Source organism: Microchirus variegatus, assembly GCF_963457635.1.
Source record: "Microchirus variegatus genome assembly, chromosome: 4".
Taxonomy (NCBI): Eukaryota; Metazoa; Chordata; class Actinopteri; order Pleuronectiformes; family Soleidae; genus Microchirus; species Microchirus variegatus.
The window spans coordinates 10543790-10687968 of NC_139805.1; the positions used below are offsets into that span (position 1 = coordinate 10543790).

General features: G+C 40.2%; 9 protein-coding genes across 11 annotated transcripts; 7 read left to right on the forward strand and 2 right to left on the reverse strand.

Annotated features, from left to right (window-relative positions):
- Positions 1–3893: 3893 nt before the first annotated feature.
- klhl26 (kelch-like family member 26) lies at positions 3894–5997 on the forward strand (the record flags this gene model as incomplete). The annotated part of the gene is made up of 2 exons (XM_083887791.1): positions 3894–4042; positions 4407–5997. The coding sequence occupies exon 2, from the start codon at positions 4411–4413 to the stop codon at positions 5995–5997; it is 1587 nt and encodes a 528-aa protein (XP_083743917.1). The 5' UTR covers positions 3894–4042; positions 4407–4410.
- Positions 5998–9173: 3176 nt separating this feature from the next.
- crtc1b (CREB regulated transcription coactivator 1b) lies at positions 9174–26143 on the forward strand. The gene is made up of 14 exons (XM_083887852.1): positions 9174–9319; positions 11833–11949; positions 12403–12528; positions 13814–13875; positions 14106–14200; positions 14727–14812; positions 14897–14940; positions 15078–15301; positions 15690–15841; positions 16373–16618; positions 17683–17769; positions 20421–20507; positions 20595–20769; positions 22103–26143. Exons 1-14 carry the CDS (start codon positions 9194–9196, stop codon positions 22312–22314), a joined length of 1839 nt encoding a protein of 612 aa, XP_083743978.1. The 5' UTR covers positions 9174–9193; the 3' UTR covers positions 22315–26143.
- A 1543-nt stretch (positions 26144–27686) lies between these two features.
- comp (cartilage oligomeric matrix protein) lies at positions 27687–39912 on the reverse strand. Of its 2 annotated transcripts, XM_083887851.1 has the most exons (20): positions 39761–39912; positions 38050–38123; positions 37082–37133; positions 36820–36968; positions 36571–36708; positions 35937–36014; positions 35617–35769; positions 34383–34487; positions 34059–34166; positions 33811–33970; positions 33510–33628; positions 32238–32290; positions 31963–32156; positions 31705–31883; positions 31572–31620; positions 29931–29983; positions 29787–29852; positions 29522–29694; positions 29265–29404; positions 27687–28055 (listed from the first exon to the last, which is right to left on the reverse strand). In XM_083887851.1, exons 1-20 carry the CDS (start codon positions 39867–39869, stop codon positions 27994–27996), a joined length of 2214 nt encoding a protein of 737 aa, XP_083743977.1. In that variant the 5' UTR covers positions 39870–39912; the 3' UTR covers positions 27687–27993. The 2 variants fall into 2 exon arrangements, with proteins under 2 accessions (XP_083743977.1, XP_083743976.1); XM_083887850.1 differs by having other exon boundaries at positions 27691–28055; positions 29787–29983.
- A 1913-nt stretch (positions 39913–41825) lies between these two features.
- tmem38a (transmembrane protein 38A) lies at positions 41826–50596 on the reverse strand. Its single transcript, XM_083887473.1, has 6 exons — positions 50296–50596; positions 46524–46680; positions 44656–44840; positions 44237–44324; positions 43765–43882; positions 41826–42530 (listed from the first exon to the last, which is right to left on the reverse strand). The coding sequence occupies exons 1-6, from the start codon at positions 50417–50419 to the stop codon at positions 42327–42329; spliced, it is 876 nt and encodes a 291-aa protein (XP_083743599.1). The 5' UTR covers positions 50420–50596; the 3' UTR covers positions 41826–42326.
- Positions 50597–51787: 1191 nt separating this feature from the next.
- smim7 (small integral membrane protein 7) lies at positions 51788–54222 on the forward strand (the record flags this gene model as incomplete). Of its 2 annotated transcripts, XM_083888678.1 has the most annotated exons (5): positions 51788–51871; positions 52091–52132; positions 52536–52588; positions 52685–52775; positions 53671–54222. In XM_083888678.1, the coding sequence occupies exons 1-5, from the start codon at positions 51846–51848 to the stop codon at positions 53684–53686; spliced, it is 228 nt and encodes a 75-aa protein (XP_083744804.1). In that variant the 5' UTR covers positions 51788–51845. The 2 variants fall into 2 exon arrangements, with proteins under 2 accessions (XP_083744804.1, XP_083744805.1); XM_083888679.1 differs by lacking the exon at positions 53671–54222 and having other exon boundaries at positions 52685–52779.
- Positions 54223–54802: 580 nt separating this feature from the next.
- ccdc124 (coiled-coil domain containing 124) lies at positions 54803–57698 on the forward strand. Its single transcript, XM_083887912.1, has 5 exons — positions 54803–54874; positions 56089–56266; positions 56669–56855; positions 57007–57112; positions 57247–57698. Exons 2-5 carry the CDS (start codon positions 56108–56110, stop codon positions 57449–57451), a joined length of 657 nt encoding a protein of 218 aa, XP_083744038.1. The 5' UTR covers positions 54803–54874; positions 56089–56107; the 3' UTR covers positions 57452–57698.
- Positions 57699–60894: 3196 nt separating this feature from the next.
- On the forward strand, positions 60895–65363 carry LOC310925775 (small conductance calcium-activated potassium channel protein 3-like; the record flags this gene model as incomplete). The annotated part of the gene is made up of 9 exons (XM_083887792.1): positions 60895–61968; positions 62072–62512; positions 62721–62816; positions 62903–63321; positions 63560–63701; positions 63849–63959; positions 64196–64323; positions 64496–64565; positions 65079–65363. The coding sequence occupies 9 exons, from the start codon at positions 60895–60897 to the stop codon at positions 65361–65363; spliced, it is 2766 nt and encodes a 921-aa protein (XP_083743918.1).
- Positions 65364–69177: 3814 nt separating this feature from the next.
- Positions 69178–77954, forward strand: uhrf1 (ubiquitin-like with PHD and ring finger domains 1; the record flags this gene model as incomplete). Its single annotated transcript, XM_083888710.1, has 16 exons — positions 69178–69330; positions 71292–71558; positions 72006–72160; positions 72656–72871; positions 73736–73851; positions 74018–74204; positions 74746–74869; positions 75017–75124; positions 75308–75412; positions 75569–75675; positions 75776–75938; positions 76023–76160; positions 76351–76450; positions 76594–76742; positions 77514–77612; positions 77808–77954. 16 exons carry the CDS (start codon positions 69178–69180, stop codon positions 77952–77954), a joined length of 2334 nt encoding a protein of 777 aa, XP_083744836.1.
- Positions 77955–79957: 2003 nt separating this feature from the next.
- Positions 79958–120260, forward strand: kdm4b (lysine (K)-specific demethylase 4B). The gene is made up of 22 exons (XM_083888615.1): positions 79958–80054; positions 81973–82398; positions 83461–83636; positions 85463–85577; positions 85931–86124; positions 93404–93453; positions 97923–98026; positions 100152–100289; positions 106594–106790; positions 107014–107393; positions 107734–107924; positions 108183–108303; positions 109375–109535; positions 109706–109907; positions 111384–111460; positions 111969–112024; positions 112267–112375; positions 114517–114768; positions 115331–115513; positions 116526–116645; positions 117845–117937; positions 119494–120260. Exons 2-22 carry the CDS (start codon positions 82000–82002, stop codon positions 120004–120006), a joined length of 3831 nt encoding a protein of 1276 aa, XP_083744741.1. The 5' UTR covers positions 79958–80054; positions 81973–81999; the 3' UTR covers positions 120007–120260.
- The last annotated feature ends 23919 nt before the right edge of the window (positions 120261–144179 follow it).

The following is a 144179-nucleotide window of genomic DNA, read 5'->3' on the forward strand; positions in this document are numbered from 1 at the left end:
TAGAATTACATGAATGTGAATGGTTGTTTGGCTTTATATGTTGGCTCTGTGATGGACTGGTGACTTGGTTAGATTAAGTAGACAACGGAAACATTATGGTGATAAAGCGAGACGTCTGCAAACAGGTTAAAGTAGGCCTGAGGAGGACACAGCATATCCCACATCCCTCATATTGAGACAATGTCCCACATTTTATTCGACTATACTGATGTTTTTGTGAAAGTATTCATCTGATCCAATGACTGTGTAAAAAAGGAGGCGGGCCATTGCCACAGAGCTGCTTGTCTGATGTCAATCAAGATGCCAAGAAGATAGAGCTACAACCAGGACCGGCCCAAGGCATAAGCAAACTAAGCCATTGCTTAGGGCCCCGTGACCACTAGAGGGCCCCCAAGAGTAATTAACAAAAAAAAATTAAAAAAGTTTGGATTGCTGTAATTTATTTCGAATTTTTATCCCCATTTTTAACAAGGCTTTTTCACAGTTTTTACATAGTTGTCAGATGTGATTATTTAACTTTACATTTTATTTATAAACCATTTTTATAACCTTGTTCCGGGTGCCTGTTGATTTACATTATTATTGAAGTATTTGTTTGATATTTATTTGTTTATTTTATTTAATGCTGTGGTTTTTTTTACATATAAAAGTCAAATCTTTGTATTACAGGAGTGTATGTTGATTCCCCCCCCAAAGATTGTGCGCATTTTTTGATTTTCAGATCGTAATATCTTAATATTTTATTTACAAACCGTTTGGTTTTATGTATTGATTCTCTGTGTCGCCAGTAGGGGGAGTTGCTGATTTAGCCAAATATTAATTGAAAGATTTTTCTGTAAGTTTGCAAACCTGGTGTCTGCGTCCATGCAACAAAAAGTTCTCACATTTAGTTTTACAAGTGTATTCTTATTCGTGACTGAGTAGAATATGTAGAATATCTTTTGTATAGTAGGTGTGTGTTAATGATCAATAATCATTATTATTGGCAGTAACAGAGGGCCCCAAAATCAAATTTTGCTTAGGGCCCCATGGAGGCTTGGGCCGGCCCTGGCTACAACAAAAAAATGGATAAACATAACTGGGTCAAGCTGAAGGAGTTTCTCCTTGAGTCATGTGGTCATACAAGAGCTGCAGTCATAATTATAAGTAGATATGTATTTCTTATATGTTGTTATACATGTAAATTATGTATATTTTAAAATCGATAGCTTTTATAAAGGATGAGTCGCAAATTTGTTACATACAGTCAATCATTTACTGTGTTGGGATCAGGACACCCTGGACTTATGGCCCCCACTGCCAATTAATACCAAGTTGATGATTTATTTATGTGGGTGTGTGTGTGTGTGGGGGGGGGGGGGTGTTTATATGTGTAATATATTGATTTTGTATCAAAAAAACTTTATATTGTAAACTATTTATACGTCCATATCAAGAGAGATTTTTTTTTTTTTTTTTTTTTGAAATAAATACACTAGAAACTCATTCATTGGCCCCCAGCCGGATGGTTTATGTCACAGTAGCGCCTCTCAGTGGTCAGACACTGTCAGTGCAGGGGGAGTACAGGTAAACAGCCGGTAGGTATGGAGAGGTCATCACTGTCTGGAGCACAGACACACGGCTGCTCTCTGTCTGTGCTTCAACACCAGGCGGTGTCCACACTCACCACAACAATGGACGGGTCAGTGGTGCCGTTGACCTTGTCCCAACACAACCAGTCCTGAAAATGCCCGATGCGAGCGGCTCTGTGCTCGAACATGGCGGAGTCGGACGGCGGGGATTTCGCCTTGAAACCGTCGCAGAGCAGGTGAGTGAAGCGGAGAGAGGATGTGCTTGTGCCCGCGCTGCTGAACAGCTCTGTCGGTGTTCACTGTGGATGTAACGGCTCCGGGGCTGCAGCCCTACTCTGAACCCGCTGGACTGTCCCGGCGCCGCGGCGTCACACCAGGAATCACCGAGGCTCTGACCAGGCCCCCGACATCGGACGGATGTAAATATTGGCCATTCAGAGCAGTTAACCAACACGAACACGTTCATGTTTACCTCCATGGCTAAAACAATACGGTACTTTGTTCGTAAAGGCGATGCAACCGAGCTTAAAGTTGATCTTCCTGCAGTAATAAACCACCAGACTGCACAGTGCAGTTGTTTATTATTGACCAATTCATCCACAAAAAATGTCACAAAAGAGTTGTGGGAGAAAGTTAGTTTTTTATTTTTTAATGTCATTCATTGCAAAATGTGGTATTTTAATAGAACGTATGTTAATTTTCATTATACTTTAATTATTAATTTTTTTAAATAGCTTATTTTTGCTAACTCTGAGAAATTGAGTCAATGTGACTAAGAGCAGCTGCAGTTTGAGGTTATTAAAACCTCAAGGCTTTTAATCTTTGTCTGAAAGAAGCTCCTTATCTCAGTTTGTTTTCTTGGCTAAATTAAGGTAAAATTTATAGTTGCCAATTGCTATTTCTGTCAACTAATCCTCTCATTTAAAGCTTCTTGTGTTATTCTATTCTGTGCTATGTGGAGTTACACATGGCAAATAGGAGGACTCCATAACTGCTGACTTGATCTAATCTAAAGTAGATCGAAATTTCAATAAAATCACAATGTTGCTGACTGCAATGTTCCAATCGCAAGAGACGCAATATTTATTAGAGCTAAAATGCACATCGAAATACAATTTTTAGATGACATATTGTTCTAACCTCCTTATCATATTCTACAGAAATTTTTTTTGCATTTTAAATGTGTTTTTCAATTTTTGAGAACAATTATGTAAAAAATACCATTCCCTCTAATATCGTGTACAAATCATATCGCAATTTCAGTCAAAATAATTGCATTTAGATATTTATTCAAAGTTGTTCAGCCCTAAATCTGAAGCAACACACTGGTGTCAGTCCTGATTAGAGTCTGACCATTACTGGATATATGAGACCGAGTATACTGATATTGTTTATTGAGAGTCCAATAGTCTCCCACTAATAAACACAAGGTCTCACGATTGTATATTTTTTAAAACCTACTTGCAGAACTTTCTATCTTCCATGGGACATGTGTCACATTAAAAGCACAGGTGTAATAATAATAAAAAAAATAATGTTAAGTAATAATAATAAGTAAATTCCATTTAGTTCCAGGGTCCTGGTGCTGTTTCTGCAGCCACACTGGAACATTGGACTATAACAGAGCTGCTGTTATCAGTAAATGGCACCTGGGGTTCTCCCACAAAGTAAAAATGTCTGTTGTGGATACTGTGACCAAGATCGAAAAACAAACTTGTGTTTGTCAGCATGTTTTAAATAATTATCTTTTCCAATGAGTGCGGATTACTTAGACCTGGTTGATTTATTATCTGGGCATTGGATGCATGTATGCACATTTACATTCTGTCCATAATTCAGCTTCTTGGATATTTCTCCTTCTTTAAATGTGAGTTTTTATTATTGTTAGTTGTTTTGCAGCAGGAGGATGGAAAAGCACGGAGACACAAAAAGGAAATATGTGGAGGTATAAGAGCACTGTTGTATCTGAAATGATTGTTCACTTGAACAGTGTTTTTGGATCTGTATGTATTATACAGGCAGATGCTTCAGTGGATTTTCATTCAGTTTTTACTGAGGTCACTTAAAGTTGTAGTGCATACGGTGGCCCTCAAGTGCAAATCAATACCTCAAATAGGAAAACATGACTTTGATGACGATGTGATTTGGAATAACAGACACTGACCTGTGAAAATTACATATTTTCACATTTGATCAACATGTAACACCGTGTAGAAGCATGTGCTTTTTTGAAGATTGTAAATCTTTGATCCACTGATGTGACAAAGCCTTTTTTTTGTCTTTTTCAGTATGGTTAACAAGAATAGCATCCTGCGCTGTACTTTCTCAGCTCAGAGCCACAGTGCCATCCTCCTTCAGGGCTTGTCCGTCTTGCGAGCGCAGGGACAACTACTTGACGTTGTGCTGGCCATCAATGAGGAGCGCTTCCAGGTCCACAGAGCTGTGCTGGCTGCTTGTAGTGATTACTTCAGGTTAGTGAAATCATAGGGCTTTCCAATGTCCATTTACATTTTAAATTAGAAGCACTTAGTGAGACATCCTTATCCAGAGATATTTATGCAGAGTGCATTGTTAGCGCAAGCTGCAATTCATAGATCAGCTCCACTCAAAGCTCAGCTTTAGTTGGGAGTAGTGGGAGGAATATGAGAATCTTACAAAATAAGTAAACAAAATACAAAACTCAAGATATTTAATGCAGAAATTCTACCTAAAAGAAAACAAAATCTCCTATGTTGTACACCAGTCCTTAAACAAAATATACAGTGAAAACAAATGCTTTTAACTTGCAATTACTGTAAAACACTCATGTATCCTCCGGCCTTTTTTGTGCTTCAGGGCAATGTTTACTGGAGGAATGCGGGAGTCAAAGCAAGACACCATCGAACTGAGGGGTTTGTCAGCGCGTGGGCTAAAACATATAATCGACTTTGCCTACAGTGCCGAAGTCACATTAGACCTGGACTGTATTCAGGATGTCCTCGGAGCAGCTGTGTTTCTTCAGATGGTCCCTGTCATTGAGCTCTGCGAGGAGTTCCTTAAGTCTGCGATGAGTGTGGAGACTTGCTTGCATATCGGCCAGATGGCCACCACCTTCAGTCTGTCTTCCCTAAAGGAGTCTGTGGATGCCTTCACCTTTCGTCACTTCCTCCAGATTGCTGAGGAGGAGGATTTCCTGCACATTCCCATGGAGCGCCTCATCTTCTTCCTGCAGAGCAACAAAGTGAGGAGCTGCAGTGAGATCGATCTCTTCCACGCCGCCATCAGGTGGCTCCAGTACGACAAGGCTCGCCGGGCTCAAGCCAGCAATGTCCTCTGCCATGTCCGCTTCCCACTAATGCGCTCATCGGAGCTGGTGGACAGCGTTCAGACAGTGGATATAATGGTGGAGGATGTGCTGTGCCGCCAGTATCTCCTTGAGGCCTTCAATTACCAGATCCTTCCCTTCCGACAGCATGAGATGCAGTCCTTACGGACACTCGTTCGTTCTGATGTCATATCACTCATCACCTTTGGTGGCACGCCGTATACAGATAACGACCGCACAGTGAGCACCAAGATGTATTATCTCCCCGACATCACTTCCCGCCAGTTCAAAGAGCTGACAGAGATGGACACAGCATGTAGCCACGCTTGTGTGGCCATTCTTGACAACTTTGTGTACATTGTTGGTGGACAACACTTTCAGTACCGCAGCGGTGAGGGAGCAGTGGACAGCTGTTTCCGCTATGACCCACACATGAGCCAGTGGCTACGCATCCAGTCCATGCAGGAGGCCCGTATTCAGTTTCAGCTCAACGTGTTGCATGGCCAGCTATATGCCACTGGTGGGCGCAATGGATCCGGCAGTTTGTCATCTGTGGAATGTTACTGTCCGAAGAAGAATGAGTGGATTTACGTGGAGCCATTAAAACGCAGGATTTGGGGTCACGCAGGAACTCCCTGCCGAGAAAAACTGTATATTTCCGGGGGTTACGGCGTCTCACTGGATGACAAGAAAACTCTTCACTATTATGATCCACTGTCAGATCAGTGGGAATTTAGAGCTCCCATGAATGAACCGAGAGTGTTGCATACAATGATCAGCACTAGGGATCGGGTGTATGCTCTGGGTGGTCGCATGGACCATGTGGACCACGAGGACCGCTGTTTTGATGTCCTGGCTGTCGAGTATTACATTCCAGAGTATGACCAGTGGACCACTGTCAGCCCCATGAGAGTCGGGCAGTCTGAGGCAGGCTGCTGCCTACTGGACAGAAAGATCTTCGTCGTTGGAGGATACAACTGGCACCTGGACAACGTCACAAGCATCGTGCAGGTGTACAACACTGAGACAGATGAGTGGGAGCGGGATCTGCACTTCCCGGAGTCTTTAGCTGGCATTGCTTGTTCAACAGTCATACTTCCACAAAATGCCACACAATGCTAACTGTGAAGGTTTCTATTACATGTGCTCTGTCTGCCAACCTTTGGGTCATCACAAGTTGTGAACATAATGTATGTGCATGTGTATGGGTGTGCATTTAAGAAACTGGAAGACTACTTTGCAGCAGTTGCATATTATTTTCTTCTCTTGTTTTATATTAATCAATAGGCAGACCTTATTAAAAAAGGAAAACTTTTTATGTTGGACAATTTTATGATACAGAAATAAGCTATTGAATCAAGACTTTAAATTCATTGAGTGTAATGATTTTTAGTTAAATGATGTAAATATAATTATTTTTTTACACTCTCCTTTCAGGAAAATAGAAAAATACTCTCTGCCTTCCAGAAAAAGCACCAGTGACATTTTGAACACAAAACATTTCATGACACAACTATTACTAAACTAATTTATAACCAATGTTAAAAGTGTTACAGCACGGCTCGTGCTGCTTCCTCACAACAAGAAGGGCACTAGTTCAAATCTGGCTTTGACCGAGGGCCTTTCTGTGTGTAGTTTGGGTGGTGTCTTTGTGTGTGTGTGTGTGTGTGTGTGTGGACTTTCTCTGGGTGCTACAGTTTCCTCCCACAGTCCAAAAACAAGTGGAATTACATGAACGCGAGAGTGAATGGTTGTTTGTAGATGGACTGGCGACCTGTCCAGGCTGCACCCCGCCTTTTGCCCCATGTCAGCTGAGATAGGCACAGCACCCGCCGCGACCGTCTAGGTGGAGGATAAATCGGTAGATAATGGATGGATTTGCTGTGCAAAGACTCAAACATAATGTTTCTGTGTTATTAGTGCAGGGCTGTAACTAAAGATTATTTTCGTAATCGATTAACCTGTCAATAATTTTCTCGATTAATCGAGTACTTGTTTCGGCCGTAAAATGAAAAATGTTGATCCTTTTTTTACAAAGTTATGTTCTCTAATGTCTTTTGTTTTTGTTTATTTGGATTTCTTTGTTATGTGAAGCAAAGAAACCAGATCATATTCACATTTAAGAAGCTGAAAAATCAGAAAACACTCAAACTGATTAGTGTGTTATCAAAATAGTTGACAATGAATGTACCTTCTTTGATTAATAATCCATTCATTGAATAATTGTTGCAGCCCTACGTTAGTGTGATTTATTTTTCATTTTGTTGTCAAGATGACAAACAATCTTATCTTATTATATTTTCATTAGAGCTGCAACTAGCGATTATTTTTGTAATCGATTAATCTGTCGATTATTTTCTTGATTAATCGATGAATTGTTTGGTCCATAAAATGTCTGAAAATGTTAAAAAAACGTTGATCAGTGTTTGTCAAAGCTGGAAATTATGATGTTCTCGAATGTCTTATTTTGTTCACAAACCAAAATGATTCAGTTTTAATGAAATGTTCACATTTAAGAAGCTAAAAATGAAAAAAGCTTCAAACCGATTATCAAAATAGTTGGCGATTAATTTAGTAATCGATTAATAATCGATTCTTCGATTAATCGTTTCAGCTCTAATTTGCATATCTCGTTCAAGGCGATAATCGCCAAAGCACATATCAATGCACAATTTTTGTTACCATATCTCAACTAAATTTATCACATTTTTAATGTTTTTGTTTGTTTGACTTTAATTGCTACTGCCCTCGTTTTTTTTCCTGAGCTGACAACCTCCACCTCAACACCACAAGCTACTGTAGGCAGCTACATAAATGTTTCATGTGACTCCACTCTAATGTCTGTGTGTGTTGCTGTTGTGAGTCACGTTGTATTCCATTCTGAACATGCTGTTGTCCATGTAACCTAACATTTAAAACTGATGCTAGTGTTGTCGTCTTTTGGGGGGAACTAGACAAGACGCATCCAGGACACATTTGTCTCAGCTGATACTAGCTTGTGTTGTCATTTGACTCAATTTTTGCACTTTTTCCACAGCATAGAATTTATAAGACATCTGGTTTTGCTGCGGAAGTTGTTAATGTACTTAATGTGTAAATAAGGAAGACGCAAGCTGAACGTTCTTGTTATTTCCTTGTTAAGTGTTCTACTGTCACCTGTTTGCCTTTGTGTGTCTTTGTCCTGCTCTACCTGTGAAAGTGTGTATTGTTGAAGTGCAATATAAAGGAAATGACTTGCAGTCAAAGGGGAATGTAAACATTTGTGTAGCTTTATCTGCATCCTTTATTAAAGCTATATCATATTTTTAAAATTATCCCTCTGGCACTTTTGTTTTTCCTATTTTGACTATGTATTTGCACATCAAGACATTGCCTTGCAATACAAAATTATATAAGAAAGAAAGAGCTTGATAAGTATGTATTTAGAGAAAAGAATATACTTACTTCTATTGAGACTGTAACTATCATGTTAATCTGCAGATCATTTCCTTCATTAAAAATGGTGGCCCAGTATACAAAAATAACGATAATAATACATCTCAAATACTTGAAATTTACTTTTATAAGTCTGACCTACTTGAAAAATAATGTATATTACAATTATATAAAACAGAGAGAACTGATACTCTGATTTCACAGTGCACACTTGCCTAAACTCCGCCAAAGGCCATTGATCATTAGGTTGCATGGATCTATCTATCTATCTATCTATCTATCTATCTATCTATCTATCTATCTATCTATCTATCTATCTATCTATCTATCTAATGAGGTTATTATTATTATTATCATTATTATTATTATTTTGCATCACAATTTTATTGGGAAGCCTGTGGCCAACTGGGTTGCCAGTTCAAATCCTGGGATAGGCCAATGGCTGAGGTGCCACTGAGCAAGGCTTGTGTGAGTGTCAAATTCACCATTACTAATTGAGTGTGTGCAAAAATTACTAGTTCAATATAATATTTCAAAAACATAAAAAAAAACATAAAAACTGCTTCTACAAGTTTAAGTGTCAAGTATTTAGTGACATACACATGAACAACAACTTAATCCTAATTAATGATGCTGATTAAAAAAAAAAAAAAAAAAATGACATGTTTGTCCTGCCATGAGCAATAATTGCTGTGAAAAAGGTTTGTTCAGCGCATGCTCGAGCATTACACATGCTGTATGAGTTAAAAGCTAATGTATATATATATTATCATTTGTAGTTCTTTATTTATTTTATTTATTTTAAACAGACCGTGCGTGATGACGAGCGAGGTCCCGGCGTAGTGCGTAGCGTAACATTCCATTGAGAAGAAGAGGGGGAAAAATGGCGTCCTCTAACAATCCTCGCAAATTTAGCGAAAAAATCGCTTTGCATAATCAGAAGCAGGCGGAGGAGACAGCCGCGTTCGAAGAAGTCATGAAGGACCTAAACATCACCAGAGCTGCCCGGGTAAGACCACCACACCTCGGCTGTGTCCATTCTGTTGCAGCGCTGTTTTTTTGTTTTTTTTTAACCCCCCCTTCCCCACCTCCCCTTCTAACCAACGCTGCGGAGATAAATATTAACACTGGGATGCTGGAATAGCTAAAGTAAATATTAAACGCCCGCATCATTAGCATCATTAGCAGCAGCGTCGGTGCAAACTGTGCTTTCTAACAACACCCTGGCCTTGTTCACAATGCTAAAACAATAATAACGTCTGTGGCTTAGCTAGTCTGAGTGATGTACACCTGTGCTAGATGACATTTCATCCGCAAACAGTCGACTGACGTGTAAACGTTTCTTCACGACAAGCGACTTACAACCGTTAGCTCAGAGTTTAGCCTGTACATTGTAGACTGCCAGTTAATGCTCTCACGTTCCTTCTTTATTAGCACTATAACAGTTATGTTGGTGGTGAATGAATGAATGAATGAATTAATGTTTAGTCAAGCTAACTTTGACAACATCCCCTCAACTGTCAAAGAGCTGTTTATCACAAGGGCTGCAGCAGATGATTGATTTTATATGTGTATATATGTATTAGGGCTGTAACTAACGATTCATTTCATAATCAATTAATCTGTCGATTATTTTCTCGAGTAATTGTTTGGTCCATAAAATCAGTGTTTCTCAAACCTGGAAAAGATGCTGTTCTCAAATGTCTTGTTGTCCTGCCCAAAAATTATTCAGTTTGAATGATTTCTTTGTATAGAGCAAAGAAACCAGAAAATATTCACATTTAAGAAGCTGGAAAATCAAAAACTTGCTTTAATTCCTTAAAAACACTCGGACCAATTAATCAATTATCAAAATAGTTGACGATTCATTTAGTAATCAATGAATAATCGATTAATCGAGTAATTGTTTCAGACCTAATATGTACATAAAGATATACATATTATGTGTGTGGTACAATTTTGTTCAGTGTAGCAGAACATCAACTAGGGCTATTAATCAACTACCAATTACATTGCACACACACACTTGCTGATACACATTGAATGTACCCTAGATGTGTGAAATATGTGTTTAACAGATGTTTTTGTCCAATCTAGTGTGAAAAACCACTCTTTGCAGGTTGCCTTAATCTTCCCTCAAGTGCAAAAATCTCTCTATTCAATGTGACATTTGTCACGAGATTTATCAATGTTGACTGATGTAAAAATGCATATTCTATTATCCAAATTATTATCATTATTATTATTATTATTATTATATGTACATTACTATTATTAGTTATAATTCAAAATGTATACAATGTCACACTATTACACACTGTAACAGCCCAGCAAGTTGTACTATCTTGCTTTGTCCTTCAACAGTCCCCGACCAAATATATAAGGTTTATAGTTATGTGTGACTGCATAAATAGTCATCTTTGATGACGTTTTAGCAACTACATTTTCCCTCTATACTCTTTGGAAAATGACACTAATTTGGTTGTAATCAAAATAGCTAATGACTCCACCAATTTAAGTTACTGCTCCACCTCATTGAGAACATGAAATGTAATTATTATCCTAAACAACTTACAGCTGAAATGATTGGTTATTCAGATAATTATTCTACTGAGTCCTGTGTGTTGTAGTGTTCTGTTTTGGGCAATTGTAAAAACGAGCTGCTTTAATTTTAAAATACATTATAATCCTTATTTAAATGAATCAGTAGATATTTCCAGCAGCCCTCTGTCATAACAACAAATGCCTGTTATAATTTAAATCTGATTATAGATAATGTACGTTCACACAATTTAATTTTGTTTAAGCTTAAACAAGACTTAATAGCTGAAACAATGATCTGTTATAAACATTTTTGTCAGATCTTCTATTTAATCAAGGAATTGTTTCAGCTTATTTTACCAAAGAAGGAATGTCTTGGTACCAGGAAACGTTTGGGCCACTTGTCGGCCCTGTTGCTGGAAATGATGCCCACTAACTAGTCACCAAATACTGCATCAGTGACCTGAGCTGTTCTGTCATTTAATGCATGGAGAATAAATTAGCTTCTCTGATTTGTGGTCTCTGCCAGATTTGTATTTGTTGCCATCCAAACATCAACCCATTGCATTTGGTCAGACCAACCTCGCCACATTTCATTATTGTTGAAGGAGGCCTTCCATCATAGTGTTTTTGTAATAACATACATGACTTCTGTGAGTGACGTTTGTACGCCGATGTGTGGCTGATGTAATAGCCAGATGTGTTACATGGAGAGTCTGTTTGTAATAACACCAGCTGTCAGTCAGGTGTCATTCACATCAGATGATGTGACTTTTTAAAGATGTTGTCTGCCTCTTGGTTGATCATGAAATGGCCACATCTGCCTGTCTCATTGTGTTCTCGTCCGTCATTTAATGGATTTCAGTGACTGTTCATTTCACCACTGTGGACTTAAGGGCTTTTTTTTCATTTTAGCATCACTTTTGTTGTGAATCAGAACGATCATTCACTCATGCTTTCATGCAATTTTACTTTGCACAGCTGCAGTTACAGAAGACCCAGTATTTGCAACTAGGGCAGAATCGTGGACAGTACTATGGAGGCTCACTGCCCAATGTCAATCAGATTGGAAATGGCAACATTGACCTGCCTTTTCAGGTGAGCCCTTAGCCTCTCGGCTGGTAAATCAAAGGTTTGTTCTTGACCAGTGTACCTTTCTTAGCTGTTGGACATGCAAAGGATGCAGATACCTGTAGTGTTGGTGAAAGATTGGCTCAAAACAATGACTCCTTTTTAAAGAAAGTCTACAGGATCATCTTAACTTATGAGGGCAGTAAAGGTGTGACTAGGTTTTGTTTTGGTACAGGAAGTTGTATAGAAGTTTTACAGGATATGCCATTTTGCCATTTGGTTCCTAAATTTTAAAGTTTACCATTGCTTGTCATGGCTTTCCATCTTTAAATACATTTGCCAACTCAAGCACCAGTATGGGGGCCCATGGCTTGACTCATTCAGAAAAGAACACATTTGCACCATTTATCCTAAGACACATTTTTGTGACGTAGGTTAATTGGTTTTCCTATCCTCATTCACCTCATGTGTTCACTGTAGAACTCGGTGTTGGATACCAGTCGAACAACCAGGCACCACGGGCTGGTGGAGCGTGTTTACCGTGACCGAAACCGCATCACATCTCCTCACCGCCGGCCGCTGTCGGTCGATAAACACGGACGCCAAATATCCTTTGTTTCAAATGGTGTGGTGGTGAAATGTTTTCAATTATCTTGTAAATGCTTTGCCTCCGATTTGCCTTTATCACAGTAAGACTTGCACCTTAATCTGGTTTGACACTTGTGACAATTGTCTGCGAGTTCAATTTTAACATTTAGGCATCTGAGATGATTTCAGTTAGCTTTACTCCATCCTCCATGTGCAGTGTTGCTATTATTAATGCTCACAGACACAAACACAGTGGACAGTGATTGACAGATATACTTGACAATACACCAGAACTTTGGACAAAATGTTTCTATGTGGGAGCATCTTCAAGCAATAACAGTTTATTTATGGCAGCCAGGTGGATGAAACGTGATTAACATAGCTGATAGAAGTAAGGAAAGTAACCAACTTAGTTTGGAGTGAGGCTAGTGATTTATCTGTATTAAACATGACAAAACATTAGATGTGGGTGATGATCGTTTATCATCTTAGTGAGGTGAATTTGAGAGCTTGTTAGTGAATGTTGTGATATGAGACGGTGATTATTCCCAGAAATCTGCTCCACTATTAGATAAAAGACACCGACTCAAGTAGAGCTGGGTTCAGAAAATTGATTTCCTGATTCATCTCTGTCTTCATTTGAAAGATCTGACATTTTTTTATAAAGTCCTTTTGATTTTAATACATTTCCTCTCTATCCTCTGCATACATCTCTCACATGGCTACAACATCTCTGATGTAGAGCCAAAGATCCGTCCACACACCACTTATCACATGCTTTGGTGTGGTTGTCCGCTCAGGAGGACAGTTTAATATTTTATGTCCTCCATTGTCAAGGGATAGCAACATATCGTCACTGTTGTCTTCTATTGATGAGCAAAGAGTGCATAGATACAGGTTAAGCTGCACTTGCTGTACCCTGTGCTGGACAAAATGGTAATTATGTCAAACTATGTGAGCTTTTAGGCTGGATATTATGAATTTGATCAACTTTTGAAGTTTTGAAGTTGAATAAACACTTATAACTGTACTGTGGTGGAGTTGCACTATGTGGTCATATGTAAACATTAATATATTAATGATACACAAGATTAGAGAGATGGTACAGTTTGTAGCCTTAGTTCTGGACCTTGGGAATTGGAATCATCAATACCCATAGCCATTTTCAGAGTAATTAAATTGCAGGATTACTTGTGTGTATGTATCAGCTCTATCAGGTGAATCAGCCATAAAGCGCAAAAGAATGGATTAGCCCAGATCCATTTTACATCTCGTCTGTATCATTTGCCTTAACTAAATTCACATTGACAGCTGTCCTTACAGCTCAGTTTACCTCTCCCCACCACCAGACACTAGCTGGCGAAGGTAGGTAACTTCCCCTAGTCTTTTCGTACAAAGCAATGGCTACTTCACTAAAACAAACACAGCTCGACAACAAATTCCAAGTCTTTGTCCAAACAAAACTTTAAAACTCGATTAATAAAAATGCAGAATACTGGTAATGATGGTGTTTCCAAGAGTTGCTGTAGTTTCTGGTTATGCATATGATGCCGTAAATTGACACACATTTTTTGCTCTAACCTCTGATCACGCAGGACAAACTCAGACTCTGCCTTACATCAGAGCACTATGAATCCGAAGCCCCAGGACGTGTTCGCAGGGGGTTCACAGGAGCTGCAGCCGAAACGAGGTAACACAAGATCCTGTTACAAGGACGCGAAGCTGCTTGCTTTTATTTATTAATGTGTACTCGTGCAGGCAGCAAAGCAACCAAAGGGGTTGTTGACAAAAATGGATCTGAAGACTTAGTATTAAATATTTATGGAGTAAACCAACACTGATCTACCACAAAGCCCTGCCCCAGCATTTAGTGCAGCATAGAAAACACAGCTGTAATGTGTGACTGTAGAATAAAGTCACATCTCTGAATGAAAGCTGACTCATGACAATCTAGGTAGGAGGATCAATAATTCACTGATTATCTATGGATTATGTCTTTTTTGTGTGTGATGCTCTGCCACAATGAAGCCAAGATTACCTGGCATCCACTCATACTATCTGGTCACCTTGCTATTTTTAGAGATGCGGGGATCTAGTGCACAACACCCTACTCTGCATGACTGGGTGGGATATCGATGACTCACTTCTTGCACTGATTTGAATTGTTATGTGTTTTGTCTCAGCAAGCAATTGTGTCTTGCTGTTTTACTAATTAGTACTGCTGCTAACAGTGCCTGGGATGGAGAATTCCGACGCTAATGCTGACGAGGATGTACAGGAACAGTTGTGGAATGATGAGAAGGTACTGATGGGTAAGGGAGGGGCTACAAAGTGGACAGTTGTTATGATTTACGATACACAGCTCATATCTACATTTTGTTCTTAGGATGATGCATCAAAGCCCAATGCATGTGATGTCCCTGGAATCAAGTAGGTGGCATTAGATATTTCACAAATGGCCACATTTAAAGACATGAAATAGGTGTCTCACGTCAGTAAGTCTATGTATTTTTTTCTGTCATAGAAAAAGTACTAAACATTTCTCCTGACTGATTTTTTTTTTTTAGTATATTCCCATCACCAGACCAGGAGTTGAACCCCTCCGTGCTCCCAGGTGCACACAACACTGGTGGTTCATTGCCAGATCTGACCAACATTCAGTTCCCGCCTCCACTGTCCACACCACTGGACCCTGAAGACACCGTGGCCTTTCCCTCGCTCAGCTCATCCAACAGCACAGGCAGCCTGACCACCAACCTAACCCACCTGGGCATCAGCGCAGCCAGCCACGGTAACAAATTTTATCTTATTTATTATTAGGTGGTGAGGTTGGGGCTTGAGAACCTTTGATCCTGGCAAGCTGTGGAATGACTGGGTTTTTTGAGCAGTACAGTTTACTCCTGAAATTTCTACAACATGTTTGCAACCATCTCACTTTACTAGTGCAATGTTGCTGTTGCTTCCACATGTGCTGAATTAGTGCAGACAAGTGTTAACATAGACAACACTCCTTTGCAGATGTACGGAATAACAATAGTTTGTCACACCAGTGTGACCTAAGAAAAACCTAAAAACTAACTTTGTTTTTAAGTGTCTCTTCAGAAACATGACGCGAGTTGACTGATACACATTCCACGCATTTCAGTACATTTCAGCCTTAGTTTGTTTTTACTTCTCAGGGATTCCCACCTCATCCCAACCTACCATGACTGCGATAGGACAGCGCCGGCAACCTCCTGTGGTGCCCCTCACCCTCTCATCTGACCTCCACCTCCAACAGTCAACGCAGCAGTTCTCACCCACCCTGTCCTCGCCTGTTAACATCACACAGGTAAGCATCTGCTGAGCTCACTTTTAAGTTTTGGTCTGGGTGGTGTTGTTACAAGAGTAGAAGGCTCAAACTCAGCACTTTGACTCAGAAAGGACAATTGCTTAAGTTGCACACAAGGACAATGAAGATGAATGAATGTGTGTGATGGCCATCCCTACAATACTTGTTTGAGCCAGAGTGAACCGATGAAAAAACTCCTAATCACAGAGCAAATGAGACAGAGAGGGACGGGGCAACAGACAGACAAGGATGAAAGAGCTGCTGCGACATAATGCTGTGACTCTATTCCCACAGTGGGAGAAGGCTTATGTAGTCAAGAGTGGGAACTGTTGATGTCCAAAAATTGATGCTCTATGAATAATCACACAACGCAATATCACCACATCTGGGGACCACCACTCAAGTTGACAACTTGATCCTTGGTTCCAGAAACATCCACTTTTAGTGGGTGTCAATCCCAGCTGAACTAATTCTGAAAATTTTGTAAGCACTTTTGTAACTCACTTACCCACTCACATGTGTTTTCTTCAGGCCATACCAACAGAGTTGATGACCTTGGAGCAGCAACTTTCCCAATATCCACTGTTCAGTCAGTTGACGGCTCAGGCTCAGGCTCAGCTGCTCAGCGACCTGCAGAAGCAGCAGCAGGCCTTGTCACAGGGCATCCAGCTCATCACTTTCACACCTCCAGCCTCCACTGGTACATCCACCGCCACTGCCAGCAGCTCCTCCCCAGACAGCCAGAGTCAGACAACCACCAGCATCGGTGTGAGTTCGGTAAGAAGCCATGTTTAATGTTAACCTTGTGAAATGACTGCAACCATATTTTGCTAAATCTGAAGCTTCTATTCATTGTCTTACTTTATTCCTCTTTCCAGAAAACATCTTAGTAATTATCCCTGCATATGTTACAGGACTTGGGCATTATTATCATCTTTTGAATAACTCCCCTTAAAAGAAACACTTCTTTACCCTCAAGATAATTGTATTAGTTGTCCTTAAAATTATTGCGTCCACATTTTGCAATTTTCTCAGCCTTTAGGTTAAAGCGATAGTTCAGGGTTTTTTTTAAGTGTGGTTGTATGATGTATTGAGAAAATAATCAACACTGACTTCCCCCAGCTCGGCCTAGGACCCAGACAGTCACTCTCATCGCACCAAACTCTTAGAGAAAATCCACACATTTTACATCATGAAACACAGGGGTTGTTGATACTCCTGTCTCCATCGATTTAAATGTGATACTTAAATGTGGTGTTTGAAATCCTTTATTCAGATTTAAGTGGCACAACCATTAAGGCAGCAGCTCCTGTGTCCCTTTTGAGCTTTACAAACCAGTTTCCAGACAGAAATGGATGTTTAATGGCGAGATAAAGCAGATAACATAATCTTGATATCATAGACCTTTCTTTCCCTGATGGCAGCCATGTTATTAGTTTGAGCAGGTCAGTGTTAATGCTATGTCAATAACTCATGCAACCATAATTAAAAAAAAAAAAAAAAAAACTGAACTATCTACCAAATTATTTTGGGTGAATATGATGAATATGATTTAATGTGTGCATTCTTTAAAAGCGTATTGGCTGATTTAAGCTCATGAGAAACAAATACACACATTTAACTAACATAGAAGCAACAGGTGTTTCTATCCTGCAGTCATTTCCTTATTTTCTGGCCAGCCTCGGAAGTTTTCCCAATGTTTATAGTGATTGGTTTTATTTCTCACCTTCCTTTAATACACATTACACATGCTGAGCAGCTTCTTCGCTCATGCACACATTGAGATTTGTGTGTGACAGGCACTGATGCTTAGTTCTAGCTAATCCTCTTCCCTCCAACAGTACCGCAATCAGACTGGCTCACCAGCCACTCAGTCTCCAACCTCCCCAGTCTCCAATCAAGGCTTCTCCCCTGGCGGCTCGCCTCAAGTAAGGGCCCACCCACCGAGCTAGCTGCTGTTTGGGGAAGGGCTTTGCACCGGGGGCGGCGGGGGGGCTAATTGTCAATGAGTCGGGCTGCTTTTCGTTTTCTCTGTATCAGCAGTTAAACACTCATGGTTTCAGCAGCTGCATAACTCATTTTTTTCATCACCACTGTCACCATTTACTGTGTGCATGACAACTTTTGCCATAATATATTTGTTGATGGAGGCCCTGACCATTTTTACTGTGAAAATGTTCATGCAACGAAGGCTTGAAGTTTGAGCAGCACAGAGAGTTGACTGAATCTCTCTTCTTTTCTGGTGAGGTGTAGTAATATGCCAAGAGGTGTGAGGTTACATCCCTACTACATATTTTTTAGTGCTGGGCACTAGGTTAACGCATGACATGTTTCCATGACGACTGACCGGAAAAAGACGCGAAACCGGAGTCCAGGCACCGTTTACCAGTTCGCTCCGTTAGCTGCATTAGCTCGTTAAGCGGCATTAACGCACCTACAGTCGAACTGGAGCGGTCTGTTTATTAAACGAGAAGAGCAGCACTACAAATAACCATTGTACCTGTGTAGGTACACTAGGGGCCACAGTGGATGATCCACAATTTTGATTTGCAGATCAAATATTTTTTTATGCCGGATGCTTCCTCACGCCAGCCTCCCTTTTTTCCGGGCTTTGGACTGGCATAAGGAGTACACTAGATGTAGCTCCCTCTGTGGGTCAATTTAATTTAGAGTGTCATATTAACAGTGAGCAATGGGGATTGATTGCTTTGCTCAGGGGTACCCCAGCCCTTGACCTGGCAGGGGCTTGAACCGGCAACCCAAGCCAAATTTGTATTGTGGATGCTGTGGATGTGCAGTACAGCGGCTTGTGAGGAATGTTCATTCACTAAAAAGTAAAAATAGTGACTGGGTAAATCTTCAACATTTTGACTTTTTTTTTTTCACCACCGTGTCTGAATTCACTGCACTGCTGATCTGCTGCTTCTTTCTCAGCTCTATTGTTCACACAAGGACTTGTTTCTGCCACACCTGTGCATAAACAGCTCTGTTTTTAGTTAGAAACATGTACAGAGTGTTGTTTTCTCTCTCAAATTTGATCTAAACATTAAAACTGTGGTCAAAGGTCATTTTACATGGTCTGTTTCCTGACACATGAGCTGTAGAGTTATAGGGAAATTCAATACTGTGTGTTTGCACACTTGCAATTTTATTGTGTGTGTATATGCACTTTGGTTGTAGGTTTACTTTCAGTATTATTTGTACTGACTGCCATATTTCTGCTATTGTGACTTCCCCTCGATCCTGTTTATTCTTCCTCTTTGTGAGCAAAACACATAACATGAGCTTTCACTAAGTCCTGCAGGTAAACTTACATGAATTGAAACACGTTTGATCTTGTCAAAAACCTTCATTATAATGCAGAGAAACATTGAATGTAAACATGTTCTCCCACTTTTTCAAACTAAATCAATAGATATTTTCAGGTTAAGCTGCTATTTTTGTTTAAATGTAATTTCCGTAAACTCCCACTCATTATTAATTAGAGTTATGTTTGCCCCCTAGTGGCTAGTCAATATATTCTCATATCCTGGTTTCATTCAGCACTCACACAGAAGACAGAAAACATACATTTTTCATGTGATTGTGTTATTCTTCCTCACATCTCACAGTCATTCTTTTTTATTCTTTCACTGTCACTAGAGGACCACTCTTTGAGTCACTTGTATTTACACAAATACAAATTGCTGTTGCTGCCTCCTTTTAGGGAGGATTAATATCAAGCTTTATTTCATCATCAAATAACAAAAAAATGTCAGGAATGAGGGGAAAAACAGTATCATGTGTTTAAAAATACACTTTCTTTTGTTATTCAAGGTGCAACGCCATCATCAAATCAATGACTCTATGAAATCACCTCCAGTCACTTGGTGTTGATTCTGAGTGCCACTTTTTCATTGCAAGAGTATTTTAAAGGGAGAAATCTGTAATTTTTTCTTCCTTTCATTGTAGAGATATGGGATGCAGGTTTTGAAAAGACTGACTGCATTAAGGGGGAAATAAAAGACCCTTCCAAATAATCTCAAACGCTTGTCTATTGATACAAAAATAGAAAAACACAAACTCAATACCTGGATGTATTGCTGAACATGGTGAAACCACAAGTCATGAAGCAGATGCAAGTGTTTGAGATGATAACATAGATTAATTGTGCTCTGATCAGTTTCGATCTTATTGTCGGTAAAGCAAACACATAATAATATTATAATTATTATTACTTCCCAAACCTGTACAGCAGAAGATTTGTGTTGGTGTCTTCATGAATAGGGCTGTCGTGGTCAGAACATCCCTGCACTGTTGTCTCCTCATCGCAAATGAAAATAACAAACAACCATGTCATGTTCATACTTAAGTTCTGTATCTGAGTTGTTTTTTTTGTCTCTTGACCACAACAGCTCTGATCACAAAACCATTTGCTTTGGTCACTGCTCAGTCTGACACTTTTGTTTGCTTGTGTTTTCTGTTCTTCCATGCTTGCGGGGCCCGGACAATTTGCCTTGTGGCTAATTTTTGTGTGCGTTTGTCATGCAGCTGCTTCGTTTCCAGTTGTTCTGAAATGTGCTTGACCTCTCTCCTCCAGCACATCCCCGTGGTGGGCAGTATATTTGGCGACTCCTTCTATGATCAGCAGTTGTCATCGAGGCAGACCAATGCACTTTCTCACCAGGTGACACAGAACGCAGCAACAGTAAAGAGCAGTGACACATGTTTTCTTTACCTTTTTTACGCAACGTTGTTTCTCTCTGGTTTCCAGCTGGAGCAGTTCAACATGATCGAGACCCCCATCAGCTCCACCGGCCTTTATAACCAGTGCTCCACCCTCAACTATACACAGGCGGCCATGATGGGTCTCACTGGGAGCAGCTTACAGGACTCTCAGCAGCTCGGCTACAGTAGCCACGGCAACATCCCCAACATCATCCTAACAGGTAGCCACAGCAGTTAGCCCATCAGATACACTTTTACCTTGTTCCACTCAGAAGGAATTTTGCGCTGCTTTTCCTTTAAATCATTTTCAGCTATTTGGTCATAGAAGGTGGAAAAAACTGCAGCTGCTTTTCAATTTACTGGGTTGTAAACGCATCACATACCTTCACCTTAGCTGCACGACACATTGTTGTAAGTTTGGCTTGTTACCCATCATGGAATTAGCCCCTTCATATAATAATTTGTGATAATCTATTTAGTTTATAGTTTACTGTTGGCTAGACCTGCAACTAACGATTATTTTCATAATCAATTTATCTGTCGATTAATCGTTTAGTTCATAAAATGTTAAAAGTTGATCAGTGTTTTTCAAACCTGGAAATGACGATGGAAAGTCTTGTTTTGTCCACAAACCAAAAGGATTCAGTTTGAATTGATCATTTCTTTGATATATGGAGCAAAGAAACAAAGAAAAATATTCACATTTAAGAAGCTAAAACAATCAGCAATCTTCTCTTAATGATGAACAAAGCTTCAAACCGATTTATCAAAATAGTTGACGATTAATTTAGTAATCGATTAATTGTTTCAGCTCTACTGTTGGCTTTAGACATAATGCAGTGACGCTGCATACAATTATACAGGTTAATCAGGTTTATATAAAAGTAAATGCAATATTTTTAGAGTTCATAATCCTAATGCGTCATTTTCAATCCATTCTTACTTGTTGCTCCATTGGACCCACTGACCATTGGACAGTTTTATCAGTGTTACAAGGAACAAAACCTGGTAACGTTCAATAACTCGCAGTTATTTAAATATAAACTGTGGTGATTGATAGAAACGTCAGTGCTTTATGCTAGGAAAACGCTTCTGCAACACTGATCGAGTTGATAAGCTCCACATGACTCCTTCTGTGTTTCTCAGTATAGCAGTGTTTAGATTTCGTGTCTTCCAGTGATATTCCAGCACTGCACACAGGAAGGGATTTATGTCGGTACACATGGAGGCAACAGCAGCATTGTGCTAGTGAAGTGTGACAACTGCAAACAGGTCAGTGTGTGACAAAAACACAAAGAAGCACCCAGGAAAGATTCAAAGGTAAATTCTACTGCTTAAAATAACTAATTTCCCCTGCTACTGCACTGTACACTTGCTTCCTCGGACAGGTCTGATAGTACTGTTGGACAGAGCCTGATTAAGACCTCACAAACGCAGAATAACAACGTCAACAGAATGTACACACTGCAGCTGGAGTATAGTTTGAACGTATATGAAATGTGAAACCTGCCTGATCTTTCCTGGATGTCGTGTCTTTTATGTTGCATCACTCAGTCACAGGTGAGTCTCCTCCGAGCCTCTCCAAAGAGCTAACCAACTCTCTGGCCGGTGTCGGAGACGTCAGCTTCGACGCAGACTCTCAGTTTCCTCTGGACGAGCTGAAGATTGACCCGCTCACCCTCGACGGACTGCACATGCTCAATGACCCCGATATGGTGCTCGCCGACTCCGCCACCGAGGACACGTTCAGAATGGACAGGCTGTAACATATGAGGCTGAATGTGGCCAAGAAGAAGGAGAAGAAGAAGAAGAAAGAAACCCACACACTAACTTGTGAACAGAGAGAAGCAAAGGGCGGGAAGAACCCTCTCCTTGTTGCATGGCTGTCCAGCTGTCTGACCTCGCCCTCGTCTCCGTGAAGCTCTCTGAAATGACGCACCACCAACAGACAGCAGGGAATAAGACGTCCAGTGGCTTGCTGGGGAATGGCCTCGCTGTCAATTTGTATGAGATTGGTCGCTCAGCGCTTTCGCTAGCCTGCTGTGTTTACAGTGTACCATTACATGCCACATATATTCCAAAAAAAAAGAAAAGAAAATGCACATTTGACAATGTTTTTTTTTTCCTTTTCATATCCACGTTTGTTTTTTGGTTTTATATTTGCTAGTAGCAGGAAGCTGCTAGGACATTGGGCTAAACCTTTTGGCTGATCTGATGAATTGGTTTTTCCCTTTATGCTGTAACAGCTTCTATTTCACACTCAAAGCTTTATTTTTGACAACCAAAAGTTATTTTCATCATGTACTGTATATTTTGATGCTTTATGTGTGTACATGTTCTAATTTATTTATTTATTTATTTATTTATTTTGGTTCAAGATTTTATATTCTATTTAATAATTTCAATTTGATGCCAAAATGCTCTCTGTAAGCATAGTGTAAATTTGCACTCATGTGGTTTGTGTCTATTTATTAAGTACCAACATATTTATAAATGTCTTTGTTAAACTACTTGGTTAATGAAGGAGTGCAAAATCTCCCCATAGTTGCTCTTTGGTGTTCGATGTGCCATTCTCTGATGTAGGGACGCGCAGTCGACGTTGTCATGCTGTAGCCCGGCGGTCAAATCCAAGCGTTGTAGTTTCCAGTGATGATGGGGTCTGTTTTAATTACCTTAAATTAACGTTTTTCTCAGAAAATAATCAGGTATTTCTATTGAACTGGAAAGCAGGAGAAACGCATTAAAAAAAATAATAAAAAAAGGAATTGATTTATTGCCAGTGAAGAGCCAATACACATTCAGACTGAAGTGGTCTGTTTTTAAATCTCCAAAAGTCGTCACTGTGAAATCACCTGATTTTGCCTTACATGAGTGTTCCTGCTGTTCCACTTAAGTGTCTGACGTGACAACGTATTTTCGTACCTTATTGTAAAATTTTTCTTGTATTTGAAAAGGAACGTCACTTTTGATCAGTGATATTTGTGATTATGTTGTGTAAGGTTTGACAAATCCATGTACTGTATTTTGTAGCGGTACAATTTATACCCAAATTGTTGATGTTTTTTAAAGTGGGGCAAAAAACAAAATAGAAAAAGCAAACAAAAAATATATATATCAAAGGATGGTTTTTGCGTGATTGAAAGGTAGTGCAATTATGGGGAGGCTTTTTGCTCCTTGACAGGGAAGCTCTTACAAAAACGCTTAGTGACCTTTGCCACAGTCGTCATGGAGAACAACCGTAGGAAACAGTGTGAACGCGTCACAGCCTTTAAATGGTATTCATGCAATTCATTCTTCAGAGTTTATGATTATAGGCATATTTTTATCAGAGCTAAAAAAATAAAATAAAACATTTACGTTGTACTAAAAGGCCAAAAAAGATAAGTGTATTTATATATTTTAAAGTATTTTATGCAATTTTATTTCTATTCAGTGTTACTGATGACAAACGGAGAGCACGGCTGCTTTGTGTGGATTACTCCCGAGATGATTTACAGTATTTCACCGAGAGCAGCTTTAAGTGAATAATGTTCACTCACATCGCACTGGAACTTATGTATATACTCTTAATTATCTCTCTCTCTGTGTGTGTGTGTGTGTGTGTGTAGAGAAACAAACCATGTGAGATTTTAATCCGTCTCAGCCTTTTGTCAAGAGTTTCCCTGAGAGTCGTGTGCAGGTCTGTGGGATCATGTTTGGTATGTTGTAATGTTTGTGTACAGATGTGCTTAACCATTTACTCACGTAACCCCCCCCCCCCCCCCCCGAAAAGGAATCATGTTTGGGTCGCTCTGCACCTCCACGGTTGTACATTAGGTTTAAGTTGACATGTTTGCTGTTTGCTGTACTCTCTCTCTCTTTCTCTTTCTTTCCATCCATGGTTGTGATTCCTATGCAAATGAGACAAAAACATTTACCCTTCAAGGTAAAAATCCAGCTCCTGACATTTTTTATTTTCATTTTCTTTTCATTTAGTGTATTTTTTTCTTTGTGCATAACATTCCAGGAGTTAAGCTGGATTTATATTTCAGAAACGGTGTAGTCATGGAAACAAAGGTGCAGATGGAGGTTTGAAATTACTGTGGATGGGAGGCTAATTAATATATAAAGACGCCGTGTCCAGTGCAAACTCACTGTCGTTATTATTCTTTTTATTATGATGTCCAAACAACGGTGCAGCGTTCTGTGATAGCTTTCTGGTGTCATCTAAAATATTGTGTGCCGGCATGATGCTGCTGATGCTGATGATGATGATGAAGAGAGAAGGATTTCAAGGGCTCTGTAGACTTTCACATAACAATCGCACAGCTCGGTTTTCTCTCTCAGCTCTTGGACAAATTAGTATTCAGAGATTAAGATGCATCTGTGCTGTAGATTTTAGCGAACTGATGCCAGAGAAGACGAGATTACGAGTGTATGACGAGTTTTGCAGTGGTGCTATGACAATCAAGTAAATTCATATTCATTCTACACCTGAAAAGCATAAATCCAGCTTTCTTTTGAAATGAGGTGTTTTTGTTTCTTTTCTTTTATGTTTCCACACTGTTTTCTCTGTAAGTCACACACTCTGCTTTTTCTTTTCTTTAAGTCACTGAATGCATCTCTGCCTCTGAAGCAGTGGATTCTTTCCTTGTGAAGTTGCTGCACAAGAAACAAATTCTTTGCCTCTATTCTTAAAGGACCTGATCCCAAACTTGTTTAAGACTGATAGAACGCTCAGAAATTGGCTTTAAACAAAACAAAGAGGCCCAGAGATGTAGGCACTTTACAGAGAGACAAGTGCATCGATGTTTCCAGAGGCTTTTTATCCCTTATTAAAAGTATTGTGTGTCGGCCAATTGTTAGCGTTGCTTTGCCATCAATGCCAGTGGGTTGAGCCTTTCCGTCATCCTGACCTTGTACATAATAATGCTATACCTGAAACAAAATGCATGACTTTACTGACGGTCAAAACCTCTCTCAATGAAGGTCTACTATTGCTCTGCAGGTTTGATTTGTGTAAGACGCAGCTTAAGTTCAAAGGGGGGGGATGCATGTATGGGTTTGTTTTGTGCGACGCTGAATTCCTGACTCCTGTTACCTCCGTCTCTGTATTACGGTAACTTCACAAATGATAAAAGAATGTATTTTCTTTGGCAGTGTCTTGCCTGTTGCCAAATGACCCTGAGCTTTTTGGTTTCCAGGCTTCTCTCTCTCTCTCACTCTCTGCACCTCAGCTGAGTCTTTCTCACTGTTGCTCGTTCTTGACTCTTTCTCTTCCTGTACCAGAGCATCTCACAGGGTGCTTCTCGCCTCTGCACCGCCTGGTTTGCTTTGGTTCGAAAATGGAAGCAGGTTATGTCTTGCGTTGATTGCAGATTAGCACGGGCACTGGTTGTTTGCATTATGTGGACTTTAAATGATCCGTCGACCGCATGACATGATAGACACATCACATGAAGCAGATCCTTATCCCATGCTCTGTACAGGACTTTGGTGCAGCTTTGCTGAAGTGACGTGTGTGTTCTCAGACATCAGATTTGGTCGTTTTATGTCGTTTGCCTATCATGTCAGGTTCAGTGTATTCCTGTTGTTTTTTTTTTCTGTCTGTTTTTGCGCAATGGTTTGTCCACTCGTTGCTTGGCACTTTATTTGTGGCTTCCTGGCTTATGAGCAGGGACTGTTCTGCCCGATGTGAATGCTGACTCTTTCATTACAGATGTATAGACCGGATATATTTTAATGTCAATGAAAAGATGAATTCTCTATTTTCCTTTGTAAACTCTATTTTGGCTTGTCTGTTTTTGTTGGTTTTTGATCTGTTAACGTTTTTAGGAGATGCAACTCTAGAAAGGGCTTACTCCAGTGCAGCTTGCGCTCTCATGTTGGGAAGGAACGGCGCTCCGAATGTATTCTCCGTTAGGTCATATCCCCCCTTCCCCAGCCCCAAACACACACGTGAGCGAGTCACAGTTTAAACACAGACATAAGATTGACCTTACAGTTGTAGAGTTAGCCACAACGCAGCAGCGACTGTGACACCTTTAGAACCTGAACTTTAACCTACTGCTGCCTCTGAAGTCAAGGATGAAAAACAGGAAATTCAGATACAGTCGAAGTTTTGACTTTGACCAAACAGTGCTGCAAAGGAGTTCAACTCGAAAAATGCAGGTTCAGGTTTAGTTCTGGTTGGTGAGCTATTAGACGTGTAAAAGTCTCAACGTTACTGTAAAATGTATATTTTCACTTTTCACACAAAGTGAGGAAAGCTAAATGTGTATTAATAAAAGTAATTAAAGATGATTATACAACTTTAGTCAAAATTAGGAAACTCAAGAGGCAGCAAATAGGAAAAAAGGGTTGTTCATCAGGGCTGATGCTAAATGTCTATATGAGCATGAATTTAAGACTTCATTGATTCCAATACCTTTAAATCGAAAACAAACTTTTCAGACTGAAGGGGGAAAAAAACTGGAGGTCTCATTTTCATGTCCCTTTAATAAGCTTTTCTTAATTACTACAGTTCACGGCTCTGGAAAAACTTATAGTGAGAATAGCATTATATCACTGTCGTCCTGTAAGTTGTGGTAAAGATCTGTAGTTCTTTATTTGTTGCCATGTGATTCTCCATATGTGACCATTCTGTTGATGAGACGAAAGAAAACTTGTCAATTAAATTGAATGTGGAAAACAGATTTTTCTCTGCACATAGTCTTGATTTGCAGAATAACGCTGATCTAAAAGGAAAAAAAAAAAAAGAACAACTGTCCAGTGTCATTTTACAACATCGCAGCGTGTTGCTGTGTACATGCATGACGTTCCGGTTCTGTTGTATATTGTCTTTGCTATTGTTTCTATTTTGTAAACTGTATTTCCAAATGCAAACTTTAAAAGATTATTTTGGATATGTGCATGCTTGTGAGATGTTCAGAATGTTGATTTCCACTAAAAGCTGTTGAGTTTGAAAGACGTCGCGTCTGTTACTGAAAGTCAAATGTGTTAACCCGTGTTTCATTTATGTTCATTTACATGTTAAATCTGCATTTAGAGTTTAAAGAGTGTCAAAGATACATTAGAGAATATTAAAATCATTAGATTTTTGTATACTCTGCTCATATCACAACTAAAATTAATTAATATGCTGCACATCATTTAGTAATATCCACTTTTATTCATTTGTGATATGTTAATCTTTGCAATAGCTTCTCTTCCAGAAAGTATACATTGAAAGTTCTAAAATATAGTTGATATTTAGTTGCAACATTTATTCAGACAGATTTCTTGTGTTGCTAGTTCTTTCTGAAGAGTTTTTTTTACAGCTGCAAAGGTTCCTCTTAGTGCCCAGTTTGGAGCACAGTCAAACTGACGTCATCTCACTTCAGAGATGTTTCTTTTCTTTGTCACGAGTCGTCGTGCGCTGGAAAGCTTCCCTGAACTCCCTGCAGACGTGTCAGTTGTCCCACGCTTCATCTGGCCACCAACCGGACCTGCTGGGCTCTGTAGGTGTCAAAGTCCTCAGGAAGAGTATCTGAAACCAGACAAAACATGATGCTTCATCTCCTCTACATCCACATCTGTCTTTTGTATTAACACCGGCAAACACGCTCACGCACGTAAATGTGTCGGAACACACTTTTTCAGGATCTTTTTAAGGTCTGTGGAACGAAATGAAAACGTTCTCTTCTGACACTTTAGTGGGGACCAAAGTTCTTCTGACACTTTAGTGCTCAAATCACATCTTTAACATGTAGAGAAGCGACATTTTCACCATTTTGGTCGGAGTTTAACGACATATCGCGCACAATTTCATCTTCTTCAGGAATTTTGAATAAAATGACTTTTAAATCATTCAATTTTGGTACAGGGACATCTCAGCCAAAGTGTAAGAGCAGGTGCTTACTCTAGGGAACTAATGACAGAGGGAGACTTTCGTACTTTGCGTCATTGTGTTCCCAGCAGGGGAGAAATGGCGCAATACCACCGGAAATCATGGGGGCAGTATAGAGTCAATCGTCCAATCAGTCGGGAATGTGATGACAACTCTAAAACATGCTGCCAGAGATCGCAGAAGAGTGAGTCGAGTGTTTGGCTTCACTGATTAGTGCACTGTGGTTTTATTTCTTGTCTAAGTTTTCAAAAGTCTCGGCAGACATACAGAAATATTAAGAAATGCGTCTCATCTTCGATCTCTCATCGGCAACACCAACGAGTAACATTCACCATAAATCGGATGACTTGCATCCAGTGGTCGCGCATCCCACTGCCACAAAATCAGCTTGCATTTCAGTCTATTTCAGATCAAGCGCAATAAAAATAACCCCTTTGTAATGGTCACCATGTTTGTTGATGCCTACAATTTGGTCACTCGCCACTGCCCTCTAGAGGAAGTATTGTGTACACATCCATACCAACGCAAAAGACACAAAGGTTTTTAGGGTAGTACTTGCTGCTGGTAATGTGTGCTTTTTAAAGTTTTTTTTATATATTCTTACAGTGTTTGAGGAGGAGTGTTATTGTGCCTCTTCAATGCTTCTACTGAACTTGTTTGAGTATTTGCAACTATATTGTTTTGTGCTGACAGGGGTTCACCTGAATGCTGACAAATACATAAATGCCCTTGTTGAAATCTGCCATAATGACAACAACATAAATGTTAATTAAAACAGATTGACTCTTTAAAGAAGACCCCCCCCCCCCCCCCCCAAAAAAAGCCACATTTGTTCATCTTGTGTCTGACCGTTGCAGCGGTAGCGCAGGTTGGCCCAGATGATGTTCTCCTGAGAGAAGCAGAAGACTCCGAGTCGGCCTCCTCTCATGGTGCCGTCTATGACGACGCCGGTGTCTGCCACCATCTGAGGACCCTCGTAGAAACGAACTCTGCACGACAAACAAAGAGCAAGTAACAACATCTCACATTAAAGTCTGTAGATTTTCACAAACATTTTAATTTTTATTCTTTCTGTTTGTATCTCTGTTGTGGCAACAAAGTCGTACCGGATGTAACCGTCAGCGGGCCGGTGCTGAAGGAACCATCGATACGACGTCTTGTCCTTCCAGCCGACATTGCGAGCATCTTTCCACAGGAGTTTCACTTGGTCACTGGTGTCACCGGTGTGCCACAGGGCGTTCCTCAGATTCTCGCCAGGACCTGTGTTTGACTTTACAGCCTTTTCAAAAGTGTAAGTGGCACAGTCTAAGTCTCTGGATTAAATGAAACATAAATTGTGCAACAAAAAAAAAATGGAGCAGAGAGAGTTACCTTCAGTTGGATGCCAGGTTCTGCCACAGCTCTGAACGGGTTTGCCTGCCAGTAGATCTGCTCCACCTGCTTCCACATCACCACATAGAAACTGGAGCTGTCCTGGTAGCCAAAGATAAATCCTGCGTAGTCGTCATCTGTTACCGTATTCACATGAAATGTCCCTTCAAAATCCACGCCACTGAAAGCTGTGTAACCTGTAAGGAAACAAATAGGCACACAATTAACCCATTTGCTGATTAATGATGCTGTGTATTGGTCACACATTATGAATGAACTGAAAACTAATGCTAAATATAGAGCAGGGTCATGTGATCGACAGCATTAGAAACACAGGTGCCTCAGTCAAATAACCACTTGCTATCGTAGCATCGATTGCTTTAAATGCCAACACTTACATGCAACATGTTAAATATTAAAGTGACAGTATGCGGCCTGGCCTATTATACTTAATAACTTCACAACAGCTTCAAAATTGTGTTTTTGTGACTCTCTCTGTGCACTTAACACCTGTTCTTGCACTGACTTTGATTAAAGGACTCAATCTCCTGTAAGAAATTAGTTTTACTCAATGATCGTCAGTGGCTTAAACTAGTGGAATCAGACCTAGCAAATTTTAAAATAAAAATGTGGACCATTAAAAATCAAGGACACTTTTGACATTCATTCATTTTTATCCACTTTATCCACTGAGAATCACAGAGTCAGACCCAGTCCCAGCTGACATGGGGCAAATGGCAGGATACACTCTAGACAGGTTGCCAGTCCATCACAGGGCAAACATGCACTGTCACATTCACTCCTATGGTCAGATTAGAGAGTAAAATTATCCTTAACCTCAATATTCATGTCTTTTGACTGTAGGAGGAAGCTGGAGTACCTGGAGAGAACCTACGCACACACACAAACATGCATACCTACAGGCACAGGTGATGAGGTGTAGATGTTAACTTAAATAACTTTCTAGTGGCTGCATCTACTGTATATAAGCACAGACGCAACAGGTTCTCTAATCCCATATGAGTGACGGGGAGATTCCAGGCTTTTCACCGCTGCAAAATGCATGTTGACTTTCAAATATTTGCTTTGCAAATTCATTCAGTTTGTAAGACAAAGGATCAACAAACAAGAATCTGAACCAGAGATTGATGAGGCGTCCAGATATGCATTTATTGACTCGTGTTAAAACAGGTCTTCCCCTGCACCCAGCTGAGCGGCTAAAAACAGATTAGTCACTTACAACTTTAATACGAGCTAAACTTCAACTTGTTTTAAAATCCAGTGTGTAACATCTGGGAGATCATTTGGTTTCTGTGAACTTAGAATAGGCCTTTCACATAGTGCAGAACAATTACTCGAAATTTTATCGAAATCGCAATATTTGTAGAAGCCAAAATATGTGTCAAAATGTCATTTTAGATTAATTATTGTTTTTATCTATACACTTTACAGTCTACAGACTGAAGAGAACAGCTTTGTTTCTCACAGAAAACGAGAATAATGATGTGAAAATTACAGTTCCTTCTGATATCGTGAATTCCTGCCAAAACAAATGGATATTTATTCAAAATCGTTCAGCCATACTTTCACATGTTCTTTAGCCTTTACAGAGGCCAGCATCTTATGCCACCAAATGGACAAACTAGTCATAGCACGCATTTTGCATTGAAGAAAAACAACCTCCGTTCTGGTATGCGAAGGCCACCATAGTTCTCTGAGGTGCTTAGATCAGTAATTCTTACGTACTGCTCCTTTACATTCATACAACAGTTATATCTCACTTACCAACAGCCAACCCAGGATCGCTGTTCATTGTCTGGACTATCTCTCTTCCCTGCACAAAGAAAAACATTTTATTTATTTTTTCAATAACAGACAATTAATCCGATTAAGAGTTGGGGGGGGAGGGACCCGTCACCTGATTCAACACCACCCAGTTGGGGTCGATCTGTGCATCTCCTTCTGGATCTAAAACGACAGTCTGGTACTCCCTGAAGTCAGTGAGAGTTACTTCAGCATTTTCTGGACAGACGTCGATGTGGTCGATAATGGTGTCATTATCGAAATCCTTTTCACATATATCACCGATACCATTACCTGTCAAGATTTAATAAAAAAAAAACACAGTTGTAAATCTGAAAAATGGACTTTAATCAGTCATGTGTTTTTTACCCACCATCCAAGTCTTCCTGCAGAGGGTTGGGGATGAGACGGCAGTTATCGGGACCAGGTGGCAGCAGGTCGGGGATCCCGTCGTTGTCGTCGTCGTCGTCACACTCGTCTCCTTTACCGTCTTTGTCCGTGTCGAGCTGAGAGCTGTTGATGACGGCTGGACAGTTGTCCCGAGAGTCCTGGTGACCATCACCGTCACTGGGCAGAGGGACGTTTGATTTTTACCGGCGTGTGCTGATGAGACATTTGTGGAATGTGACTGGTAAGGTGACACGTTACCTGTCCTTGTTGGTGTCGCAGGGGTCTCCGATCAAGTCGTTATCCGCATCCATCTGAGAAAGATAACATGAGATGTTTTACATTTTACAAAAGTTAGCAGGAAGCAGCTTTTTTAAAGAATGATAAAAAGAAAATCTGCTGACAGCTTTAAACATATAATAATTATGGCACATTTCCTCTATACAGTTCTAGCACGACTTGGCAAAGTTCTAGTTGGTTTGTTCTGCTTTTCCATTAGCGATAGGTACCTTTTAGTACCTGCTCTTGCGAGGTTCCAAGCGAGCTGAGCCAATACTAAAATGTGTTGTCGACATTTGTAGTGGGTGTCGTCACTGAAAGAGTCATAAGGACGTCGTCTGACACAAAAATCAAACTGAACAATGTCTAACTGTTGATCAGTTGAAAAGAAAACAAGCGTTAATCTCCAACATTTAGCAAGGACATTTCTGAAATGTCAATATTCAAGGTCTTCTCATACCAGAAAGGAGAAAGTATGTTGTTCTTTGTTTGTGTAATAAGCTTCCACTTTAAAACATGAATTGCATGCTTTGGGCTTTTTTGTCCTTTCAAACCATTGTAGAAACATGGCAGCACAAAATGGTGGCCTACAGAAAGCAAAGCCCCAGCTTGCCCAAAGTACATTTAAAAAGCTTACTCTGAGGCTGGGAAAATCTAATGGTTGTCAATTTGTAGTTACTACACACACTTATGCAAACTGTTTTCGATCATTTCTGCCAGTAAACCCTCCTGAATGTAGACATTTAGGCTACTGCTAACAGCCTGTTAGCTTAGCATAGCATAGCAACTAGGAAACAGCTGGCAAACATGCTAATAGGTGCATTATGTAATAAATCTAAAGCAACTGGTCATAAAATCCTCCTAATATGTCACAGAGACTCATTAATAATGTTCATATAACAAACTGAACTCACCAACAACAAAGGTACAGCCAAAATATTTGCATTTAAAAAAATCTTTTGCAGACTGCAAATCATGTTTATGTTTTGAAATCATGTTTTGGCATGTGGCGCCACCTACCGCCGCCTACCAATCATTGCAGTCGGTCGAGTCTCAGCTGCCGAGCAACTACGGATTGCCAGTTATGTCAGAAAACGAAACCTAAAAGACCTTGGTATTTTGAATTTGAATGTAGTAACCGTTTTTGGCCACATTCTTACATATGGCACCTTTAAACAATGGTAAGACTCAGTCAGGCTGAGCTCAGAATCAACTGTCATAGTATGAACCCAAGAGACGCTGAAGACATCTGACCTGGTCGGGGTTGGGGACATAAGGACAACTGTCACAGGCGTCTCCCACTTTGTCTCCATCTCGATCTTTCTGGTCGACGTTAGGAACCCTTTTACAGTTATCCAGGTGATTGAGGATCCCTAAAATAGAAGTTGGTGAATTGATTTTGTTACACTATATTGTTGTATAACAGATTATATTCATCAATTATACAATTATATCTCAAACCATCGGCCCCCTTTTTGTCCTGTAGTATTTATGTGTAGAATCATACTAAGTCTAATGACTAACTAGCCTTCTGAACTATAGAGCTCATACTAACCATCTCCATCGATGTCTTCATCACACTCGTCACCAAATTTGTCCACATCTGTGTCTTTCTGGTCGTTGTTTTTCACCGCGCGGCAATTATCGCAGGCATCACCAAAGTCGTCCTCGTCGATGTTCCTCTGATCCACATTAGGCACCAGCACACAGTTGTCCTGTGAACAAGCTGTTTTAGATTCTCAAAACAACAACACAGCATACATATAAAGGCTATTCTTTAACCTGTATCTATCTCTTTCAAACCTGCATGTTGGGGATCCCGTCTCCATCTGCGTCCTCATCACAGGCATCTCCAATTCCATCTCCGTCTGCATCTTCTTGACCAGAGTTGGGGACAGTGAGACAGTTGTCCTGTAGAGAAATGTGCACAGTGTTATTTAAGACATATTTATTGCACCAAAATAGTAAAACCAGGACCATTCCTCAGTTTAGATGCTTAAAAACGTAAATGTTAAGTGTCTCATGATGGTTTGCTTGTTATTTTAGATACAGTGTTCATGTTGCATTTGCATAAGACCCATGCACATGTTATTTTGTGCAGATGACATAAACAGAAAGGAACCTTACCTTGTTACAGTTCTTCTCAGGACAGTTCAGTCTCTCATCTGGGATCCCATCGATGTCAATATCAGGACCACAGAGGTAGCCGTTACCTGCCCATCCAACTCCACACTGTGAGGATGGAAAATGTTTTATTAACTATACAGACTGTTTTCACTGGCTCCTTTGTGCACTATATACAACATGACGTGAGCTTAAGTTCTTTAACAGGCCTGGGATTTCACAACATCTGGCACAGGTACCGAAAGGCTCTATGTTTCAAAGAGTTGGCTCAGAAATGTTTCATGATATTTAAGTTTGGAGCTTTGTGTGACCTCAGATAGCACGATTGTTTGTTCAAAGCTGCAGTGAGTAACTTTCTGTAAAACATGCAAGCTAAATGAGTTAACGCAACGCTGGTAAAGCCTTTCAGCTCCACATCAGAGGCGATTGCTCTATGACAGCAAGGGGCGCTCTGCGTCCTTTAAAAATAAATGGTCAAATATGTACTGTTGTGTTTACATTTCATTACTAAAGGTGTGCTCAAACTCGATCAACTATATAACTCATTTCGTTTACAATCGGCTGTTGATCACAGATCGTTTGACACGTTTTTCTTCTCATATATTACCGCAGCAGCATCTCTATGAGAGAGTACAGAATAGCTTTTTTTTACTCAGGCAAGGAGGGGAATACATTATTCAAAAGGTTCCTCAATCGTAGCGAGTCTAGCGGACTATTAGGTGTGATGTCAGTCTCAGTCCCAATGCGGAGTTTGGGAGTGAAGTCGAGAAACAAATAACACACAATAGTTGTGTTATTTGCCCCGGCGCTATATCCCATTTCTGATTTACTTTTTTCATTATAATATTTCTTCGTTTCAGTTGTTAGTTCGTAAAATTTTTTATCAACGTTGGTTCAGTCTTAGGCAGCCCAGACATGATGAATCAGATAACTGAGCCTGTAATAAGCTTCCCTGTTTCAAAGACTATCAGCTGCCACAGCTTTCTCAGTATAGCGGTATATCTAGATCTTCTGTCCCTTTTTACAGGATGAACTCTTATTGCAACTGGGCTGGGTAGCAGTGATGCTGATGGTGGTATAAGATTACCTGGGCATACGTCACGTAGAAGAAGCAGCAGCAGGGAGGGTGACAGGAAGTGAAAAGAAATCACCAAACATGGGGCACTCACTGCAGAGTTAAAGGTCACCCTTTACAACCAAGCTGTTCATTCACAGTGTAAATATTCCATTTGTTCACCTGACACTCAATTCCACCCTCTCGATGAACGATGCACTCTGCGCTGGCGTGACAGGGGTTGGGCTGTCCGTTCCCACAGGCTCTCTCAGGTCTGCAGCCTTGACGCTGATCACCGATGTAGCCGGTCTTACAGGGACCACACCTGTACGAACCCTGTATGTATCCAGTCATACATTTTAAGGGTGTTGCCATAAAATGTTGTTGCTGTGGACTTTTACAACAACTCTGTCCAATCTGGTTAAGGCTTAAATGTAACATGAATGTAAATGTTAAGAAATGTAATGCATGGTTTATTGAAAATCCCCCTCGTTCATACTCACAGGTGTGTTCATGCAGACTGAGTTTGCCACACAGCCACCATTGTTGGGGCCCTCACATTCATTGATGTCCTTGCAAACCTTGGACGGACAAAAAAAAAAAAGACAGAACATACAGTAACTTCAGCATGCTTCAACCTCAGGAGTGAAATCTGAGGCGAAATTGTGGAAGGTGGTGCTGAAATAACCCAGTAGGTTCTTGTCAACATACTGTATGAGCACACAAGTAAGGAGGTGTCGCTGATAGATGAAGAGAGCAGCTGGAGTCAGGGACCAGATACATGTGTTTAGGGGAAAATGACTTATGCACTGTATGTTTTTATTCAGATAGAGCCAGAGCTTTGTTTTCCTCTGGATGTTGATGTTTTTAATTGTATGAATTAGTTTAGTTGCAGAATATGTGAATATTAAGTACAGTCTTATTCTTTCAGTGTACTCAAATTCATATTCATCGACTGTACTACACCTAATAATTAAGTGTGTGTGTTCCAGGTATTCCTTATGGCGTGTGAAATCTGTTTTCTCAATCACAGGGTTAAGAAAGTTAAGGTTAGGGGAATGCATGATGTCTATGAGTTTCCTCAGTAAGAATGCTGCGCGAGAATGTGTGTGTGTGTGTGTGTTCAATGCTGCGGACCTGTTTGTTAGCCATGGCGTAGGCGAGGCCAGTGCCCTGCACCTGTGGGCCTGTGTATCCAGCAGGACAGGAACCACAGCGGAAACCTGGGGACGTGTTGATGCAGCGCACGCCCATGTGACACGGCATCACCGTACACTGCCATAAACACAAAACACAGAAACAGATACACTCCCACACATCAGGATTATGCCCAGAATGATAAACGCTCACGATGCTGTATTGTGCTGTCTACGTGTGTGTGTGCACCTCGTCCACGTCAGTGCAGTCGGTACCGTTACCCTCCATACCATCAGGACAGGGTCCACACTCTGTACCCTGAGGGGTCTCCCTGCACCTCACCCCTGGGTGGCAGGGGTTTGGCACACATGAGGGACGGGGCTGTAATCCTCCCATACCTGAGAGAGAGAGAGAGAAAAGCAATCATGTCTTTAAACACAAAAATGTATCTCTGTCACAGTTTTCTGTCCTCATCATATTCTTGTATTTTCTGTTTGGCACGTCAACTCACCACAGGCTTCACATTCCATCACTGTGTTCTTCAGGAATACTATCTCTTTAATCTGAACAACACAGTGGATCATTGGATTAATGTATGCACACACTCACTTTTCCAACTGATTATCTGTTGACATGATACTGAATAGTCAACAAAGGATTATCAAAATAAAGTGTTATCAATGTTTTGAAATGCATTCCCAAGATGTTTTAATTATTTCTTGATCAAGTACGGTATCAAATCTAATCTGAGCCTATTAAAGTAGACATATACCCTATTTCTCCAAGTTAACCTAGTTCCCCTGGTGTCCTAATGAACATGTCTGTGACATGCTTTGGTCAAAATACCATAAGGATGAAGCACCACAGCAGTTCAATCACCCTGTTAAAACAGCCCTGTTCAGAACGCTCTGTTTTGAGTGTCTGTCTCTTTAAATGCAAATGAGACACAGGTAACTACATCAGCACCACAGAGGCTACTGGGAGCTAACAGCAGTTAGCATTTGGAAAAGTGATCATTTGCTGACTCTAGGCGGCACATTGCCGTCATATATTACATGTATCCTCTGGACAGATAAATACTCTGAGGTTGGAAGATTGTGGAGAACTCTGTGCTGCACTGTGGAGCCAGGAATAGAACTTTTCGTTTTTTAGGGACAAAGCAGAGCTCCACGAGACAACAATTCCAGGAATGTCTTATAGTGAAGTAGCAATGAGTGTGGACCACAAAAACACGACATGAGTGGGTCATTTTTTTCACACTTTGCCAACTGATAGGACCCCCAGAGTCCCAAATATAAGGATTTAAATGCTTAAAAAGTTGATTTTGCATAATATGTCCCCTTTAAGCAAAATAAGACAGATTGGTTGTCTCCTCTTCCACACATAAAGACCACTCATGTGTCCAAGAACCTTGTGGTGAACTTGAGCTGGAGTAAAAGCAGACGTATAAATGTTCTGTGTAGTTGAAGGTGATTTTACCTGCTGCTTCAGAAGCTCTTTGATCTCAGCCAGTGCCATGTTTGTCATTTTAATCTGACTGATAATTTCTCCATCTGGGTTAGAAAAAAAACAAAGAAAAAGATTAATACAGATTACAGATACAGATTAAATAATCTGTAAAATAAAATAATGGAAAGAAGAAAGTGTGGGGAAAAACTACCGCTCCAATTATGTCCAATGGGAAAAACCTAAGCCATAATTGTATCATTTAGCAGGAGAAAGACGCTTTTCAAGAAGAAGGGTGACGTCCACTGCCTGGGAGTACAGCATCTGTCCTCCTCAACAAGATGATTCATGACATATCTAATACCAATTCCTGACATTCCTCTGTCACTATTTGTATCCACACAGCCCACATTCACATTTGATCAGATGTGAAATCTCTTTCCCAGATATGTGACAGTAACTTTTTCTGGAAGAAGCTGAGAGTTCATAGGAAAAATGTAACAGTGTGAGTCTAAATAGGATTTGTTTTATTTTCCTTGCGGATGATCAAACTTCAACCATGTGTCAAACTTCCTACAGTAACCATCCCTGAACCCAGGGACTGCTGTAAAGACAGGGGCGCTGCTAGAAATGTTGGGGCCTTATTGAATACTCTGCCCCCATCCCCCCAATTAAACTGACATGACAAGTCTGTGTGCCAGTCGTGCAACTGTTAAACTGTGTTTAAAAATCTCATAGAAGAAATTAATTCATCAAATTGAAACTCAAGAGAAATTTGGAATATTTGTTGGCGTTAATGAATTCTAAATGTGAAGTTTATTTTGCAATTGATAAAATACAATGAATAAGTTGTTGTGTATTATGTTCACACAGTTTATTGGCCTGAAATCGAGTGAGAAAAGAGTCAAAGCTAAATGTGTTATATCTCATTATTTAGTAGTAGTAGTCATAGCAGTTATTGTAGTAGTAGTATTTGGCCACTTCATGGCAACAAATAAACAATTTTTGAGTCATCGTATGTTAAAAAGTTTTCATGGTGACCACATTAACAGATCCAGAGCAACATTATTTATCTGTAGTTTCCGTTTTCTTCTCCAACTGGCAGATTTAAATCAACATTCACTCTGTTTCGTGTCATGACCTCTTCAGATGTGACTCTTTTTTATATTGATTATACCCACTTTTTAAAATTCCAGGAAACTAAAAATTAGATCGGTGATCAGTATTCTGTAGATCCTCATAGGACTCATAAATCTCTGAGGTGGGAAACTGTGTTCAATAGTCGCACAGGGGACTTTAATACCTGTATATTCTAAGTGACCCAAAGACCCATCATCCCTCCTTCAATCACATCAGACAGAGCCCTCGTCTCCCAGAGGAGCCGTATGAGAGCAGAACTCTCCTGAGCATGAAGCAAATGTGTTCTTCTCATCAGGAGCAACTCTGTTTACAGAATGACTTCCACAGCAGAGCGAGGAGATACTGGAAATAAATCAAATGCTATAAAAGAAAGGTTGTTTGCTGATTTTTCTCACAGTGTTTTTCTTTTTCTTTGTCAGTGAAAATGATTTACGCCAACACTCTAAAATCCCATGCAAGTAAATTATTCTTTTCAGAAGACAGTTTTCGGAGTTTTCACTGCATATTCCAGGAAAAAGCTTGCACAATCGGTTGTTTTTGGTGGCACGCTGCGCAAAACAAATGAAGTCAATTAAGTTTAAAATGCAAACTGTTTGTGTCTCACCTCTCTGTCCCTCTGTGACATGTCCTCCCATGGAGAGGACACAGTTCAGGACCACGAACCACAGCATGCTCTCATGTCTTCTTATCTTCATGTTCAGCAGCAGCTTCATGTCTTCTCTCTCTCTCTCTCTCTCTCTCTCTCTCTCTCTCTCTCTCTCTCTCTCTCTCTCTCACTTAACTCGAGCTTGGTGACAGTGTTCCTCATGCATAGGAGTCTGAGTCTTTCCACTGCTGCTTTGGTTTTATACCAGATGACCCCCCTCCCCACCACACACACACACACACACACACACACACGCGCACACACACACACACACACACACACACACACACACACACACACACACACACACACACACACACACTCTCTCTCTTTCTCTTTAGCTTTTGCAACTCCTGGTGAAAAAGTGCAGGTAACAAGAATTAGAGTTACAATTGCACAACAGGCTAAACCTTGTTTTATGTTCATGTGAAGCTCTAATGGTCTCACTCAAACGGCTCTGCATGATAAAAGCTGGGCTCTGACTTTTTTTGACAGTGTGAGTTCAGGTGAATTCAAAACGTCCATCAGAAAGATGAAGGTTTTCAAAACAAAGAGTTAAGTTTTCTCTGAGACAATTACTCAGTGTGTCGAGGGAGCGCTGCGAGGTTCTGAGAATGTGGCTTCAGTATTTATGAGATTTATCATCGAAAGTAAAAATCCAGAGACATTAAAGCTGACGAGAGAGAGAGACTGAAAGTGGACAGGTCAACACTGATCAGAGATGTTCTTACCGGACAGATATGTCTTCTACAAATGTAGAGTCGTTTTGTCCTTATATAAGGAAAGGAGATCTTAAATAAATGAAAATGTCCACACTTGGTTGCCATTTTTCAGCGGTCCACTGTGGGTAAAGAAAAAATGCACTCTGTGTGTGTGTTTGTGTTTTTCAGTAATGGCATCAGCAGATGTTGGTTACATTCCTCTCGGCAAAAGGTTTCGGGGTTTTGTCCATATTACTTTGACGAGCTCTCGCCACCTCTGCACTCTCAGTGCTCGCCTCCTTGCTGCCTTGCCCAAAGGAGCGGGGGAATTATCGTGAATTAGCATGCTGCTACTGCAGAACTGCACATGTTGCCTAGTCATAGATGTTTGTGAGATCTTGTTCCTTGTCTTTAAACCATCATCAGTGAATTGATATTTTCTGACTTTCTTTATGTATTGTCTTTTTGCCCTAATTGTCCACTTGTACATTAGTTTTCTCATGTATTCTTATGTACTACTGTATGTTGTGGTCTTGCTGTGTCCTAATTGTTGTTTGTTCGCTTATAAATTAGCTATTAACTAACTCTTCAACAATTGTTAAACATGTTCGTTGTCCCTAAATAAACAATAAACCTTTATGTAACAAATAAAGGAACAAAGAAAAGACTTCTGTAGGGTTCCACAATTAGCAGCTTAAGAGGTGACAAGTAAGAATAGGAATATTATGGGATATCTGTCATCATTTGAGTTCTAATTTTTGTAGTTAATAAAATGTATAGTATAAATAAAAATGAATGGTCATTACTTTATTTAGTGTTCTGTACCTGAAGTAACTGCTCCATGGGTGCTACAAATGTGACCTGAAAATGCAGTGAACAGATCTTTTATCTCTGTGCTGCTGTGAGGAATGTGGAGGTGAAAGGTCGAGTGTAACGACCTCCTGCAAAGTTCATCAGTGATGCTTTATTGTCTGTGCTACGAGGGCTTGACAACACAACGGGGGACTTTCCGAGTTTCTCAGGACGTGACCTCAGGCTGACCTCAGACCTTTACCATCACCTTTCTCCAGCCTCACAGTTATGTAACACAGAGATTATGAAGAGGTCTGCCATCGGCCTCCTGGAGCCAGGCTCAGCAAAATGTTTGGGGAAAGTTCTCAATGTGGGACGTTCGTCTAAAACTCTTTCTACAGTGTAATGCACTGTGTTGTGTCTATCACATATTATTAAAATCTTAAACTAACCCACTAGAAACATTAACTAATGAATGAAGACCAAAAACATACATTAATGATATGATATGAAGGAAATGAATACTCACAAATGTTTCTCTTGATTTTATTTAAAGACATGAATTTGTCTTTGTCGCAGTGTAAAAAGCAGCAATGTTCTTTTGCACAATGCTTCATTCACATTTGAATTTCTGATTGACAGTCAGATTCTGTTTCTTCACTAAAGTGTGGTGTGGTGGACTATAATGAACCACTGATGCCTGGTAACACAACAGCTGGTGCGGCACGTCTTAAAATGAATCCCGCAGCTCCTACAAAAATGGGTCACCACACAGTGTTGGGAACAGATGTTCACAAACATAAATAAATACGTTTTAGAAATGTCCAGATTGGGTGTGAAGTGTGGAACATTTGCCCGTGGTATTTAGTCCTCAAGCCATGTAAAATGCAGAAAGCACCATTGACTCTAACAGAAAGGGTCTCATTTGGTAAAACATCAAACTGCCCCCTTTCCCTAGGAAGGAATGGGAAGTCCCATCATGTGGAGGCCATGAGGGCGAGTTAGATGCAGTTTCATCACAGTGCGACTTCTTACTCGGCTTTCTTGGCCTTCCTCTTACGAGCGCCCTCGCTCAGCTCCTCCTTGGTTTTGAGGGGTGAAGACGCAGCAGCGGCGGGAGGATGATGGTGGTCCTCCTCGGAGCCTCCCAGAGGAGAGCCGAACAGCAGGTGGCAAACCCAGGACTCAATGAGGGCAAAGGGGGAGCCATGAGAGTGTCGGGCAGTCATCGCCACCTGGTGGAAGATTGTGACAGTTGGGGAAAAGACGAGAGTGAGACAAGGGTAACAGAGCTATAATCTTCTATCGCTTTATCCTCCACATGAGGGTTGTGGGGGGTAAAATGATATTTCTGACTGAAGTGTCATGCCCTGCCTTGTCTCCTCCTTTCTCTCCTGCTTCTACCTCCAGTATGCAATCAGCTCACCTGCAGCGGGAGCTCACCTTGCTCCCAATTCCCTCATCAGCTCAGCCTTTATATCTCCCGGTCCTGCAGCCACTCGTTGCCAGATTGTAAAAGACAACTCAGTGGTAACGGAGCGGCTCTCCTGAAAACCTGGTTAACTCCTGTGTGCATGCCGTCATAGACGCTTATCCTGACTACTGTTTGGGAACTGGTGGTCGCTTCCTCCACCTCCCTCGCTATCGTAACAGTCTTTTGACACTTGACCGCATTCAGGTCGGCCAGAACGCTGCTGTAAGGCTTTTAAATGGAACTCACAGAAGGACTCATATCGTGACTGTTTTAGTTACAGCTTCACACCCTGACCCCCAGTCTGAGGTCAGTAGGTCTGATGTTACTTGTGGTCCCAAAGACCCATTTTAAGACTCCTTTTGAAGCAGGAGCACCCAGACTGTGAAACGCTCTCCTTTCTCCCCTTTCCCCTAGACACTGTTGTCGCTTTTAAAAAGCACTTTTTCTTTCTAATCAGGCTTTTAGTTAGACTAGCGTTCTTATTGATGTATTCTTTTTACTGTGTGTTTTGTTTAAAACTATCAGTATTTTATGTATTTTACTTGTATCGCCCTATGAAGCACTGTGATTCCAAATCTGTGAAAGGTGCTATATAAATTAAATTACCTTCTGTTCGTTTACTCTTTTGAGTAAATGATTAAAAGCTTCCACGTCTCCTCGTCTGCCTGCGCTTGGGTCCTAAACTACCCTAGTTGTGAGGCTGCAGGTAGAAACCAGCGCTGTTTATGAACAACATGCCAATAAACTGCAACCAAAATGGTGAAAATCTAACTTCTCTACATGTTTGAACCACCGCATTTGTGTATATTTTGTACAACCACTGACAAGTGTGCTTGTAAACTTGGGTTACAGCAGCGTTCACCTGCTTTACTGGCCTCCATAAAGCAAGGCACTAAAGTATAAAGTATTTCATAAAAGTCTTACTCTTAAGCTCATGCAGTGCGATATCAGATGTAAAATAAGAAGTAAAACCAGATCTGACGACAACACTTAACCTTGCTTGTGGCCATGAAGAGGGTGAAGATGAGGATGAGTGTGCTCTTGGACACCGGCAGCCAGTGAGCCTCCTGCATGGTGAAGAGGATTGCTCCATACAGACTGGCTTTGGTCGGGCTGCAGTGGCAGAAGACAAACGGTCACTAAAACATCTGTTCATCATATTTAGCACTGGGCTGAAATCACAGATGATGCAGGACATAAATAAGTCATTTTATTTATGTGATGTTTTCACACGTTTTCTCGACCAACACACAGCAAAGCTTTATGACACAGTGTGAAATGTTTATTTTGCATTTTCATTTTAACTGAGACGTCAGATGTTTTTATTGAGGCTGAGGATTGAAGGAATCATCCTTGGCTTATTCAAAGTCCTTTTTGTGACACGCCTCTGTGCCGGATGAGGTGTGTAGTGATGAGTGCACGATGTGAGTGAATCAGAGAGGCCATAGCAGGAAAACTCAGACGTACAATGACATGTTGAGGATCTCGTTGGTCTCAGGCCTCCACACGCCGCGCACCAGCTGCTCAAAGTTGGATATGAGAGCCACTCCAGACCCTGAGAAGATAAAAACAAACCCTGAGAAATAAAATGAGGGCAAACACGTCTGTGTCTCATGCCGCTGCTCTTATTTAGCTTCAGCTTTTCTCCACTGAAGAGGAAGAAGAAGAGGAGATTGTTTTTATAGGCAACGTGTATGACTTGATTATAGGACAGGGCAGTATTTCTTGATTTTGAAATATTTTTTTAGGTAAAAGCAGCTTTTGGGAGCTTGTTATTCAGCGTCATCTATTGTCATGCCTCGTTCATTTCAGCACACGATAGATAGGCCGTCTCTTTCCGACTCTGCGTGACTGCATGTTGCCGTGAAGTCAGAAGACGCGCTGACCTTTGACGTATCCGACGATGACCATGATGAAGTAGCCGTGGTGGTATGCGTGGTGGGCGTGGTGAACGCCGGCGGCGATCTTACGCGCCCGGACGACCTCCTTCAAAGCAACCAGCACGAGCTTGACCGGCAGGAAAGCCACGCACTTGTAGAATAGGTTCAGTGGGCAGTAAAAGAGCAGGTACCTGGGTTTGTTTCCAACATGGAGAGAGAAAGGAACATCAGAATTAGGAAGTGCAGCTTAAAACTGGATCTTTTCAAGCAGTAGTATATGTATTAGTAGCAGTAGATAACCCTGGCTTATTTCAAGCTGAGATTTCTATATATCAGAAGCCATGTGTATTATTGGGTTGAAGTAGATTGCAACAAGAACGGGTCCAGCACTCAGCCTTGGGTTACCCCAGTAGAAAGAGGAACACATTTTGTCCATGCCATGGTACAGACAGGATTCAGATAAGTACTTTGTCTGAAGGACTACTGGGACTTCCATTACAGTGCATTCAGAGTTGAATGAATGTGAATCAATGAATAATTTCAGTCTGTTTAATGTGGTAGAAAATGTTCATGAAGCCAGAGACGCTTAAATGACTGAGCAATTGCTGCAGTCAGTGAGGAATATTGATCGGTCATTCTCAGTGAGAAAGGTGAACAAGGGAAGTAAAGTCCCATTGACCTCCAGGATAATAAGTACTCTTTTTCTTTCAAGGGCAGTAGAGCAGAGCAGGACTATTGTGTGTTTGGTTTTTCTGAGTGCTGTCCTTAGTCAGAGAGCTGATGATGGAGGTAATAATGTGCTCATAATTGAGAGGTTCAGAGAATTGGCTGCTAATGGCTGCCTGCACTTCAGGTCATGTTTTGAAGGTGGAAAATCACTTGCAGAGGTGGAAAGTAAAGAAATACATTTACTCAAGTTACTGTATTGAATAATTTTTTTGTGTATTTTGTATTTTTTAAGTACAATTTAAAATCAAGATTTTGTATTGTACTTGAGTACGTATTGACGCAAGTATGGTACTTAGTTACTTTATAAATCCTATCCGTTACTGAGTAAAAATAAAAATTCAGCAAAATGAAGACCTACAGGGGGAAAATATACAGCAGAACCAGACGTGATGTAATATCCTGTGTCGCGCCTGGCGCATGAGCTCCAAAATAGTTTTGGATTTCTGAGCCCTTGTCATATTTCTACTACCCTCACACCCCACGGAAAGTAACTAAGTAACTTTTACTTAAAGTACATTTCAAATGAACTACTTTTTACTTCTACTTGAGTACATTTTCAGATGACTACTTTTACTTCTACTTGAGTAATATTTCATCAAAATATTGGTACTTTTACTTGAGTACAATATTTTAGTACTTTTTCCACCTCTGATCATTTGTGGCCATCTTTCATATTTATATTCTCATTGTAAAAACTAGTTTTGGCAGCACCGATACTGGATTGTAAGTTACTGATAATCCTCACATTTAGCGAAGGTCACTGGTTTAATTGTTATTTTGTCTCCCTGTCTCTGAAATCATATTCTCAGAGGTCACACAGGCGAGCTTAAAGTAAAGTCAATGTAGGGCAGGTGGACTTTGAGGCAACAGTGACATCTAGTGGGGAAACTGTGCCATGTAGAAAGAGCAGAGACTTTGCCAGTTAAGCAGCAGTCATATGCTTTAAATATTTATCTTATTTAGCTTGAAAGTAATATAATTCAAATGCGTTTGCTCTAAAAATATTAAAAACTTTGAAGAGCACTTTCCCAAAATTATGAAACTTGAATTTGTTGATGTCCTGACCTTGCCAAACTGGTTGGTGGGGGACAAACATGGACTTCAAAGAAAGCTGAAAGGTGAAGTTGCTTTGAGGATTTGCTCACCAGACAGCTGAGGCCAGCAGGATGTGAGTGTTGTATTGGAAATAGTCGATGGGGCTGCCGCCGAGCATCACGTCTGCCATGATGTAACTGCCAAAGCAGTAGAGCATGGCGCACAGCCAGGAGGCCACGGGACTCCTGCGAGAAACCTCAACCGAGCCTGAAACAGAAGAGGAGATGATGTACAAAGTTAGTTTAAGTACATTTGAACCTATTATCCTGCTCATATCTATTAATGTGTGGACTACAATGTTTTTGGCTCAAATGTAATGTGTTTTTTCTGTCTTTATATAAATTCCAATTCATGTAGTTACATACACTACAATGTTGACTTTTTCCCATTTCAATATTGTTTTGTGTATGATTTTAAATAATTGACTACTATATAAATACAAGAATGCAAACAATCCTTAATTTGAATGAGAAAGATCATTTTTTAAAATACTGTTAATATACTGTTATTCATATTGTTACATCTTTTTATAGGCATGGTATACTAATACTACTTATTATATTATAACTGGACTATACTTTTCATTAGGACTGGAATAAGTAATGAAAGATTTTTAATTAATTACTAAATTGAACATTGATTATTTTAATAATCGATAATCAAATTTCTCAGATTTCTCTGGTTTCAGCTTCTTAAATGTCAATATTTTCAGTTACATCATCATTTTAAGGCTTGGCAAACATTGATTAACACTTTCTGAAGCGAAGAACTAATCAATTAAATGAGGAAAATAATCGGCAGGATTATGAAAATAGTTTGCAGCCCTATTTTTCATACAATGTGTGCCAACTATATATGTTATTATGCCTCGTATATTTCAAATGTTCTGTACATGTCCCCATGAGGCTCATTAAAGGATCTTTATTTATAATGATTACAGCCTCCAAACTTTGAGTGAATCCTATTTTATTTTGCTTTTCCTCAGCAGTAATCGTCTGCTCAATCAGGGCTGTGGATAACAAAAACATTTCTTTCTTTGCAGTGAACTGTTAGATGAAGACTTTATGGTTAGATAAACTGTTATATTAAGACTTTATGGTTAGATAAACTGTTAGATGAAGACTTTATCGGTGGATCCCTCGCGTGTCTGTGTGCTGCATCTTTGTCCACACCCTGTGTACCCTGTGCATGCCCTGATAATAATAATTCTAAAGCCATCTCATATTGACTCACAACATATGCCGTCATTTACAGATCACAATGTCAACACTTTCATCTGCCTTTAAGTGTTGAGTACACACTAAACAGACAGCTGGTTATCTTTTGTTTACTTATATAATATAAGGAAAAATTCCTCAGAAAACTTGATGACCAACCTATCGAGTGTGACGTGTGGATACTGGCACTTTGAGGTTCAGTAGAGTCTCCATTCATACATCTTTAAATCACCATATCATTCTTAAAATCGTCGTTGTAACAACTTTAATTTTATTTTACATTTTGTAAATATAAAGTTAGTTTATTATCAGACACCATTATTGACTCTAGATTTGACTATTAGTCTTATTTGGTCTAATATAACCAGTACAAATTATTAGTTAAATTTTCATTGACCCAATGTTACATAGTCTCATAAAGGTGCATTATGTAATAAATATAAAGCAACTGGCCATAAAATCCTCCTAATATGTGACAGAGACTCAGGAATAATGTTCATATAACAAACTGAACTCACCAACAACAACAGTACAGACAAAATATTTGCATTCAAATCCTTTGCAGACTGCAAATCATGTTTATGTTTTGACATCATGTTTTGGCATGTGGCGCCACCTACCGCCGTCTACCAATCATTGCAGTCAGTAGAGTCTCAGCTGCCGAGCAACCACGGGTTGCCAGTTATGTCAGAAAACCTAAAAGACCTTGTTATTTTGAATTTGAATGTAGTAACCGTTTTTGGCCACATTCTTACATATGGCATCTTTAAAGTAGTCATTTTTTTTGCAATATATTCCTTAAACTGCACACATTATAAAGTCTGAAATCTATTAACCAAATGAAGCCGAGCAAAAGGTAAATGCACATAGTACGTGTGTGAAATATAAGCAACCCTTTAGTACTGTTCTCAATTTAAAGTACTGAGCTTCTTTCCAACACACGAAACTTAACTCTAAGCCAAGATCACGTTATAAAAATGTACAGTAATGTATGTTTACGGGTGTCAGATGAGCTGCAGATGACAATGTTACAGACATACAGTAAATGGAGATGTGAGCACCAATCTCCAACAACAGGTGGGTGAGGGTGTCGTGGTGCGAATGTCGGCAACACGAGACGGAGAAATGTCGCCCTATAAATATATTCTGCTTGAGCGCTTCTGCTGCCTTGCAGCTCCTGGGCCTGTCTTAACCTCTGACCCTCACACAGACCCATTCATGTGTTGCCCCTTCAAACATGTGGTGTGTGAACTGAGAGTCTCTGCTCAGTGGATATAGGGCGATATCAGATGTCAGCGGCCCAAGTCATTTGACTGTTAAATATTCTGTACAATGCAACGAGATGCAGCTCTGAGACGCACGTTGCAGCCCGGTGACCGATTTAACTTTTAAAACGCATTCATGCTTTGAACGCTTTGGGGTTTTTATTAAGCTGTAATATAACACAAAATAAACGAACCGAAGAAGAGTGAAGTTATTGCTCTAATTAAATTACTACAGTAAGTATTTGCACAAGATGGAATATGCAGTTTTTTTTAACTACACCAAGACACACATTTAAAGTGTCTGTAGAGTTTCACTCCTTTCTGACTCAACACCAACAACTCACATGTTCCAACCCAAGGTGACACCATGCCACTTTCTGAGTCACATACTACAACTTTTCTCATGAACAAAGTACTACTCTACTCTGTGAGAAGTGTGAACACACTCTCAAGAGTAAATATGTACCTTAAAGCCCTGTAACAAAAGAGCTTTCATTTCATCTGAAGTACGGAGCATGTGTTGTAAGAGTCGTAAACTTCTGCCAAGAAAAGGGAGCATGCTCAAAGGCTGCACGCTCCTCCAGAAGACAATCAGGTCACGGTGGACTCAAAATCTATGTTTCACGTTAAACACAAAGTGCAAATAATGCACATGTCCGAAATGCAGCTCACAAGTGTGCAGCAGAGGAGCCTTGGAGGCCCACTGACACTGTCTATTTCAGGATTTCTATTTATTGCCCAAGTCACTGGTATGCACAAAGGCTCTCTCTCGGGTTTCATCCTCCTCATGAAGCTCAGTGACTCAAAAGAGTTAATTATTGGGGGAGAAAACATTATCAGACCTGAACTCAAAGCTGGGTGGTTTAATCCCCTTCAGTGATTCCCTGCAGTGCAAATAAGGTCAAACAAGACATTCCCTCACATAAACTAAGTGCTGCTCCTCCTGCTACAGTTTATATAACAGGTCATTCTTTATAAGGGCATGGTACTATAGAGATAACAGAGACAGAAAGTCCATTTTGGGATAATGGAGTGAGGAGAAGTTGGAGCACAGAAAAGTACAGTACTTATTCAAGTTCTCATGCATTCATTAGAGTTCCAAAGTTCACTCTCTGCTTGTACATTTTAAATGTTTACATTGATAATAACATGTATGTTGAACATGTGTAGTGATATATAGATGCTGCTGTAAATGAATGCGTATTTACGCACAGGTCTATCACGCGCACCTGCCAAACAGCATGGTGTTCCTCTCTCAGTTGAAGCACGAACCGTCATCACAAAGACAAACACTTCGCCTTGAGCAAACACAACAAGTGTGAGGAGGAACACTTACTTACCTGGCTCATATTTGAGGTAGAGGATGGACACGATGTAATAGGCGAGGTCAAACACGGGGAACATCCCCATTTTGGAGAACGCTTGAGCATAATCGTTCAAATTTAGGGCTGCCAACACCTCCATGATGAGTGGCTGTCTGTCAACAATCGCTGTGTTTAGAGTTTCTGTTTGTTTGTTTTTGTTTTCTTCGTCTTTTTTTATGTTCTTAATTCCAAGTGCGCAGTCTGGATCGGAAGCCCCCCCAACCCGGTCCACCAACTCTCCACCAAACCCCCCGATGTCGACAGAGAAAGCCTGTGACACTCAAGCCCTCCTATTAATACAGCCTCGACATCATCATCATCCTCCTCCTCCTCCTCCTCTGCGCTCCACAGCAGCAGCTGCTGCTGCGCGACGACGACTCAGATGCTTGAAGTCAAACAAAAGGCTCGTCCTCTTTTCTTCATCCTCGACATGATCGTCGCTTTTAGCCGAGACTGACGAAATAAACGACGCAGCGAAGCCTCTGGACCAACAAATATCCAAGCAAAGGTTGTTCCAGCTGTTCTTAAAAACCGTCCTCAGATCCGCATCAGATCCTGCATCGAGGCTGCACCACCAGAGACACTGATCCCGCACACACACAGGCGACCTTCGCTTGTTTACAGTTTTTACACGTGATGTACAAATGTCCTGAATAGAGATAAACTGTGGCTCTAACTACATAAATAATAGCCACCTTTATTATACATCCCCATATACATTTTATTTTTAAATACATTTATTTTCAGTTTTTAGATTATTGTTGTTGTGTTTACGTGTGTTTTTTTTTTTATCACATTAACATTCATCACTGCAACGCCCTCTTTCACCACCAGGAGGCAACAAACTACCTCTAACACACACTGCCACAGTTTTTATGAGATGATTCAAGACGTAGGATTGATTGTCTGTTTAAATGTTAAATCCCCTCCTTGACCCTAAAAAAGCACATATTATATATATAATATTGATTAAGAAAATAATAATGTTAATAATAAAAACGCGACTGAACTCGTGTATGTTGTTCCGTTTTATCTAATTATTTCTTAATTGTGTGACCTGTTTTGTTCATTTATTTACAATGACAAAATTTATTTTTATAACTAACTACCACTTTTTGGCGGTATAGTCTTAAGGTTAAGGTTAGAGCTGGGCATTAACTAGTTGGTTAAGAGGAAGGGATAATGTTTTTGTTTTGTTTTTATAAAGTCCATAAAAATATGAAGTGTTTATTATCAGAGATCCATTCTCCCATCCGAAATTATGTCTGATCGTGTTTTTACAGTTTGGCAAAGATGTTCAGTAGCATAAATGTGCAGAAGTTGGACTTTTAATTTGATTTCCTAGTGGTTTGTATTTACACAGAAATGACGTTTTATTTTGAAAACCGGATAGTGATAAGCACTCATCTCGCGTCACGTCTCGGCTCGTCGGGACTCGGGACATTGAAACCTCATTGGTCACATTCCTGAATGACGTAGTTAGCTGAACGCGGAAGTGCAGTGTTTGTGATGTGTACGAGAGCAAAATGATCGCCGATCTGTTGATATTTGGGTAAGTTATTCAACGTCTGTCACGTAGTTTCACAAATACGTCTCTGTGATTTCACAAAGTGTTCTGCGCGCGTGTTGTTGTACACGGCGGTGTCAGTCCAACGGCGTTTTAGCAAGCTAATAACTGGCTCCATGCTAATGCCAGCTCAGCAGCTAACGTTAGCCCTGCAGGTAAATCGTACACGTAAACAAACACCGTGTCTCTTTCTCCTCTCAACAGGACCTTACTGGTGAACGCAGGGGCTGTGCTGAATTTCAAACTGTAAGTGTTTTTCGTTTCACCTTTTATTTAAAAGTATGACAGCTACAGTTAAAAGACTTGGCATTCATTTTGTCTGTACACAAATAATGAAGCTGCCTGTGAACCACATTATAAGAGACACAAAGACATAGGCCTACTGTACATGTAAAAGGCATAGCCTATTTAGCCCTTTGTTGTTGTCATTAGTCATATTGGTGTTAGTGTTTGCCAATATCCAATAATACATTTTAAAGCCAATATCTATAATAAATGCAATGACAAGAATGAATCAATGAGACGAACTAAACCAAGCACTCAGACTCCTAAACCTCTGCAAAGGCAGCTCAGTGTCCATGCGCTCCCCGATCTAGTAACGTTAATGGTGCATTTATGACACACTATGCTGACTGTGGATGTTTTACAGAAAAAGGAAGGAGTCCCAGGGATTTGGAGATGAGTCCAGAGTGCAAACAACAGGTGTGTATGATTGTTCAAGTGAGATGGATAAATGGTAATCTATGTATGTGTTGCATATTATGTGAAAGCATGGCCACAAAATGATGTGTCTTTCAGGTGACAACATCAGAGAGTTCCTACTCAGTCTGCGATACTTTCGGATCTTCATCGCTCTGTGGAACATCTTCATCATGTTCTGCATGATTGTGTGAGTAAAACACTCGTAGTCGCATTCATAGGTGGATAACGTTTATCTCAAATTATGTGACTTTTAGCACTAAGACTGGCAATATTCCAAGTTTTTGGTATCAGCAAATCCAATGAAAAGACCTAAACCAAAAATAGCCATGTAATTGATGACATTGAAGTACTATCTTATTACTGTGTGCCATAGAGCATGGCCTTTGTTCAAAAGCACACATCACTGGAACACGATCCTCTATTGAATGAACACCAAACACAACATCCTGGTGTAATTTGCACAGAGAGTCATGTCTACGGTGTTGCAGTTTTCGCAAATACTTTTCGCAGTAGGTTTGAAGAGGAGTCCCACTGCTGTTCTTAACATTTCTGATGGCACAGTTTCATCAGAAATAAAATACTATACATTGCCTTTGAATCAGTATAGTGCGACAGGGTCAAAGTCATAATTGAAATGTAAACTATAAGGTGATAACCCTTCAGTCACCAATTGATATATTGTTTTCTAAGGCTGTTTAAATGGCTTCGTCATTAAATTCACCTCATGTTTGTGGCACAGGGATAAAACAGGACTATAACTATCATTTTAGAAATATACATTTTATTTTATTGACTGTTCTCAGTCATCACATTCATATTTACCTTCAGGAGTTGGCCAGATGTAACCAGACTTGCTTGAGATCATCAGATTTGCTGTACTCGAGCAGTCTGAATGTGAATTCTTGTCAGTGTCTGATATAATTTGTTTCACAAATGTTCTTTTCATCATTTATCCTGTCTCCACACTGCTTCATTTAGCGATTTTCTGAAGTAAAAAATGTTTTACCACAAATGTCTTGATGTTGCCATGTGCCATGAACTTGTTTGTTATCTAACTGCATAAATATCTTCAATCCTCACAGCTTATTTGGATCATGATCAACGTCTGCAGAGACCAGAATCTCACCTTTTCAAGATGGGACGGTCTAAACTTCTCCTTGATGGATCTTTTCTGTTGCTTTTGGTCATTTTAAACTCTAACTGTACTCCATTTTATTTACCAGTTTAAAGTTCTAATTTCTTCTTCTGGCTGCACATGAATGAATGAGTCTCTGTAAATACTGTATTTTTGTCTCACAGAACGTGACACATTTTAACCTTTTCTGTTAAGGCTGGAATAATATAACAAACCTGCCCTCTACTGGTCATGTGTGGTCATTTGCCCTTGTGCTTGTTCAGTAGAATGAGGCGTTTTCTTCATCAACACCAGGGTTTAACTTGATAAAGTTTACACTTTAGAACATGTTTTTCTGTGGCTTATTTGGTGTATATCATCATTTAAAGGTCCTGCTCTCTCTTAAAACCTCACATAAATACCATAGAGCTCCTGGTTAGCCATTGGTTATGTGCAGCCTCTGATGATAAATGGTATTTTCTTTGTTCTGGGGCACCCTTGCTGTAAGTAAATATACATATGCACTATAATATAAATGTGTTCTTATTCTTAACAATAAATATGGATTTTTCTTATCCCAGTGTCTGTTAATTGACTAGGATTGCGATGACTTTCAATACTCAATGACATGGCAACATCCATTCTACATGCAAATCATATAAGTATTCTATAAGTATTTATACATTTGCTCAGTTCAGTATAGATTTGCTTACCAAGAGTGCAGAATCAATTTCAATTCAATCAGTTTAATTGTGTAAACGTTAGAAGACTGAATTGCTATAATTGGGCATTTTTACTCCCTCTAACGATATGAGTTGCCAGGTTTGTACGATTTCTGCAAAAGGGTATATGGATACTTGACTATGGTCTGACAACCTGCATCTTCAAACTCCTTTTAAGCAAACAGCCCAATAAAATGTTGATGTGGGATTAGAAACAATGATGTCGTGAAACAATGGTCTAATTTGAAGTGCATATGAAAACGTCAACTACAAACTGGTACACATTTTCCAAATCAAATTTAAAAAAAAAAATCCAAAATGACGCATTATGGCGGCGACGTTGACGTACGTGCATTGCGTAGCGTCGTCAACGTCTACGTTTACGTCAATGGCAGATGCCTCCTGGTAACAACAGTCGTCCAGCCACGAACTGTTTTTCCTCACCTACTGGTATGAATACATGATTTAATTTCAACATTTGTCTTGTGGACTCGTTAACATCCTAGCTACAATTCGGCGTTGGTAAACTGCGGATATCCGGTTCTTTGACGAGCAAACCAGCATTGTTTATCAGGCAATCACCAAGCGGCTATAGCTAACTAGCGAGGAGCAACGGTGCAGTTGTGTTGAAGTTAGGGTTGTCTAAATGGAGCTCTACTGGGTCTGTTTACTGATCCAGTTATAGTTAGTTATATACATAAATGAATTATGACTTCCTTCATTGTTCACTTGTCATAAAAATGTCATAAAGGTTGTTCTCTAGCTACATCTGCGGTCGGTGCATAGTCATCCATGTTCAACCTCACAGTTTTCATTGTTTTATTTTAACGGTGACTCCAACAGACTATTTATCAGTTTTAGCGACGAACTAGTTTACATCTGTGGTCCTCGAGGACGTAGACTAACAATACAACACAAAGAATACACATGAAAACACACACTAGATTGTCAAATCAATTCTTGAGGGAAAATAAGCAAATATGTTCAATTGTCAGATTATCTTTTTAATGATTGATGGTAAAGTATATGAAACTTCACTGAATCTAAGGGTATAGCCAATAGATTCCCTTATCTCGCAAAGACAACTTTTATGTAAATCCTGAATTAGGGTCACCTCCAAAATCTAATATTTTATTTCCCCAGAAATCTGACCCTACAAAACTGTCCTTTCCTTCATAAGTTAAACTGATCCTTCTTTGAGGTTATCGATATCTTTGCCGATATTATACCAAACAACTATCATGTAGTATCCATCCATTATCTACCACTTTATCCTCCACCAGAGGGTCGCGGGGGGTGCTGTGCCTATCTAAGCTGACATTGTGCGATTGGCGGGGTACACCCTGGACAGTTCGCATAATATTTTGTTATGCGAATATATTGTTAATTTTTGAAATATAAGTATTTCATCTTAAATTGTATGATGATATTGAAAACAGGCTATATCGCTATAGGGCTGCAACTAACGATTCTTTGCATAATCTAATAATCTGTTGATAATTTTCACAATTAACCGAGTACTTGTTTGGTCTGTTAAATGTCAGAAAATGTTGAAAAATGTTGATTGGTGTTTACCAAACCTGGATGTACATTTATTAATTAGTTATTGATTACACTATATATTGCCTTTGAGCATCTTCTCACATTTGCCTTGTCTCCTGCAGCTGAAGAGCAGCTGTTGGGATGCCAAAGAAGTTCCAGGGTGAGAACTCAAAGGCGGCCACAGCCAAAGCCCGTAAGGCTGAGGCCAAGGCGGTGGCAGACGCCCGCAAAAAGAAAGAAGAGGAGGATGCTCTGTGGGAGGAAACGGACAAACATGCACTGAAAAAGGGGCAAAGAAAGGTGAGCTCTCTCTGGATAGTGTATGTGCTGACAAAAGTCTCTCTCACACACGTTCAGACCAACAGTCTAGACAGGGTTAAGTCAGTCTGGCACACTGCACTGCCTCAAAAATCGGCCGATGGCAAAGAATGAAGCCTGACTGCTTAGGATTGTGTAGAAATTTTGCACTTGCACACACCGTATCTACAACCTAACTAACTACAGCCTCAGAGCAACTCCTTATTTGTCACAGCATTCACATAAAGACGGGAAATGGGAAGAAAACTGCAGCAATATATATGATTTTTATATGATTATTGCCGTCATTTGCTTGCCTCATAATTGTATCCGCTCTCTTATTTATGATAAATGAATATCGGTTTATTTTTGTCAGCCTGATGACACATCTTTATGTATTTGCAGGATGATAAGGAGAAAAAAAGGCTGGATCTCCTGGAGAGGAAAAAGGAAAACCAACGACTTCTGGATGAGGAGGCTGCCACACTAAAAGGCAGATCTCAAAAGGAGGCTGCAGCTGGAGGAAAGGTGACTCGTGCCGAGATTGAGAACATGCTTCAGGATGAGCAGCAGGAGGAGCTCAACCAACAAGGTAAAGTCGGGGTGTTGTTAAATGTGTGATGGACAGAAAAACTACAAATGGATTATGTCATTGTCTGTTGCTGGGTCAAACCCAGAAATATGCATGTTGTTTGACGTTGACACCACATCTATAATGTTTCAAATTGATTTCCTCTCCACAGAAAAGAGCCATTTGGAGACTCCACTGGAGGAGAATGTGAACAGAATTATCCCTGATGAAGGATCAGTGGAAGCTAGAACAATAGAAGATGCCATTGCTGTGCTGAGGTACATTTGCTGTTTGCACTGTGTGTGGCATCCTGCTGTACTGATTTGAATTTAAATGTGTAAAGCCACCTTACAGCTTTAGTTGTGAATATTAACTATTCATCTTTATTTAACCCTTTCCTTTTGTCTCCCAGCACGGGGCCTGATGACCTGGACCGCCACCCAGAGCGGAGGATGAAAGCAGCATTTATTGCGTATGAAGAGGCCAACATGCCTCGTCTAAAAAACGAAAACCCCAACATGAGACTGTCGCAGCTGAAGCAACAGTTGAAGAAGGAGTGGATGAAATCACCGGAGAACCCCCTGAACCAGCGCTTTGCCACATACAACTCAAAGTGAAGGCACTCTTTGCATAGTAACACCGTTAGAAATTAATAATGCTATCTAAAAGTGAGTGTTGCTGAAGGGAACTTTGACAGTACCTGTTCACCAACAATATATCCAGTACCAGAAGACGGATGTGTCATTCACTTTCAAGAAAAGCCCCCCACAATTGATCTGTGCTCATTGCTACTAATAAGGAATCTTATCATCTAACAAATGAAATTCCATGTCTTTTTTTGTACTTCTGGAAAGGTAGGGAATCTGATGTTTTTGAGAGTAACTTATTAAAGTTACTTATTAAAGCATCAACAATCTCTTTGTTGCTTTGGCTTGTTTCTCAAATCTGACCAACACTTTACCTGGCTCACATACTGCCTGAATGAAGCTGGCCACTGCATCACCACATCAGCCACATGTCAGCGATTGTGCCACATCTTTGCCAAAGACATGGCTGAAGATACGTAGGTCACATTTATTATTTGCAAAAAAAACACATTTATTTAAACCGCAAGATATTGGGGTCACATTTTATATTTCACCCGTGGGCCACTTGAGGCTCGCTTCCATTTTGTTCGGGCCAGATTAAAGCTTGTAGTGTCGCATCACTACCAGAAGTAGCCCACATCCGGAGGCTGTCTCAGAAGCTTACTCCTGCTAATTTGGACATTATCCAAAGTTTAGAATCGGGAGCTGACAAGAGAATCTCCTGATGATGAAGGTGACACTTTTGTTCTGCACTGGACATTCTCCAGAGTTCAGTTCAGTTAATCATTCCTCCTGACCGTTAAAAAGAACAATACTTGGTCAAGTGGGTATGGAGATTAACTGATATTTTGTGCAGGCTTCCTCCTCACATCAATCTCTCTCTGTTGCCATGTCAAAAAGAACCCACATAGTTCTGGAAAAGCTTTTGTTAAATGCGGCAAAATTTAAAACAGTCTGTGCTGATGACCGTGTTTCCTTACATCCTTATGTTTGCCTGCTGTTGCTTCCCTTCCAGTTTAGGGAGAAATATGAGGAAGAAATTGGTGTCACTTTATATTATTTTATAAAAGCAAAAGCTGTCAAATAATTGTTTTATAACCCATCTGTACTTACTAGAGAAATATCTGCATGATGACTCTAAAATGTTTTTATGAGTCCAGTTAAACAATGTGACAAAGTGACTGAAGTCTTTACAAATTATTGCCAAAATGTTTACCTTTTAAAGTCTGGACTTCCTTATCTACACCACCAGACTCTTTGGCCTTTAGCCAGCTACTGTATGTATCCCAATTCATTTATGTGTAGAAAAAAAAGGTGAGCTAGTGAAATTAAAGTGGGTCGTGACTCATGAAAAGTGTTATGATTATAGTCATAGTCAGACCTGTGCTGTTGCTGTTTTTAAAAAAGCTCATGTAAAGTTCAGATCTGATTTATGCATTTAACACAGCTCCAGTTAATTGTAACTACAATAAATACTTGTAATTCCGTTTTAAATGGTGACCATTGCCACTGTGAGTCACAAAGCTTTTCTCCAGCACAGCAACATTCACGTGCTGAGCTGCTGAGGCAGCAGCTGCCGGCTTTGCACGTTTGTCTGATGCCAGCTGCAGAGAGAGCAGAGCAGAAGCTGCCTAAATATAAATAGGTTAACATATATGTCAAACAGTGTGTCTTAACTAAATTAAGTTGTTTTGGGGTTTTTTATCTGCAGTTATGCTTGGGAAATGGGGCCAAACACGAACAAGGAAAATATGCAGCGTAAATGAAGTGGAAATACTACTATTTTATGTGTTTAAATGTTGTGTTCCGACAGTATTTCAATGTCATATTTGTAAAAACCAATAGAAACCTAATAAGTAATTTGCTGGGAAATACACACCCCACATGCTATAATGACTGAATCTAGATATGACCATTAAAATAAGTGTTTTGTTTGTACATTATATTCGATTCAAAACTGCTCCTGTAGTTGCATGTGTTGGATCTTCTAGGACACGTGTATGGAGCCCTCACTCACTGCCTTGATTAATTTGAGGCAGATTTAAAAATGGACACTTTTGTCCAGCCAGGCTTTGTGGCGGATGAGATAAGAGACCCTGTGAAGACCTTTGAAATACAGAGCTTTAACGACAAGTTCAACTGGCCCTTTCTTTCTACGTTTTGCATTGAAAGCAACCCATTCCCTTTCTTTTCCCCTCGCAACCAATCAACCCACTCCTGATTTATAGGGATTTCTTTGAGCTTGTATGTGTGTGATGTTCCGCCTGAACACTGGTCTGATGTTACATTTTTTTTTGTTTTTCTGCATCCTGACCTGTTGCTCCACCCTCTCACTCTCCCATTCATTTGCATGTCAACCCTTTACCAGCTGCTGCTGCCCCTTTCTTCATGGTGAATTCTAATCATTACTTTCAAAGGAAAGCATCTCCAAAGCTCCTTTATCAATGGCTCTGACTGGGAGGAGGCAAGCCGCTGTCCGTCACCCACTCATGCTCTTCTGACCACTTGTGTTCTGCACCTGAGAGCACGTCCAATTTGGGACCTGCTTCTTTAAGTTTGGAGAATAAGAAATATGGAAGAACAAGGTAAGGATCAACATTGATTTATCCATTCATCCTTATTTCATTTTAATTAGAAATGAATACAAGTCAAAGTGATGAGGTCTAGAATCTGATTTAATTTAACATTTGGATGGGTTTACTCTCTCAGAAATGTATCAAATGTGTATAGATAAAACATTTCAGTGGTTAAAGTGTTGTATATATTGACTGACGGTTTTCCTGAAGATTTTTTTATGTGGATTGTGTCGAAACACAAATTTACACACAATACACACCTTGCAATGACACACGGCTCTGACTGAGCTGTACGTCGTGTAGTCAAACTGCACATCACATTAACATCACATCCTTATATCCTTTATGTGTGTGTGTGTGTGCAAAATGGGTCTAATCTTTGACTAAGAAAACAGGACTATATCTAAAAGAGAGAGATAAATTAATGTCTCTATGTAGTTTGTTTGTTTGTTTGTTTCTTTAATTACTTTCCAATAAAATGTGTGCATTTCCTCAGTCTTTCTGATTTCCATGCATAGTAGACAAACAGAGGTTGAGGGATCACATCTGCTTTTGACAGAGTGTTTCTTATTCATAACCAGCTGTGCACACAAATTGAGACAGTGATGATTTTTGAATGAATACTCTGTGGAAACACTAGTTGGATAACCTTTTCTTTTGCTTTACATTTCACACTGAGCAAATAACATAGAGCCTAAGGACAGACAAAAAATCATGTGAAATTAAAAATGCAAATACTTGTTCAAAGTTAACATTTAATACAAAAATTGTGAAATTGTCATTGTTGCCCACATGTATTTAAGAATATTGGCTCCATGTCATTCTCCACACTTTCTTTTCAATAGGGACACCAAAAATAACCTGCGGTCTGTTTCATTTCACCTCTGCAGTGATGTCATGAGGCTGATTCTGGTTAAACCCACCAATGCAACGAGACGTCTTGATTCAACAGGTGAAGTCTTCCAAGACAGGGAACATGGCCACTGCACTTCAGGAGGTCCGCCTGAGGGCAAGTGTGATCCGAACTTTGGCCCCTCAGTTGGAGCATCTTCATCACCACAGAATACAAGCCTGTGTGGTGGTTCGTCTTCACTCGTACATGGAAGGTCGAATGGAATCAATCCTCCGAGAGTTTCAGCCCAGATGTCGCCGCAGAAAGCCCAAAACTTAACCCTATCCCAGCTGAGTGATGAGGACTGGCTACTGTTTTGTGGCCAGGTTAGCAGAAGAGGAGACGCTTCACCCTCAGCAGAAAAGGCAGGGAGCAGCGAGGGACATCCAAACCACAGCAACAGATGTGGTTGTTCTTGTCCTGACGCACATCAGCGTTCAGAAGCTTTTCAACCACGATCAAAACACAGCACTGTCCAAGACTGCCTCGCCAGAGTTTCAAATAAGAGGAGCCTTTCGTCTTCACTGCATACCCAGTCTCAGTGTTCAGCCTCATGCCAGGCTTTATCACAGCAAATGAACCACAGAGATATTTTGAAACCTGCAGCAAACCATAACTTCATGCCTCAGTGCAGTGATGGAGAAAGTCCAAAGGACCTTTTGCAGCATCACTCTCTTAATCATGTTAAACTGACAGATGTCAGCCAAGCCACCTGCTCAGATTTGTTTAACATCCCGCTAAACTCTGCTGGATTTGCTGAAACAAATCAGAAACTCTATGAATGGCCTCAGTCAGCTGTCAGTGCTGACTTGAGCTGGCAAGAGCTTTATGGGAAAGAACCGCTGTTAGTTCGGCAACGGCAAGATTCTCTAATGAGTGGTGATCAAACCTGCAAGTCACCTGGAGATCCTTCACTGTGCCGACATCTCCCTTTCAATTTACTGACCACTGCTTCTCAGGGGAACAGGTCCACAACGCCAGCAAGTGATAAAAGTGTCCAATCCTTCGCCATCAGCCAGTATATGTCACTTGAAAACCAGAATTTAGTTGAGGAGCGGGTGAAACACAGACAAAATCAGGTAAAGGGTTTCTCTGTTTTTCTCAGTCCATTTTCCTTTTCATTTAGTGATTTTAGTTTCTGATATGATAAATGATAAATTCCCTGTGCTGACTTTGTTACAGACAACCACACAACACCTCAGTGGATCAAAGCTCTCCATCCCGAAATATACTCCCCCACCAGTGGACAACTCAGAAACGAGTGGCTCAGTTAACGGGGATGCCGTGCGACCTTTGAGCAGTCATGGCACTTTAAGGTCCAGTCTTGCAGATCTTCACTCCGGCCACCAGCCTCTTCAGCTACTTCACAGCGCCATCCTGGAGGATGCCTTTGCTAAAGTCATGAGCCAAGACTCCAGCAAGGCAAACAGTGACAACCTGACCAGAGAGGAAGGCAGTGCACCACCACAGAGGAAGACTAAGGACATCAGCTACCGGCTGGGTCAAAGAAGAGCTCTCTTTGGGAAGCGGAAGCAATTGAGCGACTACGCCTTGGTCTGTGGGATGTTTGGCATCATTGTCATGGTTATAGAAACAGAGCTTTCAAGGGGATTTTACAGCAAGGTAGTCCTGTTAATATGAATGTATCTGCACTGTTACATTATATTACAACAGGTGTAAAAGGCTCATAGCATCACAGAAACAACAACTTTGAGCAGTGCATCAAAAGAAAAGAGAATGCTCACTGTAGATACTGGCAGACTGACCAGCTGTACCATTAGAAAATGGGTTTTAATGTTCATGTTCAAGTTTTTATTTCCATTTTTCACAGGATTCTGTGTATTCGTATGTACTGAAAGGCTTAATCAGCCTCTCTACTGCTGTTCTTCTTGGATTCATTATGATGTACCATGCAAGGGAGATCCAGGTATGTGCCCCTGAGAAATTAAGGAAGTTTTTATTCTCTGTCCTTTGCACATGTTCCAGTTATCACCTTGTTCTCTTCTTCTACAGCTCTTCATGGTGGATAACGGCGTAGATGACTGGAGGATAGCTATGACAGTTCAGCGGATTCTCTTTGTCCTGTTGGAGCTCCTGGTCTGTGCCATCCATCCAATCCCTGGCCAGTATGTGTTCACCTGGAGAGCTCGACTGGCCTTCAGTTACACGCCGTCAGTGGCAGATGCTGATGTTGACATCATCCTCTCTGTGCCGATGTTCCTGCGCCTCTACCTGATTGGCCGGGTCATGCTGCTTCATAGCAAACTGTTCACAGATGCTTCATCCCGCAGCATTGGGGCACTCAACAAGATCAACTTTGATACTCGCTTTGTGATGAAGACTCTGATGACCATTTGCCCCGGCACCGTCCTGCTGGTGTTCAGTGTGTCCTGTTGGATCATTGCAGCGTGGACAGTGCGTTTGTGTGAGAGGTATATTTTTTTTTCCACTATTTTTCTTTTAGTAACCAGCTCAAAAATGTTTGATATCAAAGGTTCAGTGTGTAAAATTTAGTGACATCTAATGGTGAGACTCCTCTGCTCACTCCTCCCCTTCCTAAGGGCTTTGCATATCAGACAGGATGTTGCTCTTTTTGTTTTGCATATAAGCTTCTGCTTCAAAATCTGAACAAGGCCTGTGTCTAGAGTACAGTATGTGATGTCTTAACAGGTATCATGATACACAGGAGGTAACTAGTACCTTCCTTGGAGCAATGTGGCTGATCTCCATCACCTTCCTGTCAATCGGTTATGGAGACATGGTCCCTCACACCTACTGTGGAAAAGGTGTTTGCCTATTAACTGGAATTATGGTAAGAATCATTTGGATTTAGTACAATGAGACTTGTAGATAAATTCACTACAACAACAGCACTCCGCAATTTAGAATATTTTGTATAATAATAATAAATATCATGTGCATGAGGAATCTAATTACTCACCCCTGCTCTTCTTCTTAGGGTGCGGGCTGCACTGCGTTAGTCGTCGCTGTTGTTGCAAGGAAGTCAGAACTCACCAGAGCTGAAAAACACGTCCATAACTTCATGATGGATACTCAACTCTACAAAAAGGTTACTTTAAAATTAGAGATGCACATTTATTGTACATATTTTATTCATAATGTTATTAAATGTGTGTTTGTCCAGTTTCAGTTTTGTCTCAATAAGCAGCCAGTCAGCACAAATATGCAGTGTAGCAGCAGGATAGGATAGTATATGCCGGGATTGCTGTGAAGGCTGTGATACCACCGTACAGTACAAATGCTATTCCAATTCTCCCTTTCATCTGTATGATATTCCTCCTCCAGATAAAAAACACAGCCGCTAATGTTTTGAGGGAGACATGGCTCATCTACAAAAACACTAAGCTGGTCAAGAAAATCGATCAGGCTAGAGTTCGCCACCATCAGCGGAAATTCCTTCAAGCCATCCACCAGTAGGAATCAACTGCATCAACCACCGCAATTTGAATAACATGACGTTATCATAGGAAATACATTGCACCGCACTCTTGTTAAATGTTAAATGCTTACATTTGTGTAGGTGGTCAAACTGTACTTTACATTTATTTGCCACAAAAGTCACTGTGTCTCTCTTTTCAAACACAGACTGCGGAGAGTCAAAATGGCGCAAAGGAAATTAAATGACCAGGCCAATACAGTTGCTGATCTTGCCAAGGTCTGTATATATAGTGTCTTGGTCCAAAGACACATTTTGAGTTTGATTTCTGCTTCTTTTACAATTTTCCATAATCATCTGTGAGAATTAAACCACATAATAAGTTCATAGAATAGAATAACTGCAAAATCCCATTTCTTTCTTTTGCTTTTGTCACACTTCCTTTTTGACTTTTTGATGGCAGCTGTTTCATAGTATGGAAAATAATTGAGCAGGTAACACCATGAAAAGCGGTTTTAGTTACTCCAGTTTTAGAATCATAATAGTTTTCATGCCCGCTTGCTATCACACATTGTCATGTTTACTGTGACTTTTTAACTGAACAGAGCAAAACATTTACGTTATCACTATTGTTGTCATGATTTTATACCAGACCGAAAAGAAATGCAGCTTCAATTTGATTTTATATCTCTTTCTAAAAATAAATTGAGTTCCTCAGTGTGACCTGTCTTCAAAGTTACTTGAGTATGCTGTGAAGTGAGGTGTGTAAAGTGTCCTCCCTGCTGCTTTCAGACTCAGAACATGATGTATGATCTGGTGTCGGAGCTCCAGCATCGAAGCGCGGAGATGGACAAGAGGATTGTAGCTCTGGAGGAGAAACTGAACTCCATCCTTCTCAGCGTGCAGTCGCTGCCAGCTGTACTTTCTCAAGCAATAACAAAGCTACAAAAGGATTTCTTGGATGACTTGGCTTTCCGTGTCCACTTTCTGTCATCCTCCCTGAGCTCTGAGTGCTGCCCAGTCCCTGCCCGGCAGCTCTGTCCCGGCTCCACCACACCACAGACATCTTTGAGCTAATAGGGCTCACTTCAGACTTTTGCAACCTGATGTGGGAAATAATTTTCCATTATTTTAGTAACTCTCATGTAAAATAAATAATTTTGTTGGTTTTTGATCACCACATTTTTTCCTCTGTGCAAATTATGATAGTTTTAAGGGAAAGGATTGTCATAAATACATGAATTGTAAATGTTCTAAATAAATGTGCTTCATAAATACATATTTATTACATATACTATATGTAATAATTTAGGAAATCCATGTATAGATCTACAACCTTACTTTATTGTGGTCTCAGTCTACACATTATTATTGTTTTGGGTCTATGATGTGACAAGTGACTGTTAGAGCAACTATAGAGTGTGTTTTTTTCTTCTTTAATTAGAACATTTAGTATAGTCCATGTATCAAATATCCTGTGTACAATACACTCCATTTTGACTTGTGTGATTGGGCCTAATAGTCTGTGAATATATAATAATCCACAAAAAAAGGTTTGTATTTTTTTAATTAATATTTCTTGAAGTTGACAGGATTCAGAGACATTGGGACCAGTTCAAAAATAGTAATAATACAAACTGGAACAGGTACAGATGAAAGGTATTGCTCACTCCCTCAGATGATCTTATTTTATCTTGCAATTCAGAAGTAGGCAATACATAGTAGACATATACAAAGTAAACAAATGGGCCACACATGTTCAATCTCCAACAGGCCTTTAAAATTCTAATTTATCCATATGCAACACGCTCATATTTTTTATTTTACTAGAATGAAATGTGACTTGTAAACAATAGAAAAATGTCAATAAACAGCTGACTGTAGTAGACAATTCAGTTCAAAGTGCGAGCTTTTATTGATTTGTTTGTCATTTTGTTTTCCTTCAATGATGTCGGGTCGGATGAAGCTGGTCTGCAGGCGGAATGTTGCTCTTGTATTGTGTGTGTGTGCTCCGTCCAGTATCAGCTGGCCTCGTTCACTCTCAGCTCCCGCCAAACTCAGTATCTAATCAGTTAATGTAATATGTACATTAAAGCTGGGCTACTCATCAAAGTTTAACAAATGTAGACGAGAATTTAAAGAAGGAATGACGACTGCTTTATAAACTAGGCAAGTCGTAGTGGAGTAGTTTCTCTCGGGCTTGACACAAGCATAAATACGGATATAGATCTGTTAGAGGTTTACATGGCGCTACGTAGTCTCGCGAGACATGTGCCGGAGGCAACTGTGCCCACGAGAATGTCATTTCGCGCGCTGAGGCTAAGCTCCAGTCACATTTTAGACGGACAGCTCGATCGACCAATCAGCGCGTTTCTCTTAGAAAGAACTAGCCAATGGCGACGCAATGTTTTTTTTACAACAGGCGGGGTATCAAAGTCTTGAAGAATAACTCATTGATCGATCTCTAGCAGGACGTACAGTTGGTTGTGCTTACCGTTTCCAAGAAGTTATCTTGGGGAAAACCTGCGCGTTATTCCTTAAACGCCAATTTCTTTTTTTCACTTGGACGAACAAACAGGTAATGAGTTTTTCCTCTTGTTGGTACAACTTTTAGTGCAGCTGCTGTTGGATTATTTACCTAGTAGCTAGCTTACTAAGGTTAGCTAACTTGACAAAGTCCTGCCTTACTTGTCTTTGGTTTACGACACCGAGTTCCTACATTTAAAATACAGAGCGGCTGTAATAAAGTCCGCGGCGCGGTTTCCATGCGGATGGACGTACTTGTTTATCCCATTTCAAATCTGTGTAACAACAACAATAATGATGTAACGTGATTTTGTTGTAAGCATTGTCGGGCTGGGCGATGAACTTGACTACAGCGACGTGTTTGTGCTCTGGTGTTTATCTGCCGTTCATCTTTGCAGCTCATGGCGACATTTGAACTACCGCTGGCACTTCTTTGTTGAATAAGAATTACAAACAAATTCACTAACCTTGAAAAAAATTCAAATTTCCTTGTTTTTCGAGTGTTGTTTGTTAATGAATTGACTTGTGTTTTCGCTCACTCCTTGAAAATGAATTATGTCGCTGGTATAAATCATTTCAGACGAGATTGCCGTTTGTATGTGATGCCTTTACACGTGTTTTATTCGCTGCTCTTGGTTTACTTGGACCGTGCAGAGCGAACAGCACAGATCAGCTGAGAACAAACAGCCGCTCAGCTCCGCCGTTTTATCGCCTAACGGAACCAAATCCTGGTCTGTGTCGTTAAACGACCACCGTCTCCCCATAACGATCGACTCCAAAACACATGAGTTTATATTTCGGTGTGTTTTATTGTAAGGCAGCAAAAGCACATTGTTTGCTAGCGCTCCCTCGCGTCCGGATGCGCCTGCTTTTAAAAGAAGTGGGAGTGGCTTCCAGCTCAGTTTCCCGCACTGTATTTAAATCAGCTCGTTCCCTCCCTTTCTGATTCTCTACTGAAGTGACATGGTATGACAGTCGACCAAGAACGCCATATGAACAGGCAAAAAGAAGAAATGAGTAACACATGAATACACAAGACTATAAGAATAATAATATAGCGGTGTGAACAATCTGACAACTGCACAATAATGCAAAGTAACATAATATAAAATGGTACACATAAGTAACTATGTCTAATATAAACCATAATATATGCATGTTATTATAATACTATTAAAAGAATGAGTGTGAGATTCTGATGGCATTATGATATTACGACGGCAGCTCTGAAATGTTGTCTTTGGCCATCATGTCATCAGCTGACGGACTCCTCCTACCAACCAGTATGGGAGGTGTTATCACTCCATGACACTCGATGTCGGTTGGAATCAGGGAGTTATTTTTTTTGACAAAGCACAAAGTGAAGTCCAAGCAAACACAACTGTGCATATAGAGCGAGGTCAATAATGACGAAATTGATGCTCATCAGCAGTAAGATATGTGTACTGTTGCACTAAAATAATAAGGGCAACTCCTGCTGTAAGCAATGTGTCCTCCTCGGTTCAAAAGCAAAATTTCTGTGTCGCAATAATACAACACTGGATGCACAGACCATGCTTATTAAAAGCATGGTCTGTGCTTATCAAATCTTATTAGACAAAGCCTCAGTAAAAGACATTTAATTAGTTTTAATTCATGCACATGCACAGATGATACTCAGATTATGGTGCTGGTACTAAGCCTTAAAGTACCAGTTAATGCCTGCCCCCATGCAAAGCACGGTGGGGATTTCTTGTATACAAGTTTTTTTTATATTTGATCTAAACAGTTCAGTTAAACACTGCATTAAAATGGGTTTGTTATCGTTGAGGACAGCCAATATATATACATTTTATGATACTGGCTTATTAAGCAGTCTGTATCAGCATATATGTTTGATAGGGATGTGAATCTTTGGGTGGCTCACGATTCGATTCCGATTCTTAGGGTCATGATTCAATTCAATATCGATTATAGATTCAACCTATTCGATTCAAACGATTCTCGATTCCAAAATTGATACAATGCATACTAGTGTGTTAAGGCTAATAAAAAATAACTTGCATAAATAAAAGCTTAGACTAGCTGCCCCTTTCTCCCAGAAGTTACAAAGATAAACTGTACACAAGTAACACAAACTGGTGTTTGATACCCTTTGCAGATCATTCAGAAAATTCCTAGTGGTAAGTCTAAAAAATTGTTATTGCCTAGGTTGCCCAGCAGGGTGTGCCCTCTCACCGTTGTTTACCTTTATAAACCACTGTCTGTGATACATGAAGCAGAGTCTTTGATGGATGGCATTCCTGAAAAGTTGTTCAACAGTGACGTTATCAACTATTTTCATTGTAATGGGTCATGTTTTGGCTGTGAACACAGGGCAGCTGCAATGTGGATTCAAGTGCGCACAATGGATGGGAAGGAGACCCACCGGATAGATTCCCTGTCCAAACTCACCAAGGTGGATGAGCTGCGTGTCAAAATCATGGAGCTCTTCAAGGTGGAACCAGAAAGACAGCGACTATTCTACCGTGGCAAGCAGGTGAGACGAGAGAGTTATAATCTTGTTCAGAGGTGCATTTTTGATGCTGTATATCCTAACATAAGAGCATTGAAGAATCAAACGCATTCACCCAGTAAGGCCTGAAACCTGAAAAAAAGGCCTCCAAAACCTTAGGTTCAATGCCTACTAAATGACTGATTTCTCAGCCTCTGTAGCAGATGGCAGCACAATTTAAAAAAAAAAGAAAGAAAAGATTTTCAATAAAAAAAACGCAAGAAAATATCAGTCATGTCAGTGCCTTGATTTAGTTCTGATAGCGTGTGAAGAACAAGAACAGCATGTAATGACTGTAACAGTCTGCTTCACATGTGACGGTGATATTTGCTTACCGCGCTGTGGCATCTGCAGGTAAATCCACTTTCACCCCTGGTGTGCGGTTGAAAACACTCCGTAGAATAGGGTGGTAATTGTCTGCCTCCCATCACTTTCAAAACCTTCAAACTCATCGTTGTCATCGCCAATCTCAAACATAATTATGTTGTAACCATAAATCCCGGTCGATTGGTTCAGCGCGTTCAAAGTTATCAGCAATGATGTCATTGAAGCAGAGAAACTCCTCAAAATCACTGCCTTCAGAAATCTTTCTGCTGTCAAAGTCCTCCATGTTTGCTTGAATAAATTTCTAAAAGGTGCCGCGAGGAATCCATATACTCCCGAAAATTAACGTATCCACTTTACCGGTGTCTATGGTAGCATAAACGTAGCCGCGCTCCCGGCTCTAATGGTAGAAACGTGGCAATGCTTTCCCGGGTTGGAAATGGGTAAAACATGGTTAATGCTTTTTTTCTTTTAATATTTCATTTGTCTCTGCAAACATTTTTAGCACTTTTGATAGATTGAGCCCGATTGTTGTTCTCAGTGGGAAATAAGTGCTTTGAGAAGGCATAGCATCAACCAAGCCCGGTGACCCAATATGATGATTTTGTGGATTGTTGTCATAATTACCAGGCCAAAAGTATTACATTTATGTCCATCACACATGGCACACGGACTCGGACTGTCTGTAGAGCTCCAGGAGCACCCCCTCCCCATGTTAATGGGGATGTTGTCCTTGGTCAGTGAATCATCTGTTTTCACCATCCACCGACTGTTCCATAGACGACTCCATTCGACTGCACAGAATAAAGCATTGTACTTTAAATTCAATCTGTCTATAGTTGATGAGGAAGGGTTAAACGAGCAAGGGTGTACGTCTGTTTTACACCCGCCCTGAACTTCAACAACAAAAAAAATACATTGCACACTTCCTCTAAAGGGGCAGTGCCAAGTTGTGAGCATCAACAACTATTGCAAAAACTGAAGAGGTTATTTTATCACATGCCACACCTACAGCAGTGAGAGAAGCCGAGTGCCTGGCACTCACCCTGTTTTCTGTCTGCACGGATAAGCCAGCAAGCCCTGGCAGCCAGTTTTAAATTCGACACTGCAACTGTAGGGTACAATATCAAGGAGGTTGAGTTCTGTGGTTTGGAAAATACGTTTCTACGTGCAGATCAGTGGAAGGGGGGAAAGTCCCCATACTACCCCCTAGCTTTCTGGTGGTAATGCTCTGCCTAGTCCGTCATTGTAAGCTCTCCTGTGATGTACACAATAGTGGATGGAATTAATACGAAGTATGGACGTACGGCTCTGTCAATCTCCTGTTCTATTTTGCGTAGTAAATAGGCATCAAAGATCACCATATCCTTATTTTATAGGTCTTCATCATATAAACTAATAAAATAAGCCAAAGGTAAATTTTCAGCACGGAGGAAAATAAAATTCTATTCTGTTGTATTCCATTCTAAATTTGTTAGAGTAAGTTTGGTGACTTTAAAGCCTGGCTTGTTAGTCTAGTACATGGCTGTTCCTGACATAATATTTCCCTGGAATCAGGAAGTGGCCCTGATTAATTACACACTGGAGTTTTAAAATGTTGCATATGTTTAAATCTTTATCAGATGGAGGATGGCCATACCATATTTGACTACAACGTGGGACTTAATGATTTAGTGCAGCTGCTTGTCAGGCAGAAGGTTGCCCCTGTTGATGCTGTCAAAAACATGGAGAAAGAAGCTGAGCTCTCTGACTCGGATTCTGGCTGTGGCTCAACCCAGAGCGAATCTGACAAGAGTTCCACTCATGGTGAGGTGGAGGGTCAAACTGCCAGCACCTCTGCCCAGACAACGACCCCAGAGCTCATTGATGCAGAGTTTGGATTTTACAAGGTGAGTTTTAAAGCTGTGTAACATCTATTTTCTAGGACTGTATAACAACGGCCCTTTCACTTTGATTTTGACTGTGATCCTTTAGAACAACCACACATTATGTTTGATTTTCTATGTACAATAAGTCATACTAATTAGTTATTTTCAAACCTAACCAACACGCATGTAACTTAAATTGCATAGCTTTTGCACTTGTTTTGCTTTTAGTTTAAATATGACATTGTACGGAAAATGGAGCAGGATATGTAATGAAGTCGTAGGATGTGCAGGGAATGCGTTTCATGTTCTTTTTTTAGAGACTTTGTGTGAATGCATAATTTAACCCCATGTTTTCAGATTGTTTAAGGATGAAATCTCCTTTCCAATAAACGGCTTGGAATGTAAAATGTCCTATTGTTGTTGATAATCTGGCTAACTATTGTTTATTGTTTTGTTGTGTGTTTGAAGATCAATGAACTGGTGGATGCAAGAGACTTAAACATGGGAGCTTGGTTTGAAGCCCAGATCACAAATGTTACAAAGACCCCCAAGACGCCTACAGCGGATGCTGCAGAGGCTCAGCCATCAGAGGAAGAGATACTCTACCATGTGAAATATGAAGAGTAAGAACCCTCTTTTTCAGTCAACATCCTGAGCCTAGCTAGTGTTGCTGTCAACCTGAAATGTTCCTCTCACCACTGATCATTTTGCTTAGGAGCTAAGGGAAGCAAATAACTACTCATGCAGCTGTACCATGGATTAAGATATTCAAGCGAAAGAAATGTGTGACGTAACCATGAGTGTTTACTTGAAACATAAAAATATGGAGACTATAAGCACCATTAAGCAAAAGTTGAAAATTAACATGCTTAGTCATAATTTCCATTCATAAAAGTAACACTTAAAGGCTCATATTGGATCGTCATCAATTGGCCTTTTGAATTAAGCTCCTCTTTGTTGGGTGAGGTTACTGGTATTTCTGCCCTGCCTGAATGTTGCTCTGGTGTTGATTTCAGGTGCATTTGTGTTGCATGGCTTCATTTCTTAAACTTGTTCTCATCATTTAAACATAGTACTTTTATGCATTCAACTTAACACCGTGATATTTATTATTCCAGCTACCCAGAGAACGGGGTCATTCCGTTGCTGACTAAGGATGTTCGCCCACGGGCCCGTACGCTTTACCAGTGGCACCAGTTGGAACCAGGAATGGTTGTTATGGTAAACTACAACCCAGATGAGCCGAAGGATCGTGGATACTGGTATGATGCTGAGATCCAAAGGAAGAGGGAGACGCGCACCCTGCGAGAAATCCATGCAAAGATTATCCTTGGGTAAGAACACAGTTGTTGTGTTTTGTTGTTTATCCGTTAGTCACATTTCTGCTCATTTAGCAATGGTAATATGATTTTTTTTTAATCCATCTCCGTTTGGATGGAATAGAAAAGGGTGGGTCAGAATTCCAATTTGAATTATGCAGCGTACCACTATTCTTTCCGTGTCTGTAGTTGTCCCTTCTAACTGAGTCCTGTCTAACTGACCTCACACTGCAGTTAGACCTTTAAGGCCAGCTGACCAACTACTTTTTCTCTCGACCAGATGACATGTTGAAAAAATGGAGGGGACACTGCTTTGTTTATGGCAACTCCTAGCCCTAACATTTGAGAGCTGCACAAACCTTAAGAAAGTTGAAAAATACTTCACAAGGCTCCTCTCTCGTTGCTGGCCTCAGCTGTCTGAGCAGACACACCTTTGTTTTATTGTGCACATGTAACCAATTTTTTAACTATGTTTTTAGTGTTTATTTATTTCAGATTTTATTTGCATTTGAGTTTTTGTACAGCACTTTGGTCAACTGAGGTTGTTTTTAAACGTACTATAGAAATAAGTGTTAAGAACACCCAATAGCTCAGTTGGTAGAGCAAGTGCCTCATGAGGCAAAGGGCCCATTGCAACCACCCAGGTTTGGTTTAACTGTGGACATTTGCTGCATATTCTCCCACCGCTCTGTGAAGGGGAACTTCACGCTCAACTGTCCTAATACAGGCATGAAAGCCCCCCCTTAACGCATTTAACATTTACCTTGCTTACAAATATATTTTTTGCCTTGTTTTTTTTTATTCAAAGGTTTTGACAGTTTGTATTTGAACCATGATGTACTACCTGATGTAATTGAAGTTGTGCCTTTTTGTTTACAGTGATGCTGGTGACTCTCTAAATGATTGCCGGATCAAGTTCCTTACTGAAATCTACAAAATTGAGGAGCCTGGTTCTCTCGCTGATGCACCGGCTGGATCGGAGAGTCCACAAAAAAGTAATTTTAAACTTCATGTGTGCTCTGTGTTGACAAATGATTATGCATCATGTCAACATTTGTCAGTATTTGTCTTATCTGTATAATCTGCTATGTGTAGATGTATTTCAATCCAAATGTGAAAATGTTGTGTATTGGCATAAAATATGAAATTTCTATTCTTCAGGATCAAATGGACCTGAGTGTAAGCACTGTAAAGACGACCTAAATAAAAACTGCCGCTGGTGTAACTGCCACATATGTGGCATCAAGCAGGATCCTGACAAACAGCTGCTGTGTGATGAATGTGATATGGCCTATCACACGTACTGCCTGAACCCCCCGCTTACTTCCATCCCTGAAGACGAGGACTGGTCAGTAAATGCAATGATTTACTCAGAGTTCCTAATGTGTTTATGTTTGTAGCAGCTGATTTCAGTGGAAAAACATGTAAAATACAATTTGCTTTATGTGAATATAAGTCCTCTTTGACATTTGGAAAAAGGCATGTCATGTTACCTTCAAGACGCTGTCTTGAGACCAGTCTTGACTATTACAACACTAGCAAAGTTAGATGGAGGTCTTTGATCAGGAACCTGCAGGATATGGTGCAGGGAGAACAGAACATCAGTCTGTAATTTGGTCCATTTTATTGTCCAACACTACATCTTAAAAATACTTTCATCAGCTATATTACCTATTTACCCTTTAATATTTCTTAAACTTTGTTAATATTCAGTATTCTGAGATCTTGAAATGCCTCATTCTCACAGCTGTGTTGTTGAACTGACTGGAAATGTCAGGGCTAATCCAAACATGAAATATGACTCCTACTAGACTTGTTTGTGAAAAGTATTAATTGCTAATAAATTCAGCTTAACTTGATTTTCACCTTTTATGTGACATGTGTTACAGGTATTGCCCAGGTTGTCGTAATGATGCCAGCGAGGTTGTGTTGGCTGGAGAGAAGCTGAAGGAGAGCAAGAAGAAAGCAAAGATGGCTTCAGCCAGCTCTTCCAGCCAGAGGGACTGGGGCAAGGTGGGTGTTGACCTTGGTGCTACCTTCCTAGGCAAATTGCAGTTGATGTGTGGACAATATTTGGTATTACATCAGTAAAGGGTAAAACTATATCATGTTTTGTTTTACTGTCTTTACATATATGCTTTTTTCCCCAATCTTATTTAGGGAATGGCCTGTGTCGGTCGAACCAAGGAGTGCACCATAGTCCCTTCCAACCACTACGGCCCAATCCCTGGAGTTCCAGTTGGCTCCTTGTGGAAGTTCAGAGTACAGGTCAGTAAAAGCAGCCAGGGATTTTCACCAATACTTCTCAAGAAAGAAACACTTTTGCAATGTACTGTAAAAAACAAAAAAAACATATTCTGCTTAAGATTAACTTGTATCTAAATAGTGATAAACTGACCACAGCTGTTTCCAGTGGCTTTCAGTAATGGTTCAGTGTTTTGGCTGTTCTAGGTCAGTGAGGCTGGAGTCCACAGGCCTCATGTAGCAGGAATTCACGGCAGGAGCAATGATGGTGCCTTTTCGATTGTCCTTGCTGGAGGATATGAAGACGATGTGGTATGCTGGCCTTCTCTTCCTTTCTTTTTCTAACAGTAGTAGTAAGTGGTGGGTGGTAAAGAGGACTTGAAAGCAGCTTATTCTTGTTGAAAGGGCATCCAGAGTGTTGAAGTGTGAGATTTGCATTAAAATTGTTTGCTGTTACTTGTATTGTAGGATGATGGCAATGAGTTCACTTACACCGGCTCTGGAGGACGAGATCTGTCTGGAAATAAGAGGACTGCTGAACAGTCATGTGATCAAACGCTTACCCACATGAACCGGTATGATGCTAAAGGACAAATTCAACAGAATCTTAAACGGGCTTTGCTCCATTTTATTTTGCATATTTAAATTGTCCTGTTTTTTTTATTTATTTACCAGAGCGGTGGCTCTCAACTGCAATGTCCCAGTCAATGACAAAAATGGTGCAGAGTCCAAGAACTGGAAGGCAGGTAAACCACTCAGAGTTGTGCGCAGCTGCAAGGGTCGCAAGCACAGTAAATATTGTCCAGAGGAAGGAAACCGATATGATGGAATTTACAAGGTATGTTTCCGTGTGAAGTTGTCAAAGTGGCCCACACCGTACATATTCCACTCATTGGTATCGTATGTTTTTGTCTTTTGTCAGGTGGTAAAGTACTGGCCAGCCAAAGGCAAGTCTGGTTTCTTGGTCTGGAGGTATCTGCTGAAACGTGACGATGATGAGCCAGCGCCATGGACCAGAGATGGCAAGGATCGCATCAAGAAGCACGGTCTCACCATGCAGGTAATCATTTCATCATTAGCACTCGTATTATTATTTTTTTTACCAGGAGGAGAGACTAGCTCAGGTCGGAGTGCTGCACACGGAGTCAAATCTAGTAGCCGTTAGTCCATGTTATACCCACTTATCAACCTGCTCATTAGCCTGCCCATGTTTGTGAACCTGTGTTTAATTTGTCTCATTGTTGTTCCAGTATCCTGCTGGCTACCAGAAAGAGAAGGAGAACAAAAATGAAGTGGAGGAGGCAGCGACGCCCAACAAGGCAAAGAGAAAGAGAAAATCTCAGGGCAGTGGTAGGTTGAATCACTGTTTTTTGTATTTGTTTTTTATGGCTATCAGCCAACAATAATGCTGGTTGGCTTGATATAATCTGTGTGTAGGTTGACATTTTACAACCCCAAACTAAATCGAAATTGTGTGTCTTGGTTTCCATCAGAATCCCCCAAAACCTCACCTTCCAAGACTCCTAAGAAAATCAAAGTGGAGGTGTTCAAGCTTTCTCAGCAGCAGAAGGCTTTCATCAAGAATGATAAGCTAAACAAGAAGCTGTGGGATGAAGCCATGGAGTCACTGTCTCTCGGACCGGTGAGGATGACTTTGTATCGTCAAGTTAGCTGCAGGGTTTTAGTTTGGGGGAAAAACATCAACTTGATATTGTAAAACCTCAAATCTGTTTAACGTCAGTAGATATTCCCCTTCTCGAAAATTGTGGCTGAGGAAAAAGAAATGCAACTGTGAATTCAAGAATTGTGAAGTTGAATGAAACCAGAAACGATTTTGACCTTAAAATAATGACTCCAGGATTGTTTTGATGATACATCGACTTGCAATAAACAGGTTGGCACCACTGTCAACCTGAGGGCTGGGTTGTAGCTCAGAACATGCTGTATTTGTGTAAAGTATGTAAAAGTGACAACAAAAAGGTGAACATGTTGCTTTCTATGGGTTTAAGTAAGTAAGTTGATATGGGTGTGTTTACCTTTTTATATTCTGAACAAACAGTGATGTTCATTTTCTTTCTAATACACTGCCACACAGAGCTTCTATAACCAACAAACACTCTTATACACACTGTAGTGGGGAGCAGGTGGACATCTCCTCTCTGAATGTTTGATAATGGAACGTTTATGTTTATATTCTGCACAACGGCGAAGTTCCCATGCTTTGATCCCCATTAGAGCCTGTGTGTTTGGCTATTCCAGCAGGAACGCCCCCTGCAGACTTTGCTTTACGCTGTTTAAATTTTTGTGTAGTGAAAAAGTACAATTTCTTACATGTGAATCAAGAACAGTTGAAATAAACTGCTGCGTGTACTGGTTTTAATAGCTTTTCAAATGTCCCATTTTGTTTCTGCAGAAATTTTTGAATAAGGTTGAAGAAGTTTTCCTCTGCATTTGCTGCCAAGAAGTGGTCTTTCAGCCCATCACCACAGAGTGCCAACACAATGTCTGCAGGGTAAGAAACCATTATTGACCCAACTCTTTCAAGATTTCCAGCATGTAACGCATGGGGTCATTTCACAACTCCTAAACCCTAAAGGGATGTTTCTGATGAAAGATATTTTATGTACATACTATAGATACGTTTGAGTGTTCAGGGGTGATTTGCCATCTTAAATGTCTTTTAATACATTGTTTCTTTTTACCCCAGGAATGTCTTCAGCGGTCCTTCAAAGCAGATGTGTACACCTGCCCGGCCTGCCGACACGACCTGGGCAAAAACTACTCGATGGATATCAACAAACCTCTGCAAGACATTCTTATCCAGTTTTTCCCAGGGTACAGCAGTGGGCGATGATCACTGGCTCTGCTCACTCGGTCTTCGAGGAAACGCAATGTAACTGTAAGGGGAATTTTCAGTCACCGCAATAAAATATCGGTTTTTCTTAATATATTTTTTATGACTATAAAACTACAATGTTTGTGGACCAGTGTTGCCATTTTTCACCTTGAATCTGCAATGATGTGTAGTTAGTTACTGATAAATTGAAAATTTCTTTTAACTGCCTGTCCCATTACTCCGTTAATACGTTCAACTGTGATTTTACTCCGTGTTTTATTCTGTTCCATTAACTAATGCAAATGTTATCGCTGATGAAGTAAAACCCTCTGTTAAGCACTCCTCAGGAGAACGTTAAGCCATTTACCAGTTTGGAGATTCATTTGTAAAGGGTTATAATCTCGATCAGCTATTAATTTGGCTGTGGCTAGTCATTGTTTTGAAGCAATCTTGTCATTCTTATCATGCAGTCAAGATTTTAATTGGTTTGTATTCATCTGACTTGGAAGACTTGTGTATCTCTTTTATTTTCTTGTACTTTTATGTACGTGGTATTTCTACTAAAAAAAGTAATCTGTGTTGAAACACAAACACTGCTGCTTGATGTGGTTTGTTTAGTTCACAAACTACACCGTCATGGTCATGTCGTCCTTACGAATCACAAATGTGCTGCTTTGTTTTGCCCTGGAATGATCAGATTTGACATTGCATTAAGGTGGAAAGTAGGGGAAACGAGGCATTTCAATCTACACTTAATGGGTTAAATGGACAAGACCTCTCGACCAAGTATAAACTGGACTAGCTCAGGTATTTTTCCCTGTGCAGCATTCTTGCAGAAAGTGTCATCAAACCTGTGTATTGGGTCCTTTATTCTTTCTTTTTTTGTAGATTTCTGAAAGTTGGTTTAAAAGTTGATATGGATTTTATAGAAACCAAACCTGCTAGAATTTTATTAAGTGATAGCATTGGATTTCCCATTTGGAAAAGGTTCACTTTCATGATGTCCAAAGAAAGAAAATGTGCTTGACTGTGGGTGTAATGTAGAACTCCTGTCTCTTTAGCGCTTTAGACGATGTCCCTGATACTTAAACCTAATCAGTCTAGAAGCTACTGCTTCTTTTTTTTTTTCTGTGTAAAATTAAAATGTTTTCATTTAATCTTTTATAATTGTATGGTCATCTGTGTGAGGGGTGGTTTTAATTTGTCTTCAGCATTCACTTATTGCCTGATCTCAAATAAAAAAACCCTGAGTAAATTGAACACGCTGCTCCTGAAATTCAATATTTAATAGTTTCACTACTTTCTTTTTTTGGTGAAAGATGGGATGTTTGGCATTTAATTTCAACAGCAGTGTGACAGTGTCCATCCACATGGCAGCACTTTGGAGTTTTGTTGGGGAGACAAAGATTTGCGTAGATGGGGAAATGTATATTTTCTGAAATTGTACAATTTTTAGTCTGTTTTAGTTTTGATATGTAGTTTTCAGAAATGCCTGAAAATTCAGAAATGTTTTTTTGTCAATAAATTTCCATTGTTATTCAATAAAGGTAACCTGTTTATTTTGTTTGTTTATATTCCCAGTCTCACGCACACACAACGGTCTTAAAGCCACGGCTTAACAGATACAGTTCTGATATATGTCTGATATTATTTCAGATATATTAATTGTGTCCGCCATTTGAAAAACGCCCAAAACATCACGCTACGGTAGATGTGACGTACCGTTCACAGATGTACTGAAAAAGACTGGCGTTAACGTGTTTACTTGCACTGTGGGTATGTAATTGCTGTAATGGCTGACGAAGTTGATCCATCCGGGAGTGTGTACGTGTGGGCCGTACACATTCTTCACAAACGAACATCGGGGATACGCGAGCGTCCATTTTAATTCGTTGAACCGCGTGTTAATCATCAAATTGACCAACCACATGACCGGCTTTGTGACCGCAAATCCCAACTTCCGTATCTTTCAACCAATCACAAAGCGTGGTCCGTGAAATGGGCGTGACTCTTACTATCTTAGCTAATGCTAAAGGAAAACCGAATCTGATAATTTTTAGAACTCGAAACCAAACTGATTAAACGTTAAAGGGCAAACACGATACCCCACCGCAGCAGGTAACACTTCGCAAACACTTCTTGTTTTATTCAATCGTAAAGACCGTGTTCTCGTTTAGTCCTAACGTGTTTGCTGTATTTCGTTGCCGTGTTTGTTTTTTTTCTACTGCAGATATGGAAGGAGCTAGCGAGAAGCTAGCTAGCGTTAGCTTAAGAACCCCCTCTGCATAAGGACACAGTGAAGTGTAGCTCTGTTGTTGCTGGTTCTGTGTGTTTTTGCAACTCTGTTGGCTGCAATTCTCATGTGAACAGCTTCGGTAACGGTCTTCGGTCGCTTTCATCCTTGCTAAAATGCTTATTGTTAATATTAATGGTGCATATCTATTGTCATCTTAGCAGCAGCCTGTTTCAGCAGATAACAGAAAACGTAATTTCACTCTCATCAAGCCTGTTGCGATGTAAGGGTAACACATGTGGTTTAATAGTATAATTATTCTAGTTCCAGCCTTGTTACAATTTTAGCTGCAGGCCCAAATGGAATTAAATGGTATTTGCAGGCCCCTTTTTGTTGTGGTTGGACAGCTGGGGGTCATGTGGCCTGTCAGAAAGCTGATCCTTGCTTATACATGAATTACAGTGGTAAGGCCACTGTTTGATATGTTCTGTATCAAAATTGTACAGAGTTTTATTTACAGGAAGTGATATTGGAAAATAGTTATTTTTGGTGACATAGTTTGTTATGTTTTCAAAAACATATTCGATTTACTGTTCTAAAGAGGCATTGAAGAAGTCACGGGAAACCCACTGAAAATGATTGCTCAATTGTTTGACAGTTAATTCAGTGATATAATAAACACAGTATTTGTTGCTGCCCAACAGGCATTTATAAAGAATACATTAGAAACGGGTACTTACAAATTAATTGATTGAAGTGCCAATGGTTTGACTATTCAACAACATCCAAACCATGTGTATGTTTTGCCATGCAAACGATTAATATTTAATTTAAAATTAAATTATAAATGTGGTCTGTTTTTCATTGAGATGTTTCACCTTTCCTATACTTGAACCCAACTATAGTCGATCTCTAACCACAAGCATGCAGAAAAATTACCTGATTAAACACATTTTGATTGGTAAGAAAGAGACTGGCACACTAGACCCCAAAATTGATATGGCCACAGAAGTTGCTATCGATGTTAAGCTCAAGTGCCCCTTGGAGGGACTTTTGTTGGAATGTGCTTTCTGTCGCTTCCTAATCCCTAGATTAGATGTGGGTCAAAATATCGATTGTGCGATCCTTGTGCAATACCATAATCGATACATCTTGACAGAGACTGATATTTTAAGGTACTCTTTCACTCGCTAGGTGTCACTACTTGATGTGTAAGATGAAGCATACTCTGACTGTCACACAGGTGGTTGTTGCCTTTAATTTTTGTGATGGGAAAGGAGGAAGTCCGTTGTTGGCACTAGATGCGTGTGTGTTGTATTGGCGTCTGTGTGTGTGTGCATGCATGCACTTCCTACAGTCAGCTCTGTCACAGTGGCAAACGACAAAGGTTATTGGTACATCCAGGAGGAATCAACTACTAGCCTTATGATGAACACAAGTCCACACAGATACCCACAAGTCACACACCCGATGAGTTGTCAACAGCGCCTGTGTGTATAATAACATTTCAGACTCACCATTGGTCCTAATTACCCCTGCACTAAACAGAGACCAATTGATCAATTAGTTATCAATTTCCGCTTATTAAATGATCATTTATTTTACTCATTATTCATCTATTTACTAAATGTTCATACCATATTTTCAACAAAGCAATTAAACAAATGCCTTTAGAAAAAAAGTATTTTACACTATGAAAAATTGTTGCTCATTTTGTAGCTACTGCCAGCTTGAGCTTGCCAAAAGTTCCTGGGATTTTCAAACAAGCTGAATACTGAATAAGCTCTGATTTCTTACTTCCAGGTTCGCCTGCAACACTTCACTGACCAAATGGCTACTGAGAGCCCCATGGACACGGTGTCAGCTCCTCCACCTGTCCTAGCCTCTCTACCAGACCCTGCACCTCCAGCTCTCAGCCCAAGTGCAGCTCAAGACCAGTTGCCTAGCCAGCAGCCAGGATTAGCTAAAACCCTTCAGACAGCGGTGACATCAGAATGCAGTTTTGCTCCAGATCTCGATGCAGCTCAGCCTGCAGACTCAGATGTGGCTGCAGGACTTATTCCTGAGCTTCCCTCAGTCCCTCTGCTGCAACCACCGCCATCGGCCACTGCCAAGAACCCAAACTGCAAGATTATGACCTTTCGGCCCACTATGGAAGAGTTTAAAGACTTCGCAAAATACGTAGCCTACATGGAGACCCAAGGAGCTCACCGTGCTGGTGTCGCAAAGGTGAGGACAATGCACGCTCACACATATACTGTTTAGTATTCACATTTTTACACAAGGTCTTATACCACACAAAAGCTCAACAGGAGTTACTGTTCATTTGCACCTTTTTTGCATTGCCAATTGTAGCTAAAGTGATTGTCATTGTTTGCATGTCTGCATTTTTTATTTAACTGAATGCAGAGTTAAACTCAACAACTTAATTTTTTATATGTTTACTGTGAAAGACCCAATGAGGTGCAGAGTTTTTTTTTAACCCTGTGTTGAGAAACATAAAAAGGAATTCATAAACAGTCGTAGTTTAGGACTTGATCACAGTACCAATGTCTGTACCAAGTACAAATATGGTACAAACGCAAAGCTCTGCCCCCATTTCTGCACCACTTTTCATCAATGCTTTTATAGTATTTGTAGTAGTAATAGTAGAATTTGTTTGTATTATTTGTTTGTAGGACCATGTTTAAAAGTATATAATTTATAGCAACTTCAAAGGCAGACATTATGTAAAACATAGCAGCAGATACGTTCTCTGTGTAAACAACAGAGGTGTGTGAGATGCAGCTGTCACACCTTGCACACACATCTACTGAGGCCCCAGCCCAAGAGGATACAACCGTGTTACATTATCATTGATTACAATGGTTGGGTAGATATACCCAAATGCACGCTGCAGCTCTTGTAGAATGTCTTCTAAAAATTATTTTATGTTGATATTGAGCTAGAGTAGATTTAGCTTTATTTAAAATAACATATTGAAATTTTAACGAGGTAACAATCATGTATTGAACAAGCTCTGCACAAGTAATGATAACACTTAAACTTCTTTTGAAGATGAAAATAACAAATGTTTGAATTTTTGTTAATAAGCTGTGATAATGTTATGTTCAGCTAAAGAAATATAGATTGATAATCAATTAATAGTATGTTGTCGACATATTAGAACAATGTTGCATATGACTGTTGCGTTTGTTTGGTTCCTTGTTGTGGCACGAGTTAACTGTTAATCTCTCAGTTTTATCATCTGTTTACTACTAGTAATGTAAACCATTTGTGCCATTTTAACAGGTGATTCCCCCAGAGGGCTGGAAGCCAAGGAGATGCTATGACAGCATCGAGGACATGGTGATTCCAGCTCCCATCGTGCAGGTGGTGACTGGTCAGTCTGGTCTGTTTACCCAGTACAACATCCAGAAGAAGTCAATGACTGTGGGCGAGTATCGCAAGCTGGCCAACAGCAAAAAGTGAGTTGGTGCTTTATTTATCAGTGAGCTTTGTTAATACTTGCAGACTCTGACAGTCTTGTCTTTAGATATCAACATGTGAAATATACATATCGCAAAAGACTCCTTTAACGTTGAAAAATGATTCTCCCCAGGATTTTAGCTAGCATTTAATAGGTGCTGTTCCACCGTGTACTCACATATTGTTGGAATCGTTTTATTGGTGTTCCATACTGATCTTGGACAGACCCTAAGCGGGTATAGACGGACGAGTGCTGGCCGCAGTTTTTGCATGCGTCACCACAAAATCGTTTCGGTGGTTACCGGGGGAAACGGGAGGATGCATAGGGCGTCTTTAGGACGTCCTGCCTAATAGTAGGGCATCCAATTTCTTATTCTATTGCTTATAAAAATAGGACGCCCGGATGCCCTGCTGGCTAAAAGCCTGATTCCCCCATATTCAGTCAACAGTAGCGTGCTCCCACTGTGTCCATGTTTACATAGACTGAAGTAATCAGAATAAAAATATGTCATCTTAACATGGCAATCTGAAAACTCTGATCAGATACTGCCCATTTGGAAACAAATTGATTTCTGCGATATTCCGATCTTTATTCAGATCGATGTTCATATAAACGGTAGATCCGTTCATGACTTCCTGATTTGGTGCTATCTCGTGTCTGATCCACATAAACGTGACATATTTCATATTACTGCTGTATTTTCATTCCAAAAATAGAATAATGAATAGACACAGAAATCACAGACATGGAAGAGGAGGAAAATGAGATGGATAGCAGACAGTGAGGGAATGAGCAGCTCAAATATCAATGCTTGTAACACACTCATCCTCTATGAATCGGGTAACGCAGCGGTGATGCAGCAGATGCTGTGTCTGTGAGACGCACACCGTGGATGTAGGGACAAACTTTATTTTACATGACGTTAAAGTACTAATAATGTAACCAAGCTGTTATGAGCCTCTATTAGGGATGCAACAGTACAGTTTTCCCACAGTTTGGTATGCATCGCGGTTTTTGGGCTACGGTAACGGTAGGGTTTCGATATCAATATAAAACTGCTCAGACTGGCAAAGACAATATTGCATTGTCAATGTAATTAAAAGCACAGATATAATCACACCACAAACTTTATTTAAACAATAATGCACTATCAGGTCAAATTAAACAGCAAACATAAAACAACACAAATTAAAAATAAATAAAGTTAAGTGCTATTCAATAAAAATAAACAACATTTTAACCCACTCACAGAAACTACAAATACACCATGGAGTCACTCTGTAGGTGAATGTGGAGCCAACTTCAGAGTCTTGATACGAGGACGACGTTTACCTGGAGCGAAAATCTATCGAATATCCAACTTAAAGCTAACTTCACTGCGGTGCATAACCGATGCTTGCGAAGTAATGATTGCACACCGTGGTTTGTGTATTTGTGTAAAGCGTAATTAATTTGTCCCCTGTCTCTTTCACACACAAAAACCGTCGACTTCTCTCCTCTCAACCATCATCACTTCCTTTCACACTGAGCTTCCTGTATAGACCCTTTGCACTTGGCCATAAAAATGTGACAAATAAGTATGCAATGTTGCATGATTGCCTAATATCATGCAGCCTTAGTCAATGCTAGTGGATTTTTTTCTTAAGCAAAAACTATGGATGTCAGTATGAATAAGTAATTCCAGTCAGCCATATGAGGGTTCTGTGTAGTGTCGGTCCACCAAGTAATTGAAAACTGACAAACTGTTCAATCAGTAATGGTGGATTGTGTTGATCCTGATGATGATGTTGTAGCCAAAGCCATTACAGTGGTTTTTGTTTTTAGGTACTGCACACCTCGCCACAAAGACTTTGATGACCTTGAGAGAAAATACTGGAAAAACCTGACATTTGTGTCACCCATATATGGTGCAGATGTCAGTGGCTCCATCTATGATGAGGTGAGATGGCATGCTTTTCATAATTAACATGCCCCAATTATTTTTGCTTTAACCACCACTCACTCAGTATGTATGTTTAACATTTATAAAGTATACCACGTGATTAATTTATTAGTGGTAATGATCCATTATTTAAATGCACTGATATGTGGATAATTGTTGAAAAAAACTAAATACAACCATAATACCATAAAACCATAATACAAGTTGCTTTAAATATTATGTATTTTATTGCTTGATGCCATTGTCTTCAAGGGAACTCTACCTTAGTCAATGGGATATGGTTTTGGTTTGACCACAGCACCATCTCGTGGTACTAATGTGTACACTCTATTGCATGTTGTTTTATCCAGGACATTCAAGAGTGGAACATTAGCCGTCTCAACACACTGTTGGATATGGTGGAGCAGGAGTGTGGCATTGTTATTGAGGGCGTCAATACTCCATATCTGTATTTTGGCATGTGGAAGACCACATTTGCCTGGCATACTGAGGACATGGACCTTTACAGCATCAACTACCTGCATTTTGGACAGTCCAAATCCTGGTTGGTCACTTTTTATTTTTTTATTTTCCTGATGCTTGATGGACCAACATTCTCATGCCATTCATCATTTAAAAATGTTTACCGCATGTAATATAGCTACTTATACATATACCATTTTTGTCAGTGCTATATTGACAGCAGAAAACAGCAGATTTTCAGGAATTGGAATGCCAGTTAAAGCATCATCCTCTTTTGAAAAATACAAATGTCCGCTTTGTATTGGATGAGCTATTTTGTCAGTTCTTCCCATACATTCACAGACAGCCCAGATGTCCCTATTTTATGACAGTTTTCCCCCTGTTCTTTCAAACACAGAGTGCATTTGTGTATCTGTGAGGGGCTGAAGATGAAAAAAGTTTTTCTCCATACACTTGGGCCCAGCTCTGAGCTTCATTCAGATCGTACATTTCTTTATTGATTCAAATCAGCAATTAGAGCAAGGAGGGTTTAATGTATTAATGATATTGTTGCTTCAAGGTTATTCAGGAAACAAGTACATTTGCGGTGGTACTGTTATCAAGAATATTACCTGCTGTGTCTTACAGACAATAGAGCATGTCCTTATTGGGTCCCAAACCCATGTTTGTCTGTGAACTAATCTAAGAGTTGTGAAAGTCCAGGGTTCATCCTTCGCTTTGGATATTCTGATTGACAACTTGCCAACTCCATGCTTCAGGCTTGCGTCTTAGAACTGAAAAGTAGTGTGCAATTCTTTGGAGGCGTTGTATGTGCAATACTAGATATGATAACTAATGCTTTGTGAACATTCTAGACTTCGGCTATGTTTTTCTTATGCTGCATTTTGTTGTTTTGTTGCAAAGGTTTGCTCCTTTTTTCCTCCTCAAATTAATATTATTTGGTCTCTATTTTGTGCAGTACATTTCTGTAGAATTTTAATAATTTGAGGTTCCATTTGAAACAGTGTACCAGTGTAGTTATAGGGATTGCAGCAGTCATTTTGCCCACTGGCTTTCCATTTTGTGCTTCATAAAACTTTAACTTTTTTCTTTCTGGCACTCATCTCTGGGGGTTCCTGATACTAGTCTGTTTTTTTCTTTTCTGCCACTTGATTTGTGTGTGTGAGAGAGAGTGAGTTTGTGTATGTTTTCCCTTCTTTCCCTCAATGTTTTTTTTAGATCTCTGATTCTGCAGGCAGTGAGCGGAGCCAACCCATCCCCTTAGTTTTCAGATTACACTATTAATTAAGTCTTCAAACTGCGTTTGCGCACACATGCTCTCTGCAGAATATGTCTGTGTTTCTGTTCTCGAGTTTCCCTTCTCTAATTTCCTTCACTTTTCAAAATTTTTGTTACAGTATGCTTCCTTAATACCTTTCCTCCTCCTGATATAGTGTTTGGTGTGTTTGTGTTCGGAGAGCGCGATGCCAACTCCTACTCTCTGATATAAACTCATAACAACCATCGATTAAATTCCGCATCGATTTCAAAATTCTGCTTCTCACCTTCAAGGCCATCTATAACCTCTCTCCCCCATACCTCTCTGACCTCCTTCACACCAACACCCCTTCCCGGACACTAAGATCTGGCTCATCTATCAGCCTCATTGTGCCTCCTGCCCGTCTGACCACCATGGGGGCCAGAGCCTTCAGCCGATCTGCCCCCCGCCTCTGAAACTCCCTCCCCCCCGGCATCAGGAACATTGTTTCATTCGCCATCTTTAAATCCCATCTGAAAACCCACCTTTTTAAACAGGCCTACTCCCTCTAACTCTCTACCCGTTGCTCTTACCTTTTGTTGTTGTACGGCGACCTTGAGTGTCTTGAAAGGCGCCTTAAATATAATGCATCATTATTATTATTATTATTATTATTATCTACCTGTCCCGTTTTCACGCATCTCAGGCAGAGAACTTGATGCCAACACACATAATGTGCGTGTGTGTAGGTGAAAAAAAATCAAACTGTGATTTTCACTTTCTTTTTAATTTATCAGTGGTGGGTTGCGAGTGGGACTGGCAAACTGTGTACCCTTGGTGTACCCCGCCTATCGCCCTATGTCAGCTGAGATAGGCACAGCACCCCCCATGACCCTCTGGTTGGGGATAAAGCGGGCAGATGGTAGATGGATGGATGGGTTGGGAGAGCCACATAACAGAAAGCAGTACTGGCACACTGACCACAGTTGGTATCGAAATCCCAATCGACTATATCAGTTAACATTTAATGTTAACTGATATAGTGCAAATTTGGCGCAACGCTCTTGTTCGCCAACATGTCGACCTGACATTTTTGTTGAATGGTTTCAATCAGTAATGTACCAGACAGTTTCTTAACTAAAATCAGTAAGTTTCTGGATGTGAGCATGTAAAGGGCACTGATAAACCCTTTTCATTCTGTTCTTTGACCTTGAGATGGAAAAAGTATGACAGTTGAGTCCATAATTTAAAAGTTTGAAAAAATATCTGTGGAGTGGAAGTTTTGAAAATAGTGTTAAAGAAGCATATAACATCAGACTTTTCCATTACAATCTAGAACAGGGGTCTCAAACTCAAATGACCTGTGGGCCAAGGCACATCTATTGTGTTCAAGAGGGGGCCGGCCGAGAGAACAAAAAGTGGGAAAAAACAACAACTGTTCACAATATCACACATATACTTAATAATACTATTTATGATGCAACATTAATGTATTAATATCAAAAACAGGCATTAATTTTAAATTGCATAAATAATAGTGTGGACAACTGTAATTAAAATTTGTACCAGGAGTCGTTTCGTCTACTGCCATTCGTGGCTCAGGCCCTAAAACCGTATTTATATATGTAATTGAATGTTTTATATGATACATTTAATAATGGGATAATAATGACCAAATGTCTTATTATTATTAGAGTTATAAAGAACATTGCTAGCAAACATTCTCACACCTCGCTGGCAGCTGTGCCTCAGCTCCACACTGTGTTTAAAAGATGGTGAGGCCGTGAGTCATGTTTTCATTATAACATGATATTAAGAAGGGGGCCGTATGTAATCGATTGGGGGGCTGCATTTGGCCCCTGGGCCGCCAGTTTGAGACCCCTGATCTAGAAGCTTAATGGTACATTAACAAATGCATTAACAAAAGCAAATATCATACCAATATCTACTTAGCTGTTGAGTTTTGGGTTCTGTTCTGGGTCATGTAGTTTCCGTCAAGGAAGAAGAATACGGGCAATTGAAAAACATCCGTTTTTTCCTGCATCAGTTTTGATTATTATTATTTTCACTCTTCTCTTCTCTTTCTTTGACTGAATCTCTTATTTGACTTTGATTTCCCTCTGCCAATCCCACTCTCTCTGTCAGTAGTCACCAAACATTTCTATCTTTATTCCTCTGAAATGGAATCATTTTCACTTTCTTTTTTGTGTGTTGTGGGGTAATAACAGGTGTGCATGCATACACACACACACACATGGGAATGTGTAAAAGGAATCAAGCAGTCAATCACCTTTTCTCTGTTGTTATCCTTCCATCATTCTCTTTGTCTTTATTTTTATTGCTGAAACCATGTCAATCACCCATCTTCCCCGACACACATCTGCAGATCTGCCGTCGGATGAAAGATTCGTCTCTGAAGATGTGAGGGGAAGGTTGGGAGAGACTGACGAAAGAGAATTTAAAGGGATATTTGGAAGTGTAACCCCGCTGTAACTTCAGAGAATGGAGGAATTTTTCATGAGTCCATCAGGCCTCAGCCTCCTCTGTAGAACAGAGCCTCTGAATTTGAACCATTCTTGTTTGATGGTTTTGTTTGGCTGGCCTCACCATAGTTCAGGGCTAGATCCCTGTATGTACAGTAAGTCAGTGAATGATGGACTTGATTTCATGATGAAGTTGCACCGCTGGTCACGCAGTTGTTGGACTTTTGCCCTCGACTGTTGCTCCTTCAAAGTTTTGTTTGTGGCCCAGATATTTTCTTTTGCATTTGCTTAATGGACAATTTAAGATGTGTGTATGGCATTAGATGAGTTGTAGTGGTAGTTTTAGTGATGGGTGAGATGTTATATTTTTATATATATATATTTTGTAGTAATTCATGACGTCATTGCAGCTCCTGAGTGGATGTCATGATGCAAATACATGCTGGCAAACAAAAGTATTGTTCATGCAGAGGAAAACAGACATTTATGAGATAATTTTTATTTGTTGTGTTAGGGGTTTCAATCAGAGATTGTTGCGGTACGCAAATCGTTTTTTTTATCATGTTCAAAACCCTCAAGCTTTTTACTACCCCAACATTTGTTAGAATATTGAATTCCAGTCCAATGTCTATCATCAATGTAAATCACGAAATACACTTCGCATCTTTGAAATGGGAGGGGAATGTATTCACATGTGGTGTTTTAAAAGTTTACAAGTTTAAAACTTCAGATTTATTTTACTGCAGCAGTCTTGATAGAAATAACCTTGAACTGTATAACACAAAACAGAATATGCACATATTTAACATGTCTGCAAATGTTAAAAACAGTAACACACACTTAGTGGCTCATCATACTGTCCAGACTTACGAGGAACTCTCACTATAGATAAATCCTACTCCTTTGAGAGTATTTCATGCCTTCATTTACAGTTTTGTTTAGTGTTTTTCTTTCTTTCTGCTGCCAGAGTGACAGACGTGTTGCTGCTATGGCAACTGTGATCTTAGGAGGGCAGGAACAGGAGGAGTTGCGCTGATCGGCTGGCTTGTTTAGTTTGATGCTGGGATGAAAGGGATCGACTGAGGGGTGTTTTCTGGAACAGGCTGCTCTGAGATTTGTGCATATTTACATGGAAAACTCTGTTATGTGATTTTCCCCTGGGCAAAGCACCTTTAAAGTAATGCTTGAGCTTTTTAGGAAATTCACTTTTTTGTAGTCTAAAACAGGCGATAATAGATCAGCACCATGGCATATTTAGACTAGCTTAACACAACCACTATATCATACGCTGTTTAAAGCCCATCTAGTTTTACTCCCCATAGTCAACAGAATTGCTCACACAACAAATGTAAACAAGTTATTTTAATATAAATAAAATATACTTGATGCATTGGGTAGCAAAACAGTATGGAGAAAAAAATGCACTGGGCACTTTTTATGGTGCGGCTGTGGCTGAGATACACAGTATGATGAAAAAATGTTGGTAAAACGGCAAATTTAATGTTATGATCAACATTTTAATTAGTAGTTAAAATTCAAATATTCATGGAATTATTCATGATCATTTTTTTGTTGTGCTTCAACCCTTGACCACTACGGGGAAAGTCTGCATTCAACCATTTGCTTGTTGTTTCTGCAATGCTGTAATGCCCATACAGAAGATTATTTCTTAATATACCATATTGGAACACATCCTGTAGGAAACATGTACTGTATGTGGTGTCAAGTATTTGGGTCCTACCCTTGAACCCTCACAGTGAAAACCTAACTAATGTTACTGGTAAAACCTTTTTTGTCCTTCTATTTCCTCTCAAAGAATACAGGTGAAATCTGCTGAAAAGTTACGTCATTCCAATCCAAATGACCACAGAATTTGACAGATATTGAAACAGCAGAGTTGGTGCTGGTGCCCTGAGACTATTACAGTGTGGTATGTAGTGAGATAGAATGAAATACAGGTTCAAGTATAAATATATGAGTAATTACATTATTTATTAACTATATATAATGTATTCTTAAATTACATGTATCCCTTGCCAATGAAGTGGACCCCCAGCTCACATATTTGTTGTCATTTGTTTTTAGAGCCACAAAACCAATTACAACTCATAACCTTATCCATTTAATTGTATGAGTCATTACCCATTATCTTCAAGAGTAAAACGCATCAATTAAAATAACGATCCTACAACTGCAGCAAATGCACAGAGGATAATTAACTGTATATTTACTCAGTGAAATAGACCATTTACAACCTGAATTTAAATGCATGTGGTCCTTGTCACTTCTGTGCTCCCACATTGCATTAAGGTCCTTGGTTAAGAGCCTCTGATGTTGGATAGCTGTGTAAATCCAGACTATAATAATAATAAAATACTGAAAAATGCAGCACCTCTCTGAAGTTCTAATGTTTCACCTACAGGGGGCAGTGTGGCTCCATGAGTCATTTTTGCTCTTTGTTTATTATTTTCTCTTTCTCTGTCTGCCCCTGCCCATGTGCTGTTGCCTCTCGCATCACTCAGTCTTTGTAATGCTCCCCTTCTGTTTGTCAATGCTTGAGTAACAAAGGAGAGGTACAGGCTTTCTTTCCACCTAGAGTTCATTGCTTTATGTCTCTGGAGGCTTGAGCAGCTCAGAGGAAATAATTGCAGTTATAAAAACATTGTCATAACTTCACAAATGAACGGATGAGAGTTTAGTTTGGTCGGCTCCCTCCCTCTATGTATTTTACAAATACATTTTGGTTCTTAAATGTCACATCTGAAATTTGACGTTATGATCTGGACCTAACTATGCTCCCCTAATATTTGTACAACGCTTTTCTTTCTTGGTATCGTGTCACTTGTCAAATGGTAATTTTCCATATGAAAAGCAGAAGTTGAAAAAAGCTGTTGTAGATCAAAATCGGTTGACAGATCAAAGTTATCTAGCACCAAATCTTGAGGAAAATACATAAATGACTACCTCCCTCATCGCAAACATTGACATGTGTGCATGACATGAAAAACAGGGCAGGGTGATGAGGTGTACAGCTTGTGTCATTTCATGTCTTAAAATGTTAAGTGCTGAGGGCTGTAAAATAATCAAGCACTCCCTAAACAGTGATTTTACCTCGTCCTGCCCTTCATTGGTCATTTTCTCTTTTCCACCAACCTTCCTGTTTCCTTTTACCTCAAATTATAGCTTCTTAGAAACACTGAGACAAGGCTGACAAGCAGCTTTCTGTGTCATCATTTGTCAGCTTTAATTCTTGAGGTATGTTCAGTGTACGGTTTTTGTACACATTTTGATAATGGAATTTTGCTGTAGTCCTTTTTAATATATATATATGTTTTTACTTACCTCAGTGAAAAGAATAACTGAAAAAAGCAACATAATTTGGATTATGGTGGTGATGATTCAAAAACTTGCATATATCTTGCTCAAGATATGCTGTTGTTGTTTTGCCTCCACCTTTATGGTAATACTGAGTGTTACCGAGTAAGTATTTTCTTAGAGCATATTATATAAGTAATAAGATAACTGAAAGAGGGAGATTTAGAAAATGAATTTTAGCAGGTCAAAGAATAAGGTGTCTTCCTAATCAACCTCCTAGTCAACCTTTACAAAATGATTTAACCCCCCCTTTTTTTCTTTTGCAGGTATTCAATTTCACCTGACCAAGGCAAAAGGCTTGAGAGGCTGGCACAAGGTGAGGATTTTCCCGTTTTTGTTTGCTTTTTTATACTGCACCCATCCACATGAAACCATACACATACTAGACACCTAACACATGCACAGAATAGACACGAGCAGACATCCTAAGCACACTTACCGATTCTATTTTCCACTGGAGCATAGGGAGAAAAGTGGCAGCTCTCAGTTGCACCATGTCTCATTCACAGCTTCCACAGCACTGTTAAGAACCTTTTTACAATAAACAACCTTTCTGCAGTTTCTTGTCGAGCTGACACAGTGGGCCTCGCAATAAACATTAAGGAAACACTGTGGGAAAAATGTTTGTTGTTTGTATTCAGTCGATGAAAACTGTTATATTCTGCTTTTCAGTAAGTATAAAAATCTTAAAATAGAACTGGAAAAAGATGAACAGCTTGAAGCACTTAATGTGTGCAGTCAATTCATGTCATATGTCAAATTTGCAGCTCAGGCTGGCTGAGCTGAGTTCAGCAGCATCAAATATCTGTTCAGCACTAAGAAGAGAAAACTGTGGAAGTGAAATCTGTGGTTTGGAGTTTGAGTCAGGCGATTGTTAATGCTGTTGAGGAGCAAGCAATGGCTGCTGCTACTGCTGCGTACAACAACACAGAGGATTTTAGATTTTGACAGTCCAATACATCAAAACTAGTTTAAATGAATGTGTCAAACCATACCTTTAATTTTCTTGAGCATTACGTAAATTGATAAGTAATTGATCAAGTGTCTCTGTTTAGAACTGGGCGTTACTATTAACAACAGGTCAGTGAACACAAAAGTTATTGAAGCCATTCACGGTGGATGCTATAATTTGTACCATGATGATTGTAATGTAAATAGTTATCAGTGCTTACAGTTGAACAATAGTTAATTGAGAATGTATTGTCATTTATGGTTCAGTCTGAAATGAGTTCAAAGTAATATATGCTGGAGATAACTCATAGTGTGTGACTTGTGTGTTCATCATGGTGCTAGTAGTTGCTTCCTCCAACTTTTGTCATTTGCTATTGTGATGCAGCGACTTGTCACTGACTGGGACAGCACACACACGGATGTCAATAGATCACACATACACGCATCAAGCACAGACAATGCACCAGCACACAGAAACACCACACCTTTTCCCTCTCCCCCCCTTTTCCGTCACCATAAATAAAGGTTACAACCACCTGCGTGACAGTCGGTGTACGCTTCAGCTTACTCTAACTGTGTCAGGCTCCAACTAAAAAAATACAGAATGCATGTCGGATTTGGTTCGGGCTCGGACACAAACATACGGTTGCAGGCAGGTTCAGGTCGGGTTAGGTCAATAATCTCTCGTGCTTGCTCAGGTTTGGACAGAATAATGTGTCCCCAGCCACACTCAAATCATTTTGACACCTTCTGCCTTCGGTGTTTCATCAAACATCTATCCCCTGTCTCTGACATGAGCCGTCGCCTTGCATCTCTCCACTTCCTTTCTTCCACCCATGCTCTCCACCTGGTTTGATCACTCAAAGTGAGCTAGGAGACATGGAATGGTGAGGGAGAGTTGTTCAATCCATACTACATTAAATAGACACATCACTTGTCCTTGTGCTTGTAAAGAGCTGAGAGAAAATCAATAATCACAATGCATTGCCTGTCACTTGCTATCTTTATGTTATATTCGAGTGGGTGAAATATGTAATGCCCAAAAGAGTCAGAGAAAAATACCTGGCAAGTAAAAAAATGAAAACAACACAGGCCAGGTGATATTTACTAGATAAATGGCAGTTTATTTTAAGTTGAAACATTCATATGTGACTGCATAACAGCCACTCTGTTACTCAACAACATACACGCAAAGTTGGAGTTTAACTTCAGGCAATGAGGCTGCACTGCTTTATCAACCAGGATTCTCTCCTCTCTTTGACAATCTGAACATTAAACTGTAAAATGTCTCCAGATTTAACACAGCATAAATTAAATGGCTAATTTCCTACAATACCACTATGGTAAATGTCTGCCTCTGATTCTTTGTCAGATGTGCTGATGCTGCTTTCAAATTAATGTTCAATGTTCATCCTGTCAGTAGGGTCGGATATTTACATGTCGGTGAGCACTGTATCACAAATCATTTTTAGTCGTCTCATTTTCCAGACAAACTCTTGAACCTTCATATTCAGTGAAGCTTATGTTTCTTTGGTAGCTTAAGTGCACAGCAGGTAATTTAGAAGATATAATTATGCAGTAAAATGTAAGATTTAATAGTGGGTTTTTTTCTATGTCTATTTTATGTTCTTTTTTTTGTCACACTAATGAGGATTTCTAATATGATGGATATGATTGGGTTGATCATAGATGTTGATGAAATGCTTACAAATGCCACTCTTAAAATACACACAGTAGACATCTGTTGTCATTTTTCATGTCAGTGGCCAGCTCTCCATCACAGTCAGCCTTCCCTCTTCTTTTATCGTAGCAACTGGCAGTGGGAGGAAAACGGTGCCAACCTTATTTAATAAGCACCCACTGACCTATCAAAGCTATCACGAGGGCATGCAGCCAACTGTTTGCGAGTTCCTCAAAAGACAGTTATGAGTGTAGCAGGAATGCCTAATGTTGCTACGCCGATTGTCTCGCTACATGAAAGCTCCTGTCCAAACATTTGACCCAGCGACAGTTGTTGCTCTTATTGCTCCTTATTAATTCCATCATTCCAAACTTTTTTTTGAATGGTTGAAAGCAGGGACACAATTTTGTAACTGAAAAGGAGGGGAATGAAGCCTTAAAGTTAGTATTACACTGCAGAGGGCTCAGTGAGCCAGCTGCATTTTAATGGGGATTAATACCCAGGCTGTGACGGCACATTATTCACCTTTATCAGCTCCAACAAGCAGGCAGGCGATGAGAGAATAGAAGCCCTCTCTGCCTCTTTTGCTTTGTAGAGTAGAACAGAGGCTGAAACAATGCAGTGAAAATGAAGGATGAAATGGGTACCGATTATACTGTCAGTCACATTAAACTTTAACTGGGTGGATGCTTGCGTGACCCCCCCCCCCCCCTTGAGTCACTGGCGGGTACAGACAGTTAAGAGAGACAGTAAGTGATGGAGGAGAAACACTTTGATTATGCAGAGGCTATCTGAGTTTCTCAGTCTGCTGCAGCAAAAGTGATTCCCTTTAGAGTGAGAGAGTTGGGGCGGGATACAATATGATCATAAAGTAGTCTGTGTTTTCAGGAGAAGGTTTGTTTTGTAACAAAAGGGTAAAGTTGCTAAGTATGAGAAGCTTTTGCACATTAAAAACAGTTGTAGTTGCAATCACACAGTTGCCAGCTGCACTGTGTGAGTGGTCTCAAAAAGTAGAAGTCTGCAGAATTTCCTTTTAGTGACCTTGGAGACAGAACCATCACCAGTTATAAGACTGTAGTTAAAAACATGCAATATGGTGTGAATGTGAGAGTGGATGGTTGTTTGTCTCTATGTGTGGCCCTGCAATGGACTGGCTTACTGTCCAGGGTGTACCTCGCCTATCGCCCTATGTCAGCTGAGATTGGCACAGCACCCCCACGACCTTCCGGTGGAGGATAAAGCGGTAGAAGATGGATGGATGTTTTGTTTTTGGAATAACTGTAAAACATTACATGGGAGCACTGCTGCTTCTTACATAATATGAAAGTACACAATTGTTTTATAGGAAAGCATCTCTGTAGATGCAATCAACGGGATGAACATTTTTGGAAGTGGAACACCCAGTCTGTTTTATGCTGACTTATGAGCAATAATGTGTTCCATCAAAATGTATCCAGAAGTCCAACATGGAGGTACACAAACAATGCATTAACATGCGCTGGGGTAATGTGATTATTCCACATTTTGGCAATAAATTCATTAATGTGGATAGCCAGATGACCTTTTCCAGGTTGTGGGATTAGCACTTATTAATCAGGAAGCACTATGTCATTTTAACTGAAAACAAAATGATTTATTACATTCATCAGATAATTAATCAAGCTTTCTCTTTTATTAGAAACACATTGAGAAACATTCAATTAGACGTGAAAAATAAAGATTAATGAACCATGGAAATCAAAATACTCATTGTACAACACATGAACTGTGGTGATTATTCATCTGGTAACCAGTTTTTGTATTTTGTTGCTATCATTGTTGATTGGGGGGAAAAGGTGTTATTCTGTAGTGCCGTAGTGCGCTACGATAATGCCCACAGTAATTACTGCATCACCTATATCACATAGTATTTCTGTATTTAATGTATTTTTAATTGCTATGTATGTATTTTATGCTGTGCCTTTCCAATACTGACTGAGACGTCAGAGCTGTTCATCACAGGCTGATGAAATCGAGGAACTAGAAAATATAAACATCGTTGAGGGTTTTTAGGAACCCATGCTGCAATTTGAAACACACAGTTTCAATTTCAATTTCTCTCATCAATGTCAGTGAAATTATCTCAATGTTCCATTTTTTGTGACCCTCTGCAGGATTCTTCCCTGGCAGTTCCCAAGGCTGTGACGCCTTCCTTCGCCACAAGATGACGTTGATATCGCCATCCATCCTTAAAAAATACAGCATTCCCTTTGACAGGGTGGGTACTAAATGAGTCTATATTTGGAAGCCTCTATGTCTTTACTTAACTCAGTTTTATGATCATGATGCTTACACTAAGGTAGAGCCATTTTCCTACTTTGACACATTGTTGCTAATCTTCAAAGTATTTTCCTCACCTTGACTCAGCCTTATCTCAGTGAAAGTGGTTTTTAATTCGATTTTAAATATCTACCATAAAGTGACAGAAATCACAGCCAACAACATCGACTTTCTTATTCTTCATGCTAAGATGGCAATGATTTTGTAATAAGTGGTGAATTTCAATGTTATAATATGGTAATTATAAATGTTGAGTCACTTACATTTTAATCTGAAGGTATTACACTGATGGCAGCCTATAGGTTCATGTTATGACTGTACTATGTTCTATTCTCCTTATTTACACATGTTATTACCAAGCTGGAATTGCATTAAAATAAGATGGCATTAACATAATATTACCTCATTATTACAAAATGATATCTGTACTATAACCACATTTTATTGTACTGTGATGCAAAATGTGACCGTTTTCAGTATAAAGTAATTTCTGGTGCACAGACCTTAATAATTCTCAACACTTAAACAATAACTTTATTCAAAAAACCAAGAACAAAATGATCCCCGTACTGTTTACGTCTTCACATTAACATATACGGACACGTATAATTTTAGTGTTTATGATTCTGCATATTCACAATAACATTTACAATAAATAATGGAAGAAGCATAAAATTAAAAGAAGCTTGATTATACAATGGTTGAAAGTAAGCAAAAGTTGCACACTCCATAAGTGGGTCTTGTGTAATTCATTGAAATATAATTGGCTTGTTTTCAAAGCGAAGGAGGTGGCTCAGCTTTGACGCAGACAGGACAACTGTTAGGTGACATAGATATGATACTCGATGAGTAATGATCTTATGTGTCTGCCATAGGAAACTAATTTGCTGTTTTTGTTTAACATGTTCAGCAGGCTATATAAAGTTTGAAGAGGGAAACTGGTAAGAGAGCAGACATATAAAGTTTTCTACTCTCAGCAGAGGGTACCCCCATCCCATTTGCCTTTTTACTCCCCCTTCAGGAAATCATTAATACAGCGAACATGTTACTTGTAACACACCTACAGTATCTCTATTTATGTATAAAAATAAAACTGCCTTCTTGTGTCTCTGCAAGAGCTAAAAGGGATGTTTGATATATGAACCACTGCCTTTAGCTGAAGTTTATATCTCGCTCTCAGCTCGTTTTTCTGTTCCCCTCCCACTATGTCTGTCACCTTGTCTGGCGTAATGTATCTCTTGATTGCTGGAATCCAAGCTTCACAAAGAAGTTGAGCTCCACAGACATGCATGGGCTTAAGGTTTGGGGAAACACATTCAGAAAAGAATGTGATTAACTTGTGTTCACATTTTTAAACATTCTCAGAGTAATACTGAGCTCACGAGGAAACGCTCAACATGCCGAGCAGCAGTCATGTTAGGGTGAATTAATTTTGTTCACAAGTTAGAAAAGTTTGGAGAAAAGTTGTTACTGTGAAGTTGAACTCCCTGTACACTGAAAACTACTATGTGTGTGAAATGCATTAGAAATTAGAAACTGCAACTCATAAATGAGAAAATAGCTTAAAAAGTGAAAGTACCAAAAATGATTAGAACATATTCTGAATGTGGATCCATGTCTGGATCACCACCAAAATCCAAGAGTTTCTTCCTTGGATCAGATGAGCACTGGTAATTAACAGCATGCATACAGAGAATTGATCATTTCACTTATGTGAATGTAGGAGGGAATGTGTCATGTCCTAGAATCTTTTTTAAGATGTGCAAAAATAATAATAATAAAAAACGGCAATGGAGCGGCTACTCGGCACATTAAGTGCCAATTTGAAAAAAATAAAATAAAAAAACTTGAGATGCAAGTGTTGTCTCTCAAGCCAATTAAAATGGAGATTAATCGTGTTCTTGATGAGAGATCTAATTATTGTTTATTTAGTCAGTTAGTTTATGAGATTCTTAGTTGTCGTTGTTGGACATGAAGCAATGGACCCAAGGATTTTCTTTACCCTTCAAGGCTAGTTGGAATTGAAATTAAACTTTTTTCCCCTTCTTTCTCTCTATCGACAGGTAACTCAGAATGAAGGGGAGTTTGTAGTCACATTTCCTTATGGCTACCATGCTGGGTTCAACCATGGTTTCAACTGCGCCGAGTCCACAAACTTTGCAACCCTGCGCTGGGTAGACTACGGCAAGATGGCCACTCAGGTAAGATAAGACAGACTGTCTCTTTTATCATCCTGTAGCAATGAACCAGTCATGACATAACAGGGAAAACACTATAGTAATAAAAACCAATGTTATAAAAGCTGGGCATTTATGTGAAAGCATACTTGACTATCTAAAATATTATGGGACATAACGTTTGGGTCTTGAATTGGATAAGAATGGAGGGAGTCACCAGTAAGGAAAGGAATTGCTTCTTGTGGCAATCTGTGGGCATTCTGCAATGACATACCAGTTTGAATGTCATACGGTGACTAGTATGGGGGCTAGTTATAGTAGTTGTAATATTTTCTTTTTATATATTTGGACAGTAAATTAATGGCCTCAGTATCTTCAAAATCTATCTTCAAAATCGCATGACCATAAAAATGTATCTGGCAAGTGAGGACACTTGATGAGGACTGATTTGGTCTGGGGTTCAGCTGCAACAAGTTTCTGTTATAGGTCATTTTATAATATACAAGCAGTGCCTGGTTATCTGGTTCTCTCTCGACACTAACCTTGCAATCACATCCTGCCATTGGCACTAACTGCCTCTTTGCTTGTGGGCTGCTGAGCATGAAATTGACAGGGCATGGTTTGGTTGTGAACGGGGGGCCAACTGCAATGTCTCGTGGAAGAACCTCCCCTTTGTCTTTTTCAATATTTTCCACTTCATTTTCCTTTTCACTTCCTTTTCTTTTTCTTCTAATGCGACTGTTCTCGTGTGAGTGCGTGTGCCCCTTCTCGCTCTCTCTCTTTTTTTTTTACTTGGCTGCATGTCAGGTTTATTACAGCTCTCTCTCTCATTCTCATTTTCGACCTTCCTTCTTTCCCCATGTGGCCAGTTGTAATTTAAGACTCAGTAGTCCTGGCTCCAGCATTCTCCCCTCCACCTAACCCAGTGCTCAAGGGAGCATCCCCAGTACACTAAACCTCACTCTCTGTCTGATCAAGAAGAGTGGTCCATTCTGCACTGTAAATCCAAGTTGACAAATGGACAACACAGCACCACACCCAGTAATCAAAGGAATGTAAGGCAGAGTAGCTCCGTCTTTCTCCCTCATTCCCTTTGTCTCTTAGGTTGGTGTGGTGGTATAAGTGTGACGGAGACTGTTCCATAACCAGTTCTGCTTAAACATAGTCACAGCAGCAGTCAACCTTTTTTATTCTTCCTCACTGCGAATAAGAAAGCAGGCTTAGTGCCTCTTAAAGTGTGGCTGCCAAAAATGGCACATCATACATAAGCTTAAGCCAAGAGTCTCAAACTGTTGTTAAGGCATCATTTGGATTTTTTGTAATAACTGTAACATTTATCTTGACTTGACTACCAGGTCACCAATCTAAAATGATTCATATTATCTTGTTTTTGACTCATTGTGTCAAATTCATACACAGATTAAGGTTCAATTCACTATGCTTCTAATTCTCAAGTCTGCAGTGATGTCGGACATGTGATGTATCTGTAGAAATTAAAATGTCAACTGAAATTGCTTTCTGGTATTTAATTAAGATATTGCGTTGTCATGATGTCATCTCCTGAAAACATCAGTTACATTCCCTGTTTGTTGCCATGCAAACTTAAGATATTAAATACAGCACTGTTGGTACAATCTAGTCATTTAACACACATACACATTCACAGATCACATTTAAGGACATCAAAAATACATTATTTTACATTGTATTGGAGATTTAGCCTAGTCTTAACCATCACGCAGCCATGTGTCATAAATTGAGGATCAGGCTGAATCGTCACAGTTCCAAAACCACTACAGTAGTTTCAAACTATAGTTGTGCCTTATGGTAATACAAGTAAATCCCCACCCACACAGTCATTTTATATACTTCACCTACATCATCCATTTGCTTGGCAACAATGAGGTTTCTCATTCTCTTTGTCTTCAGCTCAAGCAGTCATCTCCTAACTCGTTTGACTCTCTCCTCCCTTTCCCTCCTGAGCCCTTTTCTGTCAACCAAATGGTACAGTGAAAGATGGGGCTTGGTATCGAATTTGTCACTGTTCTGGGGCTGGCAGCTCACCACAGAGCGAGAGAAAGAGAGACAGCTTGGGCGTGCTTTATGCTCCAGTCTTCTTAAATACAAGCCCCTCAAATATAGATCCATCTTTCTGACTCACTAGGGGGACACATAGCTACAGTCAAAGCAGGCGGAATGCCTGTATACTTTGTGTGTGCAGCCAGTGCATAAAAAACTCTGGTAAGAGGAATAAACAGGTAAGTACCTTGCTAAAATTGATTGTCTCTATACATACATATTTTTGGCTCAGCCTGTGGCCAAAGAAGCACCAACGTTTAGGGTTTATGTGAGCTGGCATATGCCAGTTTTTTGGTCACTGCCTCGTGTTATTGTCCACTAGATGGAAATATCAGCATTTCCACTAGGAAGCGACTGGTCATTTTGTAACAAAAAACATGGACACTGGCTCTGTGCAACCCCTCACCTGCAGCTTGAATGTTAAGCAAGACATGGTAGGCACAGCCAATAAACTCCCAAAGGATCTGAGCGGACCAGAATAACAAACAGTTGTTGACTAAACATTTGACCCAACAATTTAATCATCAATAGATTTTTGGGACTGTGGAGGGTATGTTTTAGTACAGCAAAGTAACATGTATGTCTGGTAGTTGGCTGGCACTGGGAATATAAAAGATTGTGAAAAGGATCTTGGATATTCTTTCTAAAAACAGTTGTTTGATGTGCTGTTCCATTGCTTGGTTGAATTTGAATGGTTTCATTGTCCAGGCTCCATTCATCTAGTTCTCAGTCACACTTTGCTGCGGTTCCCCTGATGCTTTCAGCTGGATTTTTCTTTTTCCAGTCTGGGAGAGAGGTAGAAATTGTGCTTTTATTTCCAAGGCCAAATTACATCACCTATTCATCTTGAAAGTGAATTGCAGATTTGTTTTTCAGATCAATCTTGTTTTGCTCAGCGGAAAAGCTGTGACTGGACGCACCAATGTTTTATTAGTAGTCTGTTGTAGTCGTTTGCAAAATTTGCATTATTAAATTGGAAAAAGAGAAATACATGAAGGTCACAAAAATAAGATCTACTGGCAGTAGAAAATCATTTCCAAAATTGTCCTATATGTATAAGTGGTGTTCATTATCACTCCAGAAACCTGTGATTGCACCCATACTGACAGCCATAATCATAGTTAAACTGCAGCAGTACAAATGCAGCATTTTACCATAGGTTCATTGCAGATGTGGCTATAAGCAATTGAAATGTCTTAATTAGAATTCAGTTTGAAAACAAGTCCTGAGGAACTATGTACAATAACTTGACAAGCACAGAAAGTTCCCTCTGTTTTGATATTAATCAAAGACCAACAGGGACCAGTCATCCAAAACATATCGGTGTGCTTTCCTAACACGCAACAAAGTGCAAGATATTTGCTCATCTGAATCATCGGAACAAAACAAGTGCTTCAGTGTCAAGACAGGCCCAGCCCACCCTGCCACCAGTCACTGCCATTAGAGGGTGGCCATGTTGTAAAGAAGTACACTCTGAAGCTCAGAGGAAAGGAAACCAAAGACGGGTAGAGAATGACATGGTGAATTAAGTCGATACAGCTTTATCACAGTTCAAATATTGCAGACATTTAAAAGGGGAAACTTGGTGCAGCAAATAAACTTAGGATGCAGCAGTACTGTATTGTGTATACTGTTCGTTATGCACTGAGCCTGGCCTACAGTTGTGATAGCCATTCACCATATTTATGCACAACTTCATTATCCGTTTATATATCGCTCCCTTTTGCTACAGCACAGTAAGTGCCAGATGTTGTTTGGGGTGTATATGAGGAAATGCAGAGTGGGAAAGAAACAACATTTGAGGGTGAAGAAAGATAATTAGTTGTTGTTGAAATGTCGTCAGCATTTTTCTACAGCATGCATCTCGATAAGAGAAAGTGCACACAAGCACATAAACGTTGAGAAGGTTTTGTCCTATTTCACAATAGGTTTGGCTACCTAACCCAGGTATAATAAAAACGAGTTTTATTATAATAATAATATATATATATATATATATATATATATATATATATATATATATATATATATATATATATATATATATATATATATATATTCAATAACAATAAATAACAGATATGGATATATATATATATAGTTATAAATATATATATATATATCTATATATATAGGCATATAGATATATATCTATATATATAACACGAAACACACGCGCTATGGAAGCTAACGTGACAGGGACAGAGACAGAAACAGAGAGAATGTCCAGCGACAGCAGCGTCAGCGTCCTCAGCGACTCTTCCGTGGGGACAAAGTTCGTAACTGTTCCTCCAGGGAACGGACTCACTCGTGATGGTGATGAGCGGAGTCGGGAAGGATTCTAGCAGCGAATTACGTAAGACGTTTACCAAGCGAGCGAAAACATGGAACTGACACCAGAGATGTGCGAAGCCCCGCCTTATAAGTCCGCGTGATCACTGATCAGGAGCAGCTGGGCAGGAGCTGCGCAGGTGGAACTCATCTCTGGCGTCATTCAGGAACTAGGTCAACCACGCCTCCTGCAGGTGACAGAGAGAGAGAGAAACACGGAGCAGAAGCAACAAAACAACAACAAACTATAGGAAGCCATGAATGTAGAGTGTGACAATGAGACCATATACAGCCCTGTTGTGTTGTTTATTCTGCATTCTAACTATTTTTAATTACCTCTCTAATCATTCCCAATTATTTGGATCATCAACGAGGTTATTTGTGTCCTCAGCCAGGGTGTGATAAAAGCAGGCGTAAAAGATACTGAACAATTGGAATTTCAAAGCAAGTGTGGTCAGACAGGTCACGCGCGAGCCCTGTTTTGTCATTAGTCCTGTGCTCGTCCAGTCCACGCCTTTGTGAGTTTCCAGGCTCCTGGTTTTCTGTAGCTCTAACTATTTAGCTTTATTAGGAGCTCAGATATACTAAAGAGCTAGTCGATTTTCAGCCTCATGGCAAGTTTGTTTTCCTTAGTCTTTTGTACCTTGATCGTGTGTTGACTCGGATTTAATTAAGTTTTTGATATGATAATAAAGTGTAATTTACCCTGGCCCTTGAGGATGGCAACAATCTGCATAATCTTTTCTGCCTTTTAGAATGAGCTTTTATATCCTTTTATGAATGCTAAAGTTAAGCGGGTATAGCTGATGTAGATGCAGTTGTTATTATCTGGCGGGCTTTTATGTTTGTAGTTTCCTGGCATGATGGTTTTTCCAGAAAAGGTTTCACGATGGTATCAATCAGCTGTAACCATGCTCACTTGGCCATGTCTGCCCTCCCACTCTCCGCTCCAACACCCTCCACCTGACACCATATTTTAATGTTTCCGTCTGACAAGTGGTGTCTAGATGAAATGTAGACTGGATATTGTTTTACCGAGGAGGGAGAGCTGTTGTGTTCCCAGTAATTGAACATAAGGCTTTCCGTACAGTTTGGGAAATAATAATAGGGCCAGAATGTAATACAGCGAGCAAGACACAAAAATATTTTACTCTTGCAATCTCTCTCTCTCCCCCCTCCTCTCTATGTTTGCCATCCCCACCTCACTTGTACACAGCACTGCAGTTTAATATTAAAGCTTTGTCACGGCATCCGCCATCGACAGTCCGCAGAATGACTCATTCACCTTTAATGTCGTTATGAAGTTGTTCTGGAGACATTTTGAAGTCTGAGAAGTTACCACAGCTGTCAGTTTAATTTCCATCTGAACTACTGGCAAAGCATCACATTTACAAGTTATTTCAATGCTTTGTTTTTCTGCCTATTATACCTTGAAGTAACTTTTCCAGATGACGCATGAACAGCAATCTGCATTGTGATTTGTTGGTCACTCCACTGGACATTCACAGTCGGTTGCTACTTGTGTCATACATTAAGGTCCCAGCAAATCATGAGAGATTCCATGATCCTTGAAACCATTCAAGCCCACTTTCATTCATTCACAGTTGCCCTCACCAAATATGGCCCAAATGTGGCACTCTAATCCAATTTCACATTGTTGTATTGTTATTGTTTATATACAACTCATACAGTTTGCATGATTCACTTGCATGCAAGGGCAGTATGAATAAAAAAAACTCTTCATTAAGCAAAAAGGAGACATGCTCTGTGAAGTGCCGTTTCCAGGGTACAGTTGAAATTTCCATGATTTTGGTTTGCTTGCTGTTGAGAGTAGTTCTTCAGTAGTTCCCACCCGGAGTCTTTGCCCACTTAATCATACAGTCATCTCCTCTTCCTCTGCTGTCTTTTTCTCCTCCAGTGTTCCTGTCGTAAGGACATGGTGAAAATCTCTATGGACGTGTTTGTGCGCTGCCTGCAGCCTGATCGCTACGACCTGTGGAAGCAGGGCAGAGACAATACAGTAATAGATCATCTTAAGACCACTGAGCTCACCAGCCCTGAACTGGAGCAATGGAGGAAGCATCGCGTCACACACCGAGAAAACCTCCTAAGAAAGTAAGATGACGCAGATTAAACACATGGTACAAATATAGTTATATTCATGTCCAAATATATTCATCTTGGATAATGTAATGTGCAGTTTCTTTACTCATGGCCTGTCCTTGCATATCATAGTAGCTGTTCTCTGTCTTTTTTATTTCCTTGTGTGTGTTTGAAATAGAGAAAGAGCTCATAAAAAACATTAAATTAATTTTCCCATGTCTCTGTACCACACCAGGGCCATGCAGAAGATGAAGCTGTTCCGCCGTCTAAAGCTGGAAGAGGTGAAAGTGCTGGCGGAGGAAGGCATTGAGCTCGATCATGCTGAGTACCAGCGTCAAGTGGAGGAGCGTGAAGCCCAGCGGAGGCAGGAGAGGGAGGAGCGACTAGCCAGAGAGGCTATGATAACCCTGGAGGCCATGGAGCTTGAGGAGCGAAAGGCTGCTGAGGCTGCTGAGGCTGAGGCTGCTGAGGCTGAGGCTGAGGCTGCTGAGGCTGAGGCTGCTGAGGCTGAGGCTGCTGAGGCTGAGGCTGCTGAGGCTGAGGCTGCTGAGGCTGAGGCTGAGGCGGCTTATGCTGAGGCTGCTGCTAAAGCAGCTAAACCTCCAGCCACAGAGGGTGAGGGAGATGTGAACAGTTAAGATCTTTTATTGTCTTTGTATGCACATGGAACAAAAGAAATGTGTGTTTTCAAATGTCTTGTTTCATCTCACTGATTTGTTTTTTATACATAGCAAAGAGAAATAATTATATAAAGTTGAAAAAAATGAACCCTGGAAACATTTGTAGAACGAAATCCCACATTGTGTCACTTTAACATGGACATGATCAATCAATCAATCAATCAATACAGATACTTCTTTAAGTCTCATGAACATTTTTCCTCACCCATTTCCCCATCCTCCTTTACCCTTTCACCTTCATTTGAAGTATTTTTTTCATCCTCTCTCTTTTCAAGTGCAAGAACCACAGCCCGTGACAGAAGATGTTGAAAAAATGAAGCAGAAGAAGCCAAAGAAGATGTCACTTATTGACAATGCCATCACTGGATTTGAGAAAGAATTTGAGCAGTTTGCCACATCTGGCATCATGAATTCAGACAGTGCCACAGTCAGTCATCCAGAGGTACCAGCAGACAACAAGCTGGAGGTGAATGTCAATAGATTTTTTTTCCTTTTGTGTTTTGAAAAGTTACACGCCAGGAGACTTTTATTGTGAGGAATCCACAATGGTTCTTGCATGTATGTGCTATAACCTTACTGCCACAGCAACGCCACATTATTAGTGTAATAGGCACGTTAAATCACACATCAGGATGTAGGTGTTGTGTAATATGTAGCAAATGTGCCTATTTTTTGTCTCTGTGTATGTTTAATGGGTACAAATTAATATGTATTTGTATATCAGGTGTGCTATTCCAAGGTGAAGATGCCAACAGAGGTAAAAAAGAGTCGGCGTCATCCCCTCACTAAGCCGCCCATGCGCTCCCCTCTGTCCATTGTCAAGCAAGAACTGACCAGTGACCAAGGTATGTGTCTGTGTGCATTTATTTAACCTGAAATATAATTTATTCTAAATATCTGTTTAGAAGTCTTTCATCAATCATCAAGCTGAGTCATCCTTCTTTAATGGCCTCATGGATATATCCATGTTAGTTCAACTAACATATATATTGTTAGTTGAACACTTGGCATTACTTATCTATTCATTCATCAAATCTTAAGATTGTCATTACATGTATTACATTACATAACATTTAGTCATTTTGCAGACACTTTTATCCAAACTAACTCACAAGTGACACTGCAGGCACAGCCATCAGGGGCAATTTGGGGTTAAGAGTCTTGCCCAGGGACACATTGGTCTGTAGACGGGTGCAGATTGTGATTAAAACCACAACCTTCCAGTTGAAAGATGATCTGCTCTACCACTGTTCCACAGCATACCCACTTATGATCCTTCCCATCATGAAAGAACATGTCAATTTTGTTTTAGCAAGTAGAGCTAAAGCTCCCAGTAGGGATAAATGAAAAACTGACTTTTTTTCTGTTTGAGACATCATATTGATCTGGGGATCATGACTTTCAATTACCTGCTTTCAAAGTCACTTTAAGTTGGCCACAGGGGACTTGACTATGTCCTTCAGAAGAAAGCATGTGAGGTGAGGAGAAAGAGAGGGCCAGTGTTGAAAGAAAACAGAGACACTAACCCTAACCCAATGGGAATCTTGTGGAAAGAATGGCCAGCTGTGTCCAGGTCTAACAAACTGTCTGAATCAGTAGCTTAAGGGGCTTCACTGCCAAATTGATTCCTGACCCACAGCAGCAAGTTGTTGATGTCTTTGCTATTGAAGCTCATCAGCCAATAATTCAGAGGTGGGGTGGGGTTTGTTCAATAGAATGTACTATTTTTGATTCTTGGCAAGGGCTCCAGTATTTAAAAGATAATTTTCCAAAAATGTCTTGTATGCATTGCCCAGAAAAATACAATCATTAACAATGATAAATCTTTCAGCATCTCTCTAGTTATGTTTCACTTACATCAGATAATGGTGTTCTTGTTTAACATCACCTTAAAAATATTTTTTCTCCCCCCACAGAGCTGTCCTCACCCATGCTGCTGGACAGCAATTCTAAGAAAGCAGAGCACCCTTGGCAGAATCTTTCACCCAACTTCTTGGCAGAGAAAGCCTTCAATGTTGCAGTGGCAGCACTTCAACCATATTGTGCTGTCTGTTCAATCTTCTGTCCCTACATTAAGGTACAGCCTCACAAGTCATAGCAGAGATGCACTTTTTTGCAGAAATTGCAGCAAATTCTCAGGTCATTAAGTTGTTGAACCACCAAATGAGGGACATAATAACTGCAATGAAAGCAATTATTTTTTTTATTTTTTTTATATAATAAATAATTGTAATTTTTACTCTCCAGCCACAAAAGGATGTCACCATCGCAAATGTGGCGCCAATCAGCCCTCCTTGTCATGGCAGCAAGACTCGTCCACTCGTCCCAGAGATGTGCTTTAGTGTTGGGGCAGGAAACACAGAGCCTCCACCCACTAACCCTCACGTTGGAGAGGATGGAACCAGTCTTCTACTCTGCTGTTGTTCTTGCAAAATGCAGGTTCATGCTAGTAAGTACAAAACCTCCAATACAGCAATGGAGTTAACACAAAGTTGTGGTCACATAGTAGTTTTCAGTAAATCTGAAATCATCCACCACTCTAGGGCATCCAGATATTGGCCAAAGTTTTTAAGGCTCTCAGATGGTCTTGTGATGTTTTTCATTGATAATTGTATGGACAGGATTGAACAAATATGTTTTATAAGTTATAGGAAGTACATTTTACCTCACAGTTTGTATTATGTTCTGACACTGCAATGGCAAATTTTAGTATGGATTTTCGTATTTTGTGGATTTGAAATGGTTAAGAAATGGGTTGAAGTTGCTGTTAAAAAGTTATTCTTGGTTCTCTGCTGCCAGTGGGACACGCGCAGCTGTAGGCATACTGCAGTGTTTGATTCACAACACTTAAAAACTTGGTCTCAGCATCATACAAGTCTGTGCACAAGCTGACATGTTTTACAAACGGCTTCTACTGGGTATTCCACTGTTCTTCGCTATTCACAACGTTTTTTTTTTTTTTTTTTTATCCTTGGACCCCCGAGAATAGTGCTGGAAAAATAGAAAGCAGTGAAAATGAGACTCCACTACAGCAGTGCAACAAACTGTCAGCTCAATTCCCCTGCAGGTTCAGCACGCTCAGTGAAGCTTCTTAGTTTAACTCTCCTTGACTCAGGTTAAACTAGAAAGAGGCTACTCAAACCACGAGTTCAGATATCTCTGAATTCAGCATAGCGTACACATCCTTGGGTCCTATTATACACAATTTGCACAATTTTTAAGGGAAGCAAAATGTTATTTGGTTGTTAGTTTCTTATTGATAGTAAACAATATGTTCATGTTCATGTCCCTATTTCGTTGAACATGTGCAATGACAATAAAATGATTCTTATTCTGATGTCATTGGTGTTTGTTTAACAAACAATATTTAAGTCTGCATGTGAGGATAATTTGTGTTGGGCCGCACATTTAACCATAGATATTACAGCAAGGGAATGTGAACACATGCAGTCGGTAAAACACACTAACCCTCCTGGGTTCTTATTATCCCTAAAGCTGAAGTGCACTTCAAAAAGGCCAGTTCATTAGTCGTCCAGGGATGAAGTAGACTCACATGGAGGAAGCAGTGCTGCTATTGATGAGATGACATGAAGCAGAAAGAACTCACCAAATAAAAAAAAAAATACACCAGTTCTGTGCTGGATTCCTGTGCTTGCTATTGTTTTGGAGTGAACATTCAACTAAAAATCAAGTAAACCTTCCTGGGTGTTACATAAATGTCTCATTATTTAGTTCTAGAAGCACAAATTGGAGATGGTGATGGTAAGAGCCAAATAGAAGAAGCTATATATAAAACGGGTTAACAAGATAAAGTAGAAATTGGTGTCTTAGAAACAGTGTAAAATGGTTTGGAAAAGATATGTGAAGTGATTACTGTTTAGGAAAGTTATGTGAAATATTTAATGTCTCATGTGTTTTTTTATAGGTTGTTACGGTGTAAAGCCAGACTCGGTCAGTGATTCCTGGATATGCTCCAGATGTACTGCAGGAGCCTGGACAGTGGTGAGTAGCAGTAGTGCCCTAACCTTATCTAAAGAAAAATTATTTTGTCTTTTACAAGAAGTATTCATATTAACTCTACAATACAAAAGAGGTCAAAATGACAATTTTTCCGGTACCCTTCTCTTGTGGTACCAGAGTAATGGTACGGTACGGGTGGAGTTAGACCCACGACAGTCAGCTGATTAGGCGACAGAAAAGTGTCACTTCCTTGCGGCGGGTGTTTCCCCTGTACAATGTCATGCTACATATTTCCCTGACAAGGCCATGGAGCACAGCACACTCCCCGCCTCCCAGGTAAAGGTACAGTTCTCATTCAAAACTCAAGTCTGACTGAGGGCGTTACAGCTCCAAACCGTACCATACTGTACCAAACCGAACGGCAACATAATGGAAACATGCCATCAGTGCTGACAAGACTGCTTAGAATCCATTTCCACATGTATAGTAAGAAATATGTGCTTCTATGACGATCTATTACTGCCTAACCTTTATCTTCATTTACTTTCAGGAGTGTTGTCTCTGCAACTTACGTGGAGGAGCTTTCAAGATCACTGTTGATAAGCGGTAAGTGGCACGTTTGGCTCCTGAAGTGGCTTCTTTTTTTTTTAAATGCTAAATTAACAGAAAATTAATTTAGATATCTTTTAGAAAGCAAGTAAAAAGTACTTTATGGTAATGTTATAATATAAAACCTAAGATTATAGTTATTAGTAAGGCGGATGTTGTTTTGTTTACTGATTAATTGCTTTTATCTGCTGATTTTCATAAGCCTTAATGTTTTATGTTGTGTGTGTCTCTTTCACTAGCTGGGTCCATGTCATCTGTGCAATCGCTGTGGCTGAAGCTCGCTTTGTTAATGCCATTGAAAGGCAGCCAGTGGACATCAGTACTGTTCCAGAAACACGCAAGAATCTGGTAAGTTGAGTCAAAGCAAAAAAAGTATATTCAGGCAGGTTAATGTTTGAGCGGTTTTAACAGTTAACATCTACATCTATTGACTCTTTGTATCTTGCTTGTTTCTCTTTCATGGAAACTTTTTCCTCGACATCCATCTTGCACTTTATCTACCTTTTAAGAAAATCCATGTCTTTCCTACTCACTGCCTCTGTATCTGCCACTATCTGCATCCATTACCGACACTCCTTCCTAGGTGTATGGCTAGATCCTGTTTTTGTGAGCAGTGGATGACATGGGGTAAAACAGCTGTGGGGAGAGGAATGGCTGAATAATCAGCTGTCATTTCTCACTGTGCCAAATGAACTGTATCGATCTCGTGGGCAGGAAGCAATTTACCCATTGCTGCCAGGTTTTTGAAGACAACCTGTCCCCTCCTTTCCTATCCTTTTGCCATCACTCCTCCAAGTCTTGGGAGTGATTCGTGGTGCATTATTTCAAATCCAAAAAAATCTTCCACAACTTCTCTCTAAAAATCTGTCAGATAAGCTTGGTGACATTCGCATCTGAATGCTGTCAAAGCATTTTCTTCCATCTGTACGTAAAAGGCCATGAGAAGTATTTCTGCAGTCTAATGATTTGGATGGCTGGATTGAACAAGTCTGTAGACGCACCCTTAAAACCAGTTGATATTGCACCATGTTCAGCATTCTGTGGAATGGAGAGTTTTCACGCAAGCTGTTACGTAGTGATTTCAGATTTTCTCAGCAAGGCTTCTGTTACATCCAACATTATACAAACATTTAGTCAGTTATAGGAACTACCCTTGGAATCTCTAAATCAGCAGTGTATGTGAGAGGCTAGTTGCAGTGTATTCATTTGCATTTAAATGTTTATTCTAACAGGTCAATGCTTAAAACCTGCACCCAGTTCACCACTGTAATACATTTTGGTTGTGGTTGCTAGTAAAATTTTTACACCATAGATCCAATATCTACTTTATAATACCATCAAAACATACTTGACTTGACTCAATAGTGTAGCTTCAATAGTTCAGGTTTCTAGAAAGGTTTCCCCTCTGGTGCCGTTCATGCCTATGAAGCTGCTCACCCACTGCATATCGAGAAAGTTTCTGACTTTTGGGTTTATTTCTGGGTGTGCAGTCCATAGAGTTTGCGCATTAGTGTTTTCCCATCATGCCTTTGGCTATGTGAACGAGCCATCCCATGGCTCATTCACAGCCCAGACCTCACTCTGATAAATAAGACTTCTTTCCAATTCTTATACCTCCGTGGCATGTGATGAAGGAATGCGCTATGCATGTGGGGTGTGGCCTGAGTAGCCCTGCAGTAAGTACAGTGCTATGTGCCTGTGATCGAGGAATAGTATTGATATTAAGCTGTATTTGCTATAAGCCATTGCAGCAGGTTAAATATCACTCTGCACATCTCTCTTGAGAGCTGTTGTATTTCTTCCTACACCAGTACAAAAATTAAGTATTGGCACTCTAATAACTATTTTTTTTAATTGATTGGCCATGTGCTGTGATGCAGTTGCTCACTGTGTGATGTGTCAAAAAGAGGTGGATGGGGAAGGAAGGGAGAGAAAGTGGGGGAGGGAAGGCTGAGCTTGTGTGACAGATAATTATTGCCAACACAAGTACGTGGAAGAGTACCAGTCAAATTACTTATTACACTAGGCTTTGATGAGAAAACGTATACACGAATTGTATAACCCCTCTGTGTAAGCAAATGTATTTATTTGCAGATTATTTTTCAGAAAATTAACACTTGGATTTTGAAGAAAGACAATGTTTCTGAAACTCCTGAGGTTGCACTAGTGTACTGAGAGCATAACTCAATTTGACAGTGAAAATTCTCTTACTCTTTTTCTTACGCTTTTCATTTATCTCTCCCTTGTTCCCCCAGCTTTAACTGAAACGGGGGACAAATGGGAGATGGAGAGAGCAGGCGTTATGGCAGTTGAAGACAATTCAATAATTTTAAGTGAATTACATAAATGTTGTGAGATTGTTTGTGCAGGGTGGTTCGAAAATTCATAAAATGAAGACCAGAAGTGGAGGAAAAAATCTTATGGGTTGAGGGTGATTCTTCTGTAACCTGAATCATGAAACTAAAAATCATTTTATGTTCTCCTTGCAGAAGTGTATGTTCTGTCACAGTAAGAGTGCCAGTCAGAACCGCGGTGCCTGCATCCAATGCTCATATGAGAACTGTGCCACCTCCTTCCATGTCACCTGCGCCCAAATTGCCGGAGTAGTCATGAAACCAGCTGACTGGCCCTATGTGGTGTCTGTGACCTGCCACAAACATAAAAAAGTCACCCCTCCGAAAGACGCTACTCCAAAAGTCGCTACTCCAAAAGCCGCTACTCCAAAAGTCACTACTCCAAAGGTAGGTGCAAAGTATACATTACACACACAAAAGGAGACAGCAGACAAAAGCACACTGCAGACAGAAGTGTTTTTGTAAAAAATGTGCACCTTTTTTTAAATTTTTCATTGAATGACTCATGAACTGTTAAGCTCATCCATACACACATTAGCATCAGTTTGCTTTGTCGAAATATTTTTGTCAACAAATGGACCTTAGTACCATACAAAGCTAATTTGTACAGAGCCCTGGTAGAGGCAGGTGTGGAAAAAATAATTTGTAAACTGTTCCCTCGGTTTTGTGAACGGTGTTCTCGGTTTTGGAAATCCGTGCTCTTGGATTTGTAAACTGTAAACCGAGGGAACAGTTTACAAATTATTTTAATTTTTTTCCACACATGTTCCTACCAGGGCTCTGTAATTTGTCTTCCCTTCACAGACTTGGTGATTTCAAAACATATAATTGAGTCCATTTCTATATTAACGTCATGTCTGGTACAATACTTTTGTGCTGGCCTATATTGAAGATTGATTTCCCGAATAAAAACCTATCTTAACCACTCTCTCTCCCCCCCTCTCTCCAGGTGCGCCCATCAGCAGCTAAAAGTAGCCCACAGTGTCCGAGCCTCGGCCAGAAAGTGATCGGTCGCAACAGTGACGGCTGGTACTACCACTGTACCATTATCGGCATGGCAACGCAGACATTCTACGAGGTTAACTTTGACGACGGCTCGTATTGTGACAATCTGCACCCAGAAAACATAGTTGTGAGTCGTCTTTTTATTCCCCACATATCTGTGTACATTTTATCAAATCAATTTCAACAAATGGTGTGTTTTTCAAAACAAGAGAAATATCCTAGCAACCGGTTTGTACTTTGTAACTTGATAATTTCAGCAAATGAAGCAAGTAATGTCCAAATGTAAATTCAGAAAGACATAAAATGGCTCTCAGCGGCAAATCAGCTAAAAGCATAACGTTAATAAGCTTTAACTGTTTATTTTGTAAGAAACGGGTTCGACTTAAAACATTTGCAAAGAATTTAATGTTGTAAAGAACAAATCTCATGTAATCAGGTCATTTAAAACGTAATGTTCTGCTGTCTACTAAAACACTTAAAAGAAGTTTGAATTGCTATCAAGTGGAAAGTAGAGGGACCTGAAGAAAATGTTGCCAATAAACCTTTATGAGTCAATGTTCTTAATCCCTTATACTGAATTAAGCTTTATACTCACCGCAATGCGTCTGATGTGTAAATAATAAGAAGGTTAAAATGTATTTTTGAAGCAGCATTCAATTAATAATACTTGAATCATTTTACCATCAGCAGTGACGGCACATTTGCTCTGAGCACTGAGTGGTACCTCAGTACCTGAGAGCAGAAATATGTAGATATTTATCTATTCTCATGTAACTACTATATGCATTTAAATTAGATGTTATTCTTTATATTCCTGGCTCCTGGTCCAGATCAGGGCTGATTTCAAGGTGCTGCTCCTCACTTATAAAATCTTAAACGGTCTTGTACCTTCTTACTTACATACCTCTGTACCCACTATACTATATATTCTATACTGTGATTCCTCATACGAAGTATATACAATGCTGTGTTCTGCCAGTTGGGTCACTTGCTTGTACTGTGGTTTTTCTGTTGTTTTATATTTTACAAAAGATAAGTCAGCATTATGAAAGTGCGATGAATGAAAACAGTCAGATCTTTAAAATGTTGTTCTCTGTTTCCTCGGTCTGCCTCCTCTGATCCTCCCCATCCTCCTTCAGAGTCATGACTGCCTGCATACCGGTCCTCCTGAAGCTGGGGAGATGATCTTGGTCAGCACACATGAGGGTCAGATCCTCAATGCATCCTTCATCAAAGAGCACGCTCACAAACACTACCAGGTGAGAAAACAAACCGTGTGACCACATGTGATCAGATCTGGCTCTCCCCCACTCTGTATTCACATTAACACTGATGCCATGTCGGTTTGTCAGTACAAAATGATGTGGGCTGAGGAAGAGGGGTCATGTACTGTGCATGGATTATGTTCATACAGCTTGAGAATGTAACCACATGTTTACCCCTAACCACTTTCAAATAAAATAAGATTAGAGGACGTATTCATGATGTAAACTTTGTGCGTAACGGCATAATTTACATATTTCCTCTGATGCTCTTCTTCTGCAGTGTGACTGTATGTGATTGTAATTTGGGAGCATGGCGCTCAGTCTCATGATTTCCACCCTATGCTTCGTGTCCTGGATCTTGTATTTATCAATTTGTGAAAAGCTTGTCTGCTTCTGTAGATAATTGCCTGAGCATTTTGATACAGTATGGTATTAAAACATAAGGTTGAGAGATCACTGGTGCATGATGGGGAATCCAAGGGGCAAATATGAGGAGTGGAAATTTCAAAACTGGCGTCAGGAGGCTTTAATGAAAGTGGCTGCAGGAGTGCAATAACAGACTTATTTGTTTTTGAAGCACATCTACAACAATTTACTGCCAATTACATTTCTTAATGATGTGTCTGTAATAAAGAAATTGAGTTAAAATAGGGGTGGTGTCCCTGTGCAGACTGCTGTGTCTGTTTCCTTTTCAGAAAGCGAAAAAGTATTGTACGTGTTTGCTCATTTCATGTCCCCGTGTAGCCTGAGACGAGGAACACTGTTACAATGAGTAAAAAAAAAAAACAAGTCTCCAGCTGGTGGCTGTGTCAAGACCGCAACCCTGACCATCACCTTGTTTTCCTCAATATATTTTATTTTATTTTTTTTTTTAAATCTACATTTGTATTTAAAACAGGCTGATGGTATTATTCAGTCAGTGAGCAGCTTTGGGGTTCAGTGTTGAGGTCAAGGACATTCAAACAGAAGACATGGTTGTTGATAAACTGTTTGCTTTGGCTGAGATTAAGCCTGTGACTTTCTGGTATTTGTATTTTTTACTCCCCAAGCCATCCTCACATCCTTTTCCACATAAACCCCTCATGTGTCCACTTTTGCCCAAAGTAATTATCAAGTCGAGTGTGCTCTCTAATCACAGGAGACGAAGCGGTTGGAAATGTTAATTAATTCAGAATGTTGTCATATCTGTGCAGGTTGAGTTTCAAGACCAGTCTCAACTGATGCTCAAACAATCAGAGATCCACTTTTTGGACCAGGAACTGCCTAAGAGGGTCCGTGCCCGACTTGTAAGTATTATTTTTTATTCTGCAGATAACAAAGGGTCACTCTTAAATAGCCTGTATTGTTCAGTGTAAGTAGACTCAAGTATTTCCAGATAAAAAAAAAAGAAGTTTTATTCAGTCAAATAACTGACTTCTCAGAGGATGTGAAGGGCTGTGAGGGAGCCAGTGTTAGTAGGTTGTCAGGTTGAATAGATGTCTGTTTTATCTGATAAAACATTAGTGATGTCCTTTGTTAACTTTAACTGAGCTTTAACATCTGAGGAGTTGTGATGCACGGCCTTGCCAGAGACATTTTTATATTTGAACAGACAAAGCTTGGCTTGAAAATCCAAGTTAAATTCAAAAAGACTTAATAACAGATTAAAAGAAACATATAATTGGTAAAAAATGAATAAGGTGGATGGTCGGACAGGACAGACCATTAGCTCTAATATTATTTAACAAACCCCCGCAGTCCAAAATTAATATGTATTAACATATGTATTATTAAAGCAGAGCAGAAAGAAATGGAAAAAGAAAAAAAATCAGAATTTTTATAGCCTGTATTGATTCAGAAGGCGTGAAGCATAAAGGTGAAGGTGAGTCTACTTTAATGCAAACAACTAACTTGTTCTAATGCACATCTTTTTACATATTATTAAAAGAGAATTATCCTATTTGACTTCATTAGTTTATTTAATCACCTGTTGGTCTTTAAAATATTTGAACAGGTCTGATTCTTATGGATTCTTTTTGTTTTTGAGTTTTTAAGACCGGCTCTTTGCTGTTTTTGGGTTATTTCGGATATTTCCAAATTGCACTTCAGGCACCCTCTTTTCTGAAGAGTTGTGTCTTCTCTAATGTCACTGCAGCTGCCACTCTCTCTGTCTCAGCGATGTCTCCCTCCTCCGCATTAATATGTGCGTCGGCTTGTATAACTCATCGATTCCGGAAACGTCACACAGCAACATCACTGTTGTTGGTGGCCGGAGACGCTGCAGAGATTGTCTATTAGCCTTATATACGATCATCTACACTACCAGTCAATGCTGATGCCTTTAGTGAGAATCTATAATGTAAATAGTCATGAAAATAAAGAAAAAACATTCAAATGACAAGGTGTGTCCAAACTTTTGACTGGTAGTGTATGGCACAAATAGGCATTCTCTTTAAAGAAAAAGAGTACTGTTTTTTTCAGTTTAGAAAGTTTTAGTACTGTTGTACCTATTTAGTACCGGTAACATGTATGTGTCGATTACATTCAGAAATAATAATAACACAGCTAATCAGAAATAAACATGATCAGTGTAAATTTTATTCTGATTGTTCTGATCATGACTTCCTGGTCTGGGTTAACGTGTGTGTGTCCACATGAAGGTGACACACTTCTGCTTTTGGTATTGCTGGTGGGAACAAAACAGGAAGTAATGTAGTGTGCATGCCATGGGCATTTTTCATTCCATTATATCCTGGATAAATGGCCTAATTTCACACACTCAAATAACATGGCTGACCATTAATGTCGAGTACTACTGTACGTAGTAAAGAGGGATCGATTTAACTTCCTGCTTGGTTTTCAGGCAATACCTGCATCCCAGGAGGTTTCCTCGCCCGATGAAGCGCAAGCAGCAAAGCGCCGCCGTCTGCCCTCTGATTCAGCCCCTCCCACTCTGACTCGCATGGAAACAACCAATCCGTCCACTTGTACCGTCACTTCAGCCTCAGCAAACACAGCGAAACACAACAGATTTCCTACCATGCCGACCTCACAGCCACTGTCCCGGCACAGCATGATACCGCAGGATGTAGCCGCCCAAACCAGTGGTATTCTGTTGGATGCTGGAACCCCAATGGACACAAGCCTCACCCTCACTCAAGCTGTAATGGGGTCATCTCTGGTGTCGGACCCCACACTGACTCCACAGATGACCCCCTTTCTGTCCGCATTGAACTCTGACCCCCTCCTGCCTGCCCTGTCCCCTCCCCACCCACCCCAGCAAATGTACACACCGAGCAGTGGCTATGTTTCCTACATGGAGACTCTTCTCAATTCGCATTTCCCTCAGGATGACGGGCCTGGACCCCTGTATTAAAAAAAACAAACATAAAAAACAACTCCACTATGTCGTTACTGGGTCAACAGAGGCTGAGCCACTAGGAAGTAAGCTAATGGAGGTGGATTCTACTGAGTGCTGTATTAATGGACAAAAACGTTTCCTGGAGCGGCGTTGAGAGCTCGGGGCAGGAGCAGGAAGCTGCTTGGACACATGAGCACTCTTTTAATGCATGTTACTTTTCTATTTTTGAGTTGATGTATTTGCAGTGGTGCTTTGGCCTGCTCTGAAGCAGCAGCTAAAGAGGCTTTTGTATTTTCAACATTACTATTATTATTATAATTGTTATAATTATTATTATTATTATTATTATTATTGTTTTTTGTAAAGTTATTCTTCTCTTTTGTTTTTCTTTGGTCTGCTGCTGGGCTTTTCTCCTCTGTCTTAATATGAATATGTCTCTGGGTGGTATCAACTCCATACCTCGCTGCAATAATTCAGTAACAGCACACTCACATTTTCTTTCTTATACATGAAGCTAATTACTATGGTGGCCTCTCAGCAGTGAGGTCTGGGGTCTCGGTGGACTTCACTCTCCGGGTTTTTTGTTTTTCTTCTTATGAATAACCAGCAACAAAATATCTATTTTTCAACACAGCCACCATTTGCTTGAAAAACTGGTGGAACAAGAGAGTCGCATTAACCATCTACAGGATATTTTAACAGAGGTTTATGTTGTTGTTTGTTGCTGGATTGCAAGAGGTACATGGGGAATGGATGTATAAAAGAAATCAAAAGTATTGTAGGGGTAACTCAGTATTTAAATGTCTTGGTGGAATATTGAAAGCATTATTCGTAATGGGAAAATCGTTTTTGAAAGCAAACACTAGTTGATTTGTCGGAAGGATGCATACACGTTTTTGTGAAGATGTGTCACTGTAGTTAAGTGATGAGACCTTGATATTAATGTCATACAAATAGCTCCACTTTTTCACGCCCACAGCTGTCTCAGGGTTCCTACATGTGGAAAATGAAAATCCAATTTTAATGTGGAAGTCACACAGTTAAGGCCAGGATAAATTGTCTCAAACTTTGTCCTCAGTCGTACGTGGCACATGAATATTTGTTGCTTATATATTTGATCTACTGAGTGAGATCTTTGTTTACTGTCAGATAATCTATATGAAATATAAATATTTGGGGAGGAATAATGTATGTAGGAACCCTAAAATCTGGAAAAGGACATATTTGTACTTGGCCTGAATTGTGCGTGTTGATGATTATTGTATATTGTTAATGTCATCTGTCTTTTCTATCACCGTATTCTTTTTTTTCTGAGATGAACTCACAAACTTGGCCGATCAAAAAAAGAAAGATTAATACCTTTATTTTTGTCAGATTTTTTCAGGCACATTGCTCAGTTTTTACGGACAGCAAATGTTTTTTCCAAATTATGCTACAGAGGTGCTTCAGAAATATCAAAACTACTGATGGACTATGTTTCTCCAAACACTGTCACCTTGTACATACCACAGGCCTTGTGTATTGTGACTCAGATGTGTAAATGTCTTTTCTTTTGCCCCCCCCCCCCCCACCCCGTCACAACAAGTGAAATGTTGGAACACATTTATGTTCCTGTATCTAAATGACTTCCATCAAGAAATCTTATTTCATAGGGATTAAAGTGGGTTGCTAGTTGCTAGCTTTTCTGTGTTCTGTTTGTTCAGTGGACCGGATAGTTGGACAAAATAGAAACAAAATTGTGAGTAACAACTAATATATGATTATTAAACATTATAGCCATGTTTAAAACAATCACTCTATATGTACATTTCTAGAAAGATACTGTTTAAGATATATTATTAGACAGGAATCGCTGGTTTTAGTTAATGAAGGGGCAGTGACAAAAACAAAGTACTTTAATTTTAAATCTTTGTATTTATTTATTTATTTATATTATTGCCCATTCTGCATGGGGTTTTCTTCTGGTTCTCCAGTTTCTTCCCACAGTCCAAAAACTTTGACACTCTAAATTGACCGTATATGTGAATAGATGGTTGTTTGTCTCTGTGTGCGTGGGTCCATACGAGGGTCACCCTATGTCAGCTGAGATTGCTGACATAAGGTGACCCTCGTATGGAGGATAAAGTGGTAGAAAATGGATGAACATTATTGCCCACAAAGTTTTCACAAATCTACATTTGTTGTTGTTACCGGAGCCTCACTGAGCAGCATTTAAAAACCTGTAAACCCAAAAAAACCTTGTATTCAATCCAGAAAAAAATAGTCAGTGTAAAATGTATATATAAAGACTTAAAACATTTTGAATATCCTGGATTTAGAGCAACTCTCCATTACCTACTAAGGTTTGCTTTGAGTCTACATGTGTAGATTATAGAGTGTGACACACTTCAGCTCCTCTTACCCAAATATCTGTAATGACAGCACAAAACCACTCACTCCGGTCCTTTGAAGGCATTTTAAACCTGTAATCTGTGTAATCTCTGTAAACCCAACTCTCTCCTTTGACAAAGTCATGACGATGCCCGTGGGAGATCCATCATTTTGCATCTGAAAGAATCACCAGCTGCGGCACAACATCGAGAAGCTTTTCCTTTCAGGTCTGTGTCATTTTTATTTTATCTTATCAATTCACTTACTAATAAAAAAGGTAAATAATGGTGAAATTTAATTAAGGCCACCAGGGTTACTGTGGGTCTGTGGCATGTAATCGCCTGTTAAAGACATGATCCTTCTCTGCCTCCTCCCACAGATGAGATAGCGAATATTCAATAATTGGCAGAGCAAACAGCAGCCATGTTGTTTATTCCCCTCTGCAGTGTCTCCTTGGCAGGAATTCTGGCTTTGCACATTAAGCACACAGCAGGGAGGGTTGTCTTTGCACTTGCTTGCTGGGTTCATCATCATGGAAGTTATTTTTAGTGTGTAATTAGCTGGAAACACCGTCCAGACCAACCCAGAGTCCCCTTTAAATGAATCCAACATTTTAATTATTATAAAAACATTTTTTGCAAGTGGTTGCACTATGAGAACGCCTGACTCAGTTTCAAAAGGAATCTAGATGAGATACGCATTAGTCAAGTTTAGTCAAGCCCCCCCCCCCCCTTTATATCGCCACATCATGTTCACAGTTAAATCTGAATGGAACAAAGCACAACTGCTTATGTTGTGCAATTATTCATCAGTACACTGTGGTGGAAGAAGTGCATTTAACTGCTCTGTCTTCATATTCCTGCTCCTTGCTGCACACTCACTTTTACTGCACTAAGGTTGGGGAGTTGTAATGTGTTGTTCTCCAAATTCTAGCTGAACTCTGTGCTGCTTTGTTGGAATATGACAGATCATTAAATGCAACAGTTAGTCAAATACCCCCCCACAGATCACGCCCAACATTTAATCACTTGTTTCTTGTCCCATTGCAGACATTTCCTGAAATTTTCATCCAAATCCGTCCTTTACTTTTCGAGTTATGGTATCAACAATCAGACAGACAAACAAACAAACTCCGGCGAAAACACCTTCTTGGCGGAGGTCAATAAGCGTTTATATCCACACCCCAGGTCTGATCCACACACCTCCGCCTGCACTATGACAACATTTCATGCAAACTGCTTCACTAGCTTTTGAGTATTTGTGTTTACAGTCAGACAAAACATTGCTGAAAACACAACCTCCTTGGTGGAGGTGATGAGTGAGAGGAATCATTTATTTCCAGATTAGTATGTGGCCTAGACAAAGTGCTTTTAGCATTAAACAGTTATGACCTGATTCTGTCCGGCAATCAAGCATCGTTACAGATTTTGCAGAAGAAAATTACGTCATATGGTCAACATTTGCCAGCGAGATAAAAATACACCCCCGACCGCCAAAATGGGATCAGTAAAAGCTAGAGCCGTTGTTTCTATCCTTCGCGTCCTCTCGGCGCTCTAACGGGATTCACTTTTTGACTCTTTCATGCCAAGATCGTCTAAATGTGGATTCCCAAAGAGAAGAGGACAGAAGTGGAGCAGGAGAAGGTCACTGAAGGAACAAGAAAGCTGTCTCTTATGGACAAACTGTTAATGTGGGCATTAGCTCTCTCTTTCTCTCTCTCTCTCTCTCTCTTGCAAACACACACACACACACTCACACATGCATACACACACTGTGTGCATATGCCCAGGCTGCATTGCTCTCGCTGGATCAGGGTGGCCATTAACATTCTGAAGTGCCTGCTGTGTCTTTGCAGAGCAACTGGGGATGTGCCAGCTTGGCAATTACTTTAACAACTCCAGAGTTTGATTTCTTTATTCGGTTGAACTTAGCCAGGGGTAAAACTAAGGAGAAGCGTGAGGAAAAGGACTTCAAAGGACAAAAGTTTATGCTGACCCGACTGTGCTTCGGTGGAGGAAAAGAACAGGGAACTTTTTACTCTATTCACTAAGTATCAAAATAAAAAACTGTGTGCCGTTAGTGTTGCAGAGGCCATGTGCATTTCTTAGGTCAAAGGTCGTGACAGCCAGTCTCCACCAAAGTGTCCTTCAGTTTGACATTAAAACTTCTAACTTGCTCCATGACTATCAGACAGCTGAATGTCTCACATAGAAATGGAAATGGGTGAATGCAGAGGGATCTAATTGCAAATGGAAGTGGCAATTATGTTGACAAGCTGGTTGATATGACAGGCTCCATTATAGCCCTAAGCCTTTATTACATGTCTGCCTAGTAAATCACATCACAGAGGCAGTATTATCATAATGACTCGGTGGAGCTCAATTTGTCAACAATGTCCCCTGTTTGAAGGGGACTGGATTGAGTAGTTGAAGGCGGCTGATCTTTATGAACTCCCATAAACACGGAGGGCTTTCAAGTGACGTGGCCGTGGATGCACTGTCTCTTCTCAGATCCATTAAGACATCCTGTAGTGGCCGAGTCTGGAAACCCCTATATCCATCAGCATCCAAGATCGTCATTGGTTGGGTTTTTTCAACAGGAAGTGCACAGCATCCAACACCATTTTCTCTGAACACTGATGTTGTTAGAGGGAATGTTGGGAGGGAGGAAATTGTTTGACTTGAGTGTCTGCTTTTGGTGATGCAGCTCTGTTACTAACAATTCTTCCATTTGTTTCCTCTTCCTCAGGACAGAATTAACTGAAATGGAGAGAGGGTTGTCGAAGAGCAGGAGGGGGGGGGGGAACAATGCTGTTAAGTGCCGGGCCTTATTAACAAAGTGAATCTTCATCCAGTCACACACGACAAATAAATGGCCACCCCCTTGAAGCTCTTAATCGGCCCATTAGTCTTTGAGCGGCCACAGCCTCCTCTTTTTTTCCCCCTCTCTCTGGCTCTTTCCCTTCAGACCAGTCCAGATCCATCCATCACCTCACATTTGCATGCCGACCACACACGCTGACGGAGCAGAGTGCGCAGCTGGAGATGCTACATCATATTTACTCCCTTACTCGTGCAATAAACACTGCTCTCCACGTCTCCAGCATGCCTCCTTTCCTCTCTCCATCATTTAAACACTCACATTACTCCTTTTCACAAGTAACCGGCAAACTCATCTGTTCAAGACGCTTCATTACGTCTGCTTCCCTCGCATCATCTCCAGTTGCAAAAAATAAGAAGTAAAAATCTGTTAATTTGAAAAACGAGATCATACTGTGGAATATTTCTGCTAAGTTTTATTTGCTGTTGATATGGCTTGAATCTCATTTAATTCAAACTCGCCCTGCGACCCGCTGTACAGAAAGTGACTAAATGACTATAACAGATGAATATGCTAAGTAATGACAGGGTTTGCTGCTCTAAGTCAGCCTAATTAATCACCAGACGGCGTTCTGAGGCGCTTCCAGAGCTGCACAAACACAGTCAGACTCTCAGAGAGCTGGCATGCTTATCTGTATGTGACCTGCACTTATTTTCTCTTCACTTTCATTCCATTTCTCAGCTGCCACCCGCTTCACCCTCTGCTAATTCAGCCGCTTAAATCTCATTTCAGACACAATTAGCCTTTAGCCCATCCAACCTGTGTGTTTTTTTCCCTTTTATCCTTTGTGAACATTTCCACTCCCCGATAAAGATCATTATTGAGGATACTTAGACGGAGCTCTGATCACTTACAGGAGAAAACACAAAAGGGGCCTTTTAGCAGGCCCATTAAGAGACTGTAGAAACCTTTGCTTGTTGCCACACCAGGGTTATCAATAATGGAAGCATTTATTTCATTCCTCGACTACACGTTTTTGCATTTTGAAGAGACTTTCACCGAAGCAAAGCCCAGACCTGCTGCTGTTACTTATTCTGAGGAAACTCTTAACTGCAGAGCTGACAAAATGATGACACTCATCAGTTTTACTCTGCGGACGAGTCGGAGCATCATTTTACTGCCTCTGCCTGTGAATTGGTTGATTCTTCAAATGCACATGTGGATATTTGTTTTGTGTGACTAAGTGCATAATGTGTCTCTGTGTGTTTGTGTGTAAATGGTTTTGTATTTATCGAGCGCTTTTCTGGTCTTGATGACCACTCAAAGCTACTTTACGCTGCAGTTTTTGCCATTCACCCAGTCACGCCCGTTCACTCACACTTTCATACAGTGCAGCTACGTGCAGCAGTGTATGATCACTCAGCTTTCATACCCATTCACAGGCTGCCGGCACAGTCGTCAGAAGCAACGTGCGGTTAAGCGTCTCGCCCAAGGACACGGCGGCATGTAGATTAGAGCCGGGAATCAAACCCAGTACCTTTCAGTTGAAAGACGACTCGCTCTTCCTCTGAGCTACCGTGTGTGTGTGTGTGCTTGTATTTGTTAAAGAGCCCATATTATACCCTATTACCCCAAGTTAAACTAGTTCCTGATGCCCTAATGAACATGTCTGTGATCAAAATATCATAAGGATGAAGCACAATAGCAGTTCAATAACCCTGCCAAAACAGCTTTTTTTCAGAATGCTCGGTTTTGTGCCTGGTCATTTACATGCAAATGAGATACAGGTAAACACACACCCACTGCTTCCAGTGGGTGTGTGTTTACTTTAATAGCATTACTTTAATAGCATTAACGACCAAAACTTGGTCCAAATGAGGCAGATCCTCATTTCTGAGGAACTGGTTAAGTGAGGGTTATGGTTTACAAAGTGATTTGGTTAAGGTTAGGGTAATGCTTTGGTCAGGCTGTCCAAATGAATGGAACTCGATGAGAGTCCGTGTGTTTTTGTGTGTAAATCTGTGCGGAAATTAATTCAGCGACCGGATAACATTTTTGTTTATAGGTTGTCCCCGAAATCTCCATGGCTCTTAACCTGAAAAGCAAAGCTGTCTGCAACTTCAGTTGTTTAGCAAAGTGTTTTTTTGTACTCTGCTTTTAACAGTGTGATGTTTTTTAACTGTAAGCTCATCAAAGCAAACGCCGTCTCTGCAGCAGCCAGTGCCCTCGAGCAAGAGCGTCCACTCATCTCTTTCATCCGCAACATGAAAAGTAAATGCTAAATATCCTTATATAAACATGTATTTGAACACTCCCCCCCCCCCTTTTTTTTTCTTCTAACTTCTACACCATAAAGGAAACTACTACTATACTTCCAAGAGACTGTCAGTATAAAATGCAGTGTGCGTTAATGAAATGTCTTTATAGCTTTGTATTGTTGGATTGAGCGACTCTTGGACTCCACTCTACAGTTAAGTTTTCCTTTAAATAAACACGTTTTTATATATACAATTTCCTAAATTATTCTTACCACAATGACATTAAATGGTTTGTCAAATCCTTCAAAGAAAGCAATCAAAAATAACTACTCAGGTTATAAAAGCAAAATCTCTGTCAACTTCAGGTAAATACTGAGATTGTCGTGTGTTAGCACTCAGCAGATTGAACTCTGCCGCACGGTTGTGTCACCTCCTCCTCCTCCTGTGAAATAACTGTTATTTCCTGGTGCAATTGGCAGTGTGAGGTGTGGAGCATCTCAGCGGGTGAAGGGTGGAGACAAAGCTGAGCTGGGCTACCTCAAGGTGAACCATCGGGGAGCCCACACAGAAGGAGGGAAAGTGGGGGTGTAGAGGATAATGAAGGAAAAGAAGAAAAGGAAATAAGGACTTACCGTGAAAGTGTGGTTGTATGAGATGCTGACATATGGTTTTAGCATTCAGTTCAGTCCATTGTTGGTGGGGACACAAGAAAAAAAGCAAGAAATTCAATGCGCACCTGTTTAAATCTTTACAAGATTTTTGCAGCTTTAGCTCAAACTAAACCTGAAGTCTTTAATCCACAGACAACAAAGAATTATGCTTTTTTTTTTGTTTTTTTTTAGCTCTTGGGGACACAGAAGCTGGTGGTCTATTGCTGCCTTACTTGTTAAGTCACTAAGACAAATCCAAAACCAAGGTTTCCAAACACTGAGAGCACAAAATATGTTGTGAATGCATGAGATATTTCACTGTAAAACTTAAAGATGGAGGTAGCAGATGATCCTGCGTGCCATGATGTAAAATCAATCAGACAAACATATTCTTTAGATATTGTAGACTTAAGCAGGCCTAGAATTTATTCAGTGAGCCTTTTGTATCCCCCTGTTGGCAGCCATGTTGTCCATGTCTCCGGGCTGCTTCTCAGTAGCTGCAGAACAGCAAAGTCCATGGTACAGCATGGTAATCCTCTGTCTGACCACACACCTCAGCACTATAACCCTGTGTCATGACTGAAAAGAAGAGGAGGGAAAACAATTATTACTTCACAATAATTCAGAGCTCAAAGCTCATCATGCATAATTTGTGTGTAATTATAAAAAGCAAACCCTCAACTCCTCAATCAGCACCAAGGACGCGACCTTGGTGCATCAGTGGCAGCAGCAGCAGCAGCAGCAGCAGCAGCAGCCCCATTCGCCTCACCTCCATTTGAAGAGGAGAGTGTGGGGATGTTTTTGTTGTGCTGTTGCTTTAAGGTAAATTCATGTTTTATTTAGCATTGTTTTTGTTTCACGCCAAAAAAATCTGGTCAAATTTGTAATAGACACCAACCATTAAACCGTCTCAGATGTGACGGTGAATTCTTTAATGTTGTTCTTCAGAAAATATGAAGTATGTTTATATATCTGTGTGTGTGTGTGTGTGTGTGTGTGTGTAGGTTTGCATGGTTCTCTGTGCTCTGTTTGTCAGTGTTTAGAAATGGATACAAGCGCACACACGTATTTTCATATGCAGGTGTTTGTGTGAGTCTGTGTGTGCTTGCCTGCTTGTGTGTTTGACAGTGTGTTTGTGTGTGTGTGTGTGTGCGAGAGAGAAGAGAGATTTCCTTCCCATAATTAAAAAAAGCTAAGATGGAAGAGGAGAGGGAACGCTTTAAATGACATTAATTATCCTCCTCTGCTCGTTTGCCACACCTGCGCTGCCGTAGGAGGGATTTCATTTGAATAAAACTAAATTAAATCTGCATCACAGAGAAAATGGAGTGTGTGTGTGTGTGTGTGTGTGTGTGTGTGTGTGTGTGTGTGTGTGTGTGGGATGGGTTGTCTGCGCGTCATTTCAGAGGGTCAACATTAACAACCAGGGAATTATTACAAGAAAACATATTTGTTCCCACTGAGAGGAGAGGGACAAGTGTTCATTTGATTAATTGTCAACAGAGTCAGCTGGAGAGATTATCTCTCCATTTCCCATGCGGTTACCCAGCGGCTGCCAGCCAACAGGGGGCACTAGTACACCAATGTCATGGGGAAACATGCAGTTGTCAAAAACATATACACTCCCCAGACACTTTATAAGGTACACCGTGACAGGGCACCTGATAAAGTGGAAGTGCTTTCTGGATAGTTTTTGTTTTTCTGACCATTCTCGTTGAAATACTCAGACCTTAATCTTAACCATGTCCGCTTAAATAGCCACAAATGCACTGCATTGCTGCCATGTGATTGGCTGATCAGATATTTACAGTAACAGGCAGTTGAAGTAGTGATTTAGCGGCGAGTGACTGTAATAGTGTCCTGGGCATGACGTTAAACTGCAACCACAGGCTGCAGAGAGGGAGCATCTTACCTCAGCAAAGGTCCTTTGGCTAAGGAAAATGTCCCTGATGATAGACCTGGTCCTCCTGCATGTCTGTATGGCACGTCCAATGTTATATCATGAACTCTCCTATCTGCTGCCTGCTGCCTGGTAGGTCATTCCTTTTTTAGGAACAAAGCACGCTCCGAACAACAGAGCCGCACCTTCCTGGGCCGCCTTACACGTGGCTGTTCCTGCACCTGTCGAGCAATGACCGTCTAAAGGCGAGAAGGTGGTGAACACCCGTGTGCTGATGGGAGCAGGCAGAGGAAGCTTCTGGGAGCTTCTAGTCATGACTGTAGGGTGATGGCTAAAGGGTGGAGCAGATACGGTGCCTTTGTCCTCCTACAGTGACCGAGCAGCCCTATCTAGGGATGGCACGGCTCTCCACATAATGGAGAAGAGGATAGAAAATTGAGAAAAAAAACTCTTATAAGAGAGAACGCAGACAATGTGGACCTCAACACACTGGCACCAATCCCAGTACACCCTGGACAGGTCACCAGTCCATCACAGCGACACATAGAGACAAACAACCATCCACTCTCACACCTTTACAGTGTCCAATTTGCCTAATCCCCTAATCTGCATGTTTTTTTCGACTGTGGGAGGAACCTGTAGAGTTCCTTCTATTTTCTAATCACCCACAGGTTATTTTCACACACCTACTCGTGGGTATGAAAAGAGTTTTAATACAGGGCTTAATTCCGTCCTATTAAACATCCATTAGCCATTGATTAGTTACAATCGCCAAGATTGAAGACTCAGATGTACTTAAGATGTTCTAACGTTAAATTAACTTCACATCTAAGTGCAAGCACACACACACACACACACACACACTCTCATGCACTTACACATGCACATTAATAATGCAATGTGTGGTCACGTCCACCATTTTTGAAGGTGCCGGCAACATCTCATGGCGCAGAACAAAAACAAAGCATCAGATCCATCCACACAAAATCAATTTAGGATTTTATGTCCAGCTGTTATCAAAGCCATTGTTGGTGCTGAGAGCTACACCTGCAGACATTATGCAGGAGATGATGAGCCGCTGGTGCACAAATTGAAAACTGAGACATCGGCTTTCACTGTGTCTGATTGTCTGTCTGACAGAAGTCCACCCTGACAGGAAACCACCCATCACGCTCTGGTAAGTCCTCATCAGCCCTCCCTCTCCCACTCGTCCTTAGATCATCTAGTGGATCATTATCACATCCAACACATCTTATTATCTCCACCCACTTCAGTGAGCAGACTTATTTCTTTTGCCAAGTAAGTAACACAACACTGCTCTGTTGCAAACACATTTCAAAATTCATAAGTTTGGGGAGTTTCTTCAGGGATCTTCTAACACATAAAACTTAGAAAAACCTCATTTTTATCAAGATAAACATCTGGGAGGTTTTTATGAGAAAGACCAGACTTTATCAGATTTGATCAGACTGGAAACTTACTTCTCTGAGGAGGGAAATATCACAGTTGGGATTACTATTCACATTAAAATGTACAAATGAGTGGATATTAGTCAGTGTAGTTGTGGTTTGGTCGATGACAGAGCAAAAAAAAAAAAACACGAACCAAAACATTTACGCCATTTTCTGACCACTGAAATTCTCCAAATTGAACACAAGTAATAGTCTACTGTGAAGTAAATGAAACCACATTCGAACATTTAACTCACAACTTTCCGGTTGAAAGACAGCTCACCCTACCACTTAAGACTTTTACTTAGTAAGATACGTTTACTTTTACTCACATTTCCCTTTAAGGTACTTAATACAAGACTGAAAAAAAGTAGTGCCAATGGACATGTTGTCAGCTAGCACTGATCTCACTGATTTCTGTGTGGTTTCGTGCACAGTTAGATATATAACTCTAGTTATAATATAACTCAGCAGAAGGAGAACACAATTACTACACCTGTATATACAGTATTATATACAGGTGTAGTAATTGTATTCTCCTTCTACTTCCTTTCTCTTGTCAACAGTTGTGTTGCGTGGTCTGATTCTGCCCACGTGTTTGCAGCACAGGTTCCATGCACAAAATGCACATAGGTAAAAGGGTCTCCACTTGTTGCAGCGTGGCTGGTCAGTGCTCTGGTGGTAGCTGTGGCTTCGCTCGAGCTTCTCCTGGGTTCGGTCTCGTATCCTGAAGGTAGGTCTGCGTTTTCTTGTCCTTCTGTCTGTCTGTCTGTCTGTCAGTCACTGAACTGAATTGTTGTCGTGCGCTCTCTGCTGCAGTGTGTAGTTAAACCGTTGTATCCTCTGGTTGCCTGTGGGATGTACTGTAAGTGAACATAACTGTAGATTGTTAATCACTCAATTTACAGTTATTGATCATTTAATTTTCAATTAAATTCCATGATTTGGATTTGGGTTGGTGGAGGTTCTGGTGATGGTGTAGCCCTGGATTTGGCTGCTGTTTTGGCTCTGTTCATTTTCCTGGTCGCCTCTACATAGTTACATTTTTTTGTGAAAACATGCAGTAAACTGTAAATAACTGCCAGATATTGAACGTTATTCTGGAAAACTGGGCAAAAGCACTTACTCATAGGACATTTTGAGGCTTAGATGTTAAAGGGTTAATACATTTCCTTGGGTGAAATTCCCCATGTGGCACTGTCACAACACTTATATACATATATTTATTTCCAGAACTTCCCCCTGCTGGCCCGTCACTGAAAGATCATTGCTCGGTCTTCCACGTGAATGTGACTTAACCCACGAGTTAGTCAGACGAAGCATGTGTTGCCTGCAAAAACACAAGTCTAAAACTTTGACGACAAAGATGCAGACTCCTTATCTCCCTCCGTGTGAATAACAGCTCTTACCCTCACCACTCAAAACAAAGGCGAGGAAGCAGCAATGAATATCCTTGTGTGTTGTGCTGAAAGTATCTCCGCCGTTAATGTCACCGAATTACACTCTTGCCTGAGGAGGGATGTGATGAAGTGACGGCCTTGTAAGGTGACATAAATACCCCACAACCCCTTCATTTTTAAATGCACACGGTTGAATCTATTAAAAAAAAAAAAAAAAAAAAAAAAAGCCTGGGAGGCTTCATTAGTTCATTACTTCAGCTTATGGTTGGAGCCTGTGAAGGTCCAGCTTTGCAGCAGTTTGTGCTTTTGCATGTAACTCCGCAGTTACTTTAACAAATGGAGCCGCACATTCCTGTAATTAAAACCAAGATGTTGGGACATAATTCTTAATTAAGCTTTAATGTAATCAGGTGTGATAGCAGGACAGAACTCTCCTTAAAGCAAAGGAGGCCTTTATAATGAGGTGATTAATGGACTTGAGAGGGAAGAAGACATAATTGGCTGGTCGTCCCTCGTAGCTTTAAACGGTACGCCGCTCATCGTCGTCCGCATGAAAGAAACACCTTCCATAGCCATAGCTAATGTCCGAAGATATTAGGATTACACTTGTACACGTCCGGCCACCACGTGCAGCACAGCAGGGTCGCTCCCTGCACACACTGTCACAAACACTGAGGTTTAAGACTTAAAGGTCAGTACATAAACCTTTTTTTAATATCAGGGCTGAAGAAACTGTTTCACTGCGCTCTCGCGTCCCCTCTGGCAAAGCTGGGGTTTATGTTGCACCTGCAACCACGCCCAACACTGTAATGTCACAGTGTAATAACACCCTGAAGTAAACGTCTACAATGCTGCAGCAGAGGAAAGAATAGCTGGAGGTCAACAAAACAAAGCAGCCACTTATATTACCACACCAGAACAAATAAAAAGCCAAGGAAGGATCTTTTTAAACTAAAAGTTCGGCGTAGTTTAGGTGCAAAAGAACTTTCTCCTTGAGCAGATTTATAAAAGTTTTTCCAGTTCTCTAACTTTGCTGGTTTATCACTATGCTTCTTTGAGTTATACCTTTATGGTGCCTCTAGCTATAATAAAACACTTACCTTTACATTTAGATAAGCAGGCAGTTTTCAACCAATAATGATGCCTGTGTTTCTCCAGTGAGCTGCAGAGACTTGCTCTCTGCACGTTCTGTTGCATATATATCAATATTTATTTGTACCTAGACCCACTTATGTGACTGTGATGACCTTGGGCTTGTTCCACAGAAATTGTCAACTTCAAATGTTAATTTGCAACATGACTGCATTCATTTGGACACATTTCAGTAGTCAGGACAAATGTCAAACCTGCAACCAATGCATGAGCTTACAAGAGCCCCCGGAGGAAGTTATCTGCAATATGCCAATAATCTGCATGTAAGCATTTCTTTAAAAGCCCCTTCCCTGATCTAAGGCAGACTCCCGATGTGAAGGTTATGGGGGAAAAGTACTCTGAAATTACACACTTTTGATTTTCAGATGTGGTGAAAAGCACCTTAATTGACCTTGTTCTTTTTGGACTTTATTTGTGCAAAGGTGTCAGTTTAATGATTCAAAGCAGTAATTGTTACTTGTGCCCCTGAGGCAGAAAGTGTACATGCACCCCCTCCTTCCACCGCCTCATAGCTCACATAGTTCACCTACTTTTAACTTATTTGGCTCTATTTAGGCCTAGCGTCCTTGAATACAATTCAATTCATTTGGACAGTCTGAACAAACCTTAAAGGAGTCATATTATACCCTATTTCTCCAAGTTAACCTAGTTCCCTGGTGTCCTAATGAACATGTCTGTGACATGCTTTGGTCAAAATACCATAAGGATGAAGCACCATAGCAGTTCAATCACCCTGTTAAAACAGCCCTGTTCAGAACGCTCTGTTTAGTAGCTGTTTACTGATGCTACTGGGAGCTAACAACAGTTAGCATTTGGAAAAGTGATCATTTGCAGGCTCTAGCAGGCACATTGCTGTCATATATAACATGTATCCACTGGACAGATAAATCCTCTGAGGCTGGAAGTTTGTGTAGAACTCTGTGCTGCACTGTGGAGCCAAGAATAGAACTTTTTGTGGACTTCCAGTTTTCGGATACCGTTGCCCTTGCCACTGCTCTTGTGTGTTTTATCTCCTGGACTTAGACTGAGGAGGATCACAAAAACATGAGTGAGTCATCTTTTTTCACACTTTGCTGACTGATAGGGTCTCTAGAGTCCCAAATATAAGGATTTAAATGATTAAAAAGTTGCTTTTGCATAAATAGTTACTGCCCCTGATGCCAGTCTCGGCATGTAGGGCAGCAGATTTTGCATAATATGTCCCCTTTAAATATATCCGGTTAATGCCTAACCCTAACCTTAACATTACCACAATTCAAATCTTAGCCCTACACATGCACGGTTAAATCTAGCTAAGGCCGTAGTCCGACTAAGACAGGCAATTGGCCAACTTGCAGAGTCTGCGTATCAATGCTGAGGAGGAAATTGATTTATTGGTATGTCTGACTCCGCCAAATGGAGTACGTTGAGATGGATGGTGAGATGGATCATGCTGTGGTTCTGCTGTTCATCGAGATACAAATCAGATGGAGCATGGCTCTTGTTGTTGCCGTGTACCATATTTTGTACTGTAGTATCTAGTGGTTTTATGAAGAAATGATGATGATCTTCTGTGTGGCTGACAGAAATGTCCCCATGATTCTGTGAGTGCAATGTTTCTTTAAAATATGAAACAACAACATGTGTTACATGAGCTAATCATTTGGATTTTTTAATCTCGAGAAAAAAAAAGTATTCATAATACGAAGGTGAAACTCTAACAGACATTACCTTCAGATTTGTTAAGCAGAGGAAAAATCTCTTAATTGATTCATGAAGGGGCCTTGGTGATACAATCCAAATAACCCTCATCATTAGGGCTGTAAATGATGCAGAGTCGTGCAGCGACCTGAATCACAATGTGTCTTTTCGACTGCACTCAAAAGCTGCTACTTTAATTTAACATTTTAAAGTGAAGATGAGCTTATTAAGCATGTTTATAGAAGCAGTGTATTGGGTGGTATTTTTTTTAATACCACAGTGTCACAGGAAATGTGGACTTTTTGTTTGCATGGTCAGTGTGAAGGCAAGTGTGGAGTTTTATCATCATGGGCTTTTAAAACTCGTCCACAGCTGATTTCTCTCCAGTAATTATTCAGCCCTTCAAGCCTGTGTCGGAGAAGCTGCAGCTACAATTCATTGATTAATGGGGATTAATGCGATATATACGTCTCATACCCTGGAGCTGTGTAAGAGGAGGAAAGTGCTGCCACTTTAGTCATTTTCAAATACCAGGAGTTGTCATGAAAACCAATGTGTGTTGAGGCGAATTTAAAGCTTCATTTCTCATGTAATTTTCCCCCATTTTTTTTCATGCTCCTCCACGTCACCATATGAAGAATCTAGTGCCAGGACGGTGTGCGTCTTCTGTTCTAAAGGAAACGTTCATTCAACATACCAATGGAAAGCTGTTAAAACAGCTGCCAATGCCAAACCTTGCAATTCCAGCCTTTTTTTTTCAAAGAACACAGCTTAATTTTTTTTAACTGCCCTTTCTTCCTGAACATTCAAACCGTTTAATACAAAGCGTTGAACTTAATAGCAGCAGGATTTCCTGAATGTTGCTTAAATCACAGCTGGTATAGTGCTCTGTGTGGAAGCATATCATATGTAATGTCTTTATAATCAAACACAAGTGGTGACTGTGAAAGAGATTTCCTCTCTGTTCTGTTCTGCATGATGGAGAATTGATTGAATTATGCAATAATCGTACATTATATTTAGTCATTAGGGAGCAGATTGTTTACAGTTGGTTGCTTAATTGCAAAAGATACTGCGGCGTTGCAGCAATGGCAACAAATTTGAACAATTGATGTTAAGCAAAGCTTATTTGTTTTAGTTTTCACTGGTGGTGGTGGTGGTGGAGAAAATGATCGTTTCGATCAAGCGAAGATGTGGAATTTACTTACAAACACGCATTAAAAGCTGCTGCAGATGCCGATCAGCACTGAGATTCTGCCCATGTTCAGATGTTGCATCAGAAATTAAAGTGCACAACCTGAGCAAGGGAAGTTAGACAATCAGAGTTATGAAAATATGTTTATGTCTTATTTAGGATTTAAGATGCTGGTCACACTTCACCATAGAACCACGTGTAAATTGACAGTCTTTTGTTTTGCAGAGCGACTCTTATGCCTGCAATTAGAATGGACTTTCTAATGTCAATTAAGCCTCATATTGAACTTCTGTTTGCAAAACATCAACATGACGCCAGCCAAAGGAAGGATTCTTGTCTACTTTCTGTTTGCCCTCTTAGTTTTTCTTGGTACAGACATTGTTTGCACATTTGAAAAAAAAAAAAATACTGAGTCCAGTCACACACGCTTCCAAACTCCGGAGGTAATATTTGCAACTGTGTGAGCCGAGCCGTAGATGATCACATATTAACAGGAGTATCCACAGATTCAGGCAGCTCCGCTTCCTCTCCTGCCAACATGGATACTCCAGAGCTATAGCTGCTCTTTGGCCCAGTAAGCAGAGGTTTTCTGTTGGCTTTGCTCTCTGCCCCGTACTTCACAGCTCAATCTGGCAAACCTCAGCATCTAATCAGGCCTCCAGTCACCGCCAGTCTCATCCCAGCTGTTTGAACTGGAGAGCCGAGACAGAGGAGGAGAGGGCTGGAAGCCTCAGTGGAGAGGAACCACAATGGCTGTGACGAGTCCTCCAGCGGCTTTTCAAAACCTGCTGCACAGTAGACATGTGGACTTTTGTGATTCTCTTGGAAGAATATTTAAACAAGCTTCTTCGGGAGTTTTATTTTTGATTTACGTTTCTGAATAAGTGATAATGAGGGAAATCCATTGAGGATCAGTACATGCAATGGGGTCGTGTTTGTCTCAGGCAGAACAATCCATATTCCATAATCCATCACTGTAATGGCAGCAGAATCAGTTCAGCTCTTTTTTCCCCTGACATCCCAGAGATTTTTGACCCTTTTTTACCTGCATTTCTGCAAAATTCAACCAGCAACTCTGCATCTGCTCATTCATGCAGTATATAGTATTCAAGTAGAAGAAACCTTTAAAAAGTAAGTGGATGTGAGACCTGTGTCTTGCACTGTGTCACGTATAAATCCCTTTAAATGGCAAGTGTTCAGGTCTGCTCCCTCATTTTTTATTCCCATTTAGTTTTTTGGCTCACTCTCTGTCCTTTCCTGTCTCGTCTAAATTTAACCTCCCCCCCAGCTCACCTTGTGAGCTTTATCCCCATGTTTTATATTTTTTTGCTGCCTCTGGTCTCAATTGTGATGTGGTAAAAAAAAAAAATGTAAGTAGCACATGTGATTCTCAGTCATTGTCCCTGCACTCTCATGCAGCCACAATGCATCTGCTGCTTGCTTTCATTCACCACAGAGTTAAATAAACGACAAGAAACAGACAGATTCAGACTAGAAACATGTTCTTGGATTTGTCAGGTGAATCGAAGTCAGAGTGAACGTCAAGTGTGACAAAGTCCACACCCACACTGTCTCTTTTCCCCCTAATGTCTCCCCGTTTCAAACACACAAATTCACACATGATCATGTCCTAAAATGTCAGCTGCCTCTCGCTGTACATGTTGCCACTAGGGGGCAGTAAAACTCCATATGTTGACCACATGAGAATTGTCTTCACTGTCCACACCCACACTCTCACAAAAGTATTTGTATACATTTCCCCACCCATAAAACTTTTATTTTTGTGTCCTCAAATAACATTGTCTTAGCACAGCATTTATTTTTTTTAATTTTATTTCATTTTCATCATGAATAATTAAGCCAAGCTTGTTTTTATTGCAAATGTAAGTGATTATTGCTCCATCGTTCCTCATCTCAGTGTCTCTGTCAGCTTTTAAAGCTACTAAAACTATTAGAAAAATTACAGTTAGCAAACGGCGGCTATCAAATCTTGAAGGCAATTTAAGTAATTGTTTTACTGTGCTGTCAAACCATTTTAAAATCCTCTATTTTTCAGTTTCGTCTGTAATAAAAATAATCCGTAAAAGGAAAAAGACTGATGCGTATTTCAGAGGTAATGTGAATGCTTTCAGGACAAAGTGTTTACAACATTTTAAATTGTTGTTTTTGTGACCAATCAAAGGCAAAAAGGTTGATTTTCAGATGTCTGATAGGACATCATTTGACATGAAGTCTGGACGCTCTTCTGTTCTCCTCACACTCACTGTGCTGTCACACAAACACCGATATAAATAGAGGACTGCCTGTGTGTGTGTGTGTGTGTGTGTGGACTCCTCTTTGGCTACGGCATGGATCTCATTTCAGGAAGTGGAATTAAAGCTGGCTGAGTCCTAATCCCAGTGTAATAAACCCCCCCCGCCCCCATCTACCACACACACAATCTTCCCAGCCCATTCTGTGAAGCAAGGAAAGGAAGAGTGTAGAGAAGAAGGTAGAATGTAGAGAGTCGAGCGTGTGTGTGTTTGTATAATCAATTCAGAAGGTGAATTATTTAACTCAATCAACTCAACACTCCAGTAACATGTTTCATTTGACTGTTCCACACGTTTGAACTGAACTGGGCGAAAAGAGCGTTCAGTTTTGTGGGATACTCTCCAAACTGAACTTGAAATGACAAAACGCATTTAATTTGAAGCAAATTTTTTTCTGCTCCGTCTTAAATGACAGACTATGGAAATCCGTTGATTAATGCGCTGCTCTTTAACTGTCACGTTTAAAAACCACTGTTTTAATTGCATTTAATCTGCTTCTTGTATTTGGGATAATTTATTAAAGGTCCCATATTATGCAAAATCAACTTATAATCAATATCACAATCAATTTAAATCCTTATATTTGGGACTCTGGAGGTCCTATCAGTCGCCAAAGTGTGAAAAAAGATGACTCACTCATGTTTTTGTGGTCCTCCTCAGTCTAAGTACAGGAGATAAAACACATGATGTTGACTTCCGCACTCACTGGGACGTCACAATGCACTTAATTCCTGGAATTGTTGTCTCGCGGAAGCTCCGCTTTGTCTGTAAAACACGCGAGAGTGCTGGCGAGGGCAACGGTATCAGAAAACCAGAAGTCCACAAAGTCTGTGAGAAGTTCTATTCTTGGCTCCACAGTGCAGCACAGAGTTCTACACAAACTTCCAGCCTCAGAGGATTTATCTGTCCAGTGGATACATGTTATATATGACGGCAATGTGCCTGCTACAGCCTGCAAATGATCACTTTTCCAAATGCTAACTGCTGTTAGCTCCCAGTAGCCTCTGTGGCTGATGTAATTTCCTGTCCCTTAAGTTTCCTTTTACTTTTTTTTAAGGTGGACTTAAAGAGATACTACTAAACAGAGCGTTCTGAACAGGGCTGTTTTAACAGGGTGATTGAACTGCTGTGGTGCTTCATTCTTATGGTAATTTGACCAAATCATGTCACAGACATGTTCATTATAGGACACCAGGGAACTAGGAGACACTTGGAGAAATAGGAAATAATATGAATCCTTTAAGACGTGTGCTACTGACCTCTTGTCCAGGTCACCCTTGTTAATGAGATCTTGATCTCAATGGGTCTTTCACCTGGTTAAATCAAGCTTAATAATAATAATACAAAAAACAACAACTTGAACAAGACATAAAATTTAGTAAAATTTCCAGTTTGAGTAACTCTTGAGTAACACTTTCTTAATCTTACACTGACAGTGGTGATGTAATAAACTGTCAGCCTTTCTGTTCACATTATTTAGCCATTTATCAAGAAAATTTAATCACCAATAAAGGATACCGCTAAATTCCAAAATTTTGGTGCAAATCAGGTTTAAAAGACTACTTAATTAATATTATACTACCTACAAAATGAATTGTTGGGGAAAAAAACAAGAGCATGAAATCATCGTCTTTTATACGTCTGCTGATTTATCTCTTGTTCAGTGTTGGATGATATGATATATTCAGCACGAATATCAGTATCTGTTGGGGTTTGGCAAAAATAATGACCTCTGTCTGACAGTGTTTCACACGGAGGTGAATGACAATGACTTTTATGTCGTTCATTGAAAAAATAAAAAGTAACGAAAAGTAGAGCCGAAAACCGAAAAATAATATATTACCGTAAGACATTTCATCACATCAGCGTATGTTCTGTGGCACAGAGAAGCACACAGATGACAGCGAGGTGTTTAGTGAAGGTCACCTACGTTGCAGCCCTCAGTTATTTCAGCTTTTTTTTGATCCAATCATATCTCTCTAAAACCATTTCCCCCCCAAATCCTCATCACATTACGCTGCAGCATAAGCCCTGTTGAATCAGCGGCTACCGGACTATAGCAGTAATCAGCTTAGCTTGGCCCCACTGTAAATATGCAAATGGTATTTGATGATTAATTGACCCCAGTTGGCGGTGCAGCCAAGCACAGAGAGAGAGAGAGAGTGTGAGTGTGAGTGGGATCTAGAGAAAGTGGAAGAGGAATCTGTGGGGTAGGAGTGAGAGTCATGAGAGTTTAACGACTGTGTGACACATCAGTGAAATATAGAGTGATGACACACTGTAGAGGCTACAGGTAAAGTGCTGACAGCATGACATCATTTAAGCCAGGGGTGTCAAACTCATTTTAGCTCAGGGGCCACACACAGAGAAATTTGATCCCCAGTAAAATAATAGCATAATAACCTATAAACAACAAGAACTCCAAAATGTTCCCTTTGTTTTACATTGAATATCATAACATGAACAACCTGGAATATCTATGTTTGACACCACTGATTTTAGGTGTTCACATACATGAATGAAATATAAAATGTCATTGTTCCATTTAAACTCTAAAGGCCACATTAAACTTCTCCGACTGCGTATGCGTTATCCGTCTGCGTCACCACGTAGACCACTCGAGCCTTTATACTTCTGCGTCGTGGTGACGGATAGGCGCTGCAATTTCCCGCCCGATCAGTAGGGGTCGCTGCGCAAGGTTGTTGTGCTTTTGGCTACAGTGAGCAATGGCGTCCGAGGGAGAAAGACTGTTGTTGTTGAAACAGCGGCCGTTTGTCACTTTTCTGTGTCCCGGAACGCAGTTTTAAGATAATTTAAGGCGAGAAATTGGCCATTTAGAGTCTAAACATGTGCTGTGTGTGTTAAGATATGACGTATTTATAGTTCGGCAGCGACGAAGTCGGCGGTGTTCAGCTCCGCCCTCTGTGGACGCTCGCTGCTCTCTGTGAGCCGGCACAGAGCAGCTTCGCTCGGCCTGTCCTGAGGACCAATCGCAGCTCTTGCCGTCTCCGTTGTCCCTTAACGGAGTGACGGACACTTAAAAAATATTCCGTGCACCCGGAGACGACGCAGAGGCTCTTCGACAGATTCTGCGTAGCCTACGCAGAGCACTTTACACAGGAGTATAAATTGGGCTTAAGCCGGCAGCTTCGCACGACTGTGCTTCTGTGTTGTAAACAAGGCAGAGTATGACTGAAAACCGATAAGCAAAGTTTCAGAAGTTTATTATTCTGCTCAAAAAACCTGGTCATTCAGCAGTTCCATAAGATGGCGGCTTATTGCTAAACAAAATTTGGCAGTTTTCCACTATACAGTTGTATAGCACGGCACAAGCCACTGTTTGGTCAGTTAGTGTCGTCACTGGAACAGTCATGAGCGTGACGTGTGACACAAGAATCGAACTGATCAATGCTGAACTGTAGATCAGTTAAAATGACTGATCCTGAAAACAATGCGTTAATCTCCAACGTTTAGCAAATACATTTCCAAAACCTCACTATTTAACAGAGGAGCCTTGTGTATTTTGTGACAGCGCGACTAAAAGCCGACGATCGTGAGCCGAATCACAAACCGTTCAGTGACAGACGGAGTTCGGGCATGCAGGAAGTACTGAACAAATCTTAAAAAAAAAAAAAAATGATTCTAATTATTCAGTACAACAAAAAGAAAATTGCGTCACAGCATTTTCGTGCAGCCGTGGTACGACAACTCCGCCCATCTTTTCAAATCAGAGAAAGATACAAACTGCAGCTTTAACTTGCACGTTAACTGCAAATCAATATTTCCAGTTGTGATGTGTGAATTACCATCTGCTCTGTGATTGGTAATGTGTGGTTTCCCATTCAGGGTTAGGGGTTAGTTAGGGTAAAGTTTTCATTTGAATTGCAGAAGTAGAACAATTTTAACCTTTTTAAAAAAAAAAAAAATGGGGTTATATCTCTGTCTCCTAGCAACTGCTAATGTAGTCCACATGCCAAGAACCAGTCAGGAATGACTGGTAAAGAAAGAATAATTCCCCTTTCTTAGCAGACTGCTAACATGGACGCAGTGTCGGGATGAAAAATGGTGGTAAATGATATGAGGTTCATTGTCATCATGAGGCTAGTGAAGAATCGGTGAACCACTTTTTTTAAAATAATTTTAACAAAACCAGGCCACCTATTTTAAACTATATTAATATTGTTGTTTTTGTGTTTGAGGCAAACAATAAATAAATATAAAACAACAACTCTGCCACTGCCCCCATGGCTCAAATGTCAACAAGGAAAATTGGAAAAGAGTAATTCTGTCAGAGTGAAAAATTGATTGCTTCTCATATATATATGTTTGTCCCTGAATATGACAAATTGATTCTCGTGGTGAGGCGAGCAGCAAATCCAGTTTTCTTTTTCATTTTTTTTTTTTTTTAGATTATTTAAATATTTCGTTTTTGCCAAACATGACTCTCCATTGTAATTGAAGTCCCCTCTGCCGGAGGGTAAGTGTTTCTTCTTCCAGCCCTCTAATTTCTTCTTTTAGCTTTATTTTCATTCCAACTGTGTGACTGAGTGTTTGTGTGTGAATGTGAGGGCAAATGTACGAGAGAGAGAGGGAGGGAGATGAGGGAGTGATTATTCAGTATTAACATGCTGGAGCCATCTGAGATGTTTCCTTTGATTACAGTATTCATAATGTTCCCTGCTGTCATTCTCATGGTGCGTGTGTGTAAGTGTTTGTGCGAGCGTGCTCTGATAATCCTATCTTTGAGAGGACCAGTTTGTCTTCACAGACCTTGTAGTGCAGACGTTGTGACAGGTCCTTGTTTTTAGAGCCACGCTAGAATTGTGTTAGGCTAAGCCAGGGGTCTGCAACCTTTAGTATGAAAAGAGTCAACTTTTGTCCCCTCTCCACCCAAATAACATTAATCTGGAGCTGCAAAACCCATTTGACCCATAACATTAAGGTAATATCACATAATTGGAGAGGAAAAAAAAACACAGAAGTATGTAGACATAGTCCTT

Coding starts and splice junctions, on each gene's coding strand:
- crtc1b (XM_083887852.1), top strand. CDS start 9,194: ATGGCGTCCTCTAACAATCCTCGCAAATTTAGCGAAAAAATCGCTTTG. Junction 12,529..13,813: donor TCGATAAACACGGACGCCAA/ATATCCTTTGTT, acceptor AACTAAATTCAC/ATTGACAGCTGTCCTTACAG. Junction 14,201..14,726: donor GGAGCTGCAGCCGAAACGAG/GTAACACAAGAT, acceptor TTTACTAATTAG/TACTGCTGCTAACAGTGCCT.
- comp (XM_083887850.1), bottom strand. CDS start 39,869: ATGAAGCTGCTGCTGAACATGAAGATAAGAAGACATGAGAGCATGCTG. Junction 34,167..34,382: donor CTGAGAAGAACTGTAACAAG/GTAAGGTTCCTT, acceptor ATTTCTCTACAG/GACAACTGTCTCACTGTCCC. Junction 31,621..31,704: donor ACTGGGTGGTGTTGAATCAG/GTGACGGGTCCC, acceptor TTCTTTGTGCAG/GGAAGAGAGATAGTCCAGAC.
- tmem38a (XM_083887473.1), bottom strand. CDS start 50,419: ATGGAGGTGTTGGCAGCCCTAAATTTGAACGATTATGCTCAAGCGTTC. Junction 44,841..46,523: donor CTGCTGGCCTCAGCTGTCTG/GTGAGCAAATCC, acceptor AAACAAACCCAG/GTACCTGCTCTTTTACTGCC. Junction 43,883..44,236: donor GAGATCCTCAACATGTCATT/GTACGTCTGAGT, acceptor CTGCCACTGCAG/CCCGACCAAAGCCAGTCTGT.
- ccdc124 (XM_083887912.1), top strand. CDS start 56,108: ATGCCAAAGAAGTTCCAGGGTGAGAACTCAAAGGCGGCCACAGCCAAA. Junction 56,856..57,006: donor GGAGGAGCTCAACCAACAAG/GTAAAGTCGGGG, acceptor TCCTCTCCACAG/AAAAGAGCCATTTGGAGACT. Junction 57,113..57,246: donor GATGCCATTGCTGTGCTGAG/GTACATTTGCTG, acceptor TTTGTCTCCCAG/CACGGGGCCTGATGACCTGG.
- kdm4b (XM_083888615.1), top strand. CDS start 82,000: ATGGCTACTGAGAGCCCCATGGACACGGTGTCAGCTCCTCCACCTGTC. Junction 82,399..83,460: donor ACCGTGCTGGTGTCGCAAAG/GTGAGGACAATG, acceptor CCATTTTAACAG/GTGATTCCCCCAGAGGGCTG. Junction 108,304..109,374: donor AGAACTGACCAGTGACCAAG/GTATGTGTCTGT, acceptor CTCCCCCCACAG/AGCTGTCCTCACCCATGCTG.